Source organism: Triticum aestivum, chromosome 5A (assembly GCF_018294505.1).
Source record: "Triticum aestivum cultivar Chinese Spring chromosome 5A, IWGSC CS RefSeq v2.1, whole genome shotgun sequence".
NCBI classification, from domain to species: domain Eukaryota; kingdom Viridiplantae; phylum Streptophyta; class Magnoliopsida; order Poales; family Poaceae; genus Triticum; species Triticum aestivum.
In genome coordinates, this window is record NC_057806.1 from 442,235,852 (window position 1) to 442,380,030 (window position 144,179).

The window sequence follows — 144,179 nt, forward strand, 5'->3', positions numbered from 1 at the left end:
GGGACCGGTGCACCGGTTCAGCCCCGTCAGATGGACCCGCCTCGTCAAAACACCGTTATACCTCGGGATGCTTTAACACCTCCGGGTCACTACTCCAACCCGATGGACAATCTTGTTGCCACTGCTGCACGACTGGAGGCCATTCCAGTTGAAGGTGACTCGCCGCAGGCAGTAGAGACGCGACGGGTCAAGGAACTTCTGAGGACAGCTTTGGCCCAACAGGAGGCGTACTCGTACAGCCGCGATCGGATCCACTCGACCCCCCGTCCAAGCCGGAGCTATAGCAGACATATGGATGAACTAGCAGTGTCGAGTAATGAACGACGTGGAGCACCCTGTGGTAACAACCCGACGGGTGGTGCTGATGACGCTCAGGAAGTGGTGAACCGGGCCCGAGCACGTAGGGAGGCCGAGTTAGCCGCACAGCATCAGGCTCGGCAGCTCATGCCGGTTCATCCAACCATTTTGATCGAACCTGGGGTTACTTCTAGTTCTTTGGGGGTGCCTTGCCTCGTCCCCACTTTACGCAACGTGCGCCTGCCCAAAGATTTCAAAGACCCACGCAAGGTACCAAATTATATGGCGGATCAACCACCAGAGACATGGATAGAAAGCTATGAGATGGCCATGGAGATGCTTGATGTGGATGACACGGCGTGTGCGAAATACTTCACCATGATGCTTGAAGGAACGGCCCATACTTGGTTAAAAAGCTTGCCCGCTAATTCTATCAGTTCATGGGCCCAATTATGAGCCCGGTTTATCTACAATTTCAAGGATACCTATAAGCAACCTATGTCGATAGTGGACTTAGCTGCATGCGTCTAGGAGGAAGGAGAGTCAACGACTCATTGGGTACGCCAGGTTTCACAAGTGTTGCACTCCTCAGACCGCATCAACACTGACACCGCAGTATTAACCCTAGAAGGCAACTGCCGGTTTGGGCCCCTGAAGTTGAAATAGGGACGGATGAAGCGTCATTGCACCGACATGGGGACCCTCATGGCTGCTTTGGTAAAATATGTTGATTCTGATAGTACCAAGGATCTCGAATCTGATGATGACAAGACAGGGAAAGGGAAGAAGAACAGCAGCTCCAAAGGTCAGTAGCATCACTGGGTAGGCAATGGCGGAGGAGGCAAGCGTAAAGCGGATGGCAACATGGATTTTGTGGCTAATACCAATGTACAGGACAATGGCGAGCGGCGCAAGGGTAGGCCGAAATATCGTAGTGGAGCGCCCAACCCCAACCCAAACCGCCTGAACTATCTGCTAAGCCAGCCCTGTCCAAGACATGGGACGAAGGAGGAGCCAGCAAACCACCTTTGGAAGGATTGCTTTATTATGCAGGAGTTCAAGAATTCTAATAATTTCCAGTATGATCACGGATCTGGCGGTGGTTCAGGGTCCGGGCCGGGTTACGGTGGAGGAAGTTCCGGTTCAGGATTTAATGGTAATCCGGGCGGACATAATGGTCAAAATAGTCAGAACAACCAGGGTGGTTACAACAAATAGCAGCAATAGTCAGGTTACCAAAGCAACCCAAAGCAGTTGAGTAATGGGCAGTACCATGTCTTTACCACTAGCCTGGACAAGTGAGACCGGAAGGTTCAGAGGCGGGCAGTCAACTCTGTTGAACTGGCCACACCCCGTTATCTACGTTGGTCTGAACAGCCAATCATATGGAGCAGAGAGGATCACCCACTCTAGGTTGATAATCCGGGTCAGTTGGCTCTGGTGATGGCGCCTCAGGTGGGAGGTTATAAGTTCACCAAGGTGCTCATGGATGGAGGGAGCAGCATTAACATCCTATACTATGAGACCTTCCGTTGTATGGGACTAACAGATAAGAATCTCAAACCGTCCAATACAGTATTCCACGGTGTAGTGCGTGGCAGATCAGCATATCTCGTTGGTAAGATAGCTCTTGAAGTGGCCTATGGGGATGATCATGATTCCACGTCGGAGACATTAACGTTTGAAGTGGTGAAAATCCAAAGTCCATATCATGCCCTGTTTGGGCGTCCGGCATACGCCAAGTTTATGGCTCGGCCCTGTTATGTGTATTTGCAGCTCAAGATGCCGGGTCACAAGGGGACAATAACGGTTCACGGAAGCCGCAAAATCACTTTGGAATGCGAGGAAGGAGATGCGGCTTATGCAGAGTCGGTTTGTGCCACCGAGGAGTTGAAGTACTATAAAGACAATGTTGATCCGGCGGACATGACTCCGTTGAACAAGCCAACTACGGAGCATGATCCGGCCCTGAAGTTCAAATCGGCAGCAGAAACTAAGCTTGTTAACTTCGTACCTGGCGATTCGTCCAAGCAGTTCAGCATTAGTGCCAACTTGGATCCGAAATAGGAAAGCGCGCTCATCGAGTTCATCCGTGAGAATCGGGACATTTTTGCATGGAAGCCCTCTGATGTGCCAGGTGTACTGAGGCAACTCGCTGAGCACACACTTAATGTGGATCCTAAATACAAACGGTGAAACAGTTCCTCCGCCGGTTTAATGAAGAAAGACGCAAGGCGATTGGAGAAGAGATAGCCAGGCTCTTAGCAGCTGGTTTTATTGTTGAAGTTTTTCACCCTAGTGGCTTGCCAATCCAGTGCTAGTCCTTAAGAAAAACGGCACCTGGCGTATGTGTGTGGATTACACAGATCTTAATAAGGCTTGTCCAGCAGATCCTTTTGCCCTCCCTCGTATTGATCAAATCATTGATGCTATGGCGGGTTGTGAGCGTTTAAGTTTTTTGGATGCATATTTTGGCTATCATCAGATCAAAATGGCAGTTAAGGACCGGGAGAAGACGGCATTCATAACCCCCTTTGGAGCCTTCTGCTATGTGTCTATGCCCTTTGGGCTCAAAAGTGCCCAGGAAACTTATCAACGGTGTGTACAAAATTGTCTTCACAAGCAGATTGGCCGTAATGTACATGCTTACGTGGATGATATCATGGTTAAATCCAGGGAGAAGGAGACTCTGGTTGATGATTTGAAGGAAACCTTTGATAACCTAAGGACGTACAAGATGATGCTTAATCCGGACAAGTGTATCTTTGGTGTACCGACGGGCAAGTTATTGGGTTTTCTGGTGTCCAACAGGGGAATTGAGGCTAATCCGGAGAAGATCACAGCCATCACCTCCCTGGCTAAACCGAAGTGTATCAATGATGTTCAACGCTTGGCAGGCCGGATTGCCGCGTTAAGCCGGTTTATCAACTGCCTTGGTGAGAAGGCGATCCCTTTGTATCAGATGTTGAAGAAGACGGATCAGTTCGTCTGGAGTTCTGCTGCTGATGAAGCATTTGAGGACTTAAAGCGGCAATTGGCCAATCTGCCTGTGCTCACCGCTCCCATTGACAAGGAGCCGTTACTGCTATATGTTGCTGCTAATGCTCGTGCGGTCAGCGTGGCTATTGTGGTGGAACGAAAGGAGGCAGGTAAGGAGCATCTGGTTCAACGTCCGGTCTATTATATCAGCGAGGTACTCATTGAGTCCAAGAAAAGGTATCCGCACTGGCAGAAGCTGGTGTACAGAGTTTTTATGGCAAGCCGGAAGCTTAAGCAATACTTCCAAGGGCACCCAATTACGGTGGTCAGTTCTGCTCCTTTGGGAGATATCATCCAGAACCGGGAAGCAACTGGCCGGATTGCAAAGTGGGCTATAGAGCTGGGGCCGTACGGTTTGAAATATGTGCCTCGGACAACGATTAAGTCTCAAGCACTTGTTGATTTCATCAATGATTGGATGGAAATGCAAGCACCTGAAGAAAAGCTGGATCATACGTATTGGACCATCCATTTTGACGGATCCAGGAAGTTGGAAGGCTCGGGGGCTGGAGTCGTATTAACTTCCCCGCGAGGTCATAAGTTTTGTTATGTTCTCCATTTAATGTTCCCTTGTACTAACAATGCAGCTAAGTATGAAGCCTTGCTCCATGGTCTTCGGATGGCTAAGGAGATGAATCTAAGTCGAGTTAAGTGCTTCGATGATTCGGACCTTGTGGCTCAGCAAGTGTCTGGCACCTGGGACTCCAAGGACCCACTCATGGCAGCATATCGTCGTGAGGTGGATATTGTTGCAGGTTATTTTAGAGGCTATCAGGTGGACCACGTGGACCGGCGGAAAAATGAAGCGGCGGACGCTTTAAGCCGGCAGGGCTCTCAGCGCAAACCGGTCCCACCCAATGTTTTTCTGGATGTGCTGCACAACCCGTCGGTGAAGATCCCTGGTGAAGAGGATTTGGCCATTCCTGATCTGGAGGCTCAATTGGTGGTAGTTCTTCATGTTATTCCGGATTGGACGCTTCCTTACCTGGCGTACAAGAACCGGGGCGAGTTGCCAGAAGATGAGATTCTGGCCCGACAGATAATCCGGCGATCCAAGTCCATGGCTGTCATCAACGGTGAGTTGCATCATTGCAGTGTATCAGGAGCTTTTCAACGTTGCGTGTCTCCTGAAGAAGGCCGTGAAATTTTGCGTGAGATCCATGAAGGAGATTGTGGTCACCACACTGGTTCAAAGTCTCTGGTGACTAAAGCGTTTCGCTATGGTTTCTATTGGTTAACTGCTCATGCTGATGCGAAGGATCTATTCAGACGATGTGATGGTTGCCAAAGGTTTTCAAGACATGCTCATGTACCGGCTCAAGAATTGAGGATGATTCCAATTACTTGGCCGTTTGCGACTTGGGGGCTGGATATGGTTGGGCCTTTCAAAAGGTCCAAAGATAAGAAGATCCACCTCCTGGTGGCGGTGGACAAGTTTACAAAGTGAGTGGAGGCAGAACCTGTTAGCAAGTGTGATGCGGCCACGGTGGTTCAATTCATCAAAAAGGTGATTTTCTAGTTTGGCTTTCCGCACAGTATTATCACCGATAATGGTACCAATTTGTCCAAAGGTGCTATGAAGGAGTTCTGCGAACGGGAGCACATCCGGCTCGACATTTCATCAGTGGCACATCCATAGTCCAATGGTCAACAGAAAGAGCTAATCAAGAGATCTTGAGAGGCATCAAGCCCCGGCTCATGGTTCCTTTGCAGAGAACGCCGGGTTGTTGGGTAGAAAAATTACCATCTGTGTTATGGAGCATCAATACAACACCCAATAGATCAACAGGATACACACCGTTCTTCATGGTTTATGGAGCGGAGGCGGTTCTCCCCAGCGATATCCGTGATGACTCACCTCGTGTCACGGCTTATGTTGAAGCGGACAACGAGACAACACGACAAGCTGCTTTGGACCGGTTGGATGAAGAGCGTGACATCGCAGCCGCCCGGTCGGCGATTTACCAGCAGGATCTTCGTCGTTATCACAGTCGCCGAGTCAGAACCAGAGCCTTCCAGGAAGGAGATTTGGTGCTTTGGCTCATCCAAGATCAGACTGATATGCATAAGCTATCGCCACCTTGGGAGGGGCCTTTCGTGGTCAGCAAGAATCTGCACAACGGGTCGTACTATCTGATCGATATTCGAGAGCATAAGGACTCACGTACATCAGAGGAGGAGACTAACAGGCCGTGGAATATAGCTCATCTTCGGCCTTACTATACCTGAGCCATTGGCTATGCTTATGTACATACAATGTATATATTATGATTAAGTATAATAAACTGGAACCTCAGCTAAAGCGGGGTATCTGTTCTTTTACATCATGTGAGGTTACACGGAGTTGCTCTAAAGCGGCCTCCGGTTTACCCCTTGAGTTCGCTTTGCTAAAAGCATCATGTTATATCACTTGGAGGATTGGTCGTGTCTGAACCAATACCATGCCTCTTGATAGGCAAAAGGCACCAGATCACTTGGGGACTTGGTCATGTCTGAACCAGTCATGCCTCTTGATCGGCCTAAGGCCACAGAATCACTTGGGGGCTTGGTCGAACCCGAACCATGACCACGCCATTTGGTCGGCATAAATGCCACAAGAATCACTTGGGGACCTGGCTAACTAGAACCATAGTTACACCTAACGGGAGCTTGGTCGTGTTTGGCCATGGTTACGCCATTTGATCAGCTTAAATAAATCTTTTTTTGGCAAACGTTTTTGTCGTTAATTTTGCTTCATACTTTTCTTTGAAGGGGTTTTTTTGTTTTTTTATTGTGTTCTTTAAACCGACAAAGTTTTTTAACCAATCAATTGACGGAACACAGTTCACGTCAATCCGGAGACTATTTGTCCGGTTTGATCCTTGTTATTAACATCCTCTTATGGAGTAACACGGTGTTCATTATAACCCGACACGGTTTACATGGTAACCAATGTCATATACATATACATGAGTTGTTATTTCCTCCAACAATGTGGGTTTGCAAAAACTCTGCTTCAAGGTTGGCCAAGCCAACTTCACACTCAACGGTGGCAGGTATTATGTATCTCAAAATTTTTGATCATATACTTAAAATTTTGTTTTGGATGTTTTGACTTTATAAATACAAACATCATATTCCGCCTGACGGTACAACCGCGGTGGCACTTAACGAATTTCTTATTTCAGAAAGTATTTTGGAAAGTTCATTACCACGGGAAGAACAAGTTATGCACGAAGGCATATCAACATCAAAGGTATCAGCTAGCCTATTACAAGGCAACATGGTGCCCATAATAACATAATTATTTTTCACAAAGGAGAAACAGTTTTAAAACCGGCTTCCGGTTTAAGCTTGGCCACCAGCCTGGCCTGATGGTTGTGGGTCATCCTGCGCCGCTTCAGCTTCCGTTTCTCTACCCAGTGGCTGGAAATCCACAGTTGTCCAGTCGATTCCCATCAATGCTTGAAAAACAGCTTCGTCATGGATTAGCGAAGACGGGTCAATATCGGGAGCGTAAGTATGCTTACGTTTTGGAGGGATCAGGTTTTCCGATTCATGGATTGGTGCAGCTATTCGCTTGTTCTGGCTGTCATATTGGGCTTGATAATGAGATAAATCTGCTTCCTCAGCCAGTTGACAAGCTAACGGACGTACCTCCCGGTTTATGGCTCGCAGATCCGCTTCACCAAATTCTGACCCGTCTTCCTTCAAACTGGGATAACCCTGAGCCGCTTCAATAGGATCAAAATCCGGCACCCAGGCTTTTGCCCGGATTAAAGCATTGATTGCACCGGTTCGAGCAGCATATTTCTTCAGCTCTTCAACCCGGGCAGGAAGCACTGACAGTTTCATCAAAGTATCTTGAATCAAAGTGGGCACCGGTTTGTTATGAGATGTGGTACAGATGATCCGCTGGGCACCAGTATACAATTGTTCAACCAAGGTATAGGCGGCTTTCAATTTCTTCCACACATCTGACCCCAAGTGACCAATGCGTGTCCCTAAAATACCATAAAAGGTTAATAAATCGGCGACTCTGTAAGAAGGCAGAACCAATTCAGAAGGCAAGCTGGCTTACCAAAGATAGAAGTGGTCATGGCATGAATGTGCCGCTTTATGCTGGTCAGTTCATCCGTCACTGGTTTCAGTGTAGCCTCGGCATCCTCTGCTCGTTTGATCAAAGCAGATTTTTCAGTGGCCCAATCCGCCCGTTTCTTCTTGAAGTTCTCCTTAAGTTGTTCCATGGCGCTTAAGGCACTGGCCAATTCCTCTTTTGCCTTGGAGGTTTCAGCCTGTTGGGTTTTCAGGTTTTCTTGCAGATCGATGACTTGGTTTTCTTTCGCCTTCAGCTCCGCCTGCAGGCATACAGATATATGTTTCAACAAATCGGTAGAAGGATTCAAGTACCAACCACATAACAAGTTATGTGCTTAGCACTTGGGGGCTAATGCATATTCGATCTTCATCTTTCAATTGTTTACAAAGTCCCAAGCTCAATACAAGTATTCAACTTGGCACTTGGGGGCTAATGGCTATTTGATCATATGTATTCTGATGTGGCAATTTCAATTTCTTAAAGTACCGGTTTAACTACGCTAAGTTGAACCGGCCCTTGGGGACTACATCAGCAAATTTCAAAGCATCAAGATTCATATTATTAAGTCTCGGTTTGAAAGAATATTTCAAATCGGCCCTTAGGGGCTAGGAGAGTCAGCAAGAATGAAAGCATACAAGCAGGAAGGAGCATATGGAAGTTACCTCATATTTATCCTTCATCATGTTAACTAGACCGGCTTCATAGTCACGGCTGGTATACAGCCGGTTCAGATAGCCAGAATGGATATCTTGGGCGTTCAGAGCAGCGTAAGCTGTCAGATCAGCATTCCACTTGCCTTTGCCAAAAGCAACTAATTCTTCCTTGGAAAAATGTTTGGATAAAGCGACAGGATTGCTTGGCTCAGTATGGCCAGTGCCAGTAATGACAACTTCATCATCATTGGTACCGCCGGTTTGCACTGGAGCTGTTGGCTTGTCAGTAGGTTTTGCGGGACCGGTGGAGCTTTCAACCCGGAGGGAACCTGTGGGCTGATGGATAGGACCTGAGGTATCAGTAGGTCTTTCCTCAGCAGTAAGATCATCATCTGGCTGCGGTGGATCATTGGGAATATCCTCAGGAATAGCCGTTTCAAGATTGGGTGTGGTGCCAGGTTCAAGAATGACATCTTTTTCGGCCGCTTTATCCAGGCGGGCCTTCTTGCTCGGCCTAGGTTTGGCCCTGAGAAGAATAACAAAATTAAATACATCATGTGTTCTAAGGCAATATACTGCAAGCATCACAATAAATATAGCTTACCCAAGCACCATTTTGAGCGGTGGGAGCTGAGTAGCCGACGACTCGCCAGAAGATGAGTGGGAAATAACCTGATAATCGGAGTCAGACGGATTAAGAGGTTGACGAAAGTAGCCCGCTTTAGGACAAGCACTGACAAGCAAATTAGAGACCTCGGAATGACGTTTCCGAACCGGACTGTTCGATAAACCGGCGGAGGTAACTGCCTGGCCGCTGTGCCGGGTGGTGCGGCGAGCTTTGTGTTGTTGAGTCTTCATAAGAAGTTTAGGATCCAAATAAGCAAGAGGATGAGAAAATTTAACTTTCCGGTTTGCCTGACGGATTTTTTGTGAAGGCAAAGTTTCTGAATCGGAAGAGAGAATAATTACCTCTGCAACATCCGCATGGCTGGCTTCGGCATCATCCTGACAAATATCATCATCAATAAGATGCATGATAGATAAACCAAGTGAGTCAAGCTCTACCTCAAAGTCCGGATTATCCACCTCGTCATCAGGGGCCGGATTAGAAGATGCAGTGGTTCTTTTCCGGTGGGCAGTCTTCTTCATAGCTTTAGTTTTTTGCCGGGTTGCTCTTTCCGGTTTATCTATTTTCTCTGGTTTCTCCTGCGACAGCTTTTTGCTCCAAAACGGATCATCGCCCTGATTATGCAGACACTGATATTAAAAACAATGACTAGATATATCAATAACAGATTCAGCAAAGAGCAAAATCAAAGTCTTACAGCTGGCGGTTTGTTGGTGGCATAGAAGGGAAGCAGGCCGGTTCTAGCGCAGATGTGCTCCAGTTCATTCAATATCTTACGCATAGCTTCTGTGATTTCTTCACCGGAGAGCTGGAGTCTTGAATGTCACAGTGGGTCATCCACACTATCAGTATATTCGCACATCAAACCGGAGCGCTGACTAAGGGGCAGTATGCTCCATGATATCCAACAGCGAGCAAGGTCAACCCCTGTTAAACCGTTGGCCATAAAGGCTCTGAGCTTTGACAGCTGAGGAGCATATTTGCTTCTCTCCTGGGCACTCAATCGTTCAGGGAAAGGATGGGTATTGCTGAGCCGCTCCGGACGAAAGCTAGGCAAGGGATTCTCACCAGCAGGGGAGGTGTCTTTGCAGTAGAACCATGTCTGATTCCACTCCTTGGGGTGACTGTGCAGCTTGGCGTGAGGGTATGTGACCTCTTTCCTTTTTTGAATCGCCATGCCACCCAACTCCGTATTAGAGCCATCAGTAAACTCAGTACGGCAGTTTAGATGGAAAAGATCTCTAAATAATTCCACTGTGGGCTCCTCTTGAAAGAACACCTCACAGAGCACTTGGAAGTGGCACATATTTGTAACAGAGTTGGGGCCAGTGTCTTGCGGATGGGGTTGGAAATCAGCTAGAACATCCCGGTAGAAACTAGAACTGGGCGGTTTATAACCCCGGGCTAAGTGGTCTACGAAAACAACAACCTCTCCTTCTTAAGGTGTGGGGGGGCATTCTTTGCTAGGAGCCCTCCAATGGACGGTGTCTTTGCTACCTAAGGCTCCAATCAGGACTAAATCGTCCAGTTGATCCTCTGTGACGCGAGAAGGGACCCAATTGCACTCATACACTTGCTTGGCCATGATGAAATCTACAAAGTACATTGATATTTGCAATGTTAAACCGGAAGCAGATCTATCTAAACCGGAGTTTATGAAGCAACAGCATCACGGCGGTTCAACAAGGGGACTAATGATATATGATAAGATTGCTTTTTCAAAGGTGAACCGCCTATGTGGTAAAGAGGATACAGATCTAAGGCAAGAATGACTAAGGAAGGTAAAAACAGATTTCATTAGGTCGTAGTGAAATTTTGGATCTACCGTAAGACAGGAAAATAAAAGGATTTAGACCTAAAAGGTTGATCTCAAAGCAATTCACAAGGGACCAGATCAATGTTTTATGCGCATAAAGGTTTGTTTTGGTAATAGAAGATAAGCCATTACGGGGAATACATCAGGTTTGAAGTTTTATTCATGGGCTAAAGAAGAAACAAAGGAAGAACAGCGCCAGAGTGTCGATGAACTTCGACGGACGAGGAAACCCTAGAACAGATCTGTGGGGGAAAGGAAAGAAGATTTACCGGAGTTGAGGAAGAAGCGGAAGGTCGCCGCGATGCTCTGGTGTGCTCAGGTTGATGCAGCGGCCAAGGTTGATGCAGAGGTCGACGGTGGCGGTGGAGCTCCGAAGCTGGGCAACGCGAGGAAGTTGAAGCAGAAGGGGTCGGAGGGAAAGAGAAAGGAAATGACCCTTTGGTCCTATTTATAAAGAAAGGGATATGTCAGGCGCGAGAATCAAGGAGCCGCGAGTTTGGAAACGAAGTTGTGGCCTTAATTGTCGTAGGCTTGTTAACAAGATAAGGTTCTTTATAACCAGTGACGTCACACCGGTCTACCGCAAGCAGAGAAGATGACATCATGGCGGTTCAACAAAATATAAGAAGATGTTGAAGATGAAGATTTTTGCTAAGGATTGACATGAACTTGTTCAAATCAATTTGGGGCCTAATAATGGGGATATTACTACTGGGCGTAAACCGGCCAGGACAAGCTGGGTTAACTTCATCAGTAGTTGAGTATGATAAAAGCCCATGAGGGCAGATGAGGGCTAAAGGCCCATAATCGGTTTAAGGCCTATAGCTATAAACCGGTGTCGGTATGTAACTTGTGTTATAAGTTAGGAATAGTGGAGACCGAACTGGACGCATCTATGAGCCGGTATCAGGACTCTATAAACCGACGGGCGTCACCCATGTATATAAGGGGACGACCGGGCGGCGGTTCAAGGAGAGACAACAACTCGAGACATAGGCGAAGCTTATTTGCTCCCTAGTCATCGAAACACCCATCAATTCCATCACAACTAGACGTAGGCTTTTACCTTCATTGAAGGGGCCGAACTAGTATAAACTCTCTTGCGTCCTTGTGTCCGCTTTAACCCCTTCAAGCTAACCCGTAGCAATGGCTCCACGACTAAGTCCTTTCTCTAGGACATAAGCCGTGACAAAACCACGACACTTGCCCTAAGGACCCTTTCCCACTGCCCTGCATTGACCAAATTATTGACGCAACCGCGGGAGACGACTCATTGTGTTTCCTCGATACTTACTCCGGATACCATCAGATTAAGATGAAGGAGTTTGACCAGGCCGCAATGACATTTATTACCCCGTACTGGCCTTTTTGTTGTAACATTATGCCCTTCGGGCTTAAAAACGCTGGTGCCACTTACCAACGCGTGATTCAAACATGCTTGGAAAAACAAATCGACAAAACAGTGGAAGCATATGAGGACGACGTGGTCATCAAGACTAAACATGTCAAATCATTGGTGGACGATCTCCACCTCACATTTGACAACCTCCGAACATATGACATATGGCTTAATCTGGAAAAATGTGTTTTCGGCGTTCCAGCCAGGAAACTTCTCGGATTCATTGTTTCGAGTAGAGGAATTGAAGCGGACCAAGCCAAAATCCGTGCCCTGTCACAATTGGCCATGCCAACAGACCTAAAGCAGGTCCAAAAACTAGCTGGGTGTGTGGCAGCCTTAAGCCGCTTCATCTCCAGATTGGGAGAAAAGGCATTACCACTTTATCGACTGCTCTGACGCGCCAATCACTTTGAATGGAAAGATGCGGACACCGCCGGATTGGAAGAAATAAAAACCTTGTTAGCAGGCAACCCAATCCTAGCCGCCCCACGACTCACCATGTAGTGAGCACCATACTCGTCGTCGAGCGAGAGGAAGTGGGATACAAATTCCCCATCCAGAAACCAGTATTCTATGTATCGGTGGTTCTTACACCATGTAAATCCCGATACCCTCACCATCAGAAGATAGCTTATGCGGTCTTTATGGCATCCCGAAAGCTACGACACTATTTTCAAGAGTGTTCAGTCACAGTGGCATCCAAAGTACCACTCAATGACATCATAAATAATCGGGACGCTACCGGCTGCATAGCCAAATGGGCCATCGAGCTCTTACCATTTCAAATAACGTACAAGCCGCGCCGAGCTATTAAATCTCAAGTGCTGGCCGACTTCGTCGCTAAGTGGACGGAAGCCGAGCTCCCTAAAGAGTACAACACATACTCCAACTAGATCATGTACTTTGATGGCTCTAAAATGCTAGCTCGGCTGGGGGCTGGTATCATTTTGACATCCCCTACGGGGGACACTGTCCGCTATGTGCTGCAAATCATGTATACGGACTCTAATAATACAGCCGAGTACGAGGCACTCCTACACGGCCTCTGAATGGTTGCCTCCATGGGCATACAACGCCTAGATGTGCGCGGGGATTCAAACCTCGCGATATCTCAAATAAATGGAGAATTCAACGAATAGGATCAAAAAATGGCGGCATAGAAATAGTGTACTCGAAATATCGAATCAGTTCAAGGCGCTCGAGTTCCATCATGTTGCTCGAGACAGTAACCAGGCAGCGGACATCCTCGCTCGAATGGGCGCCAAACGCGATCCCGTCCTGCCTAACACCTTTGTGGAAAGGCTCTTTAAGCCATCCGTGGTATGGCAGGACGAGAGTGGAAGTACTAGTCCGGACCCGATCATACCCCCAGCAGCTGAACACAATACAGATATCATCGGGGGTTTGGCCATTGAAATAACACCTTCCGCTCATGTAATCATGGCCATTATTGCTCCATGGACCGAACCCTTTCTGGCCTACCTTAATAGGCAGGAACTTCCTGATGATCAAAGCGAGGCCCGTCGCATAGTTCAACGTTTTAAATCCTATAAAGTTCACGAAGGTGAACTATACAAGAAAAGTACCACTGGAGTCCTCTAAAGGTGCATCTCCGAAGAGGAGGGACATAAACTCTTGGCTGAAATACATGCTGGTCTGGGTGGCCATCACGCTGCAGCTCGGGCCCTTGTAAGCAAGGCCTTCCACATAGGTTTCTTCTGGCTGACGGCCCGAGCAGACGCACAAGCCCTTGTGCAACACTGTGTAGGATGCCAACTCTTCGCCAATCAAAGTCACATGCCTCCCACTGCCCTACGGACAATCCCTATCACGTGGACTTTTGCGGTCTCGGGGCTAGACATGGTCAGACCCCTTAAAGGGAGGAGCCACAAAAAGAAATACTTACTGGTCATGGTGGACAAATTCACTAAGTGGATAGAGGCTAAACCAATGAAAACGGCTGAAGCGGGGCCAGAGATCGACATTATATCCGGCGTGGTACACCGTTATGGTGTCCCGCACAGCAGCATCACTGATAACGACTCCAATTTCACAGCCGATGAGGTAAAAAAACTGGCGTGCTAACTTGGGAATTAAGCTCGATTATGCATCCGTCTACCACCCGCAAACTAACGGGTAGGTTGAACAGGACAACAGGCTAATAATGAGCGGCATTAAACCCAGACTAGCGCGCTCCCTGCGGGAGTCAGATAAGCATTGGGTCGAGGAACTCGATTCCGTACTCCGGGGGCTGCGGACTACGCCTAATCACACGACCGGATACACACTTTTTTTCATGGTGTATGGCGCAGAAGCTATCTTGCGCTGCGACATTATTCATGACTCACCTCGAGTGCGCATGTATGAAGAGAGAGAAGCCAAGCTTGATCGGCAGGACGACCTGGACGGCCTTGAAGAGGAGCATGATATTGCATGAGCCCGTTCTACATTTTATCAACAGCAGGCTAGGAGATACCAAAGCACAAAAGTGTGGGACAAGACTTATAATGTCGGCGAACTTGTTCTGCGCCTTCCTGAGAAGAATTAGGATAAGCTCAAACCAAAATGGGAGGGGCCCTTCATCAGTGACAAAGTTCTCATGGGAGGAGCCTATCGCCTTTGTAATGCATCAGACAATCGTCTCGAGCCGAATCGTTGGAATGCTGCTCGGCTCCGAAGATTCTATGCATAGTTCGGCCACATCCTTTTCTTCGTCCTTTTTTGTTTTCCTTCTTTTTCTCTCCTCTTCCCTTTTTCCCCTATATCCTTCCCAGTGTATGTTCGGATATGCCGAACTATTAGGGGTACACATCTTTAAATGTATACACCCCACTAGGACTGGGGGCTTCTTTGACGAAGCTTATCATTAAAGGCTTGGAGCTTGCATTAAATATGTCGTTTGTTATATACACCTTTTGCCAGTATATGCACCTCTATGACTTAAGTTTTTGCCAAGTTGGGTTGCCTCGCTCCTGTGTTTATACCCCACGTTCCTGATTGTTCAGCTAGGGTGTAAAGGGAGCACCTCTGCGATTGTGACAACCGGGTAATCCGGACGAGTACCTTAGATGGTTGAAGCCAAAAGCTAGCATTCTTAAGGGAATAACTGGTCGGCAAGCAATGACAAAATGTATACGTTTCTGTAACTCTTCTCAGAAGGGAAAATATACAGGTTGGCTCCCCGTAATTTGGATCAAAGCCTAGGCACGCATAATTAAGCATGCCAAAGCCAAGGAAAGGAACCCCTAACGGAACTATTTTCCTTGGAAGATGTTTCTTACGATAAATAAGTAATATAACATAAACTCCTCGAAAAAAATTGATTCGTTTGAGAAATATAGCCGGATTGCTTGGTTTCCGAACATAGTGCATGTTTTTGCATTCCTACATAATATCCGGAAACACTCCACCTTCCTGGTTCGGAGGTTAAAGCTGAAGGCCTGCGATGACAATTTTTTGACATGTTCGGGTGGAGATAAGGTTGATCATAAAGTACATTGCTACATTGAATCAAATGCCTACTCCTTATCAATACCATCTATAAGACTGTATAAACTATAGTCTTCTTGTAAATACTTCGCAGCTATCATTACTTGGTCGTACACCAAGTCCACTAGAATCTCTTTCCCGTCTGGTCCCCGTGGTCCAACTCGGGCCATATGATTGGGATCTAGCTTGGTGTAGCATGTTTTCACCATCGTCGGGGCTTCTCGTGCGCCTTCGCGACATGCAGATGCCTTCCATAGCTCAAAGCGCTGCCGGGCACCTTTGAACAGGCTCGCCAGACCCTCCATACATTGTGGAGGGGTATCGGATGGCCATAAAGCCTTGTCCACATTTCTCATGGCTTTCTGGGCCCGCTCATGCACCACGGACAACTCCTTAAGCACGTCGCCTCGAAATCCGGATACTTCTTCTTCAGGCCGACCAGTTAATAGACCTGCAGCAATAGAGTTATGACATTCCGAATTGTGGAATAGTATGAGTATCTCTGATGGTTCTAAAAGTCATACCGAATATGCCGCCTTTCAACTTCTCATTCTCTTTTCGTGCGGCCGATAACTGAGCCTTTAAGCTATTTATCTCTTCGGCTTGCTTGTCTTTTTTATCCTCATGTTTATTCTTCTGGCAAGTGCTCATTGCGGCCTTTTTCATCTCCGCAAGTTCGGCGGTGACGACATTAAGCTGTGTCTGGTTTGTTTTCAGTTCCTGGGACAACGCACTATTCTTCTCCTTGAGAACCTGCAGATCATATCGATCCTTAAATGGCTTGGCCTCACCGCTTCAAGTCTCGAGGGCTACTGGCATATATCTATTAGATTTGCATAAACTCTTACCTGCATATCCTTTGAGAACAATTGAGTAACTCCGGCAAGTCCGTCTCGAGCGGCTCGGATATATGCATCCATGGAGCTGAGTGCGGTAAATTCCTGCTCAGAAAAAGCTGGAGCACGCATCGCCTCTTTCAGTCGATGATGATTCATTACACTCTCCACCTCAGAATCCGTGATGTATACGTCATCCGAATCCTCATGAGGGGCGGAACTGGCACTGCATCAGCCCTCGTCCTCGTCGACGAGTCCGGCGCCGGATTGGCTGACATTTGGCTAGCAGGGAGTTTTCCCACTGTCTGCCGTGTGATCCTCCTGAAGCAAAGGTAGAAGGGAACTTTAACAATTCGAACCCATGCTTAGGCACATATCAATGGACATACCTCTTTGAAGACGGAGGGGTCTCTACAGCGCTCCCGGTTTCCTTTCGTTTTGAATGATTACCCTACGTAGAGGCCGCTCTTGAGGGAGTGCAGCCTGCTGAGCACCAATCCTATGAAGTACAGTTTATTATCATGGATAAGGTGCAAGTAGGGACCTCCTTTGGAGAACGTTCTTTGAATACCTACAATGGAGAAGGGGTAAAGGCGAGGGTAGTCGGCTGTAATAGCCACTTCCGAGCCATCAAGGCTCGCCTGATAAAATACTCCATCATCGAACTCTATGTATATATCCGGATCCTCGCAAAAGCCAGGGTCTTCAGTGTGGTTATGATCCACTGGCTGCGGGGCAGGACAGTTAACGTCCTCGATCATCTTCCTACATGACTATTTTGAGACAATAAAAGACAAATTTGATTAGCATGCCTGATAGCAGTAAAGAAGCACTGATAATCAAAGTCTTACCCATTCAATGGGGTTGTACATGGAATAAACCCTCTCGGCAGTTCAGGCGGAGGAAGTCTTCTTTCCCCCCTTATATAGATCGGCCAGGACCATTGCCAGTTCGGCCGGGGTGTCCGGACCCTTACGCCTATAACGAGATGCATCGTCTTCTCCATTGTAGAACCATAAAGGAGTTACTCTGGATAGGAGGGCTGGATACATCATTTTATTACAATGGCCATGACTTCGATTATTGAGAGCTTGGAATGAGCTAGTAATCTGACCTTGCTGACCAACCTTTTTATTTCCGCATTGTCTTGTGATACGTCTCCAACGTATCTGTAATTTTTAATTGTTCCATGCTGTTATATTATCAATCTTGGATGTTTTATAATCATTTTATAGTCATTTTATATCATTTTATGGTACTAACCTATTGACATAGTGCCAAGTGCCAGTTGTTGTTTTTTACATCGCAAGAAATCAATAGCAAACGGAGTCCAAATGCCACGAAACTTTACGGAGAAATTTTAGGGATAGAAGGAACATAATGGGCCCTGGCTATGTTGGTGGGTTGTGCCCACCTCAGGTGCCCCCCGGACCGCCTCTTTGCTCTATAAATACCCCAATATTCCAGAAACCCTAAGGGAGTCGACGAAATATTCATCCAGCCTCCGCAGAGTCCAGAACCACCATATCCAATCTAGACACCATCTCGGATGGGGTTCAGCACCTCCATTGGTGTTTCTTCGATGATGCATGAATAGTTCTTTGTAGACCTTCGGGGCCGTAGTTAGTAGCTAGATGGCTTCCTCTCTCTCTCTCTCTCTCTCTCTCTCTCTCTCTCTCTCTCTCTCTCTTGATTCTCAATACAATGGTCTCTTGGAGATCCATATGATATAACTATTTTTGCGCTGTGTTTGTTGGGATCGATGAATTTTGAGTTTATGATCACATCTATCTTTCTTATATCCATGAAAGTATTTGAGTTTCTTTGATCTCTTTTATGCATGGTTGTTTATAGCCTCATATTTCTGCTCCGATATTTCGGTTTTGTTTGGCCAACTTGATCTATTTATCTTGCAATGGGAAGAGGTGCTTTGTAGTGGGTTTGATCTTACGGTGCTTGATCCCAGTGATAGAAAGGGAACCGACACATATGTATCGTTGCTACTAAGGATAAAATGATGGGGTCTATCTCTACATAGATAGATCTTGTCTACATCATGTCATCATTCTTATTGCATTACTCCGTTTCTCCATGAACTTAATACACTAGATGCATGCTAGATAGCGGTTGATGACCCACAAGTATAGGGGATCTATCGTAGTCCTTTCGATAAGTAAGAGTGTCAAACCCAACGAGGAGCAGAAGGAAATGATAAACGGTATTCAGCAAGGTATTCTCTGCAAGTACTAAAATAAGTGGTAACAAATAATTTTGTAATAAGATAATTTGTAACGAGCAACAAGTAACAAAAGTAAATAAAGTGCAGCAAGGTGGCCCGATCCTTTTTGTAGCAAAGGACAAGCCTGGACAAACTCTTATATAAGGAAAAGCGCTCCCGAGGACACATGGGAATATCGTCAAGCTAGTTTTCATCACGTTCATATGACTCGCGTTCGGTACTTTGATAATTTGACATGTGGGTAGACCGGTGCTTGGGTGCTGTTCTTACATGAACAAGCATCCCACTTATGATTAGCTTCTATTGCAAGCATCCTCAACTACAACAAAAGTATTAAGGTAAACCTAACCATAGCATGAAACATATGGATCCAAATCAGCCCCTTACGAAGCAACGCATAAACTAGGGTTTAAGCTTCTGTCGCTCTATCAACCCATCATCTACTTATTACTTCCCAATGCCTTCCTCTAGGCCCAAATAATGGTGAAGTGTTATGTATTCGACGTTCACATAACACCACTAGAGGCTAGACAACATACATCTCATCAAAATATCGAACGAATACCAAATTCACATGACTACTAATAGCAACACTTCTCCCTTGTCCTCAGGAACAAACGTAACTACTCACAAAGCATATTCATGTTCATAATCAGAGGGGTAATAATATGCATAAAGGATCTGAACATATGATCTTCCACCAATTAAACCAACTAGCATCAACTACAAGGAGTAATTAACACTACTAGCAACCTACTAGCACCAATCCCAGACATGGAGACAAGAATTGGATACAAGAGTTGAACTAGGGTTTTGAGATGAGATGGTGCTGATGAAGATGTTGATGGAGATTGCCCTCTCCCGATGAGAGGAGCGTTTGTGATGACGATGGCGATGATTTCCCCCTCCGAGAGGGAAGTTTCCCTGACAGAGCAACTCTGCCAGAACTCTAGATTGGTTCCGCCAAGGTTCCGCCTCGTGGAGGCGGAGTTTCGTCCCGAAAGGTTGCTTCTGGGTTTTTTTTCTCGACGAAAGACTTCATATAGCAGAAGATGGTCATCGGAGAGCCACCAGGGGGCCCATGAGGTAGGGGGGCGTGCCCTAAGGGGGGGGGCGCCCCCCACCCTCGTGGAAAGGGTGTGGCCCCCCTGGTCTTCATCTTTGGCGAGGATTTTTCATTATTTATTATAAGGTATTCCGTGGAGTTTCAGGACTTTTGGAATTGTGCAGAATAGGTCTCTAATATTTGCTCCTTTTCCAGCCCAGAATTCCAGCTGTCGGCATTCTCCCTCCTTATGTAAACCTTGTAAAATAAGAGAGAATAGCCATACGTATTGTGACATAATGTGAAATAACAGCCCATAATGTAATAAATATCGATATAAAAGAATGATGCAAAATGGATGTATCAACTCCCCCAAGCTTAGACCTCGCTTGTCCTCAAGCGAAAGCCGATAACAATAATTATGTCCCCATGTTTAGAGGTAGAGGCGCCGATAAAAATAAAATACTGACATGAGGGCATCATGATTATTCTCATAACAGCAACATATATAGATATTGTCATATGATTACTTATGTTCAAGTGATGATCTATTCACAATGCAAAAGTATGAATCAGAAACCTTATTGAGAACCAACAAACTATAACCCCAGTCATTGAAGCAATTGCAATTTATCATAACATCAGAAAGAGTCTATGTCAGAGCTAAAAATCAAGTCCACATACTCAACTATCATCTAGTCCTTCGTAGTTGCTAACACTCACGCAAGACTTGTGGTTACGGAGTTTTAATCGGACACATAGAAAGATAGGGGCTTATAGTTTCGCCCCACAACCTTTTTCCTCGAGGGTAATGTCAACAATAATAACTTATGCCCCCTACATCCAATTAGATATATATATCAGGTTCTTTCTAACATGCTGGGCTTGCCAAAGGATAAAATGAAAAAGGGAGAGGTGAAGATCACCATGACACTTGCATAAGGTAGAAGATAATAATAAAAGATAGGCCCTTCGCAGAGGGAAGCAGAGGTTGCCATGCACTTTTATGGTTGGATGGACAAAATCTTAATGCGAAAGAACGTCACTTTATATTGCCCCTTGTGATATGAACCTTTACTATGCAGTCCGTCGCTTTTATTACTTCCACATCACAAGATCGTATAAAGCTTATTTCTCCCACACTAATCATACATATTTAGAGCAATTATTATTGCTTTGCACCGATTACAACTTACTTGAAGGATCTTACTCAATCCATAGGTAGATATAGTGGACTCTCATGGCAAAACTGGTTTAAGGGTATTCGGAAGCACAAGTAGTATTTCGACTTGGTGCTGAGAATTTGGCTAGCATGAGGGGGAAAGGCAAGCTCAACATGTTGGATGATCCATGACAACATACTTTATCTCAGATATAAGAAAACATAACCCATTACGTTGTCTTCCTTGTCGAACATCAACTCTTTAGCATGTCATATTTTGATGAGTGCTCCCAATCATAAAAGATGTCAATAATAGTATATTTATATGTGAAACCTCTCTTTCCTTATTACTTCCTATTAATTACAACGATGACCAAAGCTATGTCTACCAACTCCCAACAACTTTTAATCATCACACTCTTTCTATGTGAAGTCATTACTATCAATAAGATCAATATGAACTTTTGCTTCTTCTTATTCTTTTTCTCTTTTCTTTTATTCACCCAAGATCATAGCAAGAAAATCAAGCCCTTGACTCAACACTAATCTTTATTATATAGCTCACGGACTCGATTACATAGACAGATCATAACGCAAAACTCAAAACTAGATCATGCCATAAACTTTATTCTACTAGATCAAAATACTACTAATAGGATCGAACTAAGGAAAATGGTAAAGATAGGAGTTGTGATTGTGATACGATACCGGAGCACCTCCCCCAAGCTTGGCTGTTGCCAAGGGGAGTGCCCATACCCATGTTATTATATCTCCTTGGTTGGTGAAGATGGAGGTGATGGATAGTCGCACATCGAGCGTAAGAGGTCCTCTAGCTTGCGAATAATGCCCTTGAGTGCAAAGATATGCTCCTTCAACAAAATATTTTCACTTGTGAGATACTTGTTTTGAATACAAGTTAACTCAATCATCTAGAAAGCTTCGATCTCAGTTGGGGTAAGAAGGTTGTGATCAAGTTGAAGGATGTCTTCTGTTGCCGGAGCTTGGTTCTCCGTGGCCTTCTTTATCCCTTCATCCTTGTTGATCTCCATGGGTTCTTCCCTCTTCAGCTCTATCTTCATTAGCCAGGCATCTTTGTCACCGTTGTTGGAGGAGGGGGACGACATGATGACTGGCCTTGACAACCCTGACAGAGAACAGCCCAAAACAAGAACAGAGGATATTTGCGTGATACAGGATTCAAAACCTTTGGGAGAATATATAGTGAATTTTTACCGACCAAAATACGTATCGTGCAAGAAAACAAAGTCCGAAAGGCACACGAGGTGCTCACGAGGTAGGGGGCGTGCCCTCCACCCTCGTGGGGCCCTTGTGTCCTTCCCGGACTGCTACTTAATTTTCTATTTTTCTAAATATTCCAAAACGGAGAAATATTGCCTTAAAAATTGTTTTGGAGTCGGTTTACTTACCGTACCACATACATGTTCCTTTTCAGAGTCTGAAACATTCTGGAAAGTGTCCCTTATCTATTCCTCCGGGGTTACAGTTTCAATAATATTGGTTTCAATATTTATGGGATTACCTGAGATATAATGTTTAATTCTTTGACCGTTTACCACCTTCGGAATTGTGCCTTCGAAGTTGTTGATTTTTATGGCACCGGAATGATAGACCTCCTCGATAACATAGGGGCCTTCCCATTTAGAGAGAAGTTTTCCTGCAAAAAATCTTAAACAAGAGTTGTATAGCAATACATAATCACCTACATTAAACTCATGCTTTTGTATCCTTTTGTCGTGCCATCTTTTAACCTTTTCTTTAAACAACTTGGCATTTTCATAAGCTTGGGTTCTCCATTCATCAAGTGAGCTAATATCAAATAACCTCTTTTCACCGACAAGTTTGAAATCATAGTTGAGATCTTTAATAGCCCAATATGCCTTATGTTCTAGTTTGAGAGGTAAGTGACATGCTTTTCCATATACCATTTTATACGGAGACATACCCATAGAATTTTTATATGCAGTTCTATAGGCCCATAATGCATCATCAAGTTTCTTGACCAATTCTTTCTAGACCTATTGACAGTCTTTTGCAAAATTAATTTGAGTTCTCTATTACTCAATTCTACTTGACCACTAGACTGTGGGTGATACGGACATGCAATTCTATGATTTACGTCATATTTAGCAAGCATTTTACGGAAAGCACCATGAATAAAATGTGAACCACCATCAGTCATTAAATATCTAGGGACTCCAAACCTCGGAAAAATAACTTCTTTAAGCATTTTAATAGAAGTGTTATGATCAGCACTACTGTTGGAATAGCTTCTACCCACTTAGTAACGTAATCAACAACAACTAAAATATGTGTATATGCATTAGAGGCAGGAAAAGGTCCCATATAATCAAAGCCCCAAACATCAAACGGTTCAATAACAAGTGAATAATTCATAGGCATTTCTTGACGTCTACTAATATTACCAATTCTTTGACATTCATCACAAGATAGGACAAACTTACGGGCATCCTTGAAGAGAGTAGGCCAATAAAAACCGGATTGCAATACCTTATGTGCAGTTCTATCTCCCGCGTGGTGTCCTACATAAGTTTCGGAGTGGCACTTGCGTAGGATCTGTTCCTGTTCATGCTCAGGTACACAACGTCTAATGACACCATCTACTCCTTCTTTATAAAGATGTGGGTCATCCCAAAAGTAATGTCTCAAATCATAGAAGAACTTTTTCTTTTGTTGGTATGTGAAGCTAGGTGGCATAAATAACTATGTAATTAGCATAATCAGCATACCAAGGGGTACTACGAGAAGTACTTATGACATTTAATTGTTCATCAGGAAAGCTATCATCAATGGGTAGTGGGTCATCAAGAACATTCTCTAACCTAGATAAGTTGTCTGCAACGGGGTTCTCAGCTCCTCTTGTATCAACAATATGCAAATCAAATTCTTGTAGCAAGAGAACTCATCTAATAAGTCTAGGTTTAGCATCTTTCTTCTCCATAAGATATTTAATAGCAGCATGATCAGTGTGGATAGTTACTTTAAAATCAACAATATAAGGTCTGAACTTATCACAAGCAAATACAACTGCTAAAAGTTCTTTTTCAGTAGTAGCATAATTTCTTTGAGCATTGTCTAGAGTCTTACTAGCATAATGGATAACATTTAATTTCTTATCAACTCTTTTCCCTAGAACAGCACCTACAACATAATCACTAGCATCACACATAATTTCAAAGGGTAAATTCCAATCAGGTGGTTGAACAATAGGTGCAGAGACTAATGCTTTCTTAAGTATTTCAAATGCTTCTACACAATCATCATCAAAGACAAATGGTATATCTTTTTGTAACAAATTAGTCAGAGGCCGAGAATTTTTTTAGAAGTCCTTAATGAACCTCCTATAAAATCCGGCATGGCCAAGGAAACTTCTTATACCTTTGATGTCCTCGGTACATGGCATCTTTTCAATAGCATCAACCTTGGCTTTATCAACTTCAATACCTCTTTCAGAAACTTTATGCCCCAAGACAATACCCTCATTAACCATAAAGTGGCACTTTTCCCAATTCAAGACAAGATTAGTTTCTTCAGATCTCTGCAAAACTCGATCAAGATTGCTCAAGCAATCATGAAAAGAAGATCCATAGACAGAAAAGTTGTCCATGAAAACCTCACAAATCTTTTCACAAAAGTCAGAGAATATAGCCATCATGCATCTTTGAAAGGTAGAAGGTGCATTACATAAACCAATAGGCATACGTCTATAAGCAAAAGTACCAAAAGGGCATGTAAAAGTAGTCTTTGATTGATCTTTAGCCGACACAGGTATTTGAGAGAAACCGGAATAACCATCTAGAAAGCAGTAATGTGTATGCTTGCATAATCTTTCTAGCATTTGTTCGATAAAAGGTAAGGGGTAATGATCTTTCTTAGTAGCCTTATTTAATTTGCAGAAATCAAATACCATCCTATAACCTGTAATAATTCTTTGTGGAATCAATTCATGTTTATCATTAGGAACAACAGTAACACCTCCCTTCTTAGGGACACAATGAACAGGACTTACCCACTGACTATCAGCAATGGGGTAAATTATACCTGCCTCCAGAAGCTTTAGTATTTCTTTTCTTACCACTTCTTTCATTTTAGGATTCAGACATCGTTGAGGATCACGAACTGGTTTGGCATCTGCTTCTAAATTTATTTTATGTTGACATAGAGTGGGACTAATGCCCTTAAGATCATCAAGAGTATATCCAATAGCAGCACAGTGCTTCTTCAGAGTTTTCAATAATCTTTCTTCTTCATGCTCTGAAAGGTTAGCACTAATAATAACATGATATATCTTCTTTTCATCAAGATAAGCATATTTAAGATTATCAGGCAACGGTTTAAGCTCAAACACGGGATCACCCTTAGGTGGAGGGGGATCCCCTAGGATTTCAACAGGCAAATTGTGTTTCATAATAGGTTCCTGTTTAAAGAATACTTCATCTATTTCCCTTCTTTCATTCATAAACATATCATTCTCATGGTCTAGCAAATATTGTTCTAAAGGATCACTAGGAGGTACGGCAATAGAAGCAAGACCGATAATTTCATCCTTACTAGGAAATTCTTCTTCGCGGTGTTGTTTATGAAATTTAGAGAAATTAAATTCATGAGTCATATCATCTAAGCCGACAGTAACAACATCCCTTGTGCGATCTATGGTAGCATTAACAGTATTTTAGAAGGGTCTACCAAATATAATGGGACAAAAGCTATCTTGTGGGGAACCAAGAACAAGAAAATCAGTAGGATATTTAGTTTTCCCACACAATACTTCAACATCTCTAACAATTCCCATTGGTGAAATAGTATCTCTATTAGCAAGTTTAATAGTAACATCAATTTCTTCTAACTCATCAGGTGCAATGTCACGCATAATTTCTTTGTATAATTCAATAGGTATTGCACTAGCACTAGCACCCATATCACATAAGCCATGATAACAATGTTCTCCTATTTTAACCGAAATAACTGGCACGCCTACCACAGGTCTATTTTTATCTTTAGCACAAGGTTTAGCAATTCTAGCAGTTTCACCGCAGAACTGAATAACATGCCCATCAATATTATCAGACGAGAGATCTTTAACAATAGCAATATTAGGTTCTACTTTAACTTGCTCAGGAGGTGTATATGTTTTAATATTGCTTTTACGAACCATAGTTGAATCTTTAGCATGATCCTTTATCCTAACAGGGAAAGGTGGTTTCTCAACATAACAAGTAGGAACAATAGGATCATTGTAAGCGATAGTCTTTTCATCAACTTTAATAGGTGCAGCTACTTTTACTTCTATGGGAGGATGATATTTAAACCACTTCTCCTTAGGGATATCAACATAAGTAGCAAAAGATTCACAGAAAGAAGCTACTATCTCAGAATCAAGTCCATATTTAGTGCTAAACTTACGGAAAATATCGGTATCCATAAAAGATTTAATACAATCAAACTTAGGTGTCATACCTGACTCCTTACCTTTGTCGAGATCCCAATCTTCAGAGTTAAGTTTAATTATATCCAATAAATCCCATCTAAATCCAATAGTCTTCATCATAAAAGAGCCAGCACAAGAAGTATCGAGCATGGTGCGATTATTTTCAGAAAGCTAAGCATACTTTTTTTGAAGAATTGTTTCTCTTGGGAGCTCATGATTTGGGCATGAATATAACATTGATTTAAGCCTCCCCCAAGCTTGGGAGATGCTTTCTCTCTCGCGAGGCCTAAAATTATATATATAATTGCGGTCACGATGAACAAGATGCATAGGGTAATACTTTTGATGAAATTCCAATTTCAATCTTCTATAGTTCCATGATCTCGTATGATCACATAGCCTATACCATGTCAATGCGTCTCCCTTCAAAGATAAAGGGAAGACCTTCTTCTCAGCAACATCATTGGGTATACATGAAAGCTTAAATAATCCACAAACTTAATCCACATATATTAGGTGTTCATCAGGATGCTTTGTTCCATCTCCTGTAAAAGGATTAGCTAGCAGTTTTTCTATCATACTCGAAGGATACTCATAAGGAATTTCATTTTCAATAGGTTCAGTAGGTTGAGGAGCAACTCTTTGCTCTACTGGTCGGGGTGAAGATACCCCGAACAAGCCCCTCAGAGGATTACTTTCCATAGTAACTAGTGACAGTAAATTTCAGCACACTATATAAATTTTCCTTACCAAATTCCACCTACCAAAGGCACTTCACTCCCCGGCAACGGCGCCAGAAAAGAGTCTTGATGACCCACAAGTATAAGGGATCTATCGTAGTGCTTTCGATAAGTAAGAGTGTCGAACCCAACGAGGAGCATAAGGAAATGATAAACTGTTTTCAGCAAGGTATTCTCTGCAAGTACTGACATAAGTGGTAACAGATAGTTTTGTAATAAGATAATTTGTAATGAGCAACAAGTAACAAAAGTAAATAAAGTGCAGCAAGGTGGCCCAATCCTTTTTGTAGCAAAGCACAAGCCTGGACAAACTCTTATATAAGGAAAAGCGCTCCCGAGGACACATGGGAATATCATCAAGCTAGTTTTCATCACGTTCATATGATTCGCGTTTGGTACTTTGATAATTTGACATGTGGGTAGACCGGTGCTTGGGTGATGTTCTTACTTGAACAAGCATCCCACTTATGATTAACCTCTATTGCATGCATCCGCAACTACAACAAAAGTATTAAGGTAAACCTAACCATAGCATGAAACATATGGATCCAAATCAGCCCCTTATGAAGCAACACATAAACTAGGGTTTAAGCTTCTATCACTCTACCAACCCATCATCTACTTATTACTTCCCAATGCCTTCCTCTAGGCCCAAATAATGGTGAAGTGTTATGTAGTCGACATTCACATAACACCACTAGAGGCTAGACAACATACATCTCATCAAAATATCGAACGAATACCAAATTCACATGACTACTAATAGCAACACTTCTCCCTTGTCCTCAGGAACAAACGTAACTACTCACAAAGCATATTCATGTTCATAATCAGAGGGGTAATAATATGCATAAAGGATCTGAACATATGATCTTCCACCAATTAAACCAACTAGCATCAACTACAAGGAGTAATTAACACTACTAGCACCAATCCCGGACTTGGAGACAAGAATTGGATACAAGAGATGAACTAGGGTTTTGAGATGAGATGGTGCTGATGAAGATGTTGATGGAGATTGCCCTCTCCCGATGAGAGGAGCGTTGGTGATGACGATGGCGATGATTTCCCCCTCCGGGAGGGAAGTTTCCCCGGCAGAACAGCTCTGCCGGAGCCCTAGATTGGTTTCGCCAAGGTTCCGCCTCGTGGTGGCGGAGTTTCATCTAGAAAGGTTGCTTCTGGGTTTTTTTTCTCGACGAAAGACTTCATATAGCAGAATATGGTCATCGGAGAGCCACCAGGGTGCCCATGACGTAGTGGGGCGCGCCCTAGGGGGATGCCCCCACCCTCGTGGAAAGTGTGTGGGCCCCCTGGTCTTCATCTTTGGCGAGGATTTTTCATTATTTATTATAAGGTATTCCGTGGAGTTTCAGGACTTTTGGAGTTGTTCAGGATAGGTCTCTAATATTTGCTCCTTTTCGAGCCCAGAATTCCAGCTGCCGGCATTCTCCTTCCTTATGTAAACCTTGTAAAATAAGAGAGAATAGCCATAAGTATTGTTACATAATGTGAAATAACAGCCCATAATGCAATAAATATAGATATAAAAGCATGATGCAAAATGGACGTATCAGCGATCGATGTGTGGAGTAATAGTAGTAGATGCAGGCAGGAGTCGGACTACTAATCTTGGATGTGATGCCGATGTAATGATCATTGCCTGGATATCGTCATGATTATTTGAAGTTCTATCAATTGCCCGATAGTAATTTGTTCACCCATTGTTTGATATTTTTCTCAAGAGAAGCCACTAGTGAAACCTACGGCCCCCGGGTCTCTTTGTCATATTATTTGCCTTTGCGATATACTTTTCCCTTGCATTTATTTTCAGATCTATTAAACCAAAAACCCAAAAATACCTTGCTGCAATTTATCCTTATTTATTTTATTTGGTGTTTGATCTATCAATCTACTACAAATTTACCTCACGTCCGTTTGCCTATATTGAGGCGCCGTACCCCGGAAGGGATTGACAACCCCTTTAACACGTCGGGTTGCGAGAAGTTGTTATTTGTGTGCAGGTATTGTTTATGTTGTGTTGCTTGGTTCGCCTACTGGTTCGATAACCTTGGTTTCACATATGAGGGAAATACCTACCGCCGTTGTGCTGCATCATCCCTTCCTCTTTGGGGAAATACCTACGTTGCTTCAAGCGACATCAAAAGGAATTTCTGGCGCTGTTGCCGGGGAGGATCTTCAGCATATACCAGGTTCCTAATCACAAATCTCATCTCCTCGTAATTTACATTATTTGCCATTTGCCTCTCGTTTTCCTCCCCCCACTTCACAAAAATTTGCCATTTTATTCACCCTCTTTTCCATTCGCCATTTTCTTACCGGATATGTTTTTGAGTGCAATCTTGTTGTGCGTTCATCGTGACTCAAGAGAACACCAAGTTATGTGATTTCTTAAATACCAAGAATAATGATTTTATCGGCACTCCGATTGCTCCTCCCGCCACTAGTGCGGAGTCTTGTGATATTAATACTGCTTTGCTGAATCTTGTTGTGAAAGATCAATTTTCCGGTACTCCTAATGAGGATGTCGCGTCCCATCTTAATACCTTCATGGAATTATGCGATATGCAAAACAAAAAAGATGTGGACAATGATGTTGTGAAGATGAAATTATTTTTGTTTTCTTTGCGTGATTCTACAAAAAATTGGTTCTCTTCTTTGCCTCGCAATAGTATCGATTCTTGGAATAAGTGCAAAGATGCTTTTATCACCAAGTATTTTCCGCCCGCAAAAATTATTTCCCATAGAACCCAGATCATGAATTTCAAGCAACTTGAACATGAGCATGTTGCACAATCTTGGGAAAGCATGAAAATTATGCTAAGGAATTGCCCAACTCATGGGTTAAATCTTTGGATGATCATACAAATTTTTTATGCACGGTTGAATTTTGTTTCTCGTAATCTTTTAGATTACGCCGCGGGTAAGACTTTTATGGAAATTACTTTGGGTGAAGCCACCAAATTTCTTAATAATATCATGGCAAATTATTCGCAATGGCATACCGAAAGAGCTCCTACTTGTAAAAAGGTTAATTCGGTTGAAGAAATTTCTTCTTTGAGTGAAAAAGTTGATGCTCTTGTGAAATTGGTTGTTATTAGAAGTGCTCCTATTGATTTTAACGATATGCCTTTGTCTACTTTGATTTAGAAAAATAGTGATGCCATATATATGAATTTTATCTCTTGAAATAATTACAATAATAATGCTTATAGAGGTAATTTTAATCCTAGGCCTTTTCCTAGTAATTCCTCTAATAATTATGGTAATTCCTATGGAAATCAATCTTATAATAATAATAGGAACACCTCTGATCTTGAGAACAATATTAAGGAATTTATCAATACGCAAAAAGTTTTCAACACTTCCATAGAAGAAAATTTGAGTAAGATTGATGATTTGTCCAGAAGTGTTGATAGAATGGCTCATGATGTGGAAAATCTCAAGATGAAATTTTTTGTGCCTAAAGTAGATGAATCAATTAAAGCTCTTTATGTTTATATGGATGAAAGTAAGAAAAGAACCGCTATGCTTAGAGCTAAAAGAGAATTTTTAGAAAAAGTGTTTTCTAATGATTTCTTTCGCAAAAGTGATGAAGATCTTAAAATGGTTGGTGTTTCTTCTATTGATTCCTTGTTTAGTAAAGTTAAGATTGATGAAAAAGGGACTGGAGAAGAGTCAACTTTAGGTAGAAGGCATCCCAATGATTCGGAGGGTGAAAATCTTGTTGAAAAAATTGATAAAAGTGGGTTTGAAGAGGTCAAAACTTTAGCTAGTGATGTGCCCACTCTTTTGGATTACAAATACTTTAATTATGATAGTTTCTCTTTGAGTGATTGTTGGGAAAATTCTCAACCAGTACATCGTTGCCAATCGAAGCCAATCCAGCTCGTACATTGACTAGATCTGCGAGGGGGAGATATCCCTGGGTTTGGAGTCGACACAACTGAAGATGAGACACTGAACAACTCTGCCAATGACCATCTTGAGGGCCATGGGGGCGCGAAGAAGATCCTAGGGCGCTGGCCATGTTTTTGAAGTTTTTTGTGGCTAGTCTTGATGTTTTCCGCATGATGTGGATGGCACTTGGGGATCTAACCTCTTTATATAGGTGTCGTCCCCGTGTGGCCAAAGGTTTTCTTGCTGGTAAAAGTTATTATGGACCGTTCGCATTCACCCAATGCATGGAAATCGAGGCGACATGGAAGGAGTCATAAAGGTAGAGCAAGGAAGCCAGGGCCGGACTGTTATCCACCCAATGTACAATGAAGAACCGACCTTGCAAAAGCCGAAGACATAAGCCAGACACTACATCGTAATTTGAAGGTCAGTTCGGGGGCTACTGAGGGAGTCCTGGATTAGAGGGTCCTCGGGTGTTCGGGCTATTTGGAATAGGCCGTACTGATGGGCCGTGAAGATACAAGTAGAAGACTTTCCCCCGTGTCTGGGTAGGACTCCTGTATGCGTGGATGACAAGATTGGTGTCCGGATATGTTGTTTCCTCCCCCCAAAAACCGACTCTGTACAAACCTAGGCCCCCAGGTGTGTATATAAACTAGAGGGTTTAGTCCGTAGAGGCTATCCGAATTCTCATAGGCTAGACTGCTAGGTTTAGCCATTACGACCTCGAGGTACATCAACTCTTGTAACCCTCATACTCATCAAATACAATCAAGCAGGACGTAGGGTTATACCTCCATTAAGAGGGCCCGAACCTGGGTAAACATTGTGTCCCCCTTGTCCTTTGTTACCCTCGATCCTCAAACGCATAGTTCGGGACCTCCTACCCGAGATCGGCCGGTTTTGACACCAGCATTGAGGGAGGCTTAAGTCAATGTTATATTCTTGCCCCAATCATGAGCTCTCAACAAAAATTATTATTCAAATATTTTATGCTCAGCTTTCTCATAATGACCGATCCATGCTCGATACTTCTTGTACTGGTTCCTATATGAAGAAGGATATTGAATTCAAATGGGATTTATTGGAAAGAATTAAACGCAACTCTGAAGATTGGGAACTCAATGAAGGTAAAGAGTCAGGTAAAAACCTTAAGTTTGATTGTGTTAAACTTTTATGGATATTGATGCTTTTCGTGATTTTAGCACTAAATATGGACTTGACTCCAAGTTAGTAGCTTCTTTCTGTGAATCTTTTGCTACTCATGTTGATCTCCCTAAGGAGAAGTGGTTTAAATATCATCCTCCCATCAAAGTTGAAGTAGTAGAACCTATTATAGTTTAAGAAGAAACTATTACTTACAATGTTGATCCCATTCTTCCTACTTCTTATATTGAGAAACCACATTTTCCTGTTGGAATAAAGGATCACACTAAGGCTTCAACTGTGGTTCGTAAGAGTTATACTAGGACACCTACACCCTTTGAGAAAATTAAAGTTGAACCTAGTATTGTTATGGTTAAAGATCTCTTGGTTGATAATATTGATGGGCATGTTATTTATTTCTGTGATGAAGCTGCTAGAATTGCCAAACCGGGTATGAAAGATAAACATAGACTTGTTGTTGGCATGCTTGTTGTTTCTGTTAAAATAGGAGATCATTGTTATCATGGCTTATGTGATGTGGGTGCTAGTGTGATTGAAATTCCTTATACCTTGTATGAAGAAATTATGAAGGATATTGCACCTGCTGAGATAGAAGATATTGATGTTACTATTCAGCTTGCCAATAGAGATACGATTTCCCCAATTGGGATTGTTAGAGATGTTGAAGTCTTGTGTGGACAAATTAAATACCCTACTGATTTTCTTATTCTTGGTTCCCCACAAGATATCTTTTGTCCCATTATATTTGGTAGACCTTTCTTGAACACTATTAATGCTAAGATAGACTGCGAGAAAGATATTGTTACTATTGGTTTAGGGGATATGTCTCATGATTTTAATTTTTCTAAACTTCGTAGACAACCCCGTGATAAAGAATCACCTAGTAAGGATGAAATTATTGGTCTTGCTTCTATTGTTGTGCCTCCTACTGATCCGTTAGAACAATATTTGCTAGACCATGAAAATGATATGTTTATGAATGAAAGAAGAGAAATAGATGAAGTATTCTTTAAACAAGGGCCTATTTTGAAACACAATTTTCTTGTTGAAATCCTCGGAGATCCTCCTCCACCCAAGGGTGATCCCGTGTTTGAGCTTAAACAACTACCTGACACTCTGAAATATGCTTATCTTGATGAAAAGAAGATACATCCTGTTATTATTAGTGCTAACCTTTCAGAGCATGAAGAAAAGAAATTATTGAAAAATTTGAGGAAGCTTAAGGGCATTAGTACCACTCTATGTCCGCACAAAATTAATTTGGAATGTGATGCTAAACCAGTTGTTGATCATCAACGATGGTCAAACCCCAAGATGAAGGAAGTGGTAAGAAATGAAATACTAAAGCTTCTGAAGGCAGGTATAATTTATCCTATTGCTCATAGTCAATGGTTAAGTCATGTTCATTATGTCCCTAAGAAAGGAGGTATTACCGTCGTTCCTAATGATAAGAATGAATTGACTCCACAAAGAATTGTTACAGATAATAGAATGCTAATTGATTTTAGCAAATTAAATAAAGCTACTAGAAAAGATCATTAACCTCTACATTTTATTGATCAAATGCTAGAAATATTATCCAAGAATACACATTTTTGCTTTCTAGATGGTTATTCTGGTTTCTCTCAAATACATGTGTCAAAAGATTATCAAGAGAAAATCACTTTTACTTTCCCTTTCGGTACCTTTTCTTATAGACGTATGCCTTTTGGTTTATGCTATGCACCTTCTACCTTTCAAAGATATATGACTCCTATATCCTTTGATTTTTGTGAAAAGATTGTTGATGTTTTCATGGACGATTTATCCGTTTACAGAACTTCTTTTGATGATTGCTTAAGCAACCTTGATCGAATTTTGCAGAGATGTGAAGAAACTAATGTTGTCTTGAACTGGGAGAAGTGCCACTTTATGGTTAATGAAGGTACTGTCTTGGGGCATAAAATTTCTGAAAGAGGTATTGAAGTTGATAAAGCTAAAGTAGATGATATTGAAAAGATGTCGTGTCCTAAAGATATCAAAGGTATAAGAAGTTTCCTTGGTCATGCTAGTTTCTATAGGAGGTTTATTAAAGACTTCTCTAAAATTTCTAGGCCTTTCACTAATCTCTTACAAAAAGATGTTCCTTTTGTTTTTATGATGATTGTGTAGAAGCATTTGAAATACTTAAGAAAGCCTTGATTTCTGCTCCTATTATTCAGCCACCTGATTGGAATTTACCCTTTGAAATTATGTGTGATCCTAGTGATTATGTTGTTGGTGTTGTTCTAGGACAAAGAGTTGATAAGAAATTGAATGTTATTCATTATGCTAGTAAAACTATAGACACTCCCCATAGAAATTATGCTACTACTGAAAAAGAATTTTTAGCGGTTGTCTTTGCTTGTGATAAGTTCAGATCTTATATTGTTTATTCCAGTAACTGTTCACACTGATCATGCTGCTATTAAATACCTGATGGAAAAGAAAGATGCTAAACCTAGACTTATTAGATGGGTTCTCTTGCTACAAGAATTTGATTTGCATATTATTGATAGAAAGGGAGCCGAGAACCCCGTTGAAGACAATTTGTCAAGGTTATAAAATGTTCTTGATGACCTACTACATATTGATGATAGGTTTCCAGATGAACAATTAGCTGCCATAAATGCTTCTCGTAATACTCCATGGTATGCTGATTATGCTAATTACATTGTTGCAAAATTTATATCACCTAGTCTCACTTACCAACAAAAGGAAAAAAATATATGATTTAAGACATTACTTATGGGATGACCCACGCCTTCATAAAGAAGGAGTAGATGGTGTTATTAGACGTTGTGTACCTGAGAATGAACAGGAACAGATACTACGCAAGTGCCACTCTGAGTCTTACGGAGGACACCACGCTGGAGATAGAACTGCACATAAGGTATTGCAATCTGGTTTTTATTGGCCTACTCTCTACAAGGATGCTCGTAAGTTTGTCTTGTCTTATGATGAATGCCAGAGAATTGGTAATATTAGTAGACGTCAGGAAATGCATGTGAACTATTCATTTGTTATTGAACCATTTGATGTTTGGGGCTTTGATTATATGGGACCTTTTCCTTCCTCTAATGAGTATACACATATTTTAGTTGTTGATTACGTTACTAAGTGGGTAGAAGCTATTCCAACTAGTAGTGCTGATCATAACATTTCAATTAAGATGCTTAAAGAAATTATTTTTCCGAGGTTTAGATTCCCTAGATATTTAATGACTGATGGTGGTTCACATTTTATTCATGGTGCTTTCTGTAAAATGCTTGCTAAGTATGATGTTAACCATATAATCGCATCTACATACCATCCTCAGTCTAGTGGTCAAGTAGAATTGAGCAATAGAGAGATTTATTTGATTTTGCAAAAGACTGTTAATAGATCTAGAAATAATTGGTCTAAGAAACTTGATGATGCACTGTGGGCTTATAGAACTGCTTATAAGAATCCTATGGGTATATCTCCGCATAAAATGGTTTATGGAAAAGCATGTCACTTGCCTCTTGAATTAGAACATAAGGCATATTGGGCTATTAAAGAGCTTAATTATGATTTCAAACTTGCCGGTGAGAAGAGGTTATTTGACATTAGCTCACTTGATGAACGGAGAACCCAAGCCTAGTAGAATGCCAAGTTGTTTAAAGAAAAGGTTAAAAGATGGCATGACAAAAGGATACAAAAGCGTGAGTTTAATATAGGTGATCATGTCTTGCTATAAAACTCACGTTTAAGATTATCGAGGGGGTAAATGGCCAAAGAATCGAACACTATATCTCAGGTACTCCCATAAATATTGAGACCAATCTAATTAATATCGTAACACTGAGGAGTACATAAGGGCACTTTTCAAAACGTTTCAGACTCCAAAAAGGAATAAGTATGTTGTACAGTAAGTAAACCGACTCCAAAACTATTCTAATAGCAAATTTTCTCCATTTTGGAATATTTGAAAAAATAGGAAAATTAAAAGTAGTCCAAAAGAGACACAAGGTCACCACAAGGGTTGAGGGCGCGCCCTACCCCCTGGGCACGCCTCCCGTCCTTGTGGCCACCTCGTGCACCCTCCAGACTCCATTTTATTGCACAATACTTCTTTTGGTCGGTAAAAATTCATTATACAATCTCCCGAAGGTTTTGACCACCGTACCATGACAATATCTCCTGTTTTTGTTTCGAGGTATTTTTTTGACAGATCTAGATCACCATGACGTCTCCAAGCACCCCCAATGACAAGTTTTTTGAGAAGGTCATCAACCCCTACCTCGCGGAGGTGCTGCGACACCCTTAAGCCATTGAGATGCATGAGGGGGTGCTGCACATCTGTGACTTGGAGGGCCCAAAGAAGACCGGAAGCATGGATACAAGACTCGAAGCAATGGAGCAACAAGTTTTCAAGTGCCAAGGGATGGTGGAACATGGACTCAACGCTAATCACATGATGACCGCGGAGTTCACCAACAATCACAAGCTGGATGCCAAGAACATTGAGGAGGCCATCTTCAAGCTTCATGAGAAAATCGAGCATCTCCAAGCCTAGATTTGTGACCTGCAAAACCAAAACTATGAGTATAAATACAGATTTAAGAGGATGAGTTTGGCTGCAGATTGAGGATCCTGGAGACTCGTTCATCTTTCTATGATGGTGAGCCTATGTTTTGGAAGATGGATGACAAGCCTACTACATCAAGAACTCCATCATCGCCACCTCCTAAGAAAGAGACATAAATACATGAATATGGGCACTCCCCTTGGCAACTATCAAGCTTGGGGGAGGTGTCCTGGTATAGTATCACCATCACACTTTCACCTTTATTGTTTTTTCTTAGCTCAATCCTTTTGGTTATATCCTGATCTAGTAGAATAAAGTTTTAGTATGATCTAGTCGTGAGTTTTGTTTCGATCTCTATCTATGTAATTGAGTCCGTGAGTTATATATAATAAAGAGTAGTTTTGAGTCGAGGGCTTTGCTTTCTTGCTACGATCGTGAGGGAACTAAATTAAAGAAAGGATTAAAAAGAAATAAAAAAAAAGATCATATATTGATCTTGTGGAGAGTAATGACTTCACATATAAAGAGTATGATGAATACAATTTGTTGAGTGTTGACAAACATAGTTTTGGTCATTGTTGCAATTAATAGGAAGTAATAAAGAAAGAGAGGCTTCACATATAAATATACTATCTTTGACATCTTTTGTAATTGTGAGCACTCATTAAAATATGACATGCTAAAAAGTTGATGTTGGACAAGGAAGATAACATAATGAATTATATTTTCTTATATCCGAATAGAAGTTATATTGTCATGGATCATCCAACATGTTGAGCTTGCCTTTCTCCCTCATGCTAGCCAAATCCTTTGCACGAAGTAGAGATACTACTTGTGCTTCCAAATATCCCTAAACCCAGTTTTGCCATGAGAGTCAACCATACCTACCTATGGATTGAGTAAGATCCTTCAAGTACGTTGTCAACGGTGCAAGAAATAAAAAATGCTCTCTAAATATGTATGATCTATTAGTGTGAAGAAAATAAGCTTTATACGAACTTGTGATATGGAAGCAATAAAAGCGACAGACTGCATAATAAAGGTCCTTATCACAAGCGGCAATATAAAGTGACGTTCTTTTGCATTAATATTTTGTGCATCCAACCATAAAAGAGCATGACAACCTCTGCTTCCCTCCGCGAAGGGCCTATCTTTTACTTTTATCTTCTACCCTTATACAAGAGTCATTGTGTTCATCATCTTTACTTTTTGCACTTTTTCCTTTGGCAAGCACTATATGTTGGAGAGATCCAGATATATATATCCACTCGGATGTAGGTTATCATAGAGTATTATTGTTGACATTACCCTTGAGGTAAAAGGTTGGGAGGAGAAACTATAAGCCCATATCTTTCTCTGTGTCCGGCTGAAACTTCGAACCCATAAGTATCACGTGAGTGTTAGCAATTGTGAAAGATTAAATGATAGTTGAGTATCACTACTGCAGGATGCTGCTAACGTGACACTACGATCAGAGACCCTTTGACGAAACTGTGTGCGATGCATTAATCACAAACGGGGATCTAAAAAACCATCAAAAAAGGTGCAAAATGTTTGCGATGGTGGAGCCATCAAACATGATTCAGATTTTAGTTGCATGTGCGATTCCGGACACATGGTTAACCCGTTCGAACTATTTGCGATGAGGCAGAATAACAGAAACAGGAAGCCATATCAATGTGTGTGCGATATACGGCATACAGTTTGCTCTAATGAACTGTTTGCTATTAGGGAGTGCAACAGAAACGGTTAGCCAGATCAAGGTGTGTGTGATATAGAGCATACGGTTCACCCGGACTGACTATTTTTTATTAACGAACACAATAAAAATGGTTCAACTTAACAAGATGTGTGTGATACGTGGCAAACAACCGACTCGGATGAACTGTTTGGGATGAGAAATTACAACACAGACTGTTAATACAGTTAGTTCGTGTGCGATTCTGTGTGTACAAAAACTTTGAAAATGCAAACTAGTTGCTTGCGGTGACTAGGAGTATCGCACACGATGTATTTGCGAGTACTCATGTGCGATGATTAGTAAGTTACACATACATTTCCTTATGTTAACACTTGTGTGATAAATAACACGTGGCACCGGATATGGTATTCGGGTTGTGTGTGTGCTCCACTTAGTCTTCCCGTGCTCCAGCGAATGCTTCCCGCGCTCCACATGGGTGAATTGTAAAATCCACGCCTCTTCCCTCACCTGTTTCCTGCCACCAGCTAACGGCTTGCTGCATATAACCCAGGGGCAATGCACCGCCGCAACACTCTGCGCAGATCTATTCCTCATCCATCTACCACTAGTTATTCCAAGCATGCCAGGCAACACGCAAAGCTTCGACATTGACGCCTACCTGCGTTACATCTTTGGCGAGGAGAACGAGCCGGAGCAGGTAGGGGAGTAAGAGCTTCATCAGCCGGTGCAGGCACCATGGCCCATCGGCAGCGATATCGGCGTGACAGTCCGTGGGAGCACAATCGACAAATTGTAGAGGAGGTGTGATGAGCAGTTTGCCATCCACTGTGCAAAAGATCTAGAGCTGCTCGGCAGCATGATCGACGACCCACCCGAAGAGCTGCCATCACCAATTTTCATCGAGAGCCTGATGCCCCACAAGGAATGGGCAGATGACCTTTGCGATTCAGCCTACGGCTTCATCATTGCCCGCGGCGGCCGTGTCAACCTCGATCCCGATGATGTGGTGGCCAGGCTCGAGCGCATCCTTGGCGGAGGTGAAGTCCCCGACGAAGTAGAACATCGCCAACGTGATATCTTGAGGATGCAGGTGATGGACGGAATTTTCTACCAGGCCAGAGACATGGAAATGGAGCGGTGTCGCGGAGTTGTCATGCGCGCGATTGCACGCTGTCAAGCTCTTCTGCAAGAGGCCCAGCAGCCCCAAGAGCCTCCCAGCGCCAGCAGCTCTGTAGGCGGAGGTGGGTCGGGACACTTGGAGTGAACGGCCGCAAGGGTGCCATGCTGATCATGGAGTCCGAGAAGACCATCATCGGAAGGCCGCCAGTTGCCTTTTAGCTTATATTTTATTATAATTGTATGCATATGTAGGTCGTGAGTGTTCTATGCCTTGCCGCATGTGGCATTTTAATTTTTCCTGAATATGTAAGACAATTATTAAGAATTATTAACCGTTGCCATTGTAAATTTGCCTCAACAGCGAGCAGAGCGCGCGCAGGGATGCCAGAGCAGAGCGTGTCACGGCCGCCTCAACGGCGAGCAACCACATGGTCAACCTTCTGCCTTCAATAAATTTTGACCTTGTTTCTCATCACATTGTAGATTACAACGCAATACGTAATTGCAAATCTGTTCACATCTATCAAACTAATATGTGTTCACACTTAACAATGTCTGGATCTTTTTTGTTCCCAGTGGTTCCCGAAGCAGTTCACTCAAGATTACCTTGCAAAGTACATGATTGGTGGACACACAATGAAGGTTAACGTATTTCATCCAGAATACAATGAGCATCGAGAAGTCATAATGAAGACAGTGAAGGATGGACGGGCAACCATCACAAGGGGTTGGCCTAGAGTCGTGCGCACAATACGCATGGAGGAGGGCACAATATGGGCATTCCGCTTCACCATCACCAGCAACCAGAATGTCTTTCGCCTCTCTCTTTATAGTCTTTAGTACAACTGTGGTTCATCATTCTTTACTTGGTGCTTCTATAGTTCTTCAGTATATGTACCTGTGCATCGAATCATGCATTCATGCTTGAACATATATTTGTAATAAACATGGTTGGATATGAAATAAGTGATTGCCTACTTTCAGACTCAAAACGTGTTATTTTAAATTAGGTATTAATTAGGGATTACTTAGGTATTACACTGCACATGGTTTGCGAAAGCGAAACGTCTGCAATAGATGTGGAGATCAGAAACATTTCTAGGATCCACTACGTGTGCGATCAATCTCCACTGCACACACGACATCCTCTTGAAAACTGTTATTGTTAGGCCACCTTGCGCAAATGTTTATGTCATAAAAACTGTGTGTGATGGACATCATTTACCACATAGTTTCTTCTATGAACCGTGTGTGATGCATTCAATAACGCCAACGATAAAATTGTTAATATCATGTGCAATGGCAACGCTATCACAAACGATTTAACGGGAAATATTGTGTGTGATGTACCTGTGAACGGAAACGTTTTCCTTGGAGCGACTGTGTGGGATGTACATACGAATGGAAACGTTTAGCGGGGACTGACTGTGTGGGATGTACTTGCGACCGGAAACAATTTCGCCTGTGTAATTGTATTTTTTAGCTCTACTATACGTATTTCCGTATTTGAGCACTCGCTGGTCGCACACGAACTCATTTTGCCGAGCGTGTGTGCCAGGAGGGCCATATCCCCGACGGTTTCTGGGTTGTGTGGAAAGGACCCCCTATCGCTGCCACTCACTAGAAGACGGTTCCAAATGCCGTCGCGGAAAGGGGTTTAAAACCATTTGTATAGCATTGATGCATCCCAGTGTATGTTGACTTGCTGAAAAGCTCTTATATTGACTCTTTTCGATGTTATGATAAATTGCAATTGCTTCAATGATTGAGATCATAGTTTGTTTGTTTTCAATGAAGTTTCCGATTCATACTTTATCTTGTGAATGAATTGTTACTTTAGCATAAGAAACTATATGGCATTATATGTTGTTGTTCTAAAGATGATCATGATACCCTCATGTCCGCATTTTATTTTATCGACACCTCTATCTCTAAACATGTGGACATATTTTTCGATTTCGACTTTCGCTTGAGGACAAGCGAGGTCTAAGCTTGGGGGAGTTGATACGTCCATTTTGCATGATGCTTCTATATTGATATTTATTGCATTATGGGCTGTTATTACACATTATATCACAATACTTATGCCTTTTCTCTCTTATTTTAAAAGGTTTACATGAAGAGGGAGAATGCTGGCAGCTGGAATTCTGGACTTGAAAATGAGCAAATATTAGAGACCTATTCTGCACAACTCCAAAAGTCCTGAAACTTCACGGAGAATATTTTTGGAATATATAAAAAATATTGGGCGAAGAAAGCACCAGAGGGGGGCCACCAGCCAGCCACAAGGGTGGAGGGCGCGCCCTACCCCCCTAGGCGCACCCCCGTCCTTGTGGCCCCCCTGGCAGGCCTCTGACGCCCATCTTCTACTATATGGTATCTTTTGACCTGGAAAAAAAAATCAAAAGTAAGCTTTCGGGATGAAGCGCCGCCGTCTCGAGGCAGAACCTGGGTAGAACCAATCTAGGGCTCTGGCGGAGCTGTTCTGCCGGGGAAACATCCCTCTGGGAGGGGGAAATCGAAGCCATCGTCATCACCAACGATTCTCTCATCGAGAGGGGGTCAATATCCGTCAACATCTTCACCAGCACCATCTCCTCTCAAACCCTAGTTCATCTCTTGTATCCGATCTTTGTCTGAAAACCTCAGAGTGGTACCTGTGGGTTGCTAGTAGTGTTGATTACTCCTTGTAGTTGATGCTAGTCGTTTTGTCCAGTGGAACATTATATTTTTAGATCCTTAATGATAATTAATACTTCTCTAATCTTGATTATGAATATGTTTTGTGAGTAGTTACGTTTGTTCCTGAGGACATGCGAGAAGTCTTGTTATAAGTAATCATGTGAATTTGGTATTCGTTCGATATTTTGATAAGATGTATGTTGTATTTCCTCTAGTGGTGTTATGTGAACATTGACTACATGACACTTCACCATTATTTGGGCCTAGGGGAAGGGATTGGTAAGTAATAAGTAGATGATCGATTGCTAGAATGACATAAGCTTAAAACCCTGTTTATGGGTTGCTTCGTAAGGGGTTGATTTGGATCCATATGTTTCATGCTATGGTTAGGTTTACCTTAATTCTTATTCCGTAGTTGCGGATGCTTGCGAGAGTGGTTAATCATAAGTGGGAGGCTTGTCCAAGGAAGGGCAGCACCCAAGCACCGGTCCACCCACATATCAAATTATCAAAGTAACGAACGCGAATCATAAGAGCATGATGAAAACTAATTTGACAAATATTCCCATGTGTCCTCGGGAGCACTTTGGTTTATATAATAGTTCGTCTAGGCTTGTCCTTTGCTACAAAAAGGATTGGTACACCTTGCTGCACCTTGTTTACTTTTATTACTTGTTACTAGTTACGATTTATCTTATCACAAAACTATCTGTTACCGATAATTTCAGTGCTTGCAGAGAATACCTTGTTGAAAACCGCTTGTCATTTCCTTCTTCTCCTTGTTGGGTTCGACACTCTTAGTTATCGGAAGGACTACGATAGATCCCCTATACTTGTGGGTCATCAACTAGTAGAAACGTTTCTATCAGATTTTTATCCAGAGAAGAAGTGTTGAGGGCATGCCGAATTGTGTCGAGAAAAGCTTCTCCATTGCATACCCTTCTTGTGCTTGGTAAAATTGCGCTGCATCGGGGGTGCTCTTCGGCAAGTCCAAGAACACGTCTGGAGAGCTCCACATTTGATTAAGCGGGGCATACTTCGGATCACCGAATTTAGTCTGTAATAAGAAATGCTTACCGGCCGCTATCTCCCCAGCTTGCCGGATCTCCTCCCAAGCCGCCCTAGACTCGGATCGTGCTTCCCTCGCCTCTCGTAAGGCATTGTCGAGATCGGCTATTTTGGCTTTGCTATCCTTCTCAAGGAATTCGCACCGGACAGTGGTTTCCTTTAGCTCACGTGGCATGGTAGACATCCTCTCCTCGCACTGGCGCCGAGCAGCCTGGTCGGCTCTTAACTCATCAGCTGCCTTCTTGGCAGCCACATTACTCATCTGGGCTTGCTCCTTGGCTCGGGCAAGTTCAGCCCGAAGGGCCTCTACCGTGGCAGCACTATCTGCAATTATGCATATAATTCTCAGCTTCACGCTCGGGTTATTACACATATATACATTGATCGCCTCAAAAACAAACCTTGCGCCTTGTCGAGCCGCCTGTTAATAAGAACGATGTCATCATTCGCCGCATCAAGTTTCTGCTCCAGACCTGCAACCTCCGTAGCGTGGGCAGTCGTCGTGGATGTAACAGCCTGTGTTAAAACTAATTGGATTGTTTCCGGCGCATATCTCTTTCCATCCTCTAATTGCCTCCCTTTGGATGCCAACCAGAGTCTCAGGGGCTACTATCTATACACATGTCCACTTTGCGTATAAAGCATAATCGAAAATCTTACATTACATACCTCAAAGCCTCTTAGCAGACCCGTGAAAGCTTCATTCAATCCGCTTCTCGCGAACATAATCCTCTCAACCACCGTACCCATCAAGGTACGATGTTCCTCTGAGACGGACAAATATAGCAACATGCCCATCAGTCTATCCGGCGCCTTCGGATCCCGGGAAGCGATGGTGGGAGTATGGACTCCCTTTGAAGGGATATGCTTGCCCAACCTAGAGTCGTCTCTGGCTGTAAACTGGATAGTCCGGGGCCTTTATCGTTGGTCCCCGTTGTCGGTGTCAAAACCGACAGATCTCGGGTAGGGGGTCCCTAGCTGCGTGTCTTAGGATCGATGGGCAACAGGAGACAGGGGACACGATGTTTACCCAGGTTTGGGCCCTCCCTATCGAGGTAATACCCTACTTCCTGCTTGATTGATCCTGATGAATATAGGGTTACAAGAGTTGATCTACCTCAAAATCATATGTTGTGGTCTAAACCCTAGAGGTATGATGAGTAATGTCATAATAATCTATTAACTAGCCTGGCCTCGGCTTATATAATGTACTAGAGGCCTAGGATAACAAGAGTCCTAGTCGAATACGCCGGTGGAGAGGAGTCCTTGTCTTGATCACCAAGTCTTGTGGAATCTTCCTCATGTATACATCGGCTGTCCGAACTGGCCCATGAGTAAACGGCCATGGGGGTCCTCGGCCCAATCCAACTGATCGGGAGACGACGTGGTGAGTACCCCCTAGTCCAGGACACCGTCAGTAGCCCCCTGAACCGCTCTTCGAGTTGGGGACGCTCCTCGATTCTTTCGAAATGTTCTTCATCTTCGATCGTCGGTCTTGAAAACTGGTTCAACAAATCATCTCATCTTTGATCTTGAGAATCGCCGAAGTGAATCCAAAGAGTTTACACGCCGGGTATCCGAGGAGCCCATTTAAGTTCTCGGCCTTTATCAATGCCTTGTTATTTTTTATGCCACACCTCGGGTTTGAAGTTGTTCCCGTGCGGTGGTGTCTTCTTGCATCTGAGCTTCAACACCGGACTGCATTCGAGATATCTTTTGCAGCCGAGCACCAATGTCAGGCTGTATCCGAGCTCCAGCGCTGGACTGTATCCGAGCTCCAGCGCCGGACTGTATCTGAGGTGTCATAGATCACCTTGGCTTGAAAAAGTTTGAAGGAGGTTATCCGAGTTTAATGCTGAAAAGTTCTCTACGGAACGAGCCATTCGAATCCAAGCTTTATGCTGGACTAATTCTGAGCTCCAACGATGGTCAGCGTTCGAGGTGTCGTAAACTACCTTGGTCTTTTAAAAGATTGAATGAATTCAGCTGAGCTTAATCCCGGAAATGCCCTCTATGGAGCCAGCCACTAGCGCCCGAGCTTTATGCCGGACTTCTTCTGGGGTGGTGCACCACCCCGACCGCGGGCTGATTTTTTGCGAATATTTTTTATTGGTGCAATTTATTCTCTGCCAAGTATATAGCCAGTATATGTATATCCAGTAGCCCTCAAGGTGTGTGTCCGTCTAAAATCCAAGATGTACCTGAAGGAAAACAGAAAACTGTTGATCCTAGTAGCCCCTAAGACTTGGGTCAATTTGCAAAATCGTCCTGAGGATCAACTCCTAGCTCGGCAGCATACGTAGGAATAGAAACGCAGTGTAATATATCAGAAATAATGATCGGCGGACAGGCCCCTGAGAGAGGGTTGTGAGAAGTGGCCATGATATATTAGATTGATGCCGGATAAGTCCCAGATGGTACTTATTGTTGTCCGAAGATACGCTTGTGCATAGTCCGGTCCAGCTTACTCTGAGCACTTTGAATTTTCTACATTGAATAGGCAATGCAGTAGCCCCCGAGACACTGGTCGGGTGGCAACACGAGATCAGGAGATCGATGTACCCCTTTAATATTAGTTAATGATAAGACCGATGCCCAGTAGCTCGTGAGCCTTAATGCAGGCACGGGTGGCCGAATTAAGGATTGATATCCAGAGTAAAGTCACAAATTATGTGTAATGATTCTATGTATCCAAGTACATTACATCATTAATGCTCGGATCTACATTGTACAAAACTTTGTTGACCGGCCATCGGCTTCAACCTCCTCGGCCAGAAGCCGGGGAGTGTTTGTCCTACTTTATAAAGCCATTATAAGGGCAAAGATTTATGGAAAACAAGGCAATCCAGCCATACGGTTTATAAACAAAGGTACACAGAGAGATATGAAACATCTTCCAAATAAAATAATCCCGCTATCGGTTCCTTTCTTTGGGTTGTCATGCTCATCATGATCATGAAACCTCACCTCCAATCAATGTGGGAGGAAAATATTGAGGATTTAGTTCGGGGAAAGTTCCTGAATTCTATGGTATTAATGAACCAAAATTTCCACTTCCGTCATTGCCGACCAATTATATCCTTTAAGATCGCTAGCTTTCGGCTTCAGCAAGTCTGAGGTACTAACTCGAATGAGACAGTAGTAACAATCACAAAGGTGCTCCCTTTACCGCCTAGCCGAACAATCGGGAAAGTAGGGGTAAGCACAGGATCCAGGCAACCCAGCTTGGCCAAAATCTTAAGTCAAATTGATGCACATTGATGGCTTTATAACGATGATTACGGAAGGCAGCCCTCGTATATGAAATACAAACGATGATGATATGTTTATTTTGACTCCGTTGCGACCGTTTATCAGTTGAAAGTGGCCCATCGTCGGCTTCTACCCCCATGTAGATGCTACATAGGGTGTTTCCGCAATAACAAAGCAACCCTTAGCCGACGTCTCGGTGCCCGAAGGCGGTTGTGTTAGCAGAAACGAGGCAATTAGATATGCGAGCTTTATAACTTTCACTAAGTCATAGGAGCTTTAAATTGGGGAAGCTAGCTACGAGCCCCCGGTTAGTGTTCAGCACCGACCGAAGTCTAGCCATTAACACTTCGGCCAATGTTATGAAAGGCCCAATGATATCGATTTATAGTTTGATACCGTCGTCGGATCGCTGACCAGTTTACGCCCATTGTGACAGTCAGTTTTTGGCTTTCTCCACTGAGGTGCTTAACCATTTAAGCTGGAAGCACAATCGCAGTGGTTCTCCCTTTGCACACCTAACCGAACAAAGTGGAATGTAGGAGGCAAGTACAGGAGCTGGGCAACCCAACTATTGACCGAAGACACAATTCGAAACCGATGCATATATAGCAGTATCCGAGAATGGTTTTTTGCCGAATCTCTAAAGGTGTACGGTGTTGCACTGCGAGACTTATGCTGGAAACACACAAACAGTTTAAAAGTGCCATAGGCTCGAGAAGCCAAAAAAACATCAGTAAAAACTTGACATCCGAACTAGATCAAGTGTTCGGTGCCAATCCGAAAATTGGTATTAAAAAAATTGTGCTTTTTTCGTGCTTTAACATGACACATCCTGTCTCAAGACTTTAAGCGGGTCAGCCTACGGCTTCAACCTCCTCTCTCGAAGGCGGAGTACTTCTCGTTAGGCCAGTTTAGCAAACTAAACTCTAGCGGCTTTAAGAGAGAAATTAGGCCCCTTGGCTATTGACCACACACTCGTGTCAAAAAAAGGAGTGATAGAAAAAGACTTTGCAATGACTAAGAAGAAGAACACTTATTATAAAACAACTCACATAAATTTAAGAGCCCCCAAGTGATTTGGGTAAAATAATTTTATGTATAATGATTGTATGGACCGAAGTACTTATATCATATATGTGTTCACCCGAACTTTAAACGTGTCTTAACCGACCGTCGCTTATCCCTCTTCGGTCAAGGGCCGAAAAGTGTTATGTACTCCATCTGTTGAGAATATCGACGGTGTTTCCGATAACTAGGCAATCAGGCCATAACGCTGTAACATACAAAGCACGCTCAGGGAACTTATGCTATATTACTGATAAAGTGTAAGAAGCATCTTCAAAGAAAATAGTACCTCCACCGATACCTTTCTTTGGTTGCTCATTGTTACTATGAGACTTGTGCAATAGATTTTTTGTACTCATGAGTTCCGTTGTGTGCCAACCATGATTGAAAACAATAAGAGCGCTAGCTTTCGGCTTCACTCAGTCTGAGGTCCGAGCTCGGATGAGCCGATCGTGACAATCGCAGAGGTGCTTCCTTTACTCCCTAGACGAACAATCGGGAATGTAGGGGTAAACACAGGAGCAAGGCAACCCAGCTTGCGGAACACTTAAGTCAATATGGTGCATATTGTGGCGTAATACACGAATAAGGAACAAAGTCGTACAAGTATAATCATATGCAAGATGGAAGGCTTCATAAAGGAACCCTCCAAGTAAATAGGGTATTTGAATTTGTGTGTCACCAACAAAGTTTTGACAAGGAAGTTTTTCATAAACAACTTTTTGCCAGAAATGGTATAATGCTTGGTCAAACCAAACAAAATTTAAAACTAAAGTTGTTGAGCATGAAAGTGACTTAGCTGGTTAATGTGTTCGGCATTGATGACGCGGTCCGAGCCTGATGTCGGACAAGATTCCATTCCGCAAGCCGGCCCCGAGGTGGCGGAGCGAAGAGCTCGGCACTCCGAAGTGATGACATAGCGCGGCCAATGCAGGCCGGCAGAGTGACGCCGAAGTCTCCGGAGTGGGTTAACGAAGTGTTGACGAAGCCCCCCGTCCAACCGAGGTGACAACACAGCCCGACCCGGATCATTTACCTGTGCACAAAAAATAGTGTGAACCGCAGATAATAGTAATTTTTCCCTAATAATAAAGGGGCTATTGCTTCTTGCTCCCTAATTTTCGTCCGTACCTGCGGTCATTTTGGTCCGTCGGTAGAAAGTTTCATACGTCATTCAAAGCAGCGAAAACTTCGTCCGGTACTATCCAAAGGAAACCTGATTTTTTTTAGGGGTTCCAAAGGAAACCTGATACGCTACAACCAGCTAGCATGGGCCTCAACCCATTAAACAAACCCGCCAAACACAGTCCTGATGGGCCTCCTCAGGAGGAAAAAATATGGGCCTGGTGGGGATCGAACCTAGGACGTTTCTTTCTATCTCTTGGCCTACAACGAATCAAGCTATGTATTGTCTGTGCTATAGAAGGGTTTGTGTTATTAATAAAGTAGTCCCACCTTGGTCCTGTACGTTGAATGTCATCAGTTTATATAGGCCACCCAGTTGTACGAGAATCAAGTAGCCAGCGAAAAAAGAGACACCAATAAAAGGACTCGGGGGACATGAACGGCTCCCCCTGCGAGATGATGGCTGGAACGTGATTGTGGACATGCATGGCTCTTGGCTTAAGTTGCTTGCTGGAGATGATGGCTACCCTGACTAGACCAGGGAGTCGACGATGAAGAGCTACGCAGCTATAGTTAGACAGGATCAGCCACGAGATTTATTACATATAAAAGAGCAGCCGCATCAACAAGCAAAGAGAGCAAATATATAAGAAAAAATCTGCTGCACTGGATGGGCCGCTTGCTCAACATTTTTCTTGGTCATTGTCTCCCTCCAATCAGCAAGCAGTACGTGTCCTAAGTTACTACTCTATTTTTAATTCCCCCATTGACAGTGCCCTTAATAAAGCTAAGCATATTCCCGCAAAACAAATAAATAAAGCTAAGCATATTGCCTACTATTACAGTTGTCAAGGAATTTCCTATTACGTGTATGTATGCAGCGTGCTCCCATAAATTGGATCTATTATGCATTTTTTCCTGATTGATCCCACAAAAAAAAGTCGAAAAGTATTGAGTATTGAGTTTTTTTACGCTCGTCTTGCATAAGGAGAGTAGGTCGCCAAGTACGCAATATCAGATGGAAGGTATAAAGGATCAAATTAATTTGGTTGAGTTACGAGCTTGATCAAGTGAATTTAAACAAGAGATGCGGATGTAGATTAAATTTGAACTATATGACATAAGGGTGAGAGCAGACCAAGTCTAACCAATATCTAGACTATATAAATGCATCAATCTCTTATTCATGAATCTCATGGTGTGTAGTTGGTTACAACCCTATTCCTCTCCTAAGTAAATGGTGTATGTCTTGCCATTTTAAAACAGAATTTTACTCTGCTTAACTACATCTTTTTTGTTTAAATTATTATTCCAACCATTTCGAAATGGCGCATCAACAATATAAACTTAATTTTTTTGTTGCCGATAAGTTTCTCTGTTGGCACACACCAAATAACTAAAATTTTCGAATATGCAACATTTTTCTTGGCAAATTGAGTTGGAACGATGAGTACTTAATTTCACAAAAATTTACAAGTTAGCCATGAAGATTGAATGTTCACGTCCATCGGCAACATCGTGGAGGTTGTGTCTACGCCGGCGGCGACCATGGGTGATAAGGACTTCCATGGCTATGAGATCTATCTCTTGGATGATGGAAGACACTATGGTGGATCAGAGCATATGCCATGAAGCACAAGAACAGGACCGCGAGTAATCAACGATCTCCTCTCTTTTTTGGAAAAACCCTCTAATCTTTTGCTTAATCAACCCGCGGTCCATCCACTATTTTTGGGTAGATTCAAATGATTTTTAAAAATATCCATGTTTTAAACCTAACTCTAATTGTGACATGTTATATATGAAAATTGATAGAAAAATATGTAGAACTGAATATGATGTTGTTTTACCTTTTAAACATTTATTTAATGAGATTTAGGATGCAAGTTTAGTCAATAACGCACGATCCATCCTTCCTTCATACCGGTGTATATCTGGATTGGAAATCAAAACCTCAGCAAAATAAGTTTGGAGACTAAAGAAATCATCTATTAGCATATGCATCCATGCCTCGGCAAACCCTCTAGGCAAAAAAAAGATTGCTCATCTTATGCAGAGAGAGAGACACCTTAGAATTGACACATTAAAATATGTTATGATTGTGTGAGCACTGCGGTCACCGTTGAGAAGGGTAGGAAGGAGGATAAGTGGCAACACAGATGAGATGCACGTGGACCTGTTGGGGTCTCCAGTCATGGTTATTGTGTTAGGGATGTGTGTTTTTTTCTCCCGTTGCAACGCACGGGCTCTTTTGCTAGTAATAATAAATTAAAAAAATTGTTTCATAATAAACATTTATGCAAAGTGAGTAATAAAGGAAATATGGTCTGCACGCCGAACACTCGATGAGGTAGAGCTCTCTCGGCGATGCCGAAGTCCCCGAGACAACCGAACACATCGTTATGGCAACACGACCAGCAAGGTGATCACGCGAGAAGATTGGAACGACGGCGTCGGCTTGCCGAAGAGACCACGTGACGCAGTCGAAGTCCATTACCTGCACATGTGAAATAGTGCATGCCAACAATAATAATATAAATATATAAAAATCCTCGTGTAATTAATTTACGCAAAATAATTTATTTAAAGATGTGTGGCCTAGCGCCGAAGTCAATGTCCATGCAGGGCATCGGCGTGATGCATTAAAAGCGTGGCACAACCTGAATTCACAGGTCGGTCTGAGTTTCGGATGCGGCGTTTGCTGAACTATGTACAGAAACTGATCGAACCACCATGCGACCGTCATTAATGCGGCCACCATTTGATAGACCTGTGTACAGATGATGGAACAAAGCAGAGTAATAATTCCTTGGGAAAAATAAATCCAAACAAGCAAAAATTGATGGGATTAATAGCACCTGGTTTATTTGTTGTAGCAGTCCGAAGAAAAGTGACTCCCAAAATTGAGACTCGATCCGCATACCCATTGCCTGATGGGCGGTGAAGCGACAGCATGGCTATGCTGGTAAAGGTTGGCTCGCCGAGGGAAAGCCCCCGGTCCAGCTAACATGATGAAGCTGGTCGGCTGACGACGTCGAATTCTCCAGAGTAGGTTGATGAAGGGATGGCGAAGCCCCTGGTCCAGACAAGGAGACGGAGCAGGTCAGTAAGGAGATGTTACAGCTGCCATGTCAGCCGAGGTGTTGAAGTAGTTCGGCGTGATGGACATCGGCTCGATGAAGCAACAGTGCGGCCATGTTGATACAGGTCGTAACGTGTGACGTGGTCAATGCTGGCTTGATGAAGTGACCGTGCGGTGATGCCAGTGTGCCCGCTTCGTGCAATCCATGGGGCGGCGATGTTGGTGATGATTTATCCTTCGCAATGACGAACTCTTGTTTGGCTTGCCGAGATGATGATCCGAAGAAGTTGAGCTCAGCTCAACAAAGCGACGACATGTCTAGCGCAGGTCGACAACCGTAGAGCAACATTGTCGGGCTGGTTTGACACCGGCGCGATGGTGAAGATCATATTGGAGAAGACTTTAAAATTAGCGGGATGTGTTTGGAAACAAAACACAATACCCCATACAAAACTTCCTTCAAAAAGAATGTCCGAAATCCCGTTCATAAAAAAGATGAACTCGGGTCAGATTCGTTCTCGCGCAGAAAACAGATCCGGAAAGTGATGCACTAATCAGAAGGTTCCCGGAGTTTGGACGGTCGGATCGAGCTGACATTTTGAGGAGTGGTAGATATGAGAATTCCGCAGCAGATGAACGGTTAGATATTCCAAAGGACCTCCGGGCTGGGCTCTGCAGACGACGCCCTAAACTCGTCAAGATTCCCGTCCAATTTTGATAGGGCTCCGGTATATCCTAGATTGCCAGAGATTCCTCCATCGAAACTCGACAAAATTTTCCAGGGTTGTTGTAGACTCAATTCCGCACAATTTCACCGAAGCAATCGTTAAAACGACACTCGATGAGGTGGTGGCGGCGGATACAAGTTCGTTGTCCAGAAAAATAGCACGATCGCCCGAGGGCAATGTTGACGTTGAGCCCCCGAGCTCCATGGTTGATTCCTGCATGATCTTGATAGAGATCGGAGTTGATATTGATGAAGGACCTCGTCCGGACATGATGATTGGAGGTAGGGCACAATCCTTGGTCAAGCCAAGGTGACCAGTCGAGGCGGCGACGAAGACGCCGATGTCGCAGTTGATCTACAGGCGAGCCATTGATCATCTTGCCGATCACACAGCGGAACTCTCAATGAAAGCACCATGTCGGTGTCAAAACTGGCAGATCTTGGGTAGGGGGTCCCTAGCTGCGTGTCTTAGGATCGATGGGCAATAGGAGACATGGGACACAATGTTTACCCAGGTTCGGGCCCTCTCTATCGAGGTAATACCCTACTTCCTGCTTGATTGATCTTGATGAATATAGGGTTACAAGAGTTGATCTACCTCGAGATCATATGTTGTGGTCTAAACCCTAGAGGTATGATGAGTAATGTCATAATAATCTATCGACTAGCCTGGCCTCGGCTTATATAATGTACCAGAGGCCTAGGATAACAAGAGTCCTAGTCGAATACGCCGGTGGAGAGGAGTCCTTGTCTTGATCACCAAGTCTTGTGGAATATTCCTCGTGTATACATCGGTTGTCCGAACTGGCCCATGAGTAAATGGACATGGGGGTCCTTGGCCCAATCCAACTGATCGGGAGACGACGTGGTGAGTACCCCCTAGTCCAGGACACTGTCACCCGTAAGGACCGCACACCCCAGACGCTGCAGAATCGAGGTTTCACCTTGGGGCATTGTCTTCATCATCCTCTGCACCTCTTGTTAATCGGGAGAGATCCTCCTGGACGACACCTCGAAGTCATCTGCCCTATTGGGTGAGGAATCTTGTGGAGGCATCTCGCTTTCCATCATCTTCGGAAGAAGATCCCCCGAAGAAGATTGTTGAGGAAGACTGCGCGCCAGACTGCAAAACATATATTCTAGATGTTACTCTTGTGATAGGAAAAGGAATGACATATGTTTAAAACACCCTTGTTCACTTACGATTCGGCTAAAGGCTTGTCCTCGCGGAGGAACTGTGCGACAGCATCGTCTTCTGAGCCCGAACCGCCTGATAGGAGCGTCTTACCTTGCTTAGGAGCCTTTACGTCCCAAACTTCGGAGGCGGCCCTTTTCTTACCATGGGTTGAAGTGATGTCAGCTTCTCCTTCCCTTTTGTTTTCAAAATAAGGAACTTTAGTCTCCCCGGACATAGTGTTTGGTGTATCTTCAGAATGGAGGCCATGTTTGGCCTCCCTGCTCACCTCATTGTCCTTTCTCATCGGCACCTGGAATGGTGCCGGGACCAGCATCCTTGTTACCACAGGACTAGCTGAGTCTTCGGGAAGAAGGACCGAACACCTACTTCGCTCCGCCTTCTATGTCCAACCCTGGAAAATATGGTTTTCTCAGCCTCTCATCACGGGATGTTTAATTAAGTTGTTCAAGAATCGAGTGCTTACCGAGGAATCTGGATGATTGCAGTCAAGGCCGATGTCCTCGGTAGTGTCCGGCCACTGTTTCCGTGTCCCGAAGAATAACTTCCACATTCCTCTATGTGTGGTACTGAAGAAGTAATGATGGGTTCGTGGTCCTTCCAGATTAAACTCCCACATACGGAGGGGCGGTCACTGGCACAGGAGGACCCGGCGGACTAACATTACTTGAATCACGTCGATGAGACCGATATCCCTCTCAAGGAGACTCCGGATGCGGCTTTGTAGAGTCTGCACTTTGTTAATTGATCCCCAATCCAGACCCTTGTTAATCCATGATGCGAGCTGAATTAAAGGGCCGGATCGGAACACAGGTGTAGTTGCCCACTTGGTACCACAGAGTTCAGTGATGTAAAACCACTCCCATTGCCATAAGTTGGAAGATTCTGTGAAGGATCCTTTTAGCCAGAGGGCATTGGTGAGATTGCTCACCGTAGCGCCACCACACTCCGCTTGCTTACCCTCGATCACCTTCGTCTTCACACTACAGGTCTTGAGCCATAAGCCAAAGTGTGTGGGAATACGGAGAAAGGCCTCGCACATGACGATGAACTCCGAGGTGAGAAGAAAAGAGTCCGGGGCTAGATCATGAAAAATCTATCCTGTAATAAAACATGAGACCTCGAATGAAGGGGTGAAGAGCGAACCCTAGCCCTCGAAGGAAGTGGGATATGAATACGACCCTCTCACCGGATCTGGGAGTAGGAATAATCTGCCCTTGAGCAGGGAGCCTATGGGGGATTTCTGCGGTCAGGTACTTTGTTGCCCGGAGCTTCGCAATATCCTCCTCTGTGACAGAGGAAGCCACCCACCGGCCTTGAAGGCTATGTCCTGACATGACGGGGAAGATCGAAGCAATTAGATTGAACCTTGGGTGCTGGAACTCAAGGTTGGAGAGGTTGGGGAAAGGGTTGGCGTAAAGAAGAAAGTCGGGTCGTAGCCCTTTTATAAAAGCGATGAATATTGAACGCCTCCTCCTGGGCCTTAAAGCCTGCCTATTATTAAGGAATCGTGCCAACAGAATGGTTGGGATACCCACGCCCGTATTGATGAGAATACCGTAATATGGGGACACGATCTCTACTTCGACGAGACGTGCTAGTAAAATCGTGTCTCGAAACATGGAACGACAGACTAAAAATGGTTCGAAATAATAACCAGGAAGGGACGTGATATCACGTTACCAAAAGAGAGTTGTCAGCAGATTGGACTCGTGAAATATTATACTCTCTGTGGTGGTGTGTGGTACTTGTTTTGCAGATCCGGACATGTTAGTCGTATTCGAAGACTGTGTTGGAGTATTCGGAGGATGAACCCGCCTTGCAATGCCGAAGACAATCTACACATCGGACACCTCGTCATTGAAGCCTGGTTCAGGGGCTACTAAGGGAGTCCTGGACTAAGGGGTCCTCGGGCGTCCGGCCTATTGGACATGGGTCGGACTGATGGGCTACGAAGATACAAGACCGAAGACTCTCACCCGTGTCCGGATGGGACTCTCCTTGGCGTGGATGGCAAGCTTGGCATTTGGATATAAAGATTCCTTTCTCTGTAAGCGACTTTGTATAACCCTAGTCCCCTCCGGTGTCTATATAAACCGGAGGGCTTAGTCCATAGAGACAATCATAATTAGATAGGCTAGACTTCTAGGGTTTTAGCCATTACGATCTTGTGGTAGATCAACTCTTGTAACCCCCATACTCATCAATATTAATCTCGCAGGACGTAGGGTTTTACCTCCATCGAGAGGGCCTGAACCTGGGTAAACATTGTGTTTCCTGTCTCCTTTTACCAACAACCTCAGACGCACAGTGCGGGACCCCCTACCCGAGATCGGCCGGTTTTGACACCGACAGTAGGCGCGCCCAACTACCTTGTGGGCCTCTCATGGCTTCGACTGACCTAATTCCATCTCTATAAATTTCCTAAAATCGGGAAACCAATAGAGAGCCACCCAAAACACTTTTTCCACCGCCGCAAGTTTCTGTTCTTTGGAGATCCCATCTGGAGGGGGAATCAATCACGGAGGGCCCCTACATCAACTTTGCTGCCCTTTTGATGATGTGTGAGTAGTTTACCACAGACCTACTGGTCCATAGATAGTAGCTAGATGGCTTCTTCTCTCTCTTTGATCTTCAATACAATGTTCTCCTCGATGTTCTTGGAGATCTATTCGATGTAATCTTATTTTGCGGTATGTTTTTGGGGGTCTGATGAATTGTGGGTATATGTTTTTGGGGGTCTGATGAGTATTATTTGAGTATTCTTTGAAAGCTTTTATGCATGATTATTATAGCTTTGTATTTCTATCCATCTATCTGTTTGGTTTGGCCAACTAGATTGATTTATCTTGCAATGGGAGAGGTGCTTTGTAATGGGTTCAATCTTGCGGTGATCTATATCCCAGTGACATAAAGGGACAAGACACGTATTTGTATTATTGCCATTAAGGATAAAATGATGAGGTTTATTCATATGGCTTGAGTATACTTTGTCTATATAATGTCATCTTGCTTAAGATGTTACTTCGTTCTTTATGAACTCAATAGTCTAGATGCATGTTGGATAGCGGTCGATGTGTGGAGTAATAGTAGTATATGCAGGCAGGAGTCGGTCTACTTGTCTCGAATGTGATGCCTATATACATGATCATTGCCTTGGATATCATCATAACTATGCGCTTTTCTATCAATTACCCAACAGTAATTTCTTCACCCGCCATATGCCTTTTGTTCGAGAGAGAAGCCTCTAGTGAAAACTATGGCCCCTGGGTCTATCTTTATCGTATATTAAAATCCAAAAATACCGTGCTGCAATTTATTTACCATTATTTTATTTTGTATTTTTATCTATCTACCATTATTAGACTTGATCCTTGCAGTTAAACGCTGAGGGGATTGACAACCCCCTTGATCGCGTTGGCTGCAAGTATTTGTTCTTTTGTGTGTAGGTGCTATTCATGAGGTCTTGCATGGTTCTCCTACTGGATTGGTACCTTGGTTCTTAACTGATGGAAATACTTATCTCTACTATATTGCATCATCCTCTCCTCTTCGAGAAATCCCAACGCACGTCACAAGTAGCAGGAAGAATTTGTGGCACCGTTGCTGGGGAGACATCACGAAAACCTATCAAGTACCATTGCATAAACTTTCATCTCCTTGCATTTACTTTCATTTGCCATTTGCCTCTCGTTCTCATCTCCCCTACTTCTAAATTGTTTTCATGAAAACACAAAAATATTTTTGTTTGCTTGCTTTTTGCCTTCATGTCAACACTCAAAAACAGAAAAAGAAAGGAAAAATGAAGACATATGGATCCTCATCCACTTGCCAATCTTTTCAAAAGATCTAATTATATTGAACAAATTTCTAGTGAGTTGAGTGCGCTTGACTATCTCTATGAAGTTTTGCTTGAAAATGATGAATCTGAAAAATTGTGATGAAGTGTTGAAAGAACAAATCTATAAAGTGATTCATGATAGCTCCTTGAATGAAAAGCATGATTGCAATGGTGTTATTATAAATTCTATTAATGCCAGTTATGCTAATGATATGCAAAACTACAAGCTTGGGGATGATGAATTTGTTATATCCACTACTTATTGTAATGATCATGATTCGGGTGATAATGCTTCTTATGATCTTCAAAAATTTATTTATGCCTCATGATGAATATGATATTGATAATAATTTTTGCAATAATATTAAAATTGGGTTTGGAAGAGTGTCAACTTTAGTGGAAAAAATCTCACATATTTGGAGAGTGTTCAATCTTATGAAATTATTGATAAAAGTGGGTTTGGAGAGGTCGTGACTTTAGTTAATGGTAATCCCACTATCTTGGAAGATTATAAAAATTTATGGATGTGGACCATAAACATAATATTGTTTATGATAGCTATATTTTTGAGTTTGAGTATGATCCTACATGTAATTATTATGAGAGAGGAAAATATGGTTGTAGAAATTTTCATGTTACTAAATTACCTCTCTTTGTGTTGAAATTATTAATACTCCCTTCTTCCTATTTGCATATGTTAGAAATTGCTTGTCTTGATAATTTGTTTTCCTATAAAATGCTTATGCATAGGAACTTGTTAGACTTAAATGTGATGGTCACATGTTTTATGATGCTCTCTTTGTGCTTCAGTTCTTATCTTTTATGTGAACATCACTAATATCCCAAGTCTATATTAATGGCTATAAAGAAAGAGCTTGTTGGGAGACAACCCAATATTTTCCTTTTTGTGTGCGCACACAATTATGCTACTGTTATGGTTGTGTTTTGTGTTTAAATTAGTGTTTGTGCCAAGTAAAGCCTTTGGGATGATTTGGTTGATAGTTGATTCGATTCTGTGAGAAAACAGAAATTTTTGCGCCCAGTAGTAGAATTGGTTAAATTCACTGGAACGTGATAAATTCTGAATTTTTTAAACATGATTTATACACAATTTTCCCATGTTTTCTTGATTTTTCAAAAAAAAATTGGAGTTACATAAGTATTGCGCTTAGCCAGATCATTACAGACTATTTTGTTTTTGGCAGATTCTGTTTTCATTGCATTGTTTGCTTGTTTTGACGAATCTATCGATTGTATCAGGGGTATAAGTCATGATGAAGTTATAATATAGTAGTTATTATGAAATAATAAATACGATTGGCTTTACACAGTACCTAAATTTTATAATTTGCTTGTTGTACTAAGGGATCTCACGAGTTTTTTGTTGAGTTTAGTGTGCTGAAGTTTTCAAGTTTTTAGTGAGATCATGATGATGAAGGAATAAGGAATGACAAGACCCTAATTTTTGGGACTCCCAAGGCACCGCAAGGTAATATTCAAGGACACCCAAGATTCTAAGCTTGGGAATGCCCCGGATGGCATCCCCTCTTTCTTCTACCAACCGTCGGTAAATTACTTGGAGCTATATTTGTATTCATCACATGATATGAGTTTTGCTTGGAGCGTCGTGTATTATATGAGTCTTTGCTTTGTTTGTTTTTTAGGTTTCCACAATAATATTTGCTGGACACACCTTTTTGAGAGGGACACACATTATTTGTGATTTATTAGAATACTCTATGTGTTTCATTTATATCTTTTGAGATAGGCAGTTGCTCGAGTACTTCACTTATATATTTTAGAGCACGGCGGTGGTTATATTTAAAAAAATAGTTACACTCTCATGCTTCACTTATACCTATGAACGGACAACTCCGTGTTCATTGTCTCCATTTTCTACCCCCATCAGAGTTGCTTTTGCCGCCCTCTCAACTGCCGCCGCTGCCCTTTCGGCTGCCTTGGCCGCCCTGTCAGATAATGCGGCCGTGGTTAGGAAGGTTGTGGCCGCGCTCATGGCGGATGCGGCCGTGCTCGATTCGGACTCGACAGCCGAAGTTTCCCTTACAAATAGGATCCACATCCCCATCTTTGCCCGACGATGATTGAATAGTAAAATGGGATTAGGAAGCGAGTGTGGAACTGCGGATGGCGCACTAGCGCTGGAACAGATGTACAGCCGATGAAGCTTCCAGCGTAAGCCATATAGGAGATGCCCATAGATATATCCCATAAACTATGTGTGATATACTTGATTTTCATTTTGATTTGAAAACAAAACAGGGATACAGTCGCTGCTCTTCTCGCCTTGAATATTTTTTCTACATATAACAAAGACCAATACAACTATCATGTTAAATTTTGGAATTTATGAGTATCTGTTTTCCCTTTTTATACACTATTTGACTTTCTAAGCATTTAATATTCATAATTCAAAATTGAACTACAGGCACATGCAGCAGTGGACGAAAGTGGTTTGAAAAACAAAATATGTGACCTTGGGTGCATGTTTTGTCCCCATGCAAGAAATGAGGACTTTCAGACACCTAGGCATCATGGCTCGGCCACAAACATTGAGAATCTTGGTTATTAAATTCCAGGAAATTTAAAACTCCCCTAAAATTCATAAAACTTGGCCTGATGTCATGATATGGCATAAATAGGCTATAGTAAAAAAATTGTCCATTTTGAGGTAAGTTATGAAATGAGCTTCTTGCAAAACGGAGCTTCTCACAAGAAGGTGGTTCTAATAGCTAGGGAACATGTCACATTTGTGTACGAAAAGACCTTCACTGCCTCTCCTCTAATTGGATTTATTTCTACATACAACACAGACTAATACAACTACCATGTTAAAATTTGGAATTTTTTAGAGTCTGTTTTTCCTTTTTATACATTAGTTGAATTTCTATGCAGTTAATGTGCATAATTCAAAATTGAACTTCAAGCAAATGTAGTAGTGAACGAAAATGGTTTGAAGAACAAAATCTATGACCTTGGGTGCATGTTTAGTCCTCATACAAGAAAGGGGAAGGAGTTTCAGATATCCAAGCATCATGATTCGACCACAAACATTGACAATCTTGGTTATTAAATTCCAAAAAAATCAAAATTCCTCTAAAATTCATAAAACTTGGCATGGTGTCATGATATGGCACAAAGGCTGTGGTAAAAAAATTGTCCATTTTGTGACAAGTTATGAGATAAGATTCTTACAAAACAGAGCTCCTCACAAGAAGATGGTTAATAGCTACGGAACATGTCACGTCATGTGTGAAAAGACCGACCCTGCCTCTTCGCCTTGTATTTTTTCCTACTTCCAACACAGACTAGTACAACTATCATGTTAAAATTTGGAACTTTTAAGAGTTTGTTTTTCCTTTCTTAAAACATTGAAAATCTTGATTTTGAATTCCACAAAATTTAAAACTCATCTGAAATTCATAAAAAATTTCTTGGTGTCGTGATATGGCATATGGCATGTGCCTAGGGGGTGGCCGCGCCCCCTGCCCTTATGGGCCCCATGTGGCTCATTTGTGGTATTTCTTCATTCCAGTACTTTTGTATATTACAAAATAATTCTCCAAAAATCCCCATCCAATTTTGAGAACTTTTATTTTTGCACAAATAACACCATGATTGTTTCATTAAAAACAACGTCAGTTCGGGTTAGTTTCACTCAGACCATGCAAATTAGAGGCCAAAACAAGAGAAAACGTGTTTGAAAAAGTAAATACGTTGGAGACATATTAGGTACCTGCCGCCACCAGAGACCGCTTTCGCGTGCCTCAAGCTCGCCACCATTGACGAGTCGTCATGCAAGAAACCATCCTCCATTCTGAGGAGAACGAATGTGTATGCTTCGTGCCTTTTCTCATCCACGGGTTGGGGTTTCCACTCCACCCGTTCATCCGGGGTATTCTCCACTTTTATTGCCTCCAACTGCATCATCTTTCTCTTAATTCCATCCTCCACATAGTGTGCTTCATCACATTATGTGAAGCTTTTATGTGTTGTTGGTTACAACTCGGCCTGTGGTTGAGGGAGTCCTGGACTAAGGGGTCCTCGGGCGTCCGGCCTGTTAGCCATGGGTCGGACTAGTAGGCTGTGAAGATACGAGGACCGAAGGCTGCACCCATGTCCGGATGGGACTCTCCTTGGCGTGGAAGGAAAGCTTGGCGACTAAATATGTAGATTCCTTTCTTTGTAACCAACCTTGTGTAACCCTAGATCCTCCCAGTGTCTATATAAACTGGAGGACTTAGTACGGAGGGAGAGACATCATCATAACCATACAAGCTAGGCCTCTAGGGTTTAGCCATTACGATCTTGTGGTAGATCAACTCTTGTAATACTCATATTCATCAAGATAAATCAAGCAGGACGTAGGCTATTACCTACATAGAGAGGGCCCGAACCTGGGTAAAACATTGTGTCCCCTGTCTCCTGTTACCATCAATCTTAGACGCATAGTTCGGGACCCCCTACCCGAGATCCGCCGGTTTTGTCACCGACATTGGTGCTTTCATTGAGAGTTCCACTGTGACGTTGATGACAGGATCGATGTCTCGCCTTTTTCTCAAGGTTAATATCACCACCAGAGGAATGCTGGCTCCAGGCCAAACCCTCCGGCTGGGCGGCTTTACCATGACCGCCCGTTCGGTCGTTAAGCCGATGATGACCACTCGGGTCATCGAAAACCCCCTTCGTATCGACTTCGAACACTCCAAGCAGATGGATCCGGCGGAGCTTTCGTCCTTAAACGAGCTCCTAGATCACATCGCCGCCTTGAGGGTCGCTACAGACTACGATCGAATTGGGCTTAAACCCGATCAGAGAGAAATCAAATCTCCACCGATCACCCACCAGATAGCGGTAGTCGAGGAGCGCGTCGACAATTCTTCCTCCATACTAAGGACGGACTATGTCCGGATCTCCGGTCTCGAAGAGCCGGACACCTACCCGCGAGGAGATGCATCCTCCGAACATAGAATCGGACGACGGGCCTAAGAAATTAGTGGACATCTCGGAGCCCGATCTGCCAAGTTCGGAAGACCATCAGACTCTGGATCCAAAACTGGGTCAGGGTTCAGATTTAAATCCACCCACCCACCCGAATACAAGCGCTCTCATGAGCATACAATAGCAGTCTCAAGAAACGGTCCACCACTTCTGGGCCAGATTCCTTCTTGTCAAAAACAAGATTAAAGATTGCCGCGACGAGGAAGCAATCTCAGTGTTCCGCAACAATTGCAGGGACAAAGGAATCCTCAACGCCATCAACCGCCGTCGCATCGTACACTTCGCTGACTTGGCAACTATTGTACAAAAGTACAACACAATGGAAAGCGCCTAGAAAACTCAAGCAGCCCGTTGGGAATCATCGGTCCCCACTCAACCCGTCATTCAGGCGAAAAGGGCACACCCTTGTAACACGCCCGGTTCAATAGTAAAGAAATACAAGTCCAGTACGTGGCGCAGAACCGTTCTGGAAGGATGGCTCGATGGGCCATGCAAAATACACGCAACACCGGATAACATACTGATACGTCTCCGTCGTATCTACTTTTCCAAACACTTTTGCCCTTGTTTTGGACTCTAACTTGCATGATTTGAATGGAACTAACCCGGACTGACGCTGTTTTCAGCAGAATTGCCATGGTGTTATTTATGTGCAGAAACAAAAGTTCTCGGAATGACCTGAAACTTCACGAAGATTATTTTTGGAAATAATAAAAAATACTGGCAAAAGATCAAGATTAGGGGGCCCACACCCAAGCCACGAGGGTGGGGGGCACGCCTGCCCCCTGGGCGCGCCCCTACCTCGTGGGCCCCCTGGAGCTCCTCTGACCTCAACACTAACTCTATATATTCGTGTTCGGAGAGAAAAAAAATTAAGGAGAAAGATTCATTGCATTTTACGATACGGAGCCGCCGCCAAGCCCTAAACTCTCTTGGGAGGGCTGATCTGGAGTCCGTTCGGGGCTCCGGAGAGGGGAATCCGTCGCCATCGTCATCATCAACCATCCTCCATCACCAATTTCATGATGCTCAGCGCCGTGCATGAGTAATTCCATCGTAGGCTTGCTAGACGGTGATGGGTTGGATGAGATTTATCATGTAATCGAGTTAGTTTTGTTAGGGTTTGATCCCTAGTATCCACTATGTTCTGAGATTGATGTTGCTATGACTTTGCTATGCTTAATGCTTGTCACTAGGGCCCGAGTGCCATGATTTCAGATCTGAACCTATTATGTTTTCATCAATATATGAGAGTTCTTGATCCTATCTTGCAAGTATATAGTCACCTACTATGTGTTATGATCCGGCAACCCCGAAGTGACAATAATCGGGACCACTTCCGGTGATGATCGTAGTTTGAGGAGTTCATGTATTCACTATGTGTTAATGCTTTGGTACAGTACTCTTTTAAAAGGAGGCCTTAATATCCCTTAGTTTCCGTTAGGACCCCACTGCCACGGGAGGGTAGGACAAAAGATGTCATGCAAGTTATTTTCCATAAGCACGTATGACTATATTCGGAATACATGCCTACATTACATTGATGAATTGGAGCTAGTTCTCTGTCACCCTAGGTTATGACTGTTACATGATGAACCACATCCAGCATAATTCTCTATCACCGATCCATTGCCTACGAGCTTTTCATATATTGTTCTTCGCTTATTTACTTTTCCGTTGCTATTGTTACAATCACTACAAAATACCAAAAACATTACTTTTGCTATCGTTACCACTACTATCATATTACTTTTCTACTAAACACTTTGCTACAGATACTAAGTTTCCAGGTGTGGTTGAATTGACAACTCAGCTGCTAATACTTGAGAATATTCTTTGGCTCCCCTTGTGTCAAATCAATAAATTTGGGTTGAATACTCTACCCTGGAAAACTGTTGTGATCCCCTATACTTGTGGGTTATCAAGACTATTTTCTATCGCAGTTGCCAGGGAGCATAGCTCTATTCTTTGAGTCACTTGGGATTTATATATGCTTATCATTATGAAGAACTTGAGAGATCCAAAAACCAAGATTTATCCCTCAACTATGAGGGGAGGTAAGGAACTGACATCTAGCTCTGCACTTGATTCACCTTCTGTTTTGAGTAAGCTTGCGACACCCAAACCTGCTTCTACTATTGATTCTGATATGTTGCATGTTATTGATGATGCCACTTCTGCTGTGCATGATACTTGATACGTCCATTTTGCATCATGCTTTTATATCGATATTTATTGCATTATGGGCTGTTATTTCACATTACGTCACAATACTTATGGCTATTCTCTCTTATTTTACAAGGTTTACATAAGGAGGGAGAATGCCGGCAGCTGGAATTCTGGGTTGGAAAAGGAGCAAATATTAGAGACCTATTCTGCACAACTCCAAAAGTCCTGAAACTCCACGGAATACCTTATAATAAATAATGAAAAATCCTCACCAAAGAGGAAGACCAGGGGGCCCACACCCTGCTTATGAGGGTGGGGCGCCCCTCCCTAGGGCGCGCCCCCCTACCTCGTGGGCCCCCTGGTGGCTCTCCGATGACCATCTTCTCCTATATGAAGTCTTTCGTCGAGAAAAAAATAAGAAGCAACCTTTCGGGACAAAACTCCGCCGCCATGAGGCGGAACCTTGGCGGATCCAATCTAGAGCTCCGGCAGAGCTGTTCTGCCAGGGAAACTTCCCTCCCGGAGGGGGAAATCATCGCCATCGTCATCACCAACGCTCCTCTCATCAGGAGAGGGCAATCTCCATCAACATCTTCATCAGCACCATCTCATCTCAAAACCCTAGTTCATCTCTTGTATCCAATTCTTGTCTCCAAGTCCGGGATTGGTGCTAGTAGGTTGCTAGTAGTGTTAATTACTCCTTGTTGTTGATGCTAGTTGGTTTAATTGGTGGAAGATCATATGTTCAGATCCTATATGCATATTAATACCCCTCTGATTATGAACATGTTTATGCTTTGTTAGTAGTTACGTTTGTTCCTGAGGACAAGGGAGAAGTCTTGCTATTAGTAGTCATGTGAATTTGGTATTCGTTCGATATTTTGATGAGATGTATGTTGTCTAGCCTCCAGTGGTATTATGTGAACATCGACTACATAACACTTCACCATTATTTGGGCCTAGAGGAAGGCATTGGGAAGTAATAAGTAGATGATGGGTTGCTAGAGTGACAGAAGCTTAAACCCTAGTTTATGCATTGCTTCGTAAGGGGCTGATTTGGATCCATATGTTTCATGCTATGGTTAGGTTTACCTTAATACTTTTGTTGTAGTTGCGGATGCTTGCAATAGAGGTTAATCATAAGTGGGATGCTTGTTCAAGTAAGAACAGCACCCAAGCACTGGTCCACCCACATATCAAATTATCAACGTACCGAACGTGAATCATATGAGCGTGATGAAAACTAGCTTGACGATATTCCCATGTGTCCTCGGGAGCGCTTTTCCTTATATAAGAGTTTGTCCAGGCTTGTCCTTTGCTACAAAAAGGATTGGGCCACCTTGCTTCACTTTATTTACTTTTGTTACTTGTTGCTCGTTACAAATTATCTTATCACAAAACTATCTGTTACCACTTATTTTAGTACTTGCAGAGAATACCTTGCTGAAAACCGTTTATCATTTCCTTCTGCTCCTCGTTGGGTTCGACACTCTTACTTATCGAAAGGACTATGATAGATCCCCTATACTTGTGGGTCATCAAGAATCTTTTCTGGCGCCGTTGCCAAGGAGTGAAGCACCTTTGGTAGGTGGAATTTGGTAAGGAAAAATTTATATAGTGTGCTGAAATTTACTGTCACTTGTTACTATGGAAAGTAATCCTCTGAGGGGATTGCTCGGGGTATCTTCACCCCGACCTGTAGAGCAAAGAGTTGCTCCTCAACCTACTGAACCTATTGAAAATGAATATGAAAATGAAATTCCTTATGAGTATCCTTCGAGTATGATAGAAAAACTGCTAGCTAATCCTTTTACAAGAGATGAAACAAAGCATCCTGATGAACACCTAATATATGTGGATGAAGTTTGTGGATTATTTAAGCTTGCAGGTATACCCGATGATGTTGCTAAGAAGAGGGTCTTCCCTTTATCTTTGAAGGGAGACGCATTGGTATGGTATAGGCTATGTGATGATACGAGATCATGGAACTATAGAAGATTGAAATTGGAACTTCATCAAAAGTATTACCCTATGCATCTTGTTCATCGTGATCACAATTATATATATAATTTCTGGCCTCGCGAAGGAGAAAGTGTCGCTCAAGCTTGGGGGAGGCTTAAATCAATGTTAATTAATGCCCCAATCATGAGCTTCCAAGAGAAACAATTATTCAAAAAATTTATGCTCGGCTTTCTGATAACAATCGCACCATGCTTGATACTTCTTGTGCTGGCTATTTTATGATGACGACTATTGAATTCAAATGGGATTTATTGGATAGAACTAAACGCAACTCTGAAGATTGGGACCTCGACAATGGTAAGGAGTCAGGTACGACACCTAAGTTTGATTGTGTTAAATCTTTTATGGATACCGATATTTTCCGTAAGTTTAGCACTAAATATGGACTTGATTCTGAGATAGTAGCTTGTTTCTGTGAATCTTTTGCTACTTATGTTGATCTCCCTAAGGAGAAGTGGTTTAAATATCATCTTCCCATAGAAGTAAAAGTAGCTACACCTATTAAAGTCGAAGAAAATACTATCACTTATAGTGATCCTATTGTTCCTACTTCTTATGTTGAGAAACCACCTTTCCCTGTTAGAATAAAGGATCATGCTAAAGCTTCAAATGTGGTTCGTAAAAGCAATATTAAAACATATACACGTCCTGAGCAAGTTAAAGTTGAACCTAATATTGCTATTGTTAAAGAGCTCTTGTCTGACAATATTGATGGGCATGTTATTCAGTTCTGCGGTGAAACTGCTAGAATTGCTAAACCTTGTGCTAAAGATAAACATAGACCTGTGGTAGGCGTGCCTGTTATTTCTGTTAAAATAGGAGATCATTGTTATCATGGATTATGTGATATGGGTGCTAGTGCTAGTGTTATACCTTATGATTTGTATAAAGAAATCAAGCATGAAATTGCAACTCCTGAGTTAGAAGATATTGATGTCACAATTAAACTTGCTAATAGAGATACTATTTCAGCAATGGGAATTGTTAGAGATGTTGAAGTCTTGTGCGGGAAAACTAAATATCCTACTGATTTTCTTGTTCTTAGTTCCCCACAAGATAGCTTTTGTCCCATTATATTTGGTAGACCCTTCTTGAACACTATTAATGCTAAGATAGACTGCGAAAAGAATGTTGTTACTATTGGCTTGGATGATATGACTCATGAATTTAATTTCTCTAAATTTAGTAAACAACACCGTGAAGAAGAATTGCCTAGTAATGATGAAATTATTGGTCTTGCTTCTATTGCCGTACCTCCTAATGATCCTTTAGAACAATATTTGCTAGACCATGAGAATGATATGTTTATGAATGAAAGAAGGGAAATAGATGAAGTATTCTTTAAATAGGAACCTATGCTGAAACACAATTTGCCTGTTGAAATCCTAGGGGATCCTCCTCCACCTAAGGGTGATCCCGTGTTTGAGCTTAAACCATTTCTTGATAATCTTAAATATGCTTATCTTGATGAAAAGAAGATATATCCTGTCATTATTAGTGCTAACCATTCAGAGCATGAAGAAGAAAAATTATTGAAAACTCTGAAGAAGCACCGTGCTGCTATTGGATATACTCTTGATGATCTTAAGGGCATTAGTCCCACTCTATGTCAACATAAAATAAATTTGGAAGCAGATGCCAAACCAGTTCATGATCCTCAACGACGTCTGAATCCTAAAATGAAAGAAGTGGTAAGAAAAGAAATACTAAAGCTGCCGAAGGCAGGTATAATTTATCCCGTTGCTGATACAGTGGGTAAGTCCTGTTCATTGTGTCCCTAAGAAGCGAGGTATTACTGTTGTTCCTAATGATAAAGATGAATTGATTCCACAAAGAATTATTACAGGTTATAGGATGGTAATTGATTTCCGCAAATTAAATAAGGCTACTAAGAAAGATCATTACCTCTTACCTTTTATCGATCAAATGCTAGAAAGATTATGCAAACATACACATTACTACTTTCTATATGGTTATTCTGGTTTCTCTCAAATACATGTGTCAGCTAAAGATCAATCAAAGACTACTTTTAGATGCCCTTTTGGTACTTTTGCTTATAGACATATGCCTTTTGGTTTATGTAATGCACCTGCTACCTTTCAAAGATGCATGATGGCTATATTCTCTAACTTTTGTGAAAATATTTGTGAGGTTTTCATGGACGACTTTTCCGTCTATGGATGTTCTTTTGATGATTGCTTGAGCAATCTAGATCGAGTTTTGCAGATATGTGAAGAAATTAATCTTGTCTTGAATTGGGAAAAGTGCCACTTTATGGTTAATGAAGGTATTGTCTTGGGGCATAAAGTTTCTGAAAGAGGTATTGAAGTTGATAAAGGCAAGGTTGATGCTATTGAAAAGATGCCATGTCCCAAGGACATCAAAGGTATAAGAAGTTTCCTTGGTCACACCGGATTTTATAGGAGGTTCATAAAGGACTTCTCAAAAATTTCTCGGCCTCTGACCAATTTATTACAAAAAGATATACCATTTGTCTTTGATGATGATTGTGTAGAAGCATTTGAAATACTTAAGAAATCATTAGTCTCTGCACCTATTGTTCAGCCACCTGATTGGAATTTACCCTTTGAAATTATGTGTGATCCTAGCGATTATACTGTAGGTGCTGTTCTAGGGCAAAGAGTTGATAAGAAATTAAATGTTATCCATTATCCTAGTAAGTCTCTAGACAATGCTCAAAGAAAATATGCTACTACTTAAAAAGAACTTTTAGCAGTTGCATTTGCTTGTGATAATTTCAGACCTTATATTGTTGATTCTAAAGTAACTATCCACACCGATCATGTTGCTATTAAATATCTTATGGAGAAGAAAGATGCTAAACCTAGACTTATTAGATGGGTTCTCTTGCTACAAAAATTTTATTTGCATATTGTTGATAGAAAAGGAGCTGAGAACCCCGTTGCAGACAACTTATCTAGGTTAGAGAATGTTCTTGATGACCCACTACCTATTGATGATAGCTTTCCTGATGAACAATTAAATGTCATAAGTACTTCTCATAGTACCCCTTGGTATGCTGATTATGCTAATTACATAGTTGCTAAATTTATACCACCTAGCTTCACATACCAACAAAAGAAAAAGTTCTTCTATGATTTGAGACATTACTTTTGGGATGACCCACATCTTTATAAAGAAGGAGTAGATGGTGTTATTAGACGTTGTGTACCTGAGCATGAACAGGAACATATCCTACGCAAGTGCCACTCCGAAACTTATGGGGGACACCACGCAGGAGATAGAACTGCACATAAGGTGTTGCAATCCGGTTTTTATTGGCCTACTCTCTTCCAGGATGCCCGTAAGTTTGTCCTATCTTGTGATGAATGTCAAAGAATTGGTAATATTAGTAGACGTCAAGAAATGCCTATGAATTATTCACTTGTTATTGAACCGTTTGATGTTTGGGGCTTTGATTATATGGGACCTTTTCCTGCCTCTAATGGATATACACATATTTTAGTTGTTGTTGATTACGTTACTAAGTGGGTAGAAGCTATTCCAACTAGTAGTGCTGATCATAACACTTCTATTAAAATGATTAAAGAAGTTATTTTTCCGAGGTTTGGAGTCCCTAGATATTTAATGACTGATGGTGGTTCACATTTTATTCATGGTGCTTTCCGTAAAATGCTTGCTAAATATGAGGTCAATCATAGAATTGCATCTCCGTATCACCCACAGTCTAGTGGTCAAGTAGAATTGAGTAATAGAGAACTCAAATTAATTTTGCAAAAGACTGTCAATAGGTCTAGAAAGAATTGGTCCAAGAAACTTGATGATGCATTATGGGCCTATAGAACTGCATATAAAATTCCTATGGGTATGTCTCCGTATAAAATGGTCTATGGAAAAGCATGTCACTTACCTCTCAAACTAGAACACAAGGCTTATTGGGCTATTAAAGAACTAAATTATGATTTTAAACTTGCCGGTGAAAAGAGGTTATTTGATATTAGCTCACTTGATGAATGGAGAACCCAAGCTTATGAAAATGCCAAGTTGTTTAAAGAAAAGGTTAAAAGATGGCATGACAAAAGGATACAAAAGCATGAGTTTAATGTAGGTGATTATGTATTGCTATACAACTCTCGTTTAAGATTTTTTGCAGGTAAACTTATCTCTAAATGGGAAGGCCCCTATGTTATCGAGGAGGTCTATCGCTCCGGTTCCATAAAAATCAACAACTTCGAAGGCACAAATCCGAAGGTGGTAAACAGTCAGAGAATAAACATTATATCTCAAGTAATCCCATAAATGTTGAAACCAATATTATTGAAACCGTAACTCTGGAGGAATACATAAGGGACACTTTCCAGAACGTTTCAGACTCCGAAAAGGAATAGGTATGTTGTACGGTAAGTAAACCAACTCTGAAACAATTTTTAAGGCAATATGTCTCCGTTTTGGAATATTTAGAAAAATAGAAAATTAAGTAGCAGTCCGGGAAGGACACGAGGGTGGAGAGCGCGCCCCCTACCTCGTGAGCTCCTCGTGTGCCTTCCGGACTCCGTTTTCTTGCACGATACGTATTTTGGTCGGTAAAAATTCACTATATATTCTCCCGAAGGTTTTGACTCCAGTATCACGCAAAAATTCCTTGTCTTTGTTTTGAGTTGTCCTGCTCCAGACAGAGCAACATGTCGTCCCAGGATTCGGAAGGAGAAAGCTATGTGACTGATTACCTTGCAGATCCTAAGGTCTATGGGGATGTGGAGCATTATGGTTGGACTACGGAAGAAGAAGAAGACTATGAACCCAAGGGAAAGGAGGAGACGAGCTCAGATGAAGATGAAGTCCCACTACCTCAACCTGGGGACATGCATGTGGAGTTCAAAAAGTCAAGCCTCCCAGATAGGCTAAAGAAACCTAAGATCGAGTTTATCCCTTTTTGCCTCTTGCAGTAGAACAAGCAGGAACTATGCAAAAAGATACTGAGCTTGGAGCAGGAGATCGAGGACCTAAGGCATCAAAATTCTGTCCTCAAGCGCAAATTAAGGAAGAAGCCTACGCCATCAACAAAATCACCACCGTCTCCACCAACAAAGAAGAATTGAGTATCTGGTATGGGCACTCCCCTTGGCAACCGCCAAGCTTGGGGGAGGTGCCCCGGTATCGTATCACAATCACAACTCCTATCTTTACTGTTTTTCATAGTTCGATCCTATTAGTAGTATTTTGATCTAGTAGAATAAAGTTTATGGCATGATCTAGTTTTAAGTTTTGCTTTATGATCTCTCTATGTAATCGAGTCCGTGAGCTATATAATAAAGATTAGTGATTGAGTCAAGGGATTGTTTATTTTTGCCATGATCCCAAATAAAAGAAAAGAAAAGAGAAAAAGAATAAGAAGAAACAAAAGTTCATATTGATCTTATTGATAGTAATGACTTCACATAGAAAGAGTGTGATGATTAAAAGTTGTTGGGAGTTGGCAGACATAGCTTTGGTCATCGTTGCAATTAATAAGAAGTAATAAGGAAAGAGAGGTTTCACATATAAATATACTATTATTGACATCCTTTATGATTGGGAGCACTCATCAAAATATATCATGCTAAAGAGTTGATGTTGGACAAGGAAGACAACGTCATGGGTTATGCTTTCTTATATCTAAGATAAAGTATGTTGTCATGGATCATACAACATGTTGAGCTTGCCTTTCCCCCTCATGCTAGCCAAATCCTCAGCACCAAGTAGAGATACTACTTGTGCTTCCAAATATCCTTAAACTAGTTTTGCCATGAGAGTCCACCATATCTACCTATGGATTGAATAAGATCCTTCAAGTAAGTTGTCATCGGTGCAAAGCAATAAAAAATTGCTCTCTAAATATGTATGACTGATTGGTGTGGGAGAAATAAGCTTTATACGATCTTGTGGTGTGCAAGTAATAAAAGCGACGAACTGCATAATAAAGGTTCATATCACAAGGGGCAATATAAAGTGACGTTCTTTCGCATTAAGATTTTGTGCATCCAACCATAAAAGTGCATGGCAACCTCTGCTTCCCTCTGCGAAGGGCCTATCTTTTATTATTATCTTCTACCTTACGCAAGTGTAATGGTGATCTTCACCTTTCCTTTTTCATTTTATCCTTTGGCAAGCCCAGCATGTTGGAAAGAACCTGATATATATATATATATATATATATATATATATATATATATATATATATATCTAATTGGATGTAAGGGGGCATGAGTTATTATTGTTGACATTACCCTTGAGGTAAAAGGTTGTGGGGCGAAACTATAAGCCCCTATCTTTCTCTGTGTCCGATTAAAACTCCGTAACCACAAGTATTGCACGAGTGTTAGCAATTATGAAGGACTAGATGATAGTTGAGTATGTGGACTTGCTTTTTAGCTCTGACATAGACTCTTTCTGATGTTATGATAAATTGCAATTGTTTCAATGACCGAGGTTATAATTTGTTGGTTTTCAATAAGGTTTCTGATTCATACTTTTGCATTGTGAATAGATCATCACTTGAACATAAGTAATCATATGCCAATATCTATATATGTTGTTGTTATGAGAATAATCATGATGCCCCCGTGTCCGTATTTTATTTTTATCGACGCCTCTACCTCTAAACATGGGGACATATTTATTGTTATCGGCTTTCGCTTGAGGACAAGCGAGGTCTAAGCTTGGGGGAGTTGATACGTCCATTTTGCATCATGCTTTTATATCGATATTTATTGCATTATGGGCTGTTATTTCACATTATGTCACAATACTTATGGCTATTCTCTCTTATTTTACAAGGTTTACATAAGGAGGAAGAATGCCGGCAGCTGGAATTCTAGGCTGGAAAAGGAGCAAATATGAGAGACCTATTCTGCACAACTCCAAAAGTCCTAAAACTCCACGGAATACCTTATAATAGATAATGAAAAATCCTCGCCAAAGAGGAAGACCAGGGGGCCCACACCCTGCTTATGAGGGTGGGGGCTCCCCTCCCTAGGGCGCGCCCCCCTACCTCGTGGGCCCCCTGGTGGCTCTCCGATGACCATCTTCTCCTATATGAAGTCTTTCGTCGAGAAAAAAATAAGAAGCAACCTTTCGGGACGAAACTCCGCCGCCATGAGGCGGAACCTTGGCGGATCCAATCTAGAGCTCCGGCAGAGCTGTTCTGCCAGGGAAACTTCCCTCCCGGAGGGGGAAATCATCGCCATCGTCATCACCAACGCTCCTCTCATCGGGAGAGGGCAATCTCCATCAACATCTTCATCAGCACCATCTCATCTCAAAACCCTAGTTCATCTCTTGTATCCAATTCTTGTCTCCAAGTCCGGGATTGGTGTTAGTAGGTTGCTAGTAGTGTTAATTACTCCTTGTAGTTGATGCTAGTTGGTTTAATTGGTGGAAGATCATATGTTCAGATCCTATATGCATATTAATACCCCTCTGATTATGAACATGTTTATGCTTTGTGAGTAGTTATGTTTTTTCCTGAGGACAAGGGAGAAGTCTTGCTATTAGTAGTCATGTGAATTTGGTATTCGTTCGATATTTTGATGAGATGTATGTTGTCTAGCCTCTAGTGGTGTTATGTGAACATCGACTACATAACACTTCACCATTATTTGGGCCTAGAGGAAGGCATTGGGAAGTAATAAGTAGATGATGGGTTGCTAGAGTGACAGAAGCTTAAACCCTAGTTTATGCATTGCTTCGTAAGGGGCTGATTTGGATCCATATGTTTCATGCTATGGTTAGGTTTACCTTAATACTTTTGTTGTAGTTGCGATGCTTGCAATAGAGGTTAATCATAAGTGGGATGCTTGTTCAAGTAAGAACAGCACCAAGCACTGGTCCACCCACATATCAAATTATCAAAGTACCAAACGCGAATCATATGAGCGTGATGAAAACTAGCTTGACGATATTCCCATGTGTCCTCGGGAGCGCTTTTCCTTATATAAGAGTTTGTCGAGGCTTGTCCTTTGCTACAAAAAGGATTGGGCCACCTTGCTGCACTTTATTTACTTTGTTTACTTGTTGCTCGTTACAAATTATCTTATCACAAAACTATTTGTTACCGCTTATTTCAGTACTTGCAGAGAATACCTTGCTGAAAACCGTTTATCATTTCCTTCTGCTCCTCGTTGGGTTCGACACTCTTACTTACTGAAAGGACTACGATAGATCCCCTATACTTGTGGGTCATCAATACTTATGATGAAACTACTTCTACGCTTGATACAACGGTGCCACTTGGTGAATTTCTTGATGAACAACTTGCTAGGGCTAGAGAGAATGAAATTATTGAAACTGATAATACTGATGAAAGTGATTATGAAGGCTCTCCTAATAAATATGAATTACCTGTTGTGCCTGAGGGCTATGTTATGGATGAAGAAACTAAAAGAGACTTTCTTGCTTGCAATGATAGAAGTGATCTTAGGAAATTATTAGCTAAGCTTAAACAAAAAACTCTGAATGCTAGAATGAAATATGATACTACTTATGCTACTTCACCTATCTTTGTTACTGATAAGGATTATGAATTCTCTATTGATCCTGATATAATTACTTTGGTTGAATCTGATCCTTTTTATGGATATGAATCTGAAACTGTTGTGGCACATCTTACTAAATTAAATGATATAGCTACCCTGTTCACTAATGATGAGAGAACTCGCTACTTTTATATCCTTAAAATATTTCCGTTATCATTAAAGGGTGATGCTAAGATATGGTTTAATTCTCTTGATCCCGGTTGTGTGTGTAGTCCCCAGGATATGATTTATTACTTCTGTGCTAAATATTTCCCTGCTCATAAGAAACAAGCTGCCTTAAGGGATATATATAATTTTGTGCAAATTGAAGAAGAGAGTCTCCCACAAGCTTGGGGGAGGCTTATCCAATTACTTAATGCTTTACTTGATCATCCTCTTAAGAAAAATGAAATACTTGATATCTTTTATGATGGACTAACTGATGCTTCCAGAGATTACCTGGATAGTTGTGCTGGTTCTGTTTTCAGGGAAAGAACATCGGATGAAGCTGAAATTCTATTGAATAATATGTTAACAAATGAAAATAATTGGAAACTTCCTGAGCCTATTCCTAAACCAACTCTGAAGAAAAGGGGTGTTCTATTTCTCAGTCCTGAAGATATGCAAGAGGATCCATGAAAGAAAAGGGTATTAAAGCTGAAGATGTTAAGAATTTACCTCCTACTGAAGAAATACATGGTCTTAATTTACAGCCTACTGAAGAAATATATGGTTTTAATCCATCACCTATTGAAGAAACACATGGTCTTGATAACCCAACATAGGTAGAAAAGGTAAGTTCTCTCTATAGATATGATAAAGCTGAAATCCCGTTCACCAAGTTTGCTAGCCAATGCTTAGATGAGTTTGATAAATTTATGGTTAAGCAAGAAGACTTCAATGCTTATTTTGGTAGAGAATTAAAATGCAGTGCTGATATGCTTGAACACTTGGGTGATTATATGGCTAATGTCAAAGGTGAACTTAAACTTATTAGTAAATATGCTTCTATGGTTACCACTCAAGTAGAACAAGTACTTAAGGCTCAAAATGATTTTCTCAATGAATTGAATAGTAAGAATAAGGATTATGTTGTTAGAGTGGCTACTAGAATTGGTAAAATGACTCAGGAACCTTTGTATCCTGAAGGCCACCCTAAGATAATTGATCAAGATTCTCAGAGAAATAATATAGATGCACCTAGTCCTTCTAAAAGGAAGAAAAAGAAAAATGATAGGACTTTGCATGCTTCTAGTGAACCTGTTATTGACACAGCTGAGAATCCAAATGATATTTCTATTTCTGATGCTGAAACGCAATCTGGTAATTAACATGAAACTAGTGATAATATAAATGATAATGTTCATGTTGATGCTCAACCTAGTAATGATAATTATATAGAAACTGAACCTGCTATTGATCTTGATAACCCACAATCAAAGAATCAACGTTATGATAAGAAAGACTTTGTTGCTAGGAAACATGGTAAGGAAAGAGATCCTTGGGTTTAGAAACCCATGCCTTTTCCTCCCAAACCATCCAAGAAAAAGGATGATAAGGATTTTGAGCGCTTTGCTGAAATGATTAGACCTATCTTTTTGCGTATGTTAACTGATATGCTCAAAACCAATCCTTATGCTAAGTATATGAAAGAAATTAATACTAATAAAAGAAAGATACCGGAAGCTGAAATTTCCACCATGCTTGCTAATTATACTTTTAAGGGTGGAATACCAAAGAAACTTGGAGATCCAGGAGTACCCACTATACCATGCTCCATTAAAAGAAACTATGTTAAAACTGCTTTATGTGATCTTGGAGCTGGTGTTAGTGTTATGTCTCTCTCTTTATATCGTAGACTTGATTTGAATAACTTGACACCTACTGAAATATCTTTGCAAATGGCTGATAAATCAACTGTTATACCTATCGGTATTTGTGAGGATGTGCCTGTTGTGGTTGCAAACGTTACTATTTTAATGGACTTTGTTATTCTTGATATTCCCGAGGATGATAGTATGTCTATTATTCTTGGAAGACCCTTTTTGAATATTGCAGGAGCTGTTATTGATTGCACCAAAGGCAATGTCACTTTTCATGTTAATGGTAATGAGCATACGGTACACTTTCCGAGGAAACAACCTCAAGTCCACAATATAAATTCTATTGGAAAGATTCCATCGATTATTTTTGGAGGTTTTGAATTTCCTCTTCCTACTGTCAAGAAGAAATATGATATTCTTATTGTTGGGGATGTGCATATCCCCATTGAGGTAACCTAGTGTTATTCAAAAATTCTCCGGTTCCATGTTATTCGAAATGAGTTTGTTAACAAGACTTGATTAACCTTGTTAATGGATTCCTTTTGATGATCATGAGATGGATGAAGTTAAAAAACACAACTCTCTGTACCCTCTTTCTACTTTCTGTTATTTATATTCAATAAAGCAAAAATAGTAATTTCTGTCTGTTTTCTGATTATCCGTGCAATATAAAAATACCCCGAAAATAAAAGTTCTCCAAATGCCCTGAAATTTAAATATGATTTTTTCTGAAATATTTGAGAATATTTGGCACTGAGAACACAGCAGGGGGGCATCCACCTGGCCACGAGGGTGGAGGGCGCGCCCTACCCCCCTGGGCGCGCCCCCTGCCTCGTGGGCCCACGGTGGCCCTCTTGCACCCACACACTCCTTCTTCCTGCCACAAACACCATTATCCAGCTCAAGCACGAGTTCTAGCTCATTTTGCTATGATTTTTGATCTCCTTGCTCAAAGCACCTCTCACAAAACTGCTTTGGGGGATTGTTCCTTGTATGTGGCTCCTCCATTGGTCCAATTAGTTTTTGTTCTAGTGCTTTATTTATTGCAAATTTGTGCTACCTAGGTGGCCATGTCCTTGAGCTTTCATGTCAAATTTATATGGTTCCTAATGGATGATATAGGCTCTAGGCACTTGTAAGAGTAGTCGCTATCAATTTTGTTGAGTTTGGTTCACTTTTATTTTGAAGTTATTAAAAATTTCAGAAATTTTTCAGAGGAAGAAATATGTTTAGGAAAATGTACCGAGGTGGTTCTTCAAGGAAACAAGGACCCAGGCTTGCAATGCATGATGCTGATGATGAGCCACCAAGGGACGCTCCAGTGCGGTCTTGTGAATGTCCCTCAGAGCTCTTCATGGATCGAGCAGGAATTAAGGAAGAATTTAATGCATATTTGCGTAACGCTGATCTTGTGAGCTTCGAGGCAGAAAAATGTCGTCAGTACCACTATCTCACTAGTTCCTTTGTGAGGAGGTTTAAATTTTCATTTTCACGTAATTCTCAAACTGTCCTGTTTGATCTTTATGAAAATTCTTATACTATGGACTTAGAGGACTTTACCACCACTTGCAAACTTCCACAATAGGGTAGTGCTAGTGAATCTCGCAAATCTGAATTTATAGATTTTCTTGCTAGTATAATTGTGGGGGAATCTAGAGATATAACATAAGCTACCATAGGGAGCATTCATTTTCCTGCTATACATTATTTTGCTCTCTTCATAGGTAGATGCATTAATGGTAAAGATGAAGCATGTCACATGTGTGTCCCTGACCTCAGTATTCTTAGGAGTGCTATGTTAGGAGATAAATCTTATAATTTGGGAGCCACTGTTGCACGTAGGTTGCATCTTAATAGATTTAATGGATATTTCTTTGGTGGAATTTATGCAACCCGCATAGCTAATTTTCTTGGTATAACCATACGTGAGGATGATATTGAGTTGCCTCTTGCTTATTTGGATTATGAGGCTATGGTTCGTCATCAGTTTGTTGAGAGGAACGTCAGTTCCTTCAGTACTGACTAATCTTGACAGACGATGCACCTATCACGTCGCTCTCCCTGCTTCTACTTTCTTTGATTTTCAGGCAAAGGGGAGATATTTTATAACCAGAGAGGAGGTGGAAGAGTATAAGAGGAGGGCTGAGATAGCTCGCCTCCAAGCTGCAGCCACGATGCAATGACTGCTGCATCTCAGTACGACCCCAACTACAACTTTGGATATCCACCAGGCCATCTGTGGCATTAGACCAACTTAGGCCAAAAGCCTAAGCTTGGGGGAGTATGTATTTCCCACCGACATTACATTCATGTTCACACACTCATTTCTAGTTGTCGGTGCTCATACTTTTTCATCGTATTATCCATACTAGTTTATTTCCTTTTTATGCTTTCTTCTTGTGTGTTTGATAAACCTTAAGAAAAACCAAAAAAATAGTTGTAGCTTTTAGCTAGCTTTAATTCCTATGCCTATAGTAGTAATTAAAAAGAAAACCCAAAAAGATTTCCTATTCTTCTTTTTGCTTGTTGGGAGCTTTCCCGTGTAAATAGTTTTATTTCTTTTCTTTGGGGGTCGATAGGAGAAGACCATGATTAAATTGTTAAAGTGGCTCTTATATGCATTATTGTTGATCTGACAAAAGATTCCATATTGCCTTCTCTTCTCCTATTTATTGAATGCTTGCAGATTCCGGCTTAGTCCAATGCACACGCACTATTATTATTATTCACATCATTCGGTCGTGCAAGTGAAAGGCAATTATGACGATATATGATGGACTGATTGAGATGGGAGAAGCTGGTATGAACTTGACCTCTCTTGTTTTTGTAAATACGGTTAGTTCATCGTTCCTGATTCAGCCTATTATGAATAAACATGTTTGCGATGATAATTAGAGATCATAGTTTCTTATGCCATGCTTAATTAGCTAGGAGCTTATAATGGTTTACCTTGCGTGCCAACATGCTATTAAAATGGTTGTGATGTGGTATGATAGGGTGGTATCCTCTTTTGAACGATTCGAGTGGCTTGACTTGGCACATGTTCACGCATGTAGTTGAAACAAAATCAACATAGCCTCTACGATATTTATGTTCATGGTGCATTATATCTTACTCATGCTTGCATTCGGTGTTGATTAATTTTAATGCATGTTCATGACTGTCGTCGCTCTCTAGCTGGTCGCTTCCCAGTCTTTTTCGAGCCTTCACTTGTACTAAGCGGGAATACTGCTTGTGCATCCAATCCCATAAACCCCAAAGTTATTCCATATGAGTCCACCATACCTACCTATATACGGTATCTACCTGCCGTTCCAAGTAAATTTGTATGTGCCAAACTCTAAACCTTCAAATAAACATTCTGTTTTGTATGCTCGAATAGCTCATGTATCAACTAGGGTTGTCCGTATCTTCCATGTTAGGCGGGTTATTCTCAAGAGGAGTGGACTCCGCTCCTCACTCACGAGAAAATGGCTGGTCACCGGGATGCCCAGTCCCATGCTTTATGCAAATCAAATCAAATTAATTGCAAACAAAACTCCCCCTGGGACTCTTGTTAGTTGGAGGCACTCATTGTTTCGAGCAAGCCATGGATTTATGCTTGTTGGTGGAGGGGGAGTATAAACTTTACCATTCTGTTTGGGAACCGCATATAATGTGTGTAGCATGGAAGATATCGTCATCTCTTGGTTGTTATGTTGGCAATGAAAGTATACCGCTCAAAATATTATTCATCTCTATTTCAAAAGCGAGCTCTGGCACCTCTACAAATCCCTGCTTCCCTCTGCGAAGGGCTTATCTATTTACTTTTATGTTGAGTCATCGCCCTCTTATTAAAAAGCACCAGTTGGAGAGCACCTCTTTCATTTGCATTCATTATTGTTAGTTTACATTGAGTATGGCTTGACTGGATCTCTTTTACCATGAATTACAATGTCTAGTCAGTCCTTGATCTTTAAAGGTGCTCTGCATTTATGTTTTACGGTCTCAGAAAGGGCTAGCGAGATACTATCTTGTTATATCATGTTATGATTGTTTTGAGAAAGTGTTGTCATCCGAGATTTTTTATTATTGCTCGCTAGTTGATTATGCCATTGACACGAGTAAACATGAGACCTAAGCGTTATTGTGAATATGGTTACTTTATAATCTTTGCTCAAAACTTGAATGCTAGCTTTACATATTTACAACAACAAGAGCAAACAGAGTTTGTAAATTTTTTTCTTTATCACTTTCAGTTTATCAACTGAATTGCTTGAGGACAAGCAAAGGTTTAAGCTTGGGAGAGTTGATACGTCTCCGTCGTATCTACTTTTCCAAACACTTTTGCCCTTGTTTTGGACTCTAGCTTGCATGATTTGAATCGAACTAACCCGGACTGACGCTGTTTTCAGCAGAATTGCCATGGTGTTATTTATGTGCAGAAACAAAAGTTCTCGGAATGACCTAAAACTTCACGGAGATTATTTTTGGAAATAATAAAAAATACTGGCAAAAGATCAAGATCAGGGGGCCCATGATGTCTACTACACAACCTTCTTCTTGTAGACGTTGTTGGGCCTCCAAGTGCAGAGGTTTGTAGGACACTAGCAAATTTCCCTCAAGTGGATGACCTAAGGTTTATCAATCCATAGGAGGCGTAGGATGAAGATGGTCTCTCTCAAGCAACCCTGCAACCAAATAACAAAGAGTCTCTGTGTCCCCAACACACCCAATACAATGGTAAATTGTATAGGTGCACTAGTTCAATGAAGAGATGGTGATACAAGTGCAATATGGATAGTAGATAAAGGTATTTGTAATCTGAAATTATAAAAACAGCAAGGTAACTAATGATAAAAGTGAGCGTAAATGGTATTGCAATGTGTGGAAATAAGGCCTAGGGTTCATACTTTCACAAGTGTAAGTTCCCTCAACAATACTAACATAATTGGATCACATAACTATCCCTCAACATGCAACAAAGAATCACTCCAAAGTCACTAATATCAGAGAACGAACGAAGAGATTATGGTAGGGTACAAAACCACCTCAAAGTTATTCTTTCCGATCAATCCGTTGGGCTATTCCTATAAGTGTCACAAACAGCCCTAGAGTTCGTACTAGAATAACACCTTAAGACACAAATCAACCAAAACCCTAATGTCACCTAGATACTCCAATGTCACCTCAAGTATCCGTGGGTATGATTATACGATATGTGTCACACAATCTCAGATTCCTCTATTCAACCAACACATAGAACCTCAAAGAGTGCCCCAAAGTTTCTACCGGAGAATCACGACGAAGACGTGTGCCAACCCCTATGCATAGGTTCATGGACGGAACCCGCAAGTTGATCACCATAACATACATCAAGTGAATCACGTGGTATCCCATTGTCACCACAGATACGCACGACAAGACATACATCAAGTGTTCTCAAAACTTTAAAGACTCAATCCGATAAGATTACTTCAAGGGGAAAACTCAATCCATTACAAGAGAGTAGAGGGGGAGGAGAAACATAAGATCCAACTATAGTAGCAAAGCTCGCGATACATCAAGATCGTATCATCTCAAGAACACGAGAAAGAGAGAGAGAGAGAGAGAGAGAGAGAGAGAGAGATCAAACACATAGCTACTGGTACATACCCTCAGACCCGAGGGAGAACTACTCCCTCCTCGTCATGGAGAGCACCGGGATGATGAAGATGGCCACCGGAGAAGGATTGCCCCCTCCAGCAGGGTGCTGGAACGGGTCTAGATTGGCTTTCGGTGGCTACGGAGGCTTCTGGTGGCGGAACTCCCGATCTATTGTCCGTTCTGGAAGTTTTAGGATACATAGGTATATATGGGTGAAAGAAGTACGTCGGTGGACCGAAGGGGGGCCACAAGGCAGGGGGCGCGCCCCCCACCCTCGTAGGCACCTCCCTTCTTTCCTGACGTGCACTCCAAGCTTTTCCGGTAGCTTTCCTTCCAAAAATAACTTCTCCGGTTGATTTCGTTCCGTTTCGACTCTGTTTGATATTCCTTTTCTTCGAAACACTGAAATAGGCAAAAAACAGCAAATCTGGGCTGGGCCTTCGGTTAATAGGTTAGTCCAAAAAATAATATAAAAGTGGATAATAAAGCCCAATATTGCCCTAAATAGTAGATAACATAGCATGGAGCAATCAAAAATTATAGATACGTTGGAGACGTATCAAGCATTCCCAAGCTTAATTCCTGCTCGTCCTCGAGTAGGTAAATGACAAAAATAGAATTTTTGATGCGGAGTGCTACTTGGCATAATTTCAATATAATTCTTCTTAATTGTGGTATGAATATTCAATCCGAAAGATTCAAGACAAAAGTTCATATTGACATAAAAATATAATACTTCAAGCATACTAACTAAGCATTTATGTCCTCTCAAAATAACATGGCCAAAGAAAGTTCATCCCTACAAAATCATATAGTTTAGTCATGCTCCATTTTCGTCACCCAGGAATGCTCTCATCATGCACAACCCCGATGACAAGCCAAGCAATTGTTTCATACTTTAGTAATCTCAAACCTATAAACTTTCACGTAACATATGAGCGCGAGCCATGGACATAGCACTATGGGTGGAATAGAATATAATGAGGGGGGTTATGTGGAGAAGACAAAAAAAGAGATAGTCTTACAACAACGAGGCTAATCAATGGGCTATGGAGATGCCCATCGATTGATGTTAATGCAAGGAGTAGGGATTGCCATGCAACAAATGCACTAGAGCTATAAATGTATGAAAGCTCAACAAAAGAAACTAAGTGGGTGTGCATCCAACTTGATTGCTCACGAAGACCTAGGGAACTTGAGGAGGCCCATTGTTGGAATATACAAGCCAAGTTCTATAATGAAAAGTTCCCACTAGTATATGAAAGTGATAACATGAGAGACTCTCTAATCATGGTGCTACTTTGAAGCACAAGTGTGGTAAAAGGATAGTAACATTGTCCCTTCTCTCTTTTTCTCTCATTTTTTGGGGGCCTTCTCTTTTTTTATGGCCTTTCTCTTTTTTTGGCCTTTCTCGCTTTTTTTATTCCTCACTTGGGACAATGCTCTAGAAAATGATGATCATCACACTTCTATTTATTTACAACTCAATGATTACAACTCGATACTAGAACAATGTATGACTCTATATGAATGCCTCCGGCGGTGTACCGGGATATGCAATGAATCAAGAATGACATGTATGAATTATGAACGGTGGCTTTGCCACAAGTACGATGTGAACTACATGATCATGCAAAGCAATATGACAATGATGAATGTGTCATGATAAACGGAACGGTGGAAAGTTGCATGGCAATATATCTCGGAATGGCTATGGAAATGCCATAATAGGTAGGTATGGTGGCTGTTTTGAGGAAGATATAAGGAGGTTTATGTGTGAAAGAGCGTATCATATCACGGGTTTTGGATGCACCGGCGAAGTTTGCGCCAACTCTCAATGTGAGAAATGGCAATGCACGGTACCGAAGAGGCTAGCAATGATGGAAGGGTGAGAGTGCGTATAGTCCATGGACTCAACATTAGTCATAAAGAACTCACATACTTATTGCAAAAATCTACAAGTCATCAAAAACCTCGACACTACGTGCATGCTCCTAGGGGTATAGATTGGTAGGAAAAGACTATCGCTCGTCCCCGACCGCCACTCATAAGGAAGACAATCAAATAACACCTCATGTTTCAAATTTGTTACATAACGCTTACGATACGTGCATGCTACGGGACTTGCAAACTTCAACACAAGCATTTCTCAAATTCACAACTACTCAACTAGAATGACTCTAATATTACCATCCTCATATCTCAAAACAATCATCAAGTATCAAACTTCTCTTACTATTCAATACACTCATAAGAGAATTTTATTATTCTTGAATACCTAGCATATTAGGATTTTAAGAAAACTACCATGCTATTCAAGACTCTCAAAATAATATAAGTGAAGCATGAGAGTTCATTAATTTCTATAAAATAAAACCACCACCGTGCTCTAAAAAGATATAAGTGAAGCACTAGAGCAACAACAAACTACTCCGAAAGATTTAAGTGAAGATCAATGAGTAGTCGAATAATTATGCAACTATGTGAAGACTCTCTAACATTTAATAATTTCAGATCTTGGTATTTTATTCAAACAGCAGAAAAACTAAATAAAATAAAATAACGCTCCAAGAAAAAGACAAATCATGTGGCGAATAAAAATATAGCTGCAAGTAAAGTTACTGATGGAAGCAGACGAAAGAGGGGATGCCTTCCGGGGCATCCCCAAGCTTAGGCTCTTGGATATCCTTTAATATTACCTTGGGGTGCCTTGGGCATCCCCAAGCTTAGGCTCTTGCCACTCCTTATTCCATAGTCCATAGAATCCTTACCCAAAACTTGAAAACTTCACAACACAAAACTTAACAGAAAACTCGTAAGCTCCATTAGCGAAAGAAAACAAAAGACCACTTCAAGTTACTGTAATGAACTCATTCTTTATTTATATTGGTGTTAAACCTACTGTATTACAACTTCTTTATGGTTTGTAAAATATTTTACTAGCCATAGATTCATCAAAATAAGTAAACAACACATGAAAAACAGAATCTGTCAAAAACAGAACAGTCTGTAGTAATCTGTAACTAACGTATACTTATGGAACTCGTAAAATTCTCAAATAAATTTCTGGACCTGAGGAATTTATATATTAATCATATTCAAAAATAATTAACTAAATAGCACTTTCCAAATAAAAATGGCATCAATTCTCGTGAGCGCTAAAGTTTCTGTTTTTTACAGCATGATCATAAAGACTTCACCCAAGTCTTCCCAAAGGTTCTACTTGGCACAAACACTAATTAAACAACTAAAACCACATCTAAACAGAGGCTAGATGAATTATTTAATACTAAACAGGAGAAAAAAGCAAGTAACTAAAATAAAATTGGGTTGCCTCCCAACAAGCGCTATCGTTTAACGCCCCTAGCTAGACATGATGATTTCAATGATGCTCACATAAAAGATAAGAATTGTAACATAAAGAGAGCACCTTGAAGAATATGACTAGCACATTTAAGTCTAACCCACTTCCTATTCATAGGGATTTTGTGAGCAAACAACTTGCGGGAACAATAATCAACTAGCATAGGAGGGTAAAACAAGCATAACTTCAAAACTTTAAGCACATAGAGAGGAAACTTGATATTATTGCAATTCCTACAAGCATATGTTCCTCCCTCATAATAATTTTCAGTAGCATCATGAATGAATTCAACAATATAACCAGCACCTAAAGCATTCTTTTCATGATCTACAAGCATAGAAGTTTTATTACTCTCCACATAAGCAAAATTCTTCTCATTCGGGATAGTGGGAGTATCATAAGAGACTTGGATACTATAAATTGTTTCCACATTAAAAGAGTAATGTTCAGAAAAGGGGTAACCATAATCATGACAAGTTTTATAAATATAATCCTCACTACTTTTTATAGCATATGTATCATCACAATAATTATCATAAGTAGGAGGCATGTTATTATCATTAGAAATTTGCATATCAAAACTTGGGATACTAAAAATATCATCTTCATTAAGCGTAGCATCCCCAAGCTTGGGACAAACATTAATTGCAGCAAAAATATTCTCAAAAACATCATCTTCATCAAACATAGCATCCCGAAGCTTGGGCCTTTTCATATTATAAGCATAATCACTCTCATCGTTAATAGTATGGATAGCACCAATAGTATAGCAATTATCATATTCTTCCAAGCAAGTGCCAAAAAGATTTTCAAGATCATAAGAAGTATCATTATCTTCCACAATTATATTTTCATGAGGCACAATAGTAATAGGAGCAGCATTATTTGAGAGAGATATCTTTTTACCTCTCTTTCTTTTTCTTTTCTTCTTCTTCACCACATCATGTGTGGGTTCAATCCTCTTTTTGGAGCTCCTTATTAATGAGATTGGTTGAATAGGAGGCTCCTCCTCGTTACCTAATTCATCATAAGAAATAATAGGAGGGTATTGGGAAGCCTCTTCCCTTTCATTAGTATTATCTTCATCTTCTATTTGTTTTCTTTTCTTTATGTAGTTGTCAATACAAGGATTTTCAATACAATTCACCGCACAATACATATAAATTTTCTCTAGATCAAAATCAAGAAATCTATCAAGATTAAACTTTGGAATACCCTCAGTTATACGATTCATTTCCTCATACCCCAAAAGAAGACTAAGCTCTTTATGATGCTCAAGGGTAATCAAATTATCACAATTTTTGGATACGATTCGGTCATGAAACAATTTGCATTGGAGATTTAAATGACCATGTTCATTGCAAAGTTCACAAGGGGTGTGAAAAATATTGATTTTTTCAGCACAACCATCAAGACTTTCTTGCAACAATTCAGTTTCTAAGTACATATGCCTCTTGCAATATCTATCTTCCCTATTTGGTGTGTACTTACAAACCCAATGCACTCCACAAAAATTGACATGTTTATAGGAGACATTTTCATCATAACTAGTGCAATCATCATTAGTATCATGGATATTCAAAGAATTCGTACTAACAACATTGCAATCATGCTCATCATTCAAATATTTAGTGACAAACATTTTATAGATTTCTTCTTCTAGCACTTGAGCACAATTATCCTTTCCATCATACTCACGAAAGATATTAAAAAGGTGAAGCGTATGAGACAAACTCAATTCCATTTTTTTATAGTTTTCTTTTATAAACTAAACTAGTGATAAGACAAGAAACTAAAAGACTCGATTGCAAGATCTAAAGATATACCTTCAAGCGCTAACCTCCCCGGCAATGGCGCCAGAAAAGAGCTTGATGTCTACTACAAAACCTTCTTCTTGTAGACATTGTTGGGCCTCCAAGTGTAGAGGTTTGTAGGACAGTAGCAAATTTCCCTCAAGTGGATGACCTAAGGTTTATCAATCCGTAGGAGGCGTAGGGTGAAGATGATCTCTCTCAAGCAACCCTGCAACCAAATAACAAAGAGTCTCTTGTGTCCCCAACACACCCAATACAATGGTAAATTGTATAGGTGCACTAGTTCGGCGAAGAAATGGTGATACAAGTGCAATATGGATAGTAGATAAAGGTATTTGTAATCTGAAATTATAAAAACAGCAAGGTAACTAATGATAAAAGTGAGCGTAAACGGTATTGCAATGTGTGGAAATAAGTCCTAGGGTTCATACTTTCACAAGTGTAAGTTCCCTCAACAATACTAACATAATTGGTTCACATAACTATCCCTCAACATGCAAAAAAGAGTCACTCCAAAGTCACTAATAGCGGAGAACGAATGAAGATATTATGGTAGGGTACGAAACCACCTCAAAGTCATTCTTTCCAATCAATCCGTTGGGCTATTCCTATAAGTGTCACAAACAGCCCTAGAGTTTGTACTAGAATAACACCTTAAGACACAAATCAACCAAAACCCTAATGTCACCTAGATACTCCAATGTCACCTCAAGTATCCGTGGGTATGAGTATATGATATGCGTCACACAATCTCAGATTCATCTATTCAACCAACACATAGAACCTCAAAGAGTGCCCCAAAGTTTCTACCGGAGAATCATGACGAAAACGTGTGCCAACCCCTATGCATAGGTTCATGGGCGGAACCCGCAAGTTGATCACCATAACATACATCAAGTGAATCACGTGGTATCCCATTGTCACCACAGATACGGACGGCAAGACATACATCAAGTGTTCTCAAATCTTTAAAGACTCAATCCGATAAGATTACTTCAAGGGGAAAACTCAATCCATTACAAGAGATTAGAGGGGGAGGAGAAACAAAAGATCCAACTATAGTAGCAAATCTCACGATACATCAAGATCGTATCATCTCAAGAACAAGAGAGAGAGAGAGAGAGATCAAACACATAGCTACTGGTACATACCCTCGGCCCCGAGGGAGAACTACTCCCTCCTCGTCATGGAGAGCACCCGGATGATGGAGATGGCCACCGGAGAAGGATTGCCCCCCCCCGGCAGGGTGCCGGAACGGGTCTAGATTGGCTTTCGGTGGCTACGGAGGCTTCTGGCGGCAGAACTCCCGATCTATTGTCCATTCTGGAAGTTTTAGGATACGTAGGTATATATGGGTGAAAGGAGTAAGTTGGTGGACTGAAGGGGGGCACGAGGCAGGGGGCGCGCCCTAGGGGGTGGGCGCACCCCCCACCCTCGTGGGCACCTCCCTTCTTTCCTGACGTGCACTCCAAGCTTTTCCGGTAGCGTTCCTTCCAAAAATAACTTCTCCAGTTGATTTTGTTCCGCTTCGACTCCGTTTGATATTCCTTTTCTTCAAAACACTGAAATAGGCAAAAAACAGCAAATCTGGGCTGGGCCTCCGGTTAATAGGTTAGTCCCAAAAATAATATAAAAGTGGATAATAAAGCCCAATATTGCCCAAAACAGTAGATAACATAGCATGGAGCAATCAAAAATTATAGATACGTTGGAGACGTATCAGCCCACACCATAGCCACGAGGGTGGGGGCGCGCCTGCCCCCCTGGGCGCGCCCCCTACCTCGTGGGCCCCTTGGAGCTCCTCCAACCTCAAATCCAACTCTATATATTCATGTTCGGAGAGAAAAATCAAGGAGAAAGATTCATCGCTATTTATGATACGGAGCCGCCGCCAAGCCCTAAACTCTCTCGGGAGGGCTGATCTGGAGTCCGTTCGGGGATCCAGAGAGGGGAATCCGTCGCCATCGTCATCATCAACCATCCTCCATCACCAATTTCATGATGCTCACCACCGTGCGTGAGTAATTCCATCATAGGCTTGCTGGACGGTGATGGGTTGGATGAGATTTATCATGTAATCGAGTTAGTTTTGTTAGGGTTTGATCCCTAGTATCCACTATGTTCTGAGATTGATGTTGCTATGACTTTGCTATGCTTAATGCTTGTCACTAGGGCCCGAGTGCCATGATTTTAGATCTGAACCTATTATGTTTTCATCAATATATGAGAGTTCTTGGTCCTATCTTGCAAGTCTATAGTCACCTACTATGTGTTATGATCCGGCAACCCCGAAGTGACAATAATCGGGACCACTTCCGGTGATGACCGTAGTTTGAGGAGTTCATGTATTCACTATGTGTTAATGCTTTGGTCCGGTACTCTATTAAAAGGAGGCCTTAATATCCCTTAGTTTCCGTTAGGACCCCGCTGCCACGGGAGGGTAGGACAAAAGATGTCATGCAAGTTCTTCTCCATAAGCACGTATGACTATATTCAGAATACATGCCTACATTACATTGATGAATTGGAGCTAGTTCTATGTCACCCTAGGTTATGACTGTTACATGATGAACCACATCGGACATAATTCTCTATCACCGATCCATTGCCTACGAGCTTTTCATATATTGTTCTTCGTTATTTACTTTTTCATTGCTATTGTTACAATCACTACAAAATACCAAAAACATTACTTTTGCTATCATTACCACTACTATCATATTACTTTGCTACTAAACACTTTGTTGTAGATACTAAGTTTCCAGGTGTGGTTGAATTGACAACTCAGCTGCTAATACTTGAGAATAATCTTTGGCTCCCCTTGTGTCGAATCAATAAATTTGGGTTGAATACTCTACCCTCGAAAACTGTTGTGATCCCCTATACTTGTGGGTTATCACATACCAACACACAACATTAAAGCATGTTGGATACTCCGGCAAGTGGCCAAGAGCGGCGAGGATATCCTCACCAAGAATAACCCAGAACAACACCCCCAGAGGACAACGACCCCAAAGTACTGATGGTCTTCGAGACATTCGTCTCAAGCAATAGGCCCAAAAGAGCACTACGCGGACTCGCCGAAGTCTGTCAAATAGCAGCATTAAACCGTTGGAACGACATGGCTATAACTTTTAATGCCGGTGACGAATCAAAATACAGGACAGTCTGAGCACCAGCCGCCTTGGTCCTCAATCAAATCATGGATGGCTTTCGGCTCACCAAGGTCCTCATGGACGGCGGCAGCAGACTAAACCTCATCTGAGGATACAATACGAAAAATGGAAATAGATAGGAGCCGCATCGAGCAAAGCAACACGACCTTCCGAGGAATCATTCCCAGTCGGGAGGCACGGTGTGCGGGAAAAATCACACTCGACGTGGTATTTGGCACACCGGAGAACTATCGGTCCGAAGAAATAACCTTCCAAGTGGCCCCTTTCAACAGCGGATATCACGCCCTCTTAGGGCTAGATGCATTTATGTGCTTCCAAGCGGTACCCCATTATGGATACATGAAGCTTAAGATGCCTGGGCCCAATGGTATAATCACTCTAGCTAGTGATCCGGACATAGCACTCCGTGCCGAGAATAAAACCGCGTCCTTGGCCCTCAAGGCATTATCTGACGCCCTCGCAGGCGAAGAATTAACCGCGCTACGAACCACGATGGACAGTGATGATGTGGTCCTAGACAAACGACCCAAATCCACCTCCTTCAAACCAACAGAAGAAATAGTCAAATTCCAAGTCCATCCACCTCCTTCAAACCATCACAACTAAACCCAACGGTTGACGCCACGCTACAAGAGTTCCTGCACGAGAATTGGGATATATTCGCCTGGCACCCTTCTGATATGCCAGGAATCCCATGCGAGTTGGCCGAACACAGCCTCAATATGTTGAAGGGATATAAACCGGTCAAGCAAACATTGCGGCACTTTTTCGAACCCAAATGTCAAGCTATGGGGGAGGAGCTAGCCAAGCTAATCGAGGCAGGATTCATTAGAAAAATAAAACATCCGGACTGGCTAGCAAACCTGGTGTTGGTTCCGAAGAAAGACAAGTCCTGGCGCCTGTGCGTCAATTTCAAAGACCTCAACAAGGCTTGCCCTAAGGATCCTTTCCCCCTCCCCCGCATTGACCAGATCATTGATGCTACCGCAGGACACGACTCATTATGCTTCCTTGACGCATATTCCGGATACCATCAAATTAAAATGAAGGAGTCCGATCAAACTGCAACAACATTCATCACCCCATATGGGCCATTCTGCTTCAACGCCATGCCCTTCGGACTCAAGAATGCCGACGCCACTCATCAACGCATGATCCAAACATGCCTGGATAAACAGATCGGAAAGACAGTTGAATCCTATGTGTATGACGTCGTAATCAATACAATGCACATCGAAACACTAATAGACGACCTACGCCTCACATTTGACAATCTCCGCGCATATGATATTAAGCTCATTCTGGAAAAGTGTGTTTTTGGCATCCCCATAGGAAAGCTGCTGGGCTTCATCGTTTCCAATAGAGGAATTGAAGCAAATCCAACCAAAATCCGAGCTTTGTCACAATTGGCTATGCCAAGAGACCTTAAACAAGTCCAAAAACTCGCGGGTTGCGTGGCAGCTCTAAGCCGCTTTATCTCCAGATTGGGAGAAAAGGCACTGACACTCTATCGTCTTCTACGGTGAACCGATCACTTCGAGTGGATGGACGCGGCAACAGCCGGACTGGAAGAAATAAAAACCCTTCTAGCGAGCAACCCAATCCTGGCCGCACCAAACGTCGGTGAACCCATGTTGCTATACATATCGGCAACACATCAGGTGGTGAGCGCCGTACTCGTCGTTGAACGAGAACAGGACGGACACAAATTCCCGCTTCAGAAGCCAGTATACTACATATCACTGTCCTTACTCCATGCAAATCCTGGTACCCCCATTATCAAAAGATAGTATACGCGGTCTTCATGGCATCCCGAAAGCTGCGACACTACTTCCAGGAGTGTTCGATCACGGTGGCTTCCGAAGTACCACTCAACGACATAATAAACAACCACGATGCCACAGGCCGGATTGCCAAATGGCCCATTGAGCTCCTCCCATTTGACATTACATATAAACCATGTTGAGCTATTAAATCCCAAGTACTGGCTGACTTCGTCGCCGAATGGACAGAGGTCGAACTCCCTAAAGAGTATGGCACATATTCCAATTGGGTTATGTATTTCAATGGCTCCAAAATGCTGGCAGGACTAGGAGAGGGTGTCGTTTTAACGTCCCCTACTGGAGACGTTCTTCAGTACGTACTCCAAATACTATACACAAGCTCCAATAACGCAGCCGAATACGAGGCCTTATTGCATGGTCTCCGGATGGCTGTCTCCATGGGCATACAGCACCTGGAAGTGCGCAGGGACTCAAACCTCGCAATATCTCAAATAAATGGAGACTTCGATGCCAAAGACCCGAAGATGGCAGCTTATCGCAATGTCGTCCTAAAAATGCCGGCTCGGTTCGAGGGACTCGAGTTCCATCATGTGGCCTGAGAAAGTAATCAAGCGGCGGACGTTCTTGCTCGCATAGGCGCTAAGCGCGACCCCGTCCCACCCAACATTTTTTGGAAAGGCTTTTTAAGCCATCCGTGGTGTGGCAGGGGGAGGGCGGAAACACTAGTTCGGATCCGAACACAACCCTAGATTCCAAACACACCGATATCGTCGGAGGCTCAACCACCAAAATAACACCATCGGCCCATCTCATTATGGCAGTCATTGCCCCATGGACCGAACCATTCCTGGCCTACCTTAATAAGAAGGAGCTTCCCGAGGATCAGAATGAGGCACGCTGCATTGTCCGACGTTCGAAGGCCTGCAAGGTTCATAACAGAGAGCTCTATAGGAAAAGCTCTACCAGAGTTCTTCAAAGATGTATCTCCGAGGAAGAGGGGCGGCCGCTCTTGACGAAAATTCACACCGGACTCAGTGTTCACCACGCCGCAACTCAGGCCCTTGTTAGCAAGGCCTTTCGTACAGGGGTTTATTGGCCGACGGCCTGAGCAGATGCACAGGACCTTGTCCAACGTTGCGTCGGATGCCAACTCTTCGTCGACCAAAGCCATATGCCCCCCACTTCCTTACAAACAATCCCCATCACTTGGCCTTTTGCGGTATGGGGACTCGATATGGTCGGACCCCTTAAAGGAGGAAGCCATAAGAGAAAGTATCTGCTGGTCATGGTAGATAAATTCACTAAGTGGATAGAGGCCAAACCAGTCAAAACGGCCGAAGCGGGGCCGGTAATAGATATCATATCCGGCGTGGTACACCGTTATGGTGTTCCACACAGCATTATCACCGATAATGGCTCTAATTTCACAGCCGATGAAGTGAAAGCTTGGTGTGCTAATCTGGGCATTAAGCTCGATTACGCCTCTGTCTATCACCCGCAGACAAACGGTCAAGTCGAACAGGCTAATGGTCTTATTATGAGCGGCATCAAATCTAGACTAGTGCGGTCTTTGAAAGAATCAGACAAGCACTGGGTGGAGGAACTTGACTCCGTACTCTGGGGGCTGTGGACCACACACAACCACACTACTGGATATACACCTTTCTTCATGGTGTACGGTGCGGAAGCAGTGTTACCCTGCGACATTATTCATGATTCACCTCGAGTGCGCATGTACGAAGAGAGAGAGGCCGAGCTTGATCGGCAGGACAGCTTAGATGCCCTGGAGGAGGAGCGCGACATCGCAAAAGCTCGTTCCACATTTTATCAACAGTAGGCTTGCAGGTATCAAAGCAGAGAAGTGCGGGCCAAGACTTATAACGTTGGTGAACTCGTTCTACGCCTGCCGGAGAAGAAAAAGGACAAACTCAAGCCCAAGTGGGAGGGTCCCTTCATCATTGACGAAGTTCTCACCGGAGGAGCGTACCGCCCGCGTGATGCATCAGACAATCACTTGGAGCCGAACCCCTGGAATGCGGCCAGACTCCGACGATTCTATGCCTAGCACCGAACTCTGTGTTTGTCTCCTTCCTCCTATTATTAACGTTATTTTTTTCTCTGTCTTTTCGTTTTGCTCTTTAGCCCTACAGCTTTAGTATGGCTAAATCGTGCTCCCGTGATGCGTACATCTCCAAATATGTACGTCCATTATACCTGGGGGCTTCTTGTACAGAAGCTTGCCATTATTCTTCGAGCATCAAGCTCAACACATATGCGTTCTTCCCATGTGTACCTTTTCTTCGCCATTATATGCATCGATATGACTTAAGTTTTGGCCAAGCTGGGTTGCCTAGCTCCTGTGCTTATGCCCTACGTTACCGTTAGTTCGGCTAGGGCATAAAGGGAGCACCTCTGTGATTGTTACTGCCGGGTAATCCGGATGTGTACCTCAGACTGGGTGAAGCCAAAAGCTAGCGTTCTTAAAGGAATATTCGGTCGGTGAATTAAAGACGTTTCCGCATTCACTCCATTGTGAAACCCCAGAAGTTACTTACTCTATGATTTTTTCAATCACAGTTCGAACATGCACATTAAACGCATGCACACCTAGGGAAAGGAACCCTTAACGTAGTAGGATACACATGGTCTGTTCAAGCAACTATGACCCCTACGCCTGGTTCCCATGCATACCCCGATATATTCTATCGCTAGGGTATTTGGAAACACTCCGCACCTTCGGGTCCAGAGGTCGAAGCGAAAAGGTTGGCCATGACAATTGTTTTTATAATCCAGCTAGAATCACATATGTCAGGGAAAGTACATAGTCACTACGACTCAAAAATTTCCTCCTCCATGCCGTCCAGGAGGCGATCTAATTTACATTCCTGCTGGGAATATCTAGCAGCAACTTCTACTTGCTCATATACTAAACTAACGGGAATTTCTTCCCCATTTGACCCTAGTGGTCTGACCCGGGCCATGTGATTCGGATCCAGCTTGGTATACCGCGTTTTTACCATGGCCCAGGCCTCTTGCGCACCCTCTCGGCATGCCGATATCTTCCATAGTCGGATACGCCGTCGTGCTCCCTTGAACAGCTCTACAAGCTTCTCTATACTCCCTGGAGGGGAGGCGGGCAGCCATAAGGTCTTGGCTACACTCCACATTGCCTACCGAGCTTTCTCGTGTAACTGCGACAACCCTTACAGAAGATCACTTAATGATTGAGACACCTCCTCTTCGTGACGGCCAGTCAACATACCTGCAATCACAGCTATATCAGCTAATTGTACCCCCAAACTGTTATAAGGTAAATTCGGCCACATACTGAATATGCCGCCTCACAGCTTTTTGTTCTCCTTCACGGAGTCGGCTATCTGGGCTCACACATCTTTCAGTTCTTCGCCCAGTTTGGTGTTTGAATCCTGGAGTTTGTTTTTCTCCTCTCTGACTCGGGTCAGAACGCGCTCGCCTGCGGCATGTTGTCTCTTCGCCTCTTTTTCGCTCGTTTGAGCGGCCTTCAGTTCCTCTCCCGGTTGATCCGATGACCCTGTTATGAGACAAGTAGCAGTTGCAATACAGCTGCCATATGATTTTTTGTTTCTCGATGGAGGGAAATATTACCAGAGGACGCCTTCTTGAACTTTTCCAGTTCGGTGGTAGCAGCAGTTAGCTGTGTCTGGCACTGCTCTAGCTCTTGGGCTAGCAGGTCATTCTTCTCCGTAAGAACCTGGTTATACAACGATCCTTAAAACATTTGTCCCAACTGCTTCAAGTCTCGGGGGCTACGGGCACATGGTTATCAAATTTGGACAAGGTAAACTTACCTGCACATCTTTCAAATGTTGCTCGGTGGCTCGGTTAAGCCCATCTCGAACAGCTCGGATGTATGCTGCTAGTAGTTCTTCGCTAAGGAATTTCCTCACCGGCAAATTCCTCAGTGAAGAATTTCAAAAAAAATCGCCTATTCACCCCCCCTCTAGTCGATATAACGCACTTTCAAAGGCACCGAACGCCTCTTTTGAGAAGCGGGGATTTCGTAAAATGGCCCTCCAGTGCCGGTGATTCATGGCGCTCTCCACTTCTGAATTGGTGACGGACATATTTTCTGAACCCTCAGCAGAAGGACAGTCCGACGCCGCTCCCATATCGGGCTCCGTCTCTTCGGCCGGGATCGAATCCTGATGATCAGGAGTACGACTGGTCGGGTCTCCGGACACAGTCCGTAGAACCTTTTCCCTGATACAAAATGAATATATAAGTCACAGTTGGACGCGACTGCTAAAAAGAGCATAGTTGCAATCCCATACCTCTTCAAGGAAGGCCCGACCGTATCTCTGTTTGCCTTCCTCTTCGAAGGCCTGGCAGACGCGGGAGCCGCTCTCTCTGGAGATGCCCCCGGGGCAGCACGACGCGCCAAACGCCTCCCCTTCTGAGCACAGGATGGTGCGGTGACTGAGGAAGAATGAGAAAACCCTCTCGGACAAAGTGTCTCCTGATTACTTACGTGCGAAACAGGAAGGAGGCCGTGGTAATCGGTGATGATGGGTACATCCGTGCCGCAATAACTTGTCTGATAGAAAACTCCATCTTTGAGCTCCACGAATATGTCCGGATCTTCCTCATATCCGGGGTCAAGATCCCGATTGTGATTCTCCGGCTGAGGAGCAGGGTCATGGATCCTATCGACAGCCTTTCGCCATTCCTGTCATGAATGAATAAGATATCGCCCTTCAAAAATAATTCAGGGAGAGGGGTCGAATAGTGGAGTTAGAGCTTACCCAGCTAGGATAATTGTACATGGAAAACCTATCTCGATTTTGGAGACGGGTGAACTCCTCCTGCTCCCCTTTATACAGTTCGACCAATATTTTGGCCAGAGCGGCAGGAGTCTTCGGGCCCTTCCGACCGTAGCGGGAGCTGTCGTCTTCCCGATTGTAATGCCACATGGGTAGTCCTCTATATTGGAGTGGTTGGACCCCCCGCATTATGGAGACCGCCATTACCTCGATTATTGACAATCCGGACTGGGGAGCATCTTAATCTTGCCCAGCAACAGACTGATCTCTGCGCTATCCTCTTCCACGAGGCTCCGAGGACGCCAACTATGGCGTTTCTTCAATGGAGCACTTGAAAATTCGGGGAGGCCCATCCGGACTGGGTCGGGAAGTGCGACGTCGTCAATATAAAAACATTCAGAGGTCCACTCTTCGAAGCTTTCTTCGGTGTGCCGGATAGGTATCCTGTCTCAGCAATGCGCCATATTTCGGCCTCGCCCACTTCAAATATCGATCCCACGTGGTTGCACGGGACAAGACAAAACAACCTTCTCCACAGATCAAAATAGGCCTCACAACCCAGGAATGATTCGCATAAAGCGACGTAGCCCACAATATACAAGATGGAGGCTGGGGTAAAATTGTGTAGCCGGAGGCCATAGTACTCCAGAAGCCCTCGGAGGAATGGGTGAATTGGAAATCCCACGCCCCTCAACAGATAGGGGACGAAGCACACTCGTTCCCCCGTGGAAGGATTGGGGAAATCCTCCGCCTGGGTTTTGCCGTTGAAGGAAGCCAACCCTACTCTAACAAGGACCAGATCCGCAGGGGGGAGAAATCCATGCGTTTGCAACTTCGCCAATCGACTGTGGGACACGGAGCTCCTCTCCCACTCACCTTTCTCCGGGTTGGAATGGGAGGAGAAGCTGGGAATGCTGGCCATGTTGGAATGGTCTTTCGTGGCAATCTCTGAGGATTTTCTCCGTATGGTGCCGAATGGATCTGAGACCCAATCTCTTTAAATAGACGCTCTTTCTTGCATGGCCAGGGTGTTATTTGCAAAGAATACCCTGACCGTCTGCATTCGCCAGACACGTGGCAGCTGAAGTCATTGATGCACAGAAGCCGAGGGGCACGGCCTTGAATTAAAAACCGAATACGTTACTTGGAAGTCGTCGGAGGAGGAACCCGCCTTGCAATGGCGAAGACAATCTGCGCGCCGAACACCTCGTCATTGAAGCCTGGTTAGGTGGCTACTGAGGGAGTCCTGGACTAAGGGGTCCTCGGCCGTCCGGCCTGTTAGCCATGGGCCGGACTGGTAGGCTGTGAAGGTACGAAGACCGAAGGTTGCACCCGTGTCCGGATGGAACTCTCCTTGGCGTGGAAGGCAAGCTTGGCGACTAAATATGTAGATTCCTTTCTTTGTAACCGACCTTGTGTAACCCTAGATCCTCCCGGTGTCTATATAAACCAGAGGACTTAGTCCAGAGGGAGAGACATCATCATAACCATACAAGCTAGGCCTCTAGGGCTTAGCCATTACGATCTCTTGGTAGATCAACTCTTGTAATACTCGTATTCATCAAGATCAATCAAGCAGGACGTAGGGTATTACCTCCATAGAGAGGGCCCGAACCTGGTAAAACATTGTGTCCCCTGTCTCCTGTTACCATCGACCTTAGACACACAGTTCCGGACCCCCTACCCGAGATCCGCCGGTTTTGACACCGACAGTGGTGCAAATTCTTTTGCATCAAGCTGCAAACCAGCGTCAACTAGACATGAGAGTGCAGCGCGCATCCATCAGCAAGGTGGTCGACATTGAATATCTGAAGGGTGAGTTCATGCAGACAAACATGAACTGGTAGGAAGAATGGTTCTACATCCGAGATGTAGGACTCGAAGATCCTCCTAGGGCCGGCATTGTCGCCCCTTCCACGCTAACTCCCCCGAAGAAACGCTACTCCTGGAGGCCGAGGAGCAGAGCGCAGTCGGAGTTCCCAGTTCTTGTGCAAATGTGGAGTCCGCGAATAAAAATGATTATGTCTCGAATAGGTTGTGGCGTGGGTAGAGAAGTCAGCAAGATATAAGCCAATTAGTATGATCGAACAGTGGGGGTGGGGGGTAGAATTGCTTATTTGCTAGATGTACCTCGCGTGTTGTTGCGGGAATGTTTTGTAATACATTTTTGTGATATATGATCATATGGAATGTGAATATTTGGAATGAAAGTGTTGTGGCAAACATAAGTCCACCATAGTCTCGATAAAAAAGCACATGAACACATGATAACAAAGATACAATGCGTGGGTAAATATCATGTGCTCCCACACCCAATCTGTAAATCGTTTTTACATATCCTAAACTCATACTTTGTGAATGTTTATATAAAAATGTTGAGTTTTTAAAACACTTAAATATGTTTTTTAATCATTGTAGCAGTTTTTTTTACACTTAAGATCATTTATTCATTCACCAGCAGCATTACAATGTTCGCTAGGACCATCGTCCATCCAAATACTAGGAGAAGAAGGTCTAGCTAGACTAGCTAACTTATGCGCGACTACATTAGCCTCTCTAGAACAACGTTCATAGATAACATGAGTGAAGTCAAACGACATGAAATAACAATCATCAGTTAAGACACTAGGAAAGCCCGACGATGAGCCCCTTTCATTCATCGTCGTAATCACTCCAAGACTATTCTAATTCACAGCCATTTTGTTACATCCAATTGTACGGGCCAGGTTCATCTCATGTCTCAATGCAGTGGCTTCAACAATCAGGGTGCGTGGAAGCACCTGGTATTCTTCCGTGGTGCATGCATGCATCAGAAAACGATCGAGTAGCACGTAAACTAGACGCGCAAGTGGCAGAGAGCACGTGAGCGTAACGCATACTAATCCGCGATCGTTTCTTCTTCGTAGCCGTGGACGACGACCGGACCAACCCATCAGACCGTCCATGTAAGACCCAGATATAGTAAAGGCAAAAGACAAGCACAAATGGTCAAAATTGGTGTCTGCAGCCGAGGAGCTTCCGGTGGATGAGACGAACGATCGATCGTGCGGTTGGCACGGCCGCCGCTTACTCCACACGAACGGACGGTCGGTCGGTCGGACAACCTACACACGGCCGGTCGTCGCCTCGCCGCCTGCCAGCACGGCGATATCGGTCCTCGGAGGCCGGGGCGCAACCGGCCAGGAGGATCCAGCACGGGTCGCCGGTATTCCACCGGCCGGGACGCCCCGTCGCGCGCCGCTGACCCGGTTGTACGTGCGACCTAGCTCACCTCGGCGCGCGGCCGGCATCCGCCGGTTCAACGCAGCCGTTTTGTGGTTGATTAGGGTTGGCAGCGGCAGCGTATCGGTGGGTGACAAGATAATCGCCATGTGTTGCACGCGCGCCTTGTTGGCCGGCATGCTAACTCGGTCGTCAAAGCTCAACCGGGACGACTTGGACCGACCGGCGCTCTCAAGTTTTCTCATGGTCTGCGTGCCACTCCCTGAGAGACTACAACCTTTTACCTTTGCAAGCCTGACGCACGAATGGTTTCTTTGTCCTTTGCGCTGCGTGGACACTACTTTTCTACGTGGCTAGGAGCGACGCGGAGTATCTTATTCACTGGTATTACTCACGAGTCTACGGGAGGAACACCGTGTATAGTACGTGTATCTCTGTGAAACGGCACGGAGGAAATTGACCTAGCTGTGATAACGATAGGTTGGTGACACGGTGGTATAGGTACGACTCATACGTGATACGGCGAAAGCAAGATCGAAAGTGGTGGTAAGTTGACTGTGCTTCTCATACGAGGAAGGAAAGCAACGATCGAAAGTGGTAGCAAGTGTCGTGTTCTTTTCATCGGTTTTTAGGAACTTCCATCAGGTTTATATACACTTTTTTTACACAGCCATGGGAGTTTGGCAGGGTGGTTTTTCGATTTACAACTCAACGAATTTAAGGGAGAAATTGTTCAGCGAGTTTAATGGAGAAATATGGATCCAAATATAACCTACTGAAAACAGGGGGACGGATGACACACGCGACCAGTTCCTCCGGCATTCCAATACTTTTGCGCATGCTGGATTGAACGGTGGCTCCCCGCTCTAGCGCTCCCCGAGCCCAGCCGCGCCGGTGGCCACTCCGGCCCCGGCGGCCACCCCCTCGTCCGCGCGCCTCGCCGGCCGCCGCTTGATGGACGTCCCCCCCTCCCCCGGTGGACAGCACCCCGTGCCGCGCTGGCTGGCCTCTAGCCCGTCCTCGGCCGGATTTGGCTCCGCCGCGTCCTCCTACCGCGACACCCTCCTCGCCTCCCATGTGGCCTCCGTCGACGCCCCCTCTTCCACCCAAGCCCTTCTCACCAGCCGGGGCCGCGGTCGGAGATCCACCGTGCGCCTCTGCCCTCCGTGGAGTCGTGGCAGGTGGCCACAGACCGTCGCCGGAAGAGGCCGTGACCTCAGCGCCCGCGTCGCCCTGCTACGAACCGCCCGCACTCCCCGACCTCCTCCGACGGCGCGTGCCCCCGTTGTCTCTCCCCCGGACACCCCCGCATCGACTGCCACAAGGACATCCGCTGCTGCCGCTACAGGTTCTTTGGGCACAAGGCGCGTGCTTGCATCGTGCCCCGTGCGCTTCTCCACAGGCCTGGTCCAGCCAAGCGGTCGCGTGCCCTTCCCCCCGCCTCGGCGTCCCCCTTCATGTCTCCGGCGCCCTCCCCGCCGTGGTCGACGTCGCCCGCCGGGGCGGCTCAGTCCCCACCCCCCTCGGCCTCGTCCCCGCTCTTCGCCCCGCCGCCGCGGCGTGCTTCATCCCGCGCTCCGCCGAGTTCGACGCTGTCGAGGCCGCGCTCCAGCGCACCCTGGTGGCCTCGGTGGCTGGCCACTGCTCCGGGGTGTCCTGCACCGACGTCACAGGCCTGCTCAGCGGACGCTTCGAGATGCCTGCCGATGCGTTCTCGGTCCATCGGCATGGACCCGCGGAGTTCCTGATTCGCTTCCAGCGCATGGAGGATCGTGGTCGCGTCGCCGCGGGCATCGCTCGCGGGTCGCGTTTCCGCCTCCTCGTGCATCCCTGGAGCCGCCTCGCCGGTGCCCACCTGGTCACGCTCTGTTTCAGGGTCGACCTGGAACTCTCTGGCATCCTCGACCACGGCTGGCACAAATCGTCTGCCATCTCCCTGCTCGTGCCCTTCTGCTTGGTGGACGAGCTCGCCCCCGAGACCCGCGATGGTTTCGACATGTTCGTCTTTCGGTTGTCCGCCTGGACCCCTAACCCTGACTTGATCCCTCGGGCGTCCGACCTCTACCTCTTGGAGCATGGTGCCGTTTTCCCTGAAGCCAAACCCCGATGTCGCCGAGCGGTTCGCCATGGAGGTCCTGCATTATCCAGTGACCATCCATGTGACACGCACCACTGACTTCCGTCTCCCGGCCCCGGCGCCACCGCCACCGCCGCCTTCTGACGATAGTAACCCGTTCGGCACACCTCCTTCGCCGCCGTGCCCTGCCGCCTGGCCGCGCCACTTCGACTTCCTGCGACGCTTCGGCAACGGTGGCGACGCGCGGCCCGCCCCGAGCTCTACTTCCGGTACCTATGCTGCTGGACGGCGCTCCCGTCAACGGCGCCCCCCTCCCTCCGACGGACGTGGGATCCTCGGCCCCCACCCTCTGCATGCTGACGCCCCGGCCCGGGCCCATGCCAAAAGCCGCCTTGGACCCGCGCAAAGCCGCCTTGACCAGGGCGCGGAAGTGGTGAACCAGTCTCCCACTTTTTTCGTCCCAGCCCCACTCAGTCACCCTCCTTTGCTGCTGACTCTCAGGCCCCACCACGACCCTGACGAGGCCTCCCCTCATGCGAGTCCTGTTCGCGAGCCTTCCGGGGCCCCTCTCCTGGCAAGCGCCAGGGATGTCGACACCCCCGCCTCGCCTCTCCCGACAGCCCGGCCGTCAGCGGATCGGGCGGATCCCGTGGCCGCCAATCAGATGACGGCTGCCTCGCCCCCTCTGGTGCTGCCATGCGAGGCCCACTTGTAGGATCCCGAGGCCGCCAACCAGGCCTCGGCTGCCATCCCCGCCCAAGTGCTGCCGCGCGAGCCGCTCCTGCCGAATCCCGACACCCCTGGCCACGTGCCTTCCCCTCCACCGTTGCATGCTCATGCGGAACCCGAGCCCCCCACCTGCGCGCTGTCCCCCCCATCTCCTGTGGTGGGCCACCGCACTCCCAGCCAGCTCTCCGCCACGGCCACCCCCTTCTCGCCAACTGGACGAACCGCCACCGCTCCTTCCATGCAGGCTCATGCATGCGGCGCTTCAACTGTCTCTGACGACCTGACGCTGCAGGATTTTCTCCTTGGGATTCAACGCCGCGACACACCGGCGCTGCCCACCCCTCGCCCAAAGCGGAAACGAAAGGACCCCCCCCCCCAATTTCACTCCTAGGAGGAGCCACTGGATCGCCAAGAACGATCGGGTCTGGATTCTGAAGCAAAGGCGAAAAGGGTGCTTTTGCTTCGTCTTGGCTTCATCCATGAGGGGGAGCCGGCCTCCGCAGCAGCTCTTGAGCGATATAGCAAGCTCTTTGAGCATCCACTTGCCGAAGATGTTATTCAATCCTTTGCGGACTATTATGGCTAGCGCATCCCCTCTGGCGCGCTCTCTGACCGAGGCGGATCTCCCTTGGCTCCTCGTGCAATCCCTGCCAGCTAGTTGCTGCGCGTTTCGCCCCAACGCCACCACTCATTTTTCATGGATTGTACTCTTAAAACTGTCTTCTGGAATGTCTGCGGGTTAAATTGCCGGGCCAAACGTACCGCGGTCTGCTCCGTCATTGCGTCGGTCTCTCCCAACATAGTGTGCCTCCAAGAAACAAAGTTGGATTCTTCCTCGTTGTCGACTGTCATCGAGACCCTTGGTCCCTATTTTGATGATTTCTTCTTTCTCCCTGCGATTGACACACGCGGTGGCATTCTCCTAGCTTGGAATCGCAACTAAGTCTCCATCTCTAGGCCCTACATTGGTCAACACCACATCACGGTCCTCGTTTCGACCACCTCCGGAACGCATCCATGGTGGATCTCCGGCGTCTACGTGTCAGGACCCCGATTCCAAGTCACATTGATCTAGCCGGTAACATCTCATATCACTTTGCGGCCTCACGCACAGTATCTCACGGGTGTCGCCTTACCATGGCCCGAGACCGTTTGCGCCTTTTGGCTCACGTATATGATAGTGTCGCTAGCATCCATATGACAGAGAACCCGGACCGACATGGCTAGTCGTGAACCCAAAGCGGCACAGACCTATGGAGACAGGCATACATGTATCACATCGAGCATGTCGGTCATCAGCGAGTGATTCCGGGCTATAGCACTGGGCTAACAGGACTCCGGGGAACCCGGGCTGTAGCAGGCTAGGCAGGACTCCAGAAATCACCGCGTGACATTTCCCCGAAGGGACAGACATAGGAACAAAGTGAAACACATGCCGGCCAGTCAAGTGTCCTGAACAGTAGTGCTGGGCTAGCAGGACTCCGGTGAACCGGGCTGTAGCGGACTACTATGGCTCGAGGAACACTAGACTACATTTTCCCATAAGAAAGGCTGCCAAGGATAAACAACTAGATTGTCGGATCCCACTCATACCAAGCATTTCAATCATACACACAATATACCCGATATGAGTACATACAACATGGCATCACAACAAAACTCTACAACTCAAGTACTTTATTTAAAGGCTCCAGAGAGCCATACATAACATGTTCATACAGATAGGGGTCACATGACCCGACACTCAAGTCATACAAACATACAAGCACATGCGGAAGCAACTAGTCTGAGTACAGACTCTAGAAAGTAAGAAGGCTTCTCAAAGCCTGTCTATCTACATAAGGCCCTCCATGGCCAGGATCACCACCTGGGTGGCTAGTCACTCGTCGATGTCAAGGTCTACGTAGAACCCATCGGAGTGGGCGGTGTCGTCTGAAACAGTAATTAAGCAAACATAAGTACAAAGGTACTCAGCAAGTCTTACATCAGAACCTACTATACATGCTTATTCTCAAGAAGGTGGTGGGGTTAATGTAGCAAGCCAGCTTTGACTCTTGGCTAAGCTATCCTACGGAACTTCACCAGTAAAATAGTTTTCGCACACGAGTCCACTACTCACCAACACAATACTCCAACGTGGATCCTCCCTCGTCATCCTACGAGAGGGCCATCCTCGATACTCACACTTATCTTGAGTCTTTTAGTAGTGTCCATTAACTTGTCTATGAACTGTATAGGCAACCCAGTAGTCCTTTACCGCGGACGCGGCTATTCAAATAGTTTTATACCCTGCAGGGTTGTACTTCTTCATACACGCTTTCACCACTTACCGCCGCTTACACGACATGTACTCGGCAACCTTCAAGCGGAAGCCCAGCGAGGGTGTTGGCCACGGCCTACCTAAACACTTAAGTCTCTAGTCCAGGTTTATCGCCTATCCAGGTTCCATCCGCAAGGAGTCCGGTCGAGGTTTCCACATACGGCCCCGAACGATGTGAACAGGGTCCCGAGACGCCAAACGGGCGCCCGGCCTACCCGGCCACAGTGTATCTACCGCAACATAGCCCACCCCTAGGGTCAGTGCTACGCACGGCCGCCAACACATAACCTACAAACACCAGAAACTATTTGCAACTCCTGGACAGAGTACTAAGGTGATTAAGAAGCTGAGAGGGTCCATTGGTATCGGGCCCAATGTATGGTAGTAACTGCATCTTAAATCACACATACAGATTCAGTTCTTAGGGACGGCCTCAATGAAACAACTCACCATGTACTCCTACATGGCCTCTCATCGATACCTTTACCAAAACAATGTTCAACACATCCCTCACATTACCGACATAAGAATTTTACTCTAGCCCATCACCCAGATGAACCAGACCTGACACAACTCTAAGCATAGCAGGCATAGCAAGGTAGGAATCACATACATGGCTCAATCAACTCCTACACATGCTAGTGGGTTTCATCTAGTTACTGTGGCAATGACAGGTCATGCAGAGGATAAGGGTTCAACTACCGTAGCACACAGTAGTTTGAATCGCGTTGTCTTAATGCAGTAAACAAGAGCAGAGGCGAGAACATGGGTTTGTATCGGAATTATCAATGGTTGCTTGCCTGATGGAGTGGTAGTGGGATACTGCCCTTCAGTTGGATACTCGTGAATATCCTCGGAGGCAGAACCTACCACGAAGAACACATCGGAGCACAATCAACACATGACGATATGCAACAATATGATGCATGCTATGACATGGCAATATGAATGTGTCTTGGCCTAATGCAAGTTATAATAGAGAGGAATGAACTCGTTTGAATCAAAGATTCAAATATTAGCTCATTAAACATGGCCTTAATAGTGCATTTCCTTATTCTGCTTAAACAGCAAGGTAAACTTGTTTTGTCATGCATGAAACCATTACAGATGGATAGGTTGAATTTTTCTGATCATTTTTCATATATAATTCTTTGCATTTGGAGCTATGGTTGATTTTCTATGATTTTTAGAAGTTTTGACTATTTTCAGGAATTTCCTGAATAAAATTAAATCCAAAAAATGCATTACTGCGTCAGCATTGCGTCATGCTGACCTCAGCAGGTCAAAGGCGCCAGCCCAGGTCAAACCTGACTGGTGGGCCCCTTCTGTCAGCCTCTCAGTGCATTAACTACGTTTAGTTAGCCTAATTACTGGCAGGGCCCACTAGTCAGTGACTATACTAATTAAACTAAATAATTTTAGTTAGAAACTAATCTGGATAACTAGCAGAGGGGGGCCCCACTTGTCATTGACTCATAGGAGTCAACCTGGGCCCACCTAGGGATCAAACTGGGTCAACTCGCCGGCGGCTCGACGCCGGCGAGGCCCGAGATGGCGGCGCGGCTCGGAAAACACCCTCCAGCGACCAAATCGACTACGGAGACCACCCGTGCGAAGCCCAGGCTCTCGCGCATCCAATGGAGCAAGTGTGAGGAGCTGGGGTGGAGCGAGCTCGCCGGAATCGAGCTCGTGGCGGTGGCCGGAGTTCGGGCGAGGTCGGTTTCGACGCTACGGTGCACGGGAGGAAGAGCTGGTGGTGGCTACGGGTTCCTATTGCTGCACTGAGCACGGTGAGGTGCTCCGTTGTGAGCTTGCACGGCTGTGGCCACGGCCGCACCATGGCCGGCAGCGAGAAGCTCTCGGCCGCGGTGAAAAATGGAGCTAGGGGACGGGCGCGAGCATGAGAGAAGAGGGGAAAGGAAGAGGAGCTCACAGCGGGGTCTGAGAGGGGGTCAGCGGGCTCGGGGACGGGATGGAGAAGAGGTGCGGTCGCCGGCGATCTCGGATACCTGAGGTTGAAGACGAGGGCGAAGGCGGTGTTGCAGGGCTTCCGGCGAAGTGTGGCTCGGTGGGGAGGTCGAGGGAGTCAAGGCGGAGCTGATGGGCTCGTCGGAGGGGCGAGGGGAGGTCTCTGGCGGCGACTACGGCGATCGGCGGCGAGGGACGCGCTCGGCCATCGCGGGAGAGGATGAGGGAGACGAGGGGGAGAGTGAGAGAGGATGAGAGGGAGACGTGGGGGTCGCGTGGCGTCCTTTGGGCGTCTCCCGGCGTCGGCAGAAGCAGGAGGTGGCCGGTGCGTGGCCGGCGCGCGGCGAGCACGCGCCCCTGCCTCCCGGCGCGAGGTAGGGGGTGACTGGCCGAGCCAGGTAAGGCCCAGGTGGGCTTCTTTCTCCTTTTTTTGATTTAGTTTCTGTTTTCTATTAAACTGCAACTGTTTAGCTTTATTAAAAATACTAAAACATTTCCAAAAATCCTGAAAATAATTGTGGGCTCTGTTTAGAATATTTCCAACAGCAAACATTTATTTCCAGAATTATTTGGGCATTTAAATTATTTTATAGCATTTAAATGCCCAAATTCAAATACTTATGATTTAATTCAATGACCTTCTGTTGACCTAGAAAAATTGTGCACCAATTTTGCCAGAGGTTCTAACCTAAGACAAAGAGGGTGAACATTTTAGAAGGGCATTTCAGGTTCATTGAAAATATTTTGGTAAACCCTAGCTGTTTCCAGGGGGTGTTGGGGGTTTCTGTCTTCCCCATTTCAAATTTAAGAGAAATGTAAACATGATGCACATTCTAATGCGTGAACTAGCTAGGGTGTGACAACTCACCCCCACTCAAAAGAATATCATCCCGAGATTTAGGATCCTCTGGAAAGAAGGTGGGGTACTCGAGTCGAAGACGATCCTCCCTTTCCCAAGTGGCTTCTTCCTCGGAATGGTGTGACCATTGAACCTTGAGAAACTTGATATTATGACGTCGAGTGGTACGCTCGGCTTGATCAAGGATACGAACGGGATATTCCCGATAAGAGAGGTTATCTTGTAGATCAAGCGTTTCGTGGTCCACTCCACGGATAGGATCCGCGAAGCAACGCCTGAGTTGTGAAACATGGAAGACATCATGAACTCTGGAAAGATGCGGAGGTAGTTCCAATTGGTAGGCAACTTCTCCTCGTTTGGCAAGAATGCGAAAAGGTCCGATGTAACGAGGGGCCAATTTGCCTTTGATACCGAAACGATGGGTTCCCTTTAACGGAGTAACCCGAAGGTAAGCCTTCTCGTCGACTTCATAAGTCATAGGCTTATGTTTACGATCATATTGACTCTTTTGACGAGATTGGGTTGTTTTCAATTTCTCACGAATAACGCGAACCTGTTCTTCGGCTTCCTGAATCATATCCGGGCCAAAGAGTTGTCTTTCCCCGGTTTCTGGCCAGTTAAGAGGCGTTCGACATTTTCGTCCATAGAGAACTTCGAAAGGAGCTTTCCCCAAACTAGCTTGATAACTATTGTTATAAGCAAACTCCGCGAATGGAAGGCATTTCTCCCAACTCATTCCGAATAAGATGACAGAAGCTCGGAGCATATCTTCCAGAATTTGATTTACTCGCTCTACTTGACCACTTGATTGAGGATGGAAGGCAGTGCTAAAGGAGAGACGAGTTCCCATAGCATTTTGGAAACTTTCCCAAAATCGAGAGGTGAAGAGACTCCCACGGTCTGAGTTAATTTCCAATGGAACACCATGGAGAGACACTATTCGGGAGATGTATAAATCGGCTAGCTGGCTAGCGGTGATACTCTCACGAACAGGTAGAAAGTGGGCTACTTTGGAAAGACGGTTGATCACGATGAAGATGGCATTATTCCCTCTCCTGGTCCTGGGAAACCCAGTGATGAAATCCATACTGATTTTATCCCATTTCCATTCAGGAATAGCCAAAGGTTGAAGCGTGCCAGCAGACCGTTGGTGCTCTGCTTTAACACGACGACAGACATCGCAGCTAGCAACGTATTGAGCAATTTCTCTCTTCATCCTAGTCCACCAAAACCTCTGGCATAGGTCTTGATACATTTTAGTACTACCGGGATGAATGGTGAGAGGGGATTCATGAGCTTCCTTAAGGATCAGCCGCCTCAGGTTTCGTGCCTTTGGAACAACTAGGCGATTCCCAAAGTATACGACACCTTGATCATCAATGGAGAAACAATTCGCGACTCCTTTCTTAATGTTTCTCTTAATACGGGAGATTCCCGGATCTACCTTCTATGCCTTGATGATCTGATCCGTAAGGGTAGGTTTCCCCACCAGGGTGGATAGGAATCCGTGAGGAACAATGTGAAGATTTAGCTTACGAAATTCCTCATGGAGAAGTGGTTGACTTTGTTGTAACATCAGGTGTTACAATAGGACTTACGGCTTAGCGCATCAGCCATGACATTGGCTTTGCCCGGGGTGTAAGTTATTCCTAAGTCGTAATCCGAGATCAACTCAACCCAACGTCTTTGCCTGAGATTCAAATCTGGTTGGGTGAAGATATATTTCAAACTTTGGTGATCGGTGAAGATCTCGCAACGGTTACCGAGAAGGTAATGTCGCCAAGTTTTAAGTGCATGGACTACAGCTGCAAGCTCTAGATCATGTGTGGGATAATTTTCCTCATGTGGGTGTAATTGCCGTGAAGCATAGGCAATTACCTGACGATCTTGCATGAGTATGCAACCTAGTCCTTGTCGCGAGGCGTCGCAATAGATAATAAAGTCCTTGGAGAAATCTGGTGGTACCAGTACGGGAGCAGATGTCAGGCGTCTTTTCAGTTCCTGAAAGCTGAACTCGCACTGTGGAGTCCACTCGAACTTTTTATCTTTCTTGAGGAGTTCAGTTAGAGGTTTAGCAACCTTGGAGAAATTCTCGACGAAGCGGCGGCAATAGCTCGCTAAGCCAAGGAAACTCCGAACTTGCTTAACCGTCTCAGGTGGAGTCCAATCAAGGACGGCTTGAACTCGCTCGGGATTGACAGCAATACCCTTGCCAGAGATTACATGGCCTAGATAGGTCACTTCTGGCAACCAAAATTCACACTTGGAGAATTTGGCGTAAAGGCGATGCTCTCGAAGTTTCATCAATACCAGCCTTAGATGTTCGGCATGTTCCTCTTCATTCTTGGAGTAGATGAGTATGTCATCGAGGTATACTACGACGAATTTATCCAAGTACTCCATGAAAACCGAGTTCATTAACCGCGAGAAGGTGGCTGGGGCATTGGTTAAACCGAAGGACATGACGGTGTACTCGTATTGGCCATAACGAGTAACAAAGGCCGTTTTGGGAATGTCCCCGTTTCTGATTTTGATTTGATGGTAGCCCAACCTCAAATCCATCTTGGAAAAGACTGAGGATCCAGCGAGCTGATCATACAGATCATTGATCCTGGGAAGAGGGTATTTGTTCTTGATGGTGACCAGGTTGACAGGGCGGTAGTCCACAACCATTCGATCCGTTCCATCCTTCTTCTTGACGAAGAGGACGGGGCAAGCCCAAGGAGAGGAACTAGGACGGATGAAACCCTTTTTCAAGGACTCATCGAGTTGGTTCTTAAGCTCGGCTAGTTCTAAGGGTGCCATCTTGTAGGGTCTTCTAGAAATTGGAACGGTTCCTGGAACAAGGTCTATCACAAACTCAACATCCCTGTCAGGTGGAACACCTGGCAGTTCTTCTGGAAAGACATCCGGAAAGTCTCGGACTACCGGAACATCCTCAAGGTCTGGAAGGGGGTTGGCATTTAAGGAGTAAAGCTGGCGCTTGGCCACTCGAGTTAAGACATTGACTGTCTTGCCCGATGGGTGAGTAAGTTGAACGGTTCTAGTGGCACAGTCGATCTTAGCATAATGGGCTGACATCCAGTCCATACCCAAGATGATGTTTATGTCCGAGGACTTGAGAGCTATTACGGATGCAAGGAAGACAAGTCTATCGACAAGAATTTCGTTCCCATGGCTTACTCTAGAAGTTTGCCATCTAGAGCCAGGAGTTTGAATTTCCATGGTAGAGGGCATGTCACAGAATGTCGTGTTGTGCAATCGAGCATAGTTCTCGGATATGAATGAATGAGATGCTCCAGTATCGAAAAGAACAGATGCCGGATGGCAGTTAACAAGAAGCGTACCAAGGACGACGTTGCGATCCTCATGAGCCTCCTCGGCTGAAACATAGTTGACATGGCCACGTGCAGTGGTGGCCGGCTTGGCGTAGAATGTTTTTCCCGCGGGCTTACCACGACCAACGGACTTTCCAGATTGATTGGGGTTGTTGTTCTGGGGACACTCTCGGCTATAGTGACCCGGCTCTCCACACTTAAAGCATGTCACCACATTGGGGCGTGGAGCAGCATTAGCAGCGGGGCCACCATAGGGCTTGGGCGGTGCATATTGCTGGTTGGGACGAGGCGCCTCAAAGGATGGCCTCGGAATGAACCTGGGTGGCAGTGCTGTGCTTGGAATCCACACCCGGCGCTTCTGAGCTCCAGAGCCGGATGAAGAGCCAAAGTCACGGGAGTGCTTGCGTGAAGCGTCATAATCAGTCTGGCCTGTCTCAGCACTGATGGCTTTGTTGACCAACTTCTGAAAGGAGGTGCACTCGTGCAGACGAAGATCGCGGCGAAGCTCAGGGCTAAGTCCCTTGCGGAACCTTGCCTGCTTCTTAGCGTCAGTAGATACCTCTTCAGGGGCATAGCGTGCCAGATTCCCAAATTCACGACTATAGGCATCCACAGTCAGTCTTCCTTGGGTGAAGTTGCAGAACTCCTCCCTCTTGCGATCCATGAGACCTTCCGGAATGTGATGCTCACGGAAAGCCTCACTGAATTCAGCCCAAGTAGTGATTTGGCCGACCGGGCGCATAGCTTCGAAGTTTTCCCACCAAAGGCTAGCAGGGCCTTCGAGGTGATAGGCAGCATAGGTAACCTTGTCGGCTTCGGCTACGTTGGCAGAACGTAGCTTGTGGGTGATGCTGCGAAGCCAGTCATCCGCGTCGAGGGGCTCGACGGAATGGTTAAACTTTGGTGGGTACAGCTTGATAAAGTCATTGATTGACACCAGGTCATTTCGCGGGTGGCGTGCAGTGTTCTGCTCAATCCGCTCCAGCAGGCGGTTAGTCTCTCGCTTGTTTCTTTCCGCCTCCAGCATTACTTCGGCCAGAGAAGGCGGGTGAGGCAGATTTTCACCCCTAGCTGCACTGGCTTCCCCCTGCTCCGAGGCAGCAGGGTTGCTGCGGGTGTTGACCATCCTAGGAGAAAACAAGACAATGGTTTAGATAAGGATGGCTCAAACTTAGCAAGGAAGTGCAGAATGTAATGGATAACACGGAATGCAGAGATGTTCATCCGTATGTCATGGTAATATAAAACTGCCATATATATACCAACGGTCATACACATCATACATAGTTTAGTACAAGCCCAGGCTACAGTACAACTATGATGAAAGACATTACATCTCATCGGAGGCATTCCAAGCTCCTATACATTATTTGTCTACACCTCCGGATTTGATTACACACAAAGTCATATTCCACAAGTCTCGCAGGACAGTGGAGATACAACTACTACAATACTAATGGTACTACTACTAACTCAGACAGCTCCGTAGTAGTTCTCATAGAAGTCACCTCCATAGCCTGGAAGTTCAACGTGACCATCCGGGAACAGACGGTCCTGAGGAGCCTGTGGACCATAGGGGCTAGGATGAGGTCTTGGACCAACAAACGGTGGCCTGCGGGGACCACGGGGTGGGGTGATGCCTCCCACATCACGCCAATCCACCATGTCTGGCAGAGCTGATCTCACAGGATACAGATCCCTTGTATCCATACATCCAGCTTGCACCGCAGGTGCAAACCGAGTCAATGTGGCCCAATGATCAGCACGGGTATTGAAAAGCTCCAGCCTCAAGGCCCGATTCTCTCGGTCCTTATCTTCGAGCATCTCGGCAGTGGTACGAGTTAATGAGTCCTCCTGAGTGGAGTCAGCATAGATAGCCTGAAGATACCCTTGCGCTCCCGGAAGTGAAGCTGGCATGTAACGGAAGTCGGTGTTCCGAAGCAGGCCAGTCCGGACTCGCAAGATGGTCATCATGGAATAGGCAGCATCCTGCACAGCCATCTCAACAGTAACCCCAAGTCCATAGGAACAGTGAAGGGGCTCGGTAGATCCAGTATAAGAAGGAAATATCCTGACGGTGCAGAGATATTGGCTTTGATTAAAGTCGCGGAACTGCTCTTCGACGGTGTATTCGGGATACCAACGGTAGCCCGTCTCGATCATTACCCGGACTAACATAGCAGTATGACCGGGCACGTCGAGGCACCGGGTCAGGCGGACCACTTGGTTCTGAACACGGTTGGCCATCTGAAAGCACAACCACAATGCAAAGACATCAGAATTTCTAGGGAAAGTTGGACAACATAACAGCTGTAAATGCTCAGAAAAAGATTTGAGACATCCACAACAGTTCACAATACCACTCAACAACATCATATCAAGATTCTGATCCAATTAGCAACATACTAGAATAGTAGAAACTGAACTGGGGCTTGTAGCATCAATCCTATAAGCTACTACGAATTAGTAACACGTGAACCTAATAGAAGGACAGAGCCTAGTCCTTAACCCACGTTGAATGAGAAGAGAATGACTCAGATCAGAAGCATAGGGTAAAGGAGTAAAAGAGCCTTACGTTCCCTCCCACAATCAATTCCCCTACATATAACTAAAGCATTTCTAGACTCGACATCGACCAGTTTGTCTCAACGAACCTACAGGCAGTCCGGCTCTGATACCAACGCTGTCAGGACCCCGATTCTAAGTCACATTGATCTAGCTGGTAACACCTCATATCACTTTGCGGCCTCACGCACGGTATCCCACGGGTGTCGCCTTACCATGGCCCGGGACCGTTTGCGCCTTTTAGCTCACGTATATGATAGTGTCGCTAGCATCCATATGACAGAGAACCCGGGCCGACATGGCTAGTCGTGAACCCAAAGCGGCACAGACCTATGGAGACAGGCATACATGTATCACATCGAGCATGTCGGTCATCAGCGAGTGATTCCGGGCTGTAGCACTGGGCTAACAGGACTCCGGGGAACCCGGGCTGTAGCAGGCTAGGCAGGACTCCGGAAATCATCGCGTGACATTTCCCCGAAGGGACAGACATAGGAACGAAGTGAAACACATGCCGGCCAGTCAAGTGTCCTGAACAGTAGTGCTGGGCTAGCAGGACTCCGGTGAACCGGGCTGTAGCGGACTACTATGGCTCGAGGAACACTAGACTACATTTCCCCATAAGAAAGGCTGCCAAGGATAAACAACTAGATTGTCGGATCCCACTCATACCAAGCATTTCAATCATACACACAATATGCCCGATATGAGTACATACAACATGGCATCACAACAAAACTCTACAACTCAAGTACTTTATTTAAAGGCTCCAGAGAGCCATACATAACATGTTCATACAGATAGGGGTCACATGACCCGACACTCAAGTCATACAAACATACAAGCACATGCGGAAGCAACTAGTCTGAGTACAGACTCTAGAAAGTAAGAAGGCTTCTCGAAGCCTGTCTATCTACATAAGGCCCTCCATGGCCAGGATCACCACCTGGGTGGCTAGTCACTCGTCGACGTCAAGGTCTACGTAGAACCCATCGGAGTGGGCGGTGTCGTCTGAAACAGTAATTAAGCAAACATGAGTACAAAGGTACTCAGCAAGTCTTACATCAGAACCTACTATACATGCTTATTCTCAAGAAGGTGGTGGGGTTAATGCAGCAAGCCAGCTTTGACTCTTGGCTAAGCTATCCTACGGAACTTCACCAGTAAAATAGTTTTCGCACACGAGTCCACTACTCACCAACACAATACTCCACCGTGGATCCTCCCTCGTCATCCTACGAGAGGGCCATCCTCGATACTCACACTTATCTTGAGTCTTTTAGTAGTGTCCATTAACTTGTCTATGAACTGTATAGGCAACCAAGTAGTCCTTTACCGCGGACGCGGCTATTCGAATAGTTTTATACCCTGCAGGGGTGTACTTCTTCATACACGCTTTCACCACTTACCGCCGCTTACACGACATGTACTCGGCAACCTTCAAGCGGAAGCCCAGCGAGGGTGTTGGCCACGGCCTACCTAAACACTTAAGTCTCTAGTCCAGGTTTATCGCCTATCCAGGTTCCATCCGCAGGGAGTCCGGCCGAGGTTTCCACATACGGCCCCGAACGATGTGAACAGGGTCCCGAGACGCCAAACGGGCGCCCGGCATACCCGGCCACGGTGTATCTACCGCAACATAGCCCACCCCTAGGGTCAGCGCTACGCACGGCCGCCAACACATAACCTACAAACACCAGAAACTATTTGCAACTCCTGGACAGAGTACTAAGGTGATTAAGAAGCCGAGAGGGTCCATTGGTATCGGGCCCAATGTACGGTAGTAACTGCATCTTAAATCACACATACAGATCTCAGTTCTTAGGGACGGCCTCAATGAAACAACCCACCATGTACTCCTACATGGCCTCTCATCGATACCTTTACCAAAACAATGTTCAACACATCCCTCACATTACCGACATAAGCATTTCACTCTAGCCCATCACCCAGATGAACCAGACCTGACACAACTCTAAGCATAGCAGGCATAGCAAGGTAGGAATCACATACATGGCTCAATCAACTCCTACACATGCTAGTGGGTTTCATCTAGTTACTGTGGCAATGACAGGTCATGCAGAGGATAAGGGTTCAACTACCGTAGCACACAGCAGTTTGAATCGCGTTGTCTTAATGCAGTAAACAAGAGCAGAAGCGAGAACATGGGTTTGTATCGGAATGATCAATGGTTGCTTGCCTGATGGAGTGGTAGTGGGATACTGCCCTTCAGTTGGATACTCGTGAATATCCTCGGAGGCAGAACCTACCACGAAGAACACATCGGAGCACAATCAACACATGACGATATGCAACAATATGATGCATGCTATGACATGGCAATATGAATGTGTCTTGGCCTAATGCAAGTTATAATAGAGAGGAATGAACTCATTTGAATCAAAGATTCAAATATTAGCTCATTAAACATGGCCTTAATAGTGCATTTCCTTATTCTGCTTAAACAGCAAGGTAAACTTGTTTTGTCATGCATGAAACCATTACAGATGGATAGATTGAATTTTTCTGATCATTTTTCATATATAATTCTTTGCATTTGGAGCTATGGTTGATTTTCTATGATTTTTAGAAGTTTTGACTATTTTCTGGAATTTCCTGAATAAAATTAAATCCAGCAAATGCATTACTGCGTCAACATTGCGTCATGCTGACCTCAGCAGGTCAAAGGCGCCAGCCCAGGTCAAACCTGACTGGTGGGCCCCTTCTGTCAGCCTCTCAGTGCACTAACTACGTTTAGTTAGCCTAATTACTGGGCAGGGCCCACTAGTCAGTGACTATACTAATTAAACTAACTAATTTTAGTTAGAAACTAATCTGGATAATTAGCAGAGGGGGGGCCACTTGTCATTGACTCATAGGAGTCAACCTGGGCCCACCCAGGGATCAAACTGGGTCAACTCAACGGCGGCTCGACGCCGGCGAGGCCCGAGACGGCGGCGCGGCTCGGAAAACGCCCTCCGGCGACCAAATCGACTACGGAGACCACCCGTGCGAAGCCCAGGCTCTCGCGCATCCAATGGAGCAAGTGTGAGGAGCTGGGGTGGAGCGAGCTCGCCGGAATCGAGCTCGTGGCGGCGGCCGGAGTTCGGGCGAGGTCGGTTTCGACGCTACGGTGCACGGGAGGAAGAGCTGGTGGTGGCTACGGGTTCCTGGTGCTGCACTGAGCATGGTGAGGCGCTCCGTTGTGAGCTTGCACGGCTGTGGCCACGGCTGCGCCATGGCCGGCGGCGAGAAGCTCTTGGCCGCGGTGGAAATGGAGCTAGGGGACGAGCGCGAGCACGAGAGAAGAGGGGAAAGGAAGAGGAGCTCACAGCGGGGTCGGAGAGGGGGTCAGCGGGCTCGGGGACGGGCTGGAGAAGAGGTGCGGTCGCCGGCGATCTCGGATGCCCGAGGTTGAAGACGAGGGCGAAGGCGGCGTTGCAGGGCTTCCGGCGAAGCGTGGCTCGGTGGGGAGGTCGAGGGAGTCGAGGCGGAGCTGATGGGCTCGTCGGAGGGGCGAGGGGAGGTCTCTGGCGGCGACTACGGCGATCGGCGGCGAGGGACGCGCTCGGCCATCGCGGGAGAGGATGAGGGAGACGAGGGGGAGAGTGAGAGAGGATGAGAGGGAGACGTGGGGGTCGCGTGGCGTCCTCTGGGCGTCTCCCGGCGTCGGCAGAAGCAGGAGGTGGCCGACGCGTGGCCGGCGCGCGGCGAGCACGCGCCCCTGCCTCCTGGCGCGAGGTAGGGGGTGACTGGCCGAGCCAGTAGGCTGGGCCGAGCCAGGTAAGGCCCAGGTGGGCTTCTTTCTCCTTTTTTTTGATTTAGTTTCTGTTTTCTATTAAACTGCAACTGTTTAGCTTTATTAAAAATACTAAAACGTTTCCAAAAATCCTGAAAATAATTGTGGGCTCTGTTTAGAATATTTCCAACAGCAAACATTTATTTCCAGAATTATTTGGGCATTTAAATTATTTTATAGCATTTAAATGCCCAAATTCAAATACTTATGATTTAATTCAATGACCTTCTGTTGACCTAGAAAAATTGTGCACCAATTTTGCCAGAGGTTCTAACCTAAGACAAAGAGGGTGAACATTTTAGAAGGGCATTTCAGGTTCATTGAAAATATTTTGGTAAACCCTAGCTGTTTCCAGGGGGTGTTGGGGGTTTCTGTCTTCCCCATTTCAAATTTAAGAGAAATTTAAACATGATGCACATTCTAATGCTTGAACTAGCTAGGGTGCGACACTACGGGCCTCAGGAGGATGATGAGAAGATCCTTTTCCTGCAAGACCTCCAGGAAACTCGTGACACCTGTGCTGGCCCCTGGCTCCTCGGGGGCGATTTCAACCTCGTCTCCTCCTCCGAGGACAAGAGCAACGGGCGCATCAATAGGCGCACCTCGAGCCGCTTCCGACGCTTCATCGCCGACATGGAGCTACGTGACGTGTACATGCATGGCCATCGCTATACTTGGTCGAATGAGCGCGTGAAGGAAATATTCCCTAGAGGCAATAATAAAGTTATTATTTATTTCCTTATATCATGATAAATGTTTATTATTCATGCTAGAATTGTATTAAACGGAAACATAATACATGTGTGAATACATAGACAAACAGAGTATCACTAGTATGCCTCTACTTAACTAGCTCGTTGATCAAAGATGGTTATGTTTCCTAACCATAGACATGAGTTGTCATTTGATTAACGGGATCACATCATTAGGAGAATGATGTGATTGACTTGACCCATTCCGTTAGCTTATCACTTGATCATTTATTTGTTGCTATTGCTTTCTTCATGACTTATACATGTTCCTATGACTATGAGATTATGCAACTCCCGTTTACCGGAGGAACACTTTGTGTGCCACCAAACGTCACAACGTAACTGAGTGATTATAAAGGTGCTCTACAGGTGTCTCCGAAGGTACTTGTTGGGTTGGCGTATTTTGAGATTAGGATTTGTCACTCCGATTGTTGGAGAGGTATCTCTGGGCCCACTCGGTAATGCACATCACTATAAGCCTTGCAAGCATTGAAACTAATGAGTTAGTTGTGGGATGATGTATTACAGAATGAGTAAAGAGACTTGCCGGTAACGAGATTGAACTAGGTATTGAGATACCGACGATCGAATCTCGGGCAAGTAACATACTAATGACAAAGGGAACAACGTATGTTGTTATGCAGTTTGACCGATAAAGATCTTCGTAGAATATGTGGGAGCCAATATGAGCATCCAGGTTCCACTATTGGTTATTGACCGGAAACGTGTCTCGGTCATGTCTACATTGTTCTCGAACCCGTAGGGTCCGCACGCTTAAAGTTCGATGACGGTTATATTATGAGTTTATGTGTTTTGATGTACCAAAGGTAGTTCGGAGTCTCGGATGAGATCGGGGACATGACGAGTAGTCTCGAAATGGTCGAGACATAAAGATCGATATATTGGACGATTATATTCGGACATCGGAAAGGTTTCGAGTGATTCGGGTATTTTTCGGAGTACCGGAGAGTTACGGGAATTCACCGGGGAGTATATGGGCCTTATTGGGCTTTAGAGGAAAGAGAGAGGAGAGGTTGCGCGCCCCCCAATGCCTAGTCCGAATTGGACTAGGGGGAGGGGCTGCGCCCCCTCCTTCCTTCTCTTCCCTCTTCCCTTTCCTTGACTCCTACTCCTACTACTTGGAAGGGGAGGAATCCTACTCCCGGTGGGAGTAGGACTCCTCCAGGGCGCGCCATAGGGGTCGGCCCTCTCCGCCTCCACTCCTTTATATACGTGGCCAGGGGCATCCCATAGACACAACAATTGATCTCTTGATCTCTTAGCCATGTGCGGTACCCCCCCTCCACCATAATCCACCTCGATCATATCGTAGCGGTGCTTAGGCGAAGCCCTGCGTCGGTAGAACATCATCATCATCACCACACCGTCGTGCTGATGAAACTCTCCCTCAACACTCGGTTGGATCGGATTTCGAGGGACGTCATCAAGTTGAACGTGTGCAGAACTCGGAGGTGTCATGTGTTCGGTACTTGATCGGTCGGATCGTGAAGACGTACGACTACATCAACCGCGTTGTGGTAACGCTTCTGCTTTCGGTCTACGAGGGTACGTGGACACACTCTCCCCTATCGTTGCTATGCATCACCATGATCTTGCATGCACGTAGGAATTTTTTTGAAATTACTACGTTTCCCAACAGTGGCATCCGAGCCTGGTTTTATGCGTAGATGTCATATGATATGCACGAGTAGAACACAAGTGAGTTGTGGGCGATATAAGTCATACTGCTTACCAGCATGTCATACTTTGGTTCGGCGGTATTGTTGGATGAAGCGGCCCGGACCGACATTACGCGTACGCTTATGTGAGACTGGTTCTACCGACGTGCTTTGCACACAGGTGGCTGGCGGGTGTCAGTTTCTCCAACTTTAGTTGAACCGAGTGTGGCTACGCCCGGTCCTTGAGAAGGTTAAAACAACACTAACTTGACAAACTATCGTTGTGGTTTTGATGCGTAGGTAAGAACGGTTCATGCTCAGCCCGTAGCAGCCACGTAAAACTTGCAACAACAAAGTAGAGGACGTCTAACTTGTTTTTGCAGGGCATTTTGTGATGTGATATGGTCAAAACGTGATGAGATATAAGTTGTTGTTTAAGATGATCATGTTTTGTTGAAGTTAAGGACAACTGGCAGAAGCCTTATGGTTGTCTCTTTATTGCATAAGATGCAAGCGCCAAATAATTGATTTACTTTATCGCTATACGATAACAATAGTTGCAAGAGCAATAGTTGGCGAGACGACCATGTGACGACACATTGATATAGATCAAGATGATGGAGATCGTGGTGTCATGCCAGTGACGATGGAAATCCTGACGATGCTTTGGAGATGGAGATCAAAGGCACAAGATGATGATGGCCATATCATGTCACATATTTTGATTGCATGTGATGTTTATCTTTTATACATCTTATTTTGCTTAGTTCGGCGGTAGCTTTATAAGATGGTCTCTCACTAATTATCAAGGTACAAGTGTTCTCCCTGAGTATGCACCGTTGCGAAAGTTCTTCGTGCTGAGACACCACGTGATGATCGGGTGTGATAGGCTCTACGTTCAAATACAACGGGTGCAAAACAGTTGCACACGCGGAATACTCAGGTTAAACTTGACGAGCCTAGCATATAACAGATATGGCCTCGGAACACGGAGACCGAAAGGTCGAGCGTGAATCATATAGTAGATGTGATCAACATAGTGATGTTCACCATTGAAACTACTCCATCTCACGTGATGATCGGACATGGTTTAGTTGATATGGATCAGGTGATCACTTAGAGGATTAGAGGGATGTCTATCTAAGTGGGAGTTCTTAAGTAATATGATTAATTGAACTTAAATTTGTCATGAACATAGTCCTGGTAGTATTAGCATATCTATGTTGTAGATCAATAGCTCGCGCTTAGCTCCCCTGTTTTATTTTTGATATGTTCCTAGAGAAAACTAAGTTGAAAGATGTTAGTAGCAATGATGCGGATTGGATCTATGATATGAGGTTTATCCTCATTGCTGCACAGAAGAATTATGTCCTTGATGCACCGCTAGGTGACAAACCTATTGCAGGAGCAGATGCAGATGTTATGAACGTTTGGCTAGCTCAATATGATGACTACTTGATAGTTTAGTGCACCATGCTTAAACGGCTTAGAATCAGGACTTCAAAGACGTTTTGAACGTCATGGACCATATGAGATGTTCCAGGAGTTGAAGTTAATATTTCAAGCAAATACCCGAGTTGAGAGATATGAAGTCTCCAACAAGTTCTATATCTAAAAGATGGAGGAGAATAGCTCAAGCAGTGGGCATGTTCTCAGATTGTCTGGGTACTATAATCGCTTGAATCAAGTGGGAGTTAATCTTCCAGATAAAATAGTGATTGACAAAATTCTCTAGTCACCATCACCAAGTTAGTAGAACTTCGTGATGAACTATTATATGCAAGGGATAACGAAAACGATTCCCAAGCTCTTCGTGATGCTGAAATCGACGAAGGTAGAAATCAAGAAAAGCATCATGTGTTGATGGTAAACAAAACCACTAGTTTCAAGTAAAGGAACAAAGGGAAGAAAGGGGAACTTCAAGAAGAACGGCAAGCAAGTTGCTGCTCAAGTGAAAAAACCCAAGTCTGGACCTAAGCTTGAAACTAAGTGCTTCTACTGCAAAGGGACTGGTCACTGGAAGCGGAACTACCCCAAGTAATTGGCGGATAAGAAGGATGGCAAAGTGAACATAGGTATATTTGATATACATGTTATTGGTGTGTACTTTACTAGTGTTTATAGCAACCCCTCAGTATTTGATACTAGTTCAGTTGCTAAGAATAGTAACAGGAAACTGTAGTTGTAGAAAGAACAGAGACTAGTTAAGGGTGAAGTGACAATGTGTATTGGAAATGGTTCCAAGATTGATATGATCATCATCGCACACTCGCTATACTTTTGGGATTAGTGTTAAACCTAAAATAAATGTTAGTTAGTGTTTGCGTTGAGCATGAATATGATTGGATCATGTTTATTGCAATACGGTTATTCATGTAAGTTAGAGAATAATTGTTGTTTTGTTTACATGAATAAAACCTTCTATGGTCATACACCCAATAAAAATGGTTTGTTGGATCTCGATCGTGGTGATACACATTTTCATAATATTGAAGCCAAAAGACGCAAAGTTAATAATGATAGTGCAACTTATTTGTGTCACTGCCGTTTATGTCATATTGGTGTAAAGCGCATGAAGAAAATCCATGCTGATGGGCTTTTAGAATCACTTGATTATGAATCAGTTGATGCTTGCGAACCATGCCTCATGGGCAAGATGACTAAGACTCCGTTCTCTGGAACAATGGAGCGAGCAACAGATTTGTTGGAGATCATACATACTGATGTATGTGGTCCGATGAATATTGAGGCTCGCGGCAGGTATCATTATTTTTTGATCTTCATAGATGATTTGAGCATATATGAGTATATCTACTTGATGAAACACAAGTCTGAAACATTTTAAAAGTTCAAAGAATTTTAGAGTGAAGTGGAGAATCATCGTAACAAAAATAAAAGTTTCTATGATATGATCGCAGAAGTAAAATATTTGAGTTACGAGTTTGGCCTTCAGTTAAAACAATGTGAAATAGTTTCACTACTCACACCACCTGGAACACCACAGTGTAATGGTGTGTCCGAACGTCGTAACCGTACTTTATTAGATATGGTGCGATATATGATGTCTCTTATCGATTTACCACTATTGTTTTGGGGTTATGCATTAGAGACAGCTACATTCATGTTAAATAGGGCACCATCTAAATCTGTTGAGACGACACCATATGAACTATGGTTTGGCAAGAAACCTAAGTTGTCGTTTCTTAAAGTTTGAGGTTGCAATGCTTATGTGAAAAAGTTTCAACCTAATAAGCTCAAACCAAAATCGGAGAAGTGTGTCTTCATAGGATACCCAAAAGAAAATGTTGGGTACACCTGCTATCACAGATCCGAAGGCAAGATATTCATTGCTGAGAATGGATCCTTTCTAGAGAAGGAGTTTCTCTCGAAAGAAGTGAGTGGGAGGAAAGTAGAACTTGATGAGGTAACTGTACCTGCTCCCTTATTGGAAAGTAGTTCATCACAGAAATCTGTTCTTGTGACTACTACACCAATTAGTGAGGAAGCTAATGATGATGATCATGTAACTTCAGATCAAGTTACTACCGAACCTCGTAGGTAAACCAGAGTGAGATCCGCACTAGAGTGGTATGGTAATCCTGTTCTGGAGGTCATGTTACTTGACCATGACGAACCTATGAACTATGAGGAAGCGATGATGAGCCTAGATTCCGCGAAATGGCTTGAGGCCATGAAATTTGAGATAAGATCCATGTATAAGAACAAAGTATGGACTTTGATTGACTTGCCCAAAGATCGGCGAGCCATTGAGATTAAATGGATCTTCAAGAGGAAGACAGATGTTGATAGTAGTGTTACTATCTACAAAGCCATAATTGTCGCAAAAGGTTTTCGAGAAGTTCAAGGTGTTGACTACGATGAGAGTTTCTCACTCGTATCTATGCTTAAGTCTGTCTGAATCATGTTAGCAATTGCCACATTTCATGAAATCTGGCAAATGGATAAACAAAACTACATGCCTTAATGGATTTATAAAAGAAGAGTTGTATATGATGCAACAAGAAAGTTTTGTCAATCCTAAAGGTGCTAACAAAATATGCAAGCTCCAGCGATCCATCTATGGACTGGTGCAAGCATCTCGGAGTTGGAATATACGCTTTCATAAGTTGATCAAAGCATATAGTTTTATACAGACTTAAGGTGAAGCCTGTATTTACAAGAAAGTGAGTGGGAGCACTACCGCATTTATGATAAGTATATGTGAATGACATATTGTTGATAGGAGATAATGTAGAATTATTCTGCAAAGCATAAAGGAGTGTTTGAAAGGAGTTTTTCAAAGAAAGACCTCGGTGAAGCTGCTTACATATTGAGCATCAAGAACTATAGAGATAGATCAAGACGCTTGATAAGTTTTTCAATGAGTACATACTTTGACAAGATTTTGAAGTAGTTCAAAATGGAACAGTCAAAGAAAGAGTTCTTGCCTGTGTTACAAGGTGTGAAACTGAGTAAGACTCAAAGCCCGACCACGACAGAAGATAGAAAGAGAATGAAAGTCATTCTCTATGCCTTGGCCATAGGTTCTATAAAATATGACATGCTGTGTACCAGATCTATTGTATACCCTGCACTAGTTTGGGCAAGGGAGTACAATAGTGATCTAGGAGTAGATCACTGGATAGCAGTCAAAATTATCCTTAGTGGAATAAGGATATGTTTCTCGATTATGGAGGTGACAAAAAAGGTTTGTCGTAAAGGGTTACGTCGATGCAAATTTTGACACTGATCCAGATAACTCTAAATCTCAATCTGGATACATATTGAAAGTGGGAGCAATTAGCTAGAGTAGCTCCGTGCAGAGCGTTGTTGACATAGAAATTTGCACAATACTTATGGATTTGAATGTGGCAGACCCTTGACTAAAGTTCTCTCACAAGCAAAACATGATCACACCTTAGTACTCTTTGGGTGTTAATCACATAGCGATGTGAACTAGATTATTGACTCTAGTAAACCCTTTGGGTGTTGGTCACATGTCGATGTGAACTATGGGTGTTAATCACATGGTGATGTGAACTATTGGTATTAAATCACATGGAAATGTGAACTAGATTATTAACTCTAGTGCAAGTGGGAGACTGAAGGAAATATGCCCTAGAGGCAATAATAATGTTATTATTTATTTCCTTATATCATGATAAATGTTTATTATTCATGCTAGAATTGTATTAACCAGAAACATAATACATGTGTGAATACATAGACAAACAGAGTGTCACTAGTATGCCTCTACTTGACTAGCTCGTTGATCAAAGATGGTTATGTTTCCTAACCATAGACATGAGTTGTCATTTGATTAACGGGATCACGTCATTAGGAGAATGATGTGATTGACTTGACCCATTCTGTTAGCTTAGCACTTGATCGTTTAGTTTGTTGTTATTGCTTTCTTCATGACTTATACATGTTCCTATGACTATGAGATTATGCAACTCCCGTTTACCGGAGGAACACTTTGTGTGCCACCAAACATCACAACATAACTGGGTGATTATAAAGGTGCTCTACAGGTGTCTCCGAAGGTACTTGTTGGGTTGGCGTATTTTGATATTAGGATTTGTCACTCTGATTGTCGGAGAGGTATCTCTGGGCCCACTCGGTAATGCACATCACTATAAGCCTTGCAAGCATTGCAACTAATGAGTTAGTTGCGGGATGATGTATTACGGAATGAGTAAAGAGACTTTCCAGTAACGAGATTGAACTAGGTATTGAGATACCGACGATCGAATCTCGGGCAAGTAACATACCGATGACAAAGGGAACAACATATGTTGTTATGCAGTTTGACCGATAAAGATCTTCGTAGAATATGTGGGAGCCAATATGAGCATCCAGGTTCCGCTATTGGTTATTGACCAGAAATGTGTCTCGGTCATGTCTACATTGTTCTCGAACCCGTAGGGTCCGCACGCTTAAAGTTCGATGACGGTTATATTATGAGTTTATGTGTTTTGATGTACCGAAGGTAGTTCAGACTCCCGGATGGGATCGGGGACATGACGAGGAGTCTCGAAATGGTCGAGATGTAAAGATCGTTATATTGGACGACTATATTCGGACATCAGAAAGGTTTCGAGTGATTCGGGTATTTTTTGGAGTACCGGAGAGTTACAGGAATTCACCGGGGAGTATATGGGCCTTATTGGGCTTTAGAGGAAAGAGAGAGGAGAGGCTGCGCCCCCCCCCCCAATGCCTAGTCCTAATTGGACTAGGGGGAGGGGTTGCGCCCCCTCCTTCCTTCTCTTCCCTCTTCCCTTTCCTTGACTCCTACTCCTACTACTTGGAAGGGGAGGAATCCTACTCCCGGTGGGAGTAGGACTCCTCCAGGGCGCGCTATAGAGGCTGACCCTCTCCCCCTCCTCCACTCCTTTATATACGTGGCCAGGGGCACCCCATAGACACAACAATTGATCTCTTGATCTCTTAGCCATGTGCGGTGCCCCCCTCCACCATAATCCACCTCGATCATATCGTAGCGGTGCTTAGGCGAAGCCCTGTGTTAGTAGAACATCATCATCGTCACCACGCCGTTGAGCTGACGAAACTCTCCCTCAACACTCAGCTGGATCGGAGTTCGAGGGACGTCATCGAGTTGAACGTGTGCAGAACTCGGAGGTGCCGTGCGTTCGGTACTTGATCGGTCGGATCGTGAAGACGTACGACTACATCAACTCCGTTGTGCTAACGCTTCCGCTTTTGGTCTACGAGGGTACGTGGACACACTCTCCCCTCTCGTTGCTATGCATCACCATGATCTTGCGTGCGCGTAGGATTTTTTTTGAAATTACTATGTTTCCCAACAGCGCGACTCCCCCACCCTTGTGCGTAACGATCGGTTTCTCTACACCTACGACTGGGACACTTCATAGCCGCACTGCCTTCTCCGGTGCCTTGCCACGACCATCTCAGATCACTGCCCTCTATTCTGGGACTGCTCGCCGCAACACCCTGGCCCAAAACGGTTCCACTTTGAACGGTTTTGGATCAAGCTCGACGACTTTCACACCATTGTGGCGGATGCATGGGCCGGCGTCGACGACCCTGATCCCTTCCGGCGCGTCTACCTCTGCCTGAAGCTAACCGCGCGCCATCTCCAGAGCTGGGGCGCACGCACCACCGGCCACGTCGCTCTGCAGCTCATGATAGCCAGAGAGCTCACGGCCCGTCTCGACGTGGCGCGGGATTACCGCCCTCTATCCCAGTCTGAATCCTGGCGCACCTACCTCGGGCTTGCTTTTCTCGAAATATCCATTGCTTGCGAGCGCGTGCATTTCTCCTGGCTCAAGGAGGGCGAGACGAACACAACATTCTTCAAAATCCATGCCGCGCACCGACGCCAAAAGAACTTCATCCACTCCCTTCTGGTTAACAACACAATGATACGTCCATTCTGCATCATGCTTTTATATCAATATTTCTTGCATTAGGGGCTGTTATTACACATTATGTCAATACTTATGCCTATTCTCTCTTATTTTACAAGGTTTACATAAAGAGGGAGAATGCCAGCTGCTGGGATTCTGGCTGGAAAAGGAGCAAATATTAGAGACCTATTCTGCATAGCTCCAAAAGTCCTAAAACTTCACAGATGATGTTTTCCAAATATATAAAAAAACAATGAGCGCAAGAACTTCACCAGGAGGGGCACACCCTGCCCACGAGGGTGGGGGCGCGCCCTACCCCCCTGGGCGTGCCCCCTACCTCGTGGGCCCCCTGGTGGCCCTCCGGTGACCATCTTCTGCTATATGGACTCTTTCAATAGGAAAAAAAATCATAAGCCATCTTCTCGGACGAAACTCCGCCGCCATGAGGCAGAACCTTGGCGGAGCCAATCTAGGGTTCTAGCGGGGCTGTTCTACCGGAGAAACTTCCCTCCCGGAGGGGGAAATCATCACCATCGTCATCACCAACGCTCCTCTCATCGGGAGAGGGCAATCTTCATCAACATCTTCATCAGCACCATCTCATATCAAAACCCTAGTTCATCTCTTGTATCCAATTCTTGTCTCCAAGTCCGGGATTGGTGCTAGTAGGTTGCTAGTAGTGTTAATTACTCATTGTAGTTGATGCTAGTTGGTTTATTTGGTGGAAGATCATATGTTCAGATCCTATATGCACATTAATACCCCTCCGATTATGAACATGTCTATGCTTTGTGAGTAGTTACATTTGTTCCTGAGGACATGGGAGAAGTCTTGCTATTAGTAGTCATGTGAATTTGGTATTCGTTTGATATTTTGATGAGATGTATGTTATCTCTCCTCTAGTGGTGTTATGTCGACTACATGACACTTCACCATTGTTTGGGCCTAGAGGAAGGCATTGGGAAGTAATAAGTAGATGATGGATTGCTAGAGTGATAGAAGCTTAAACCCTAGTTTATGCGTCGCTTCGTAAGGGGCTGATTTGGATCCATATGTTTCATGCTATGGTTAGGTTTACCTTAATACTTTTGTTGTATTTGCGGATGCTTGCAATAGAGGTTAATCATAAGTGGGATGTTTGTCCAAGTAAGTGCAGCACCCAAGCATCGGTCCACCCACATACCAAATTATCAAAGTACCGAACGCGAATCATATGAGCGTGATGAAAACTAGCTTGATGATATTCCCATGTGTCCTCGGGAGCGCTTTACACCATATAAGAGATTGTCCAAGCTTGTCCTTTGCTACAAAAAGGATTGGGCCACCTTGCTGCACCTTATTTACTTTTGTTACTTGTTGCTCGTTACAAACTATCCTATCACAAAACTATCTATTACCACTTATTTCAGTACTTGTAGAGAATACCTTGCTGGAAACCGCTTATCATTTCCTTCTGCTCCTCGTTGGGTTCGACACTCTTACTTATCGAAAGGACTACGATAGATCCCCTATACTTGTGGGTCATCAAGACTCTTTTCTGGCGCCGTTGCCGGGGAGTGAAGCGCCTTTGGTAGGTGGAATTTGGTAAGGAAAAATTTATATAGTGTGCTGAAGTTTACTGTCACTTGTTACTATGGAAAGTAATCCTCTGAGGGGCTTGTTCGGGGTATCTTCACCCCGACCAGTAGAGCAAAGAGTTGCCCCTCAACCTACTGAACCTACTGAAAATGAAAATGCTTGAATTGAAATTCCTTTGGGTATGGTAGAAAAACTGCTAGCTAATCCTTTTTTAGTAGATGAACAAAACATCCTGATGAACCTCTAATATATGTGGATGAAATTTGTGGATTATTTAAGCTTGCAGGTGTACTCGGAGATGTTGTTAAGAAGAAGGTCTTCCCTTTATCTTTGAGGGGAGATGCATCAACTTGGTATAGGCTATGTGACAATATGGAGTCTTGGAACTACAAACGATTGAAATTGGAATTTCATCAAAACTTTTATCCTATGCATCTTGTTCATCGTGATCGCAATTATATATATAATTTTTGGACTCGCGAAGGAGAAAGCATCGCTCAATCTTGGGGGAGGCTTAAATCAATGTTATATTCATGCCCCAATCATGAGCTCTCAAGAGAAATGATTATTCAAAAATTTTATGCTCGGCTTTCTGTTAACAATCGCACCATGCTTGATAGTTCTTATGCTGGCTCTTTTATGATGAAGACTATTGAATTCAAATGCGATTTATTGGAAAGAATTAAACACAACTCCAAATATTGGGACCTCGACAATGGTAAGGAGTCAGGTATGACACCTAGTTTTGATTGTGTTAAATCTTTTATGGATACCGATATTTTTCATAAATTTAGCACTAAATATGGACTTGACTCTGAGATAGTAGCTTCTTTCTGTGAATCTTTTGCTGCTTATGTTGATCTCCCCAAGGAGAAGTGGTTTAAATATCATCCTCCCATAGAAGTAAAAGTAGTTGCACCTATTAGAGTTGAAGAAAAGACTATTACTTATAATGATCCTATTGTTCCTACTTCTTATGTTGAGAAACCACCTTTCCCTATTAGGATAAAGGATCATGCTAAAGCTCCAACTGTGGTTCATAAAAGCAATATTAAAATATATACACCTCCTGAGCAAGTTAAAGTTGAACATAATATTGCTATTGTTAAAGATCTCTTGTCTGATAATATAGATGGGCATGTTATTTATTTCTGTGATGAAACTGCTAGAATTGCTAAACCCCGTGATACAGATAAACCTAGACCTGTGATAGGCATGCCTGTTATTTCTGTTAAAATAGGAGATCATTGTTATCATGGCTTATGTGATATGGGTGCTAGTGCTAGTGCAATACCTATTGATGAAGGAAATATGCCCTAGAGGCAATAATAAAGTTATTATTTATTTCCTTATATCATGATAAATTTTTATTATTCATGCTAGAATTGTATTAACCGGAAACGTAATACTTGTGTGAATACCTAGACAAACAAAGTGTCACTAGTATGCCTCTACTTGACTAGCTCGTTAATCGAAGATGGTTATGTTTCCTAACCATAGACATGACTTGTCATTTGATTAACGGGATCACATCATTAGGAGAATGATGTGATTGACATGACCCATTCCATTAGCTTAGCACCCGATCGTTTAGTATGTTGCTATTGCTTTCTTCATGACTTATACATGTTCCTATGACTATGAGATTATGAAACTCCCGTTTAACGGAGGAACACTTTGTGTGCTACCAAACGTCACAACGTAACTGGGTGATTATAAAGGTGCTCTACATCTGTCTCCAAAGGTACATGTTGGGTTGGCGTATTTCGAGATTAGGATTTGTCGCTCCGATTGTCGGAGAGGTATCTCTAGGCCCTCTCGGTAATACACATCACTTAAGCCTTGCAAGCAATGCAACTAATAAGTTAGTTGCAAGATGATGTATTACGGAACGAGTAAAGAGAGTTGCCGGTAATGAGATTGAACTAGGTATTGAGATACCAACGATTGAATCTCGGGCAAGTAACATACCGGTGACAAAGGGAACAACGTATGTTGTTATGCGGTCTGACCGATAAAGATCTTCGTAGAATATGTAGGAGCCAATATGAGCATCCAGGTTCCGCTATTGGTTATTGACCGGAGACGTGTCTCGGTCATGTCTACATTGTTCTCGAACCCGTAGGGTCCGCACGCTTAACGTTACAATGACAGTTTCATTATGAGTTTATATATTTTGATGTATCGAAGGTTGTTCAGAGTCCCGGATGTGATCACGGAATTGATGAGGAGTCTCGAAATGGCCGAGACATAAAGATCGATATATTGGACGACTATATTTGGACACCGGAAAGGTTCCGGGTAAGATTGGGACAATACCGGATCACCGGGAGGTATATGGGCCTTATTGGGCCTTAGTGGAAAGGAGGGGAAAGGAGCTAAGGGAGGGGGCGCCCCCCCCCCCAAGCCCAATCCGAATTGGGAGGGGGGCCGGCCCCCCCTTTCCTTCCTCCCTCCTTCCTCTTCCTTCCCTCTCCTACTCCTAATAGGAAAAAGGGGAGTCCTACTCCCGGTGGGAGTTGGACTCCCCCCCTTGGGCGCGCCACCCTCCTTGGCCAGCCCCCTCCTCCACTCCTTTATATACGGGGGCAAGGGGGCACCCCAGAGACACAACAATTGATCATTGATCTCTTAGTCGTGTGCGGTGCCCCCCTCCACCATAATCCTCGATAATATTGTAGCGGTGCTTAGGCGAAGCCCTGCGACGGAAGAACATCAAGATCGTCACCATGCCATCGTGCTGACGGAACTCATCCCCGACACTTTGTTGGATCAGAGTCCGGGGATCGTCATCGAGCTGAATGTGTGCAAAAACTCGAAGGTTTCGTAGTTTCGGTGCTTGATCGGTCGGGCCGTGAAGACGTACGACTACATCAACTGCGTTGTTATAACGCTTCCGCTTCCGGTCTATGAGGGTACGTAGAAAACACTCTCCCCTCTCGTTGCTGTGCATCACCATGATCTTGCATGTGCGTAGGAATTTTTTTGAAATTACTACGTTCCCCAACAATTGATTTATACAACGAAATTATGCATGACATTGCACCTATTGAGTTAGAAGATATTGATGTCACAATTAAACTTGCTAATAGAGATACTATTTCACCAATGGGAATTGTTAGAGATGTTGAAGTCTTGTGTGGGAAAACTAAATATCCTGCTGATTTTCTTGGTCTTGGTTCCCCACAAGAGAGCTTCTGTCCCATTATATTTGGTAGACCCTTCCTAAATACTGTTAATGCTACCATATATTGTAAAAGAGATGTTGTTACTGTCGGTTTAGATGATATGACTTATGAATTTAATTTTTCTAATTTAGTAGACAACATCGTGAACAAGAATTACCTAGTAAAGATGAAATTATTGGTCTTGCCTCTATTGCCGTACCTCCTAGTGATCCTTTAGAACAATATTTGCTAGACCATGAAAATGATATGTTTATGAATGAAAGAAGGGAATTAGATGAAGTATTCTTTAAACAGGAGCCTATTCTAAAACATAATTTACCTGTTGAAATCCTAGGAGATCCTCCTCCACCCAAGGGTGATCCCGTGTTTGAGCTTAAACCTTTACCGGATACTCTTAAACATGATTATATTGGTGAGAAAAAGATATATCCTGTTATTATTAGTGCTAACCTTTCAGAACATGAAGAAGAGAGATTATTGAAAATTCTGAAGAAGCACCGTGCTGCTATTGGGTATACTCTTGATGATCTTAAGGGCATTAGCCCACCCTATGCCAACATAAAATTAATTTGGAAGAAGATGCTAAACCAGTTCGTGATCATCAACGTCGTCTGAATCCTAAAATGAAAGAAGTGGTAAGAAAGGAGATACTAAAGCTCCTTGAGGCAGGTATAATTTACCCTGTTGCTAATAGTCAGTGGGTAAGCCCTGTCCATTGTGTCCCTAAGAAGGGAGGTATTACTGTTGTTCCTAATGATAAAGATGAATTGATTCCTCAAAGAATTATTACTGGTTATAGGATGGTAATTGATTTCCACAAATTAAATAAGGCTACTAAAAAAGATCATTACCCCTTACCTTTTCTCGATCAAATGCTAGAAAGATTATCCAAACATACACATTTTTTGCTTTCTAGATGGTTATTCTGGTTTCTCTCAAATACCTGTGTCAGCCAAAGATCAATCAAAGACTACTTTTACATGCCCTTTTGGTACTTTTGCTTATAGACGTATGCCTTTTGGTTTATGTAATGCACCTGCTACCATTCAAAGATTCATGATGGCTATATTCTCTGACTTTTGTGAAAAGATTTGTGAGGTTTTCATGGATGACTTTTCCGTCTATGGATCTTCTTTTGATGATTGCTTGAGCAACCTTGATCGAGTTTTGCAGAGATGTGAAGAAACTAATCTTGTCCAGAATTGGGAAAAGTGCCACTTTATGGTTAATGAAGGTATTGTCTTGGGGCATAAAGTTTCTGAAAGAGGTATTGAAGTTGATAAAGCCAAGGTTGATGCTATTGAAAAGATGCCATGTCCAAAGGACATCAAAGGTATAAGAAGTTTCCTTGGTCATGCCAGTTTTTATAGGAGGTTCATTAAGGACTTCTCAAAAATCTCTCGGCCTCTGACTAATTTATTACAAAAATATATACCATTTGTCTTTGATGATGATTGTGTAGAAGCATTTGAAATACTTAAGAAAGCATTTATCTCTGCACCTATTGTTCAGCCACCTGATTGGAATTTACCCTTTGAAATTATGTGTCATGCTAGTGATTATGCTGTTGGTGTTGTTCTAGGACAAAGAGTTGATAAGAAACTAAATGTTATTCAATATGCTAGTAAAACCCTAGACAATGCTCAAAGAAATTATGCTACTACTGAAAAAGAATTCTTAGCAGTTGTATTTTCTTGTGATAAGTTTAGACCCTATATTGTTGATTCTAAAGTAACTATTCACACTGATCATGTTGCTATTAACACTACAAAAAAATACACTTCCGTGATGATACGTGTTTGTCACAGTAGGTCGCTGTTTCTGTCATGCATGTACATCCATGACAAATTTATGACAGAATCAAGATAGTCATACCTGTATTGTCGTAGAAGTGTTCCATGACATTACCAAAATTATCATCACGGAAGTGTCCACTTCCATGACGATAAATCGCGCGTCACAGAAGTGCTTTCGTCAAGGGTGACCGACACGTGGCATCCACCGTAACGGAACGCCGTTAAGCTATCGGGTCGGGTTTTGGATCCGATAACCCGTTAACAGCCCCGACCAATGGGAAATTTCCACGTGTAAAATTCTTATTGGCTGGACGAAACACGTGTTAGCTCGTCAGTGGGTCAGATAGGCGCCTATGATACGTCGACACATGGCACGGCCCAACAGAGGCCCATTCCTGTGAATAGGCCGGCCCGTTTGACTTGGTCAAAAGGTGGCGGGCCGGCCCATGGAAAGCCTGTTAACGACCTGTTCGCATATAGCCCATTTAGAGCCCGCTAACCCAAGGCCCGTGACGCCCTATTCGAATTAGGCCCAGTAGCGTCATCTGGGCCATCCAATATGATTCCAGCCCATTTTCACTTCTGGCCCATGTATGGCCCATGACGTCTTTCGGCCCATATGAGGCCCTATGTAACTCTTGGCCTATTAACGGCCTGTGGTGAAACTGGCCCGTAATGAACAGTGTATCACTTTACACCCATTAACGGCCCGTGGTGAAACTAGCCCGTAATGAACAGTGTATCACTTAATACCCATTAACGACCCGTTATTCCGTTGGGCCGTTTCCAGCCCATGTTATCTTTTGGCCTTCTCGGAGCCCATTTATTCTTGGGCTCATTTCCAGTATTTGTTTACTTACGGCCCGTTACTATCATTTTCTGCTTGTGGGCCAAATTCAGCCCGTGGTTACAGTCGGCCCATTTGTGGTCCATTAATACGTTGGGCCGTTTTCATAGCGTCATCAAATACGGCCTATTAACGATGGTCCGTTACGGTCGGCCCATGAATGGACGATTCCAACTCTAGCCCGTTTACGGCCATAATGCGGCCTCTTATTGGCCCATGTTTGGCCAACCGATCATACGGCCCGTATAAGGCCCATTGATGATACGGCCCGTAGAAGGCCCATTGTTTCTACTGCCCGTAGAAGGCCTACTGTTTCTACGGCCCGTAGAAGGCCCACTGTTTCTACAACCCGTAGGAGGCCCAGTGTCACTACAGTGAATATTAGCACATGGTTATTGTGGCCTAGTTTTTTAAAAATAGGTTACTGCAGCCACTAGTTAACCATGGAAAAAGAACCGCAATGACTACAAGCAAACAAATAAACAAGACAACAAGGAAATAAATAAGCAAGCAACTAACGCTAGGCTATCACGGCTATTACACAAATTACATCCACTTGGCATCAAAGTTCGCCACCAGTGCAAATATAGGGAACAAAGCAGCATATCATATACACTGGCCGTCAAAATTGGCCACCAGTGCAAATAAACGCGGCAGCAAAACAAGAGCATAACTGAAACAACTTCAGAAGAGCTCAAGAAACGTTATCCTGGGTATCCACCATGCTGGCAATAAGCTTAGCAAGCTGATTAGCTTTGTCCTGTTTGGCGCTAAAATCCTCCAACGCTTGCTGTTGCACCAAAAAGTATGCATCTGAATGCTCCAGGGACTTCCGCAGTCCTTTCACTTCTTGTCGCAGCACAGTTGATCGATGTCTTTCAGCTTGTAGTTGAGACTCAACAAACCGAACTGATTCAGACAGTGAGTTTGAATAGCTTGTGCAAGCAGTAGTGGCCAGTAACTCCAACACTAAACCAAGACAGGATGTGTCACTATCCTGAACCTCATCTTCATTACTTCCTTTATCATTGCTTAATAAGGCACTCTTCCCCAATATTCTGTCAGCATTCTAAAAGAAGAAACAATCAGACACATAACAAGTTTAGCATGTACTAGTATATGAAACTCATTTCAGTGAACCAGTTCATTAGTAAGGTGGACAGGATTAAACTACCAAGTCTTCTATTTCCAAGTACTAGTATATAATAAAAGCATCCAACAAACATATATCTATGTCCTATGGTAGCAATGGAATCTTAAATTAGAATAGTTGTTCTTTAGGTTTAGGCACTTGTTCTACATGAACAGAGTACAGTAAGACGCAAGAATATAATACTTAAAAATAGAAAATGAGCTCATAGACCTTACCACATTCTTGGTTCGGGACCAGTACAGAACAAGGCGTTCCCAGTCATCGTCCAGTAAATGTGTCTCAGGAGAACGTAAGGGAATTTGATGAGTTTCTTTGCCGGTGAAGTACGTTTTCTTCAGGTAATTCCGACACTGCCACCAAGCATTCTTGAAGATAGCAGAGGTATTAGCACTGGTTACCTCATCCTGAGTTTCCAAATCGGTCCTTCTCTATAGAGAAAAATGGGAAAATTTGCTGTATTGTAAACATCATGGAGGTAGGATGTATGGGACGAAGCAAAGTAATTGCCATGAATAACATTACTTACACATAACTCCTAGACAAACACCTGCAACTGGCATTTTCCTTCATCTTCAGTATAATATTTCCAATATGGGAAGATACGCACATACGATTTAACAACATCAAATGCGGTAGATGCTAAACTACGACTAGCTGGTTGTGCTTCCTCCATAGGAATAGGCGTACTAACTGGTGGAGTTGGGGTTCGCCGTGATAGTACTGGCCCTTTGGGCACTGGAGCTGCCTTACTAACTGCTCTTGTTTGGGAGCTCTGTGGTGGAGATGGTGTTGTGTCAGCAAGAACTGGATTACTATCGGCTGGGGTTGGGGTTAGATTGGGTGAAGCTGGTTCTCTGTCCATCTTAGTAGGGGTACAATCTGCGAGAGTTTGGGTTATGTGTGGTAGGGCTGGTTCTTGTGCATGTACAACTGGGGTGCTATCTCCACCAAGAGGTAGCACTGTTTTATTTGAAGACCGTGTTTTTAGTCCGCTAGATACTGGCATCACCCGCTCTAATTCAAATGGCTGATAAACAGGAAACATAGTTGAATGTACATACATTGTATGAGAGACAGATGCAGTAGATAGTGTGGAAAAAAGAGGGCATGAAATAGTTGACATGTATATTGTTTAATAAAACGGATAGCATGACATAATTTCACATATATGATGTCTATCTAAACTGGATAGCATAGCATAACATAATTCAAAGATATGATGAATAACTAAACAGGATCACATGACATAATTCACCTACATGTTATCTAAGTAATCAGGATCGCATCATTTAATTCACATATGTGATTTATATGCCAAACAGAGGGCATTCGATATGATGTCTGAACTAAGAACATGGTGTTGAATATTGTGTATATGATGTCTAAACTATGCAATGCAAGACACCGTATGCATGATATGAGCAGTATAACCGTGCCAAGTTAGAGCATACACCTCAGTGGGGGAATAGGACTAGTCATCTGTCTCTGAATCCATCTCTGAGGAGCTATCGGGACCCAACAAGAGATCTGCTTCGACAGGTAGCACTGTCTGCTCTGAAGGCCTTGTTTTCACTCCAGATTTTTCCATCTCCCACCCAAATGGCTGATTCACAAGAAGAGTAGTTTAATGTACAAATATTGTCGACAAATGAAAATGTAATGAAGAAAAGGATGGGCAAGATATCATTCAAATATATGATGCCTGGTTAAACAGGATGGCATTGCACATTTCACATATATTATGGCTGGATAAAAGACATGAGACTGCATAATTCCCATATATGATATAGAAACTAAACAGGTGGCATTACAGAACATGTCTAAACTAAGCAGATGACATATATGATGTCAAAAGTAGGCACTGCAAGTCAACATATGCCTGATATGACTAACATCATCATGCCAAGGTAGAGCAAACACCTTGGGGGTAAATAGGAGTGGTCAGCGGCGTCCGAATCCGCCTCAGTATAGATATCTTCCTCTGGATTACAATCTGGAGAGGGGTGGGGAGGGTTTGCCATTGAACCCACCATGGAGCGATGTCTGCATGACATTGTATTGCCGCGCAAAACTCTTCTCTTTTTCTCTACATGTTCAGCATGACTGTGTACAATATCTGACATGCATACGAAAAAAATATGGTGAGATTATGTAAGGAGAGCATGCAGAAATTTAGAGTGATGGTAACAACCAATGGATCGATGTTTTTCCGTTGAACCAAAATAGCCCTAATGGATCGACGTGAATGTATAGTAATAAGTGATGCAACAAGTGTGCAACCTCTTTGCCGTAGCCGTGTCGACCTCGGCATCATTGGGTTGGCCGCTGAAGCAGTTGAGGCAGAGGTGGCTGTCGAAGGTGTGGAGGAAGATATGAGGAATCTGTAGACGGCGTCCAGGGCACTGCTCTGTTGTGATGGATCTGTCAGTCGTTGGAGCAGCTCCGGTGAGCCATAAGACGTCAAGGCTGAAGCAGCACAAGACAGACATCGTCAATCTCAAGTGGGATTCTAATAGCATCTCCAATAGATGATGTAAAATGGATGTAAAATTAACATCACCAAAAACCACCTGACTACAACGGATGAGCTAAAAATTGTTGACTCTGAACTTAACTGTCGAAACTGAAATTTACTGTGGAATCTGAATGCTACTGTCGAAACTAAACGCAATGGTAGCAGAGAGGCACTTGACATGTAGTTTAGGGAGGGCCTGCAGTTCATCTTCAACCTGCATCCCCATGAGCCGCCAGCCACCATCGGCCGAACCGCCGGCCCCAGCACCGCCTCACCACCCCGAAACAACTCGCCACCGCCGCCCCGGCCGGCCCTCTAGGCCCCCCGTCCCCCCCCCCACCCTGAACCCTAAGATAGATAGTGGGGCACCTCTCTGGCGAGCCCCCGTCCCCGCTGCGGGTGGTTCTTCCTTAACTCCGGCAAGCCCCCTGTCGGTGTCAAAATCGGCGGATCTCGGGTAGGGGGTCCCGAACTGTGCGTCTAAGGCGGATGGTAACAGGAGGCAGGGGACACGATGTTTACCCAGGTTCGGGCCCTCTTGATGGAGGTAAAACCCTACATCCTGCTTGATTTTTCTTGATGATATGAGTATTACAAGAGTTGATCTACCACGAGATTAGAGAGGCTAAACCCTAGAAGCTAGCCTATGGTATGATTGTTGTATATGATCTATCGACTAGCCTGGCCTCAGTTTATATAATGCACCAGAGGCCTAGGATAACAAGAGTCCTAGCCGAATATGCCGGTGGGGAGGAGTCCTTGTCTTGATCACCAAGTCTTGTGGAATCTTCCATGTATGCGGCAGTTGTCCAAACTGGCCCATGAGTATACGGCCATGGGGGTCCTCAGCCCAATCCAACTGATCGGGAGACGACGTGATGAGAACCCCCTAGTCCAGGACACCGTCGGTAGCCCCCTGAACCGGTCTTCAAGTTAGGGACGCTCCTTGATTCTTCTGAACTGCTCTTCATCTTCGGTCGTCGGTCTTGAAAACGGGTTCAACAGATCTTCTCATCTTCAATCTTGAGGATCGCCGAAGTGCATCCGACGAGTTTACACGTCGGGTATCCGAGGAGCCCCTTTAAATTTCTGGCCTTTATCAATGCCTTGTTATTTTTATGCCACACCTCGGGTTTGAATTTGTTCCTGGGAGGCAGTGTCCTCTTACGTCCGAGCTCTAACACCGGACTGCATTTGAGGTTCTTTTGCAGCCGAGCACCAATGTCGCACTGCTTTCGAGCTCCAACGCTGAAATGTATCTGAGCTCCAATGCCGGACTGTGTCCAAGATCCAACGCCGGACTATATCCAAGAAGTCATAGATCATCTTGGTCCAAAAAAGTTGCAGAAGTTCAGCCGAACTTAATGCCGGAAATGCCCTCTATGGAGCTAGCCACTAGCGCCTGAGCTTTATGCCGGACTGCTTCCAAGGTGGTGCACCACCCCGACCGCGGGCTGATTTATTGTGAATATTTTTAACTGGTGCAGTTTATTCTCTGCCGATGTATATCCAGTAGCCCTCAAGGTGTGTATCAGTCTAAACCCGAGATGCACCTGAAGGCAAGCATAAAACCGTTGTTCCTAGTAGCCCCTGAGACTCAGGTCGATGCGCGAAATCGGCCTGAGGATCAACTCCGAGCTCGGCAGCATACATAGAAATAAAAACGCAGTGTAATATATTAGAGATAATAGTGATCGGCGAACGGGCCCCTAAGAGAGGGTCGTGAGAAGTCGCCGTGATATATAGCTTGATGCCAGATAGGTCCAGATGGTACTTATTGCTGTCCGAAGACGCGCTTCCCATAGTTCGATCAAGTCGAACACTGAGCCCTTTGAATTTTCTGCATTGAATAGGCAATGCAGTAGCCCCCGAGACACTGGTCGGGTGGCAACACCAGATCAGGGGATCGATGTGCCCCTTTAATATTTGTAAATAATGAGCGCAAAGCCCAATAGCCCCCGAGCCTTAATGTGGGCACGGGTGGCCGAATTAAGGATCGATATCCAGAGTAAAATCACAGATTATGTGTAATGATTCTATGTATCCGAGTACTTAACATCATTATTTTGACTCCATTGTGACCGTTTATTAGTTGAAAGTGGCCCATCGCCGGCTTCTACCCCTTGGTAGATACTACATAGGGTGTTTCCGCAATAACAAAGCAACCCTTAGCCGACGTCTTGGTGCCCGAAGGCGGTTGTGTTAGCGGAAACGAGACAATCAGATATGCGGGCTTTAAAACTTTCTCTTAGTCATAGGAGCTTTAAACTAGGGAAGCTAGCTATGAGCCCCCGGTTACTGTTCGACGACATCCGAGGTCAATCCGTAAACACTTCGACCAATGTTATGAACGGCCCGTCATTTAACATAGTCATCGGATCGCTGACTAGTTTACGCCTATTGTGACAGTCAGTTTTCGGCTTTCTCCACTGAGGTGCTTGACCATGCGAGCTGGAAGCACAATCGCAGTGGTTCTCCCTTTGCACACCTAGCCGAACAAAGTGGAACGTAGGAGGCAAGCACAGGAGCCGGGCAACCCAACTATTGACCGAAGACACAATTTGAAACCGATGCATATATAGCAATATTCGAGAATTTTTTTGCCGAATTCCTAAAGGTGTCCGGCGTTGCACTGCGAGACTAATGCTGGAGACACACAAATAGTTTAAAAGTGCCATAGGCTCGAAAAGCCAAAAAACTTGTTCAAAAGTTTAATGTCCCAACTAGATCAAGTGTTCGGTGCCAATCCGAAAATTGGACTTGAAAAAAAAGTGCATTTGCCGTGCTTTAACATGACACATCCTATCTCAAGACTTCAAGCGGGTCAGCATACGGCTTCAACCACCTATCCCGAAGGCGGAGTACTTCTCATTAGGCCAGTTTAGCAAACTAAACTATAGCGGTTTCGAGAGAGAAATTAGGCTCCTCAGCTAGTGACCACATACTTGTGTCGAAAAAAGGAATGATAATAATAACAATAAAAATAATAAAAACTTTGCAACGACTAAGAAGAAAAACACTTATTATAAAATGGCTCAAATAAACTTAAGAGCCCCCAAGTGACTTGGGTAAAAGAATGATTGCATGTACCGAAGTACTTATATCATATCTATGTTCACTCGAACTTTAAACGCGTCTTAACCGACCATCGGCTTCTCCCTCTTCTGTCAAGAACCGAAAAGTGTTATGTACTCCACCTGTCGAGAATATCGACGGTGTTTCCAATAACTAGGCAATCAGGCCATAAGGCTGTAACAGACAAAGCGCGCTCAGGGAACTTATGCTATATTACTGCGAAGTGTAAGAAGCATCTTCGAAGAAAATAGTACCCCCACCGATACCTTTCATCGGTGCTCATTGTTACTATGAGACTTGTGCAATAGATTTTTTGTACTCATGAGTTCCGTTGTGTGCCGACCATCATTGAAAACTGTAAGAGCGCTTGCTTTCGGCTTCACCCAGTCTGAGGTCCGGCTCGGATGACCCGATCGTGACAATCGCAGAGGTGCTCCCTTTACTCCCTAGCCGAACAATCGGGAACGTAGGGGTAAACACAGGAGCGAGGCAACCCAGCTTGCAAATCGCTTAAGTCAATATGGTGCATATTGTGGCGTAATACACGAACAAGGAACGAAGCCATACAAGTATAATCATATGCAAGAGGAAAGGCTTCATGAAGGAAGCCCCCAAGTGAACTGGGTATTTGAATTTATGCGGCACAAAAAAAGTTCGGACAAGGAAATTTTTTACAAGCAACTTTTTTTTCCAAAAAGGTATAATGCTTGGTCGAACCGAACACAAGTTAAAAATTTAAAACTTGGAGCATGAAGGCAACTTAGCTGGTTAATGTGTTCGGTGTTGACGACGTGGTCCGAGCTTGATGCGGGACAAGGTTCCATCCCCCAAGCCGGTCCCGAGGTGACAGAGCAAAGGGCTCAACACTCCGAAGTTGTGACATAACACGGTCAAATGCAGGCCGGCAGAGTGATGCCGAAGTCCCCGGCATGGGGTAATGAAGTGTTGATGAAGCCCCCCGCCCAGCCGAGGTGACGCCAAAGGATATAGTCCGGCTGGATCATTTTCCTGTGCACAAAAAATAGTGCAAGCTAGAGATAATAGTAGTAGTAATAATAATAATAATAATAATAATAATAATAATAATAATAATAATAAATCGTTGCATAATAAAGAATTTATGCAAAGTGAGTAATAAAAGGAATATGGCCTGGCGCCGAAGTCAATGTCGATGCAGGGCATCAGCATGATGCGGTAAAGGCGTGCAAAGCGTGAATTCACAGGTCGGTCCGAGTTCCGGATGCGGCGTTCGCCGGACTATGTACGGAAACTGACCGAACCACCATGTGATCGTCGTTAATGCGGCCACCATTTGATAGACCTGCGTACATATGATGGACAAAGCAGAGTAATAATTACTTGGGAAAAATGAACCCAAACAAGCAAAAAATACTAGGATTAATAGCACCTGGTTTATTTGTTGTAGCAATCCGAAGAAAGGTGATTCCCAAAATTGAGACTGGAATCGCACACCCATTGCCTGATGGGTGATAAAGCGACGGCACGGCGATGCAGGCAAAGGTTGGCTCGCGGAGGCAAAGCCCTCGGTCCAGCTAACGTGATGGAGCTGGTCGGCTAGTGACGCCGAAGTCTCCGGAGTAGGTTGATGAAGAGATGGCGAAGCCCTCAGTCCAGCCGAGATGTCGAAGCCTCGATGTCAGCCGATGAGTCAAAGTAGGTCGGCGTGATGGACACCAGCTTGAAGAAGCAATAGTGCGGCCCTGCCGATGCAGGTCGTGACGTGGTCGATGCCGGCTTGATGAAGTGACCGTGTGGCGATGCCGGTATGCCCGCTCCG